Genomic DNA, 134,526 nt, shown 5'->3' on the forward strand with positions numbered 1-134,526 from the left:
TGTCCCCGCTCCGTGTCAAACCTCTCTGAAGGGGGTCAGGCCACATTCAGCCGGCGTGGGAAAGCCAGGCGGAGACGGAGCTCACACGGCCGAGCGGGGCTGCTGGTGCATGGGCTTGTTTGGGGGATATATGCAAGGGGTAAAAAAAAAAAGGGGGTAAGAGAGGGAGAAAAAGGGAGAAATCTAAAGAGGAGCGTGGCTTTGCAGGGCTTGTATCACGCGTTTGCCTTTGTCCTGCACCCCCCCCCCCCACACACACACACTCACACACACTCATTTGCGAGCAGTGTGTGTACGTGTGTCTGTGTATAGCTTTCGAACAACCTCCGCCTCCACCCCCTGCACCCTCCTCCTCCTCCCCCGTTCGAGTGTCCCTGCCTGGGCTGGTGCAGTTTGAGGGATGGGGGGTTAGAGCATGCACCGTCCAACAACTACCTGTGTGGCCCCCCGCATGGAGGACAGTGGATAAGGATGCGTTTGAGCACCCCCTTTTTTTTTTTTTGGTCGGAGACCCGGGTGCCTCCTCACTTTATCGGACATGCCGACGTTGCGACATACTGTTGACAACATAACACGAGGTAAACACTAAAAGTTGTGTTGCATGTGATACCAAAAGTGTGTGTATATTTTGCACTGGTGTTTAGTTATATTTAGCAAGCAAAAATCTGCATTTTAAACACACGATTGAATTTATTTGAATTTTTAATCTATTAAAATGTGTTAAAAATAGCCGTTGCAGTTATTGAGAAAGAGAATGTTATTAAAACCTCGCAAATGGTATTCTTGAGGTAATAACACGAAGATTTATGTGTTAAACGCGAGTTTTGATGTGTTTTAAAGGGACTTGAAGCAATTGAAGTTTAGACAATGCAGCCAGGAGACAGCCACGTGCTCGCAACGTTTGCGTGACCTCGGTGACAAAGTCTCAGCTCATAATAAAGTTACCTAAAAATGAACATATGAGAAGCAGCTAAATAGCGAACTCTGAACCACTTAGCGTGTAAGGACTGAACTTTATTTTCGCTCGTTCTCGTTCAATTATTTTCAATTTCCTTAAACACAAGACAGCCCATATCATGCAACATTTGCATTTGCGGCGAGTCTTTGAACGCACCAGAAGTTGTGTTTATCATAGAGCGAGCATAAAAACGCTGACGGGTTAAGTAATGTTTTTTCTTGTGTTTTAACTTTGTTTTAAGAGGAGGAGGACATGTTAAGCGTAACAGGAGGAGGAGGAGGAGGAGGAGTGCAAGTTGGGAGGCAACGAGGCTGCTTTAGCGATTGTCGGAATAAAACGTGATGACAGTTCTGTAATTGCTACCTGGGGCACATTTTGACCACTTCTGACAAAGATGGGGTCTACCTCCATCCGTGTCTCTCTGTCATCTAGGCATTGCACGTGCAAAAGATTTCCTGTGAATATGTCTTGGTGAGAAACTCTGGCTCGTCAGCCTCGCTGGGAATCCCCGCACGATTTTCAACAAGAGACGAGGAGGGGGGAAAATAAGCAAAAATGGACAAAGAAACGATTGGTACGCAGTATGAGCCCGTGGCCGAGATCGGAGAAGGCGCCTATGGAAAAGTATACAAAGCCAGAGATCTGAAGAACGGGGGACGATTTGTTGCCCTAAAACGAGTTCGTGTCCAGACGGAGGAAGAGGGGATGCCTCTCTCGACCATCCGCGAGGTGGCGGTACTGAGGCAGCTTGAAGCTTTTGAGCATCCAAATGTTGTCAGGTAAGTGTGGGTGAGAGAAAAGGTGTGCATGGTCTAACCACTCACGTTAAGAAGAAAGAACCTGCTCGAATATGTGCAGCTCTCCATGCCTGTGTTCAGAATCATTCAGTCATTCCCAACTCCCTCATCACGTTACAGCAAAATATGAGATGCAGGCAATTCATGGGGCCGTGACGTCACGTCACTTCCTAACAAGCAGCACTTTGGCACATAGTCAACAGTTAACTGACAAACTTCAAATTTCATGTTGCATATTTCAAACTACTTTGTCTCATACTAACAATGCAAATACAAACAATGCTAAATGACATTTGTGTTGTGATGCCGTAAACATTTATTGAAGCAGCTGCGATTGGAACACAAACTCTGAAGTAGCATATATAGAAACAAAGCAAAACACTAAGTCAAAGTTGACCAGGATATGAATATCTTTTGGCTTTTTCAAATTTCCATTTCTATTTGACCCATGTTAGAATGGTGCTCACTCTAACTTATTTTTGCAAGAACCAACGGGAGACAGTATGCCCTTTTTAAGCACTTGCAAGTGGAGAGTCATTCAGCGATGATCGAATGAGGTCTGACTTTGGATTCTTGCAAGAGAGTATTTATTGAGAGAAAGCAGGGTGGGGGTGCCATTGGACATGTTTGGTGGTCACCTCAGCGACTGGTTAATCAGTGCGGAGGGTCCCAGCTCATTGTTTTACAAGGTCGTGGAAACAGAAACTAGTGGAGCATTTTAGATGACTAACTAAGCAAGAATGTTTCCACACCATTTGGAAAGTTTCAACAACTGAATGGTTAAACTTTTCAGAGTCAAGAAAAGGTAAAAGGTTTAAAAAAAAGTTAATAATTCTAGTCTACATTCCAACATAATCATACAATCAAGATAATCTGTAAACCCTAGCAACCCATGCCTCGCTTCTGGTAGGTTTTGATTAATTCCATTGTCAACTGCGTACTTACTCCATTTTGTTTCACATTTGTTTCAAACAATAACCATGCCAGTATTATGCGTCGGGGAATTCCTCAACGGACGTGACAGAAACATGGCTTTCACAGTCTTGCTCCTAACAATAATGAATAATGAGAAAGGATGACTCGGTCCTAACACAATCAAAATAGGGATTATTTTTAACCTGACCGTAAGCATGCCTAATTTTAAAACCTGGGTCATTTCAGTTTAGTGGCTAAATCCGCCAGTGGGGAAGCAGCATGTTCGATTCTCATCTGTAATCGTTGAAAGCTTTTTGAATCGGTGCACGGACCCACCGGTTGAGCCAAACGATACAAGCAGGCAGCTCAAAGCAGGAAGGGTGCATTGTGGACCTCTTGTGAGACTCCCGGCAACCCCTGGATGTTGGTAATGAGCTCCATTATTCATTCCATATGTTCAGTGTCTGCTGAGAGCCCCCATTGTAGGCCGCCAATCGAGCTGTGAGGGGCGTTTAACCTCAACGCTTCGAGAGGAGGGCGTCATTTATTCTTTGACATCACACGCAGGACAAATAGCTTGAACGAACCATCTCTCATTCACAGCACGTTTCCAATCCTGCTCTTGCGAGAGCGTCGACATGGACACGTGGAAAAGAAAAAAAAAAGAGAGATTTTGTCTTTTTTCACATGCAAGTCATTTAAATAACCTAGAAAGATTAGTGTAATTGATTAAATATGACACTAAAGCCCTCATACTTATATTTTCCTTAACTCCATTTGACATGAGGGGATTTCAAGTTGTAGTTTTTACCGAAATGGATAAAGACAGATTGTCATGTCTGCAAAGTAATATTTAATCATTCACTTGCAGTGAGCTAATATTTGACATTGATTTCAAAAGACGATACCGGAGATGCTTTATGAGGTCATGCCAGGGCAATAACCAATGAGTGTCAACACAGTTCACGGCCGCTAGGTTTCCATGCCTCCAGCGCTACGGCCATGGAAGATGAAGGAAGCCCTTGCGGCAGATCCCTTTAACATGCCAAACAGCATCAGGAGTTGTCATAGCGCCGGCCAAGGAATGCTGCTTGTGTTCCCCGGCTCTTTGATGAGGACACACTGCATAGTTTTTGTTTTAGCTTTTCACCAAAGCCTGCTCTGGCAGGTTGCTGACATAATCTGGATTCTTGGCCTCCGCTTTTCACCAAGTTTGGCACAACCATAAATACTGATGTTAAGGATTTGGTAGCTTATCGTGTTTAAAAGCGTTCTCCCCCAAATATTTTAACGTGACACCGAAATGAAGTGTTGTTACCACACTATGCCCGACAGGCACATAGTTGGAGACGGAACAGGAAGGCGTTAGCAAAGCAATTCTGTGGTGTTTTGAGCTGTCAGGCTCTTTCCTATGTTGCAGTAAGTTCCACTTCTGGTTCCCACTTTTTGTCGTTGCCATCATTGTGGCGACCTCCCAAAAACAGTAACAACAACAACAAAAAAAAGCTAAATCCATTTTTGGAGTTGTCTCACAAGATTTGTTCATGTCATGTGATGTCAAATGTAACGGTTTGAACTTTGCTAGCTCTAAGTCCTTTTTGTTTGCTGCGCGCTATCAGTTGTATTGATCTCTCCCTTTTTCTCCTCTTCCAGGCTTTTTGATGTGTGTACAGTGTCTCGGACTAACCGCGAAACCAAACTCACCCTGGTCTTTGAGCATGTGGATCAAGACCTGACGACCTACCTAGAGAAAGCCCCTGACCCCGGCGTGCCGCCAGAAACTATCAAGGTAACGACTATTAATCAATGATTACTGAGTTTTTCCTCAATGGTATCGTGTGACCCGATCAACCATTAAGACAAATTCACATCTTGAGTTATTACTTCTGTTTCTATTTTAGATAAAGAAGATACTGACTGGGTGTTTTTGACCAAACGTTTTACATTTAACAGTGAAATTGCGTGTGGCCGTTATGAGCCGAAGGAAGTCCCGTTATTGGTTACTTTAGCGCGCTTGATAAAATCCTCTGAGTGTTCACTTACAATTTGCCCAAAGGTCGGAAATGGACGCGCCATTAGCCCTTCCTCTGTGACTGGCTCTTTTTATTTTAATCTTTCCCACAAACCTCTTTTTTTAGAACTCTTAATCGTATTTCACCCCTAGGTCCCGTGATTTAACATATACAATACCGGGGAATTATTGCTCCATTTTTGGGCCTCCGAGTTTAAGTGTCAGTTTTGAAATGGAGACCTTGTGGAAGCGAGAGTATCTGTAGTTTTTTTTTTCCACCCCGGGGCCAAGTTTACGTGCGAACGTTCTTTCGAGCTGCAATATTGATGATAAACTGTGTAAGCATAGACGAAATAGGTGGATCTGACCTCAGGCCTTTATCAGGGGTTTAGCAAACGACCTGCAATTTCTTCCGCGGATTACTTTATCACACACTTTTTTTCAATTTTTTTTAATGGAATATTTTCCTGAAAAGTCCACGGTTCTTATCTATTTTCATAGAGCATATTGTACAGCTATTCCATCATCAGATCCATGGAAGTTGAGCCACCTGTTGAGTTCCTTCGGGGCTGGTCTTCACCCCCGCTTTGCTTTCTCTTAACATCCATGCAGCTGGAGCCATTGGAAGACAAAAGGACAATGATGCATTGACAATATGACACTGGCTCCATCCCTTGTTATTTCTAGGACACTGGACAGTTCCTTGTCCTCCAGAATGAGCTCTGAGTCACATTTGGTTCACCTTTGTCAATTTACATTGACAGTAATCTCCTCGATGTTAGCAGATCTCAGATATAATGGATGAAACCAGTTACCCCACTCCTTGCCAGCCTCTGCCCCCGCCCCACCCACTCGGCCTCAAGACCCACCACATGCTCATTGATGAAAGAGGCCCTCCTCCAGGAATTAAATGAGCTGGAAGGACATCAAGCGGCCAAGCTAGCCCAGTCTCGGTGCGCCTCGGCCGGGCCAGCGCTTGGGTGTCACCCGCCCTTCTCGCCTGCCGTCATCCAGGCTACCACAGCTCTATTCTCTGAGCCTATAAAGGGGGAGGTTAATGAAGCATGGGGAGGGAATTACACTAACGCTAACCGGCAGATGTCCCATATTGTGCTTCGCTACAATAAACAATATGGCTGTCTTTGGTGCATTTGCATTAGAAAAGGAAGCATACCCAGAAAGCCATGTTGTGGCTGCATCTTGCAGAGGGCTTACCACTTTTTTTTTTACCCGGTACCCCTGCTTTTGGGAGGAGGGGCAGGGGGGGGGTCAAACCTGTTGCCTTTTTGTGTGATATTGTCTCTTCCAAGCCAAGTTGACCCGAGGACTTTTCTGATGCCCGTTGAGTTTAAAGTTCAAATATATAAGAGTTTCAATTTCATTTTGCAACTGAGTATATTCTACTGGCCAGGCTGCCAACCACGATCGCTGTATTGTTTGACATGACTCAGTTGTAGTGGAAATTGATACATCAGAACGGAAGGTGCTGAGGCCAGGGAGGCCATCATTGTTTGTGTTTGTCCAAGAGTCACACTTCTGAGGTAATTAGTGTTTACTCGCAAATCCTGCTGAAAGGAAGCACGGCAAAATGGTTATTTAAAGCAGAGAGGAACTGACTGGGGGGGCTGCTATTGTGTCAGCACTCACACATGCACACACACACATGCACACATAAAATAACCAACTGCCTCCCTCTGTTCTATGACCCTGTCTGTCTGCTGCCCTCCTCACTAGGTCATGGCTGGATGGAGATGTAGAAAGGAAGGTCTGTTTATGCATCCTGCCTGCCCTTGGTCAGGACCCCCCTCCAACACCCCCCCCTACCACACACATGCACACATTTTCACATACACGCACAAACTTCGACCCCCCCGACAAGCTGCGGTGCACACAAATTAGACTGTCGTGTAGTGTGTTGACGCGAGCACGGGGGCCAGGGGACGCGGGGTTTGCGAGTACACAAACGCGCACGCTCCCCGGCCCCTCGTGCCCGCAGTACGCGGTGGGGTGTCTCATCCTCTGCGCCGCGCAGCAGCCAGCCCCGCGCCGCTTGCTAATGTTTTCTGCTTGAGTGTGCAGGCCTCTTTGACTCACTCACCAGCTGGTCAGCTAGTGAATAGAGCTGTGGGCTCAGCTCCATGTCACTTGTGAGGTCTTGGCTGGGGACTTTTCGGGGAGGGTGGGAGGCTGGTGGGCATGTGTGTATTTACAGGAGAGAGAGAGGGTGCGTATGTATGTAAAGGCTGGGATAAGGCACACCGAGCTCCCCCCCCGAAAAGTGTTTTTCTTTTGTGGCTTTCATACGCACACAGTATACATCCAGCCCTTCCGCTTCTGAATTTGGATATGTCAGCTGGTCTTTTATTGGAATGCCATAAGCGACCTAAAAGCCAAGCTCTCTGCCCCTTTCGCTTTATTGGAGAGCCAAAAGCAGCTCTGTCTTTATCAGTCGTTCGTTACTCGTTTACAGGTGCAAGACCTGTTTTGGGAGCATTTCAGTTTAAACGGAACAAGTCCAAGCTGGTTCGACATAGTTGCCTTCTCCCCCACGCTAGTTTACTTTAGCTCAAGCGTTATTGATGCAGCGCCTATGGCCATTTCTGAGGTCAGCCTGTGGTCATAAAATGAGAGGGAACGCCAATTAACTCCGGCCAAGCAGCTGCTATGAAACAGAGCTCCGTGCTTGGATAGAGCGGGGCCTCCCTCTATCATTTGTGTGTGTGTGTCAGTTATCAAACATCTGCCATAGTCGACAAGAAAAGACGCAGGCCTCCTCCGTTAACTCTTCTATGACCAAAACTGTGTCTGCTATGTCGGGGATGCTCATGACCTTTGACCCAATGTGATGCTGCAGCCATTGTTGCTACGTAATGTCGCTTTTAACACTAATATTTATTGACATATTGTTTTCTTCTAGGATATGATGTATCAGCTCCTCCAGGGGCTGGATTTCCTGCATTCCCACCGCGTGGTTCACCGTGACCTAAAACCACAGAATATCCTGGTCACCAGCGGAGGACAGATTAAACTAGCCGACTTTGGTCTCGCCCGCATCTACAGCTTCCAGATGGCGCTCACTTCTGTGGTGAGTCACCACTCATAAAGTCCGACCTTAAAGTTACTCACCTTGCGAGATAGCACCGGATGAAACTGTTTGGGCTTCCAAGTCAAACAAATCTTTGCTTGTCTTCGCCCTTTTTGTTTTTTTTAATTGAGCAATACAAAATGAGCGGGCAGCTCGGCTGCAACGGGTCACATGATCGAGTTTCTCAGTGTAAAGTGAGAGCCGAGGGCCCCTGTGGCCCTTCTCGGGAATTCCACTGTGCCAATAGTGGACAGGGATGGAACAGATGAGGAGACACAGGGGCCCCTCCCTTTCCCGCTGTCGGCACTTTGATGTGCCACTGTGGGCTCTGATGACCAGATAAAATGGAGACTGAAGGACTCTTTGGAAATCATTGAATTAGGGAGAGATGAGACGTTCAAGATTTGCACAGGCAGCAAATGTTGCACAGTCATTTTTTGTGTCTCATTTTTTTTAGGCAACCTTTGGTGCGTACCACATTATACAGCCTCTGAAATGTCAGAAACAAAAATGACTTTCAAATTTACATAATGGTTCCCACAATGTTCCACACACTGGGCGTTTTGTTCTCGTCATTGCCGAAACACTCGTATGACTGGCAAGGGGACGATTTATGAGGTTGCATTCTAATAAGGAAATTCACCTTGAGGTATCCGTGACACATATTGCGACCCGTGAGTCATTTGCGTGCACAAAGGCATTTAAGTTTTCAGCGACTTTGCACACCCACGCACACACGCACACACTCATTTCGTTCCTTGAGTATATACATTTAGCCACTGTGAGCTTCTTTTGGTTAAAAGACGAGCGCATTGCATGTACAAAAATTGCCGCAGCAGTTAAGAGGATCTTCCTTCCCCCTTGCCCAACACAGAGCAGCAGTTAGTTATTTAGTCACCAAATGCCACCGTTATTGGCAGACCGAGGGGCTGTAAAGAACTGCTGTTGCTTAAGGGAACTTCTCTCTCAGTGATTCATTTTGCACTTTTAAAATGACATTATCTGGCGTGATCATTTGCATAACGCTATTCAGAGGTCCCCCCCCCAGCTCCTCTTTTAGTCTCAGTCTTACCAACTGATACTTACTCTGTGCTCTTTATCACGAGAAAAGTGATAACATCTTCACGCTTATCAACCTTTTTCAAACTTGGTTGAATCGGTGTGGAAACGAGGCACTGAAGGGATTTGTGTCCTCTGCTTGAAATGACAAAGATGGCTTCTCAGTCTGGATTCTCGTGATCTGCGAGCGGTAGTTGTAAATCTATACTAAAACAGAAAAGCTACGCGAAGACCTCCGAGGGGGGTCATCGGTGCCGCTCTGCTCCGCTCGTAACAAAAATGTTGACCTGAGAGTCGACCTGCACGGTTGCATGTGACTGACATCACCGAGTTTTGAATATTTTGGCCCTCCCTCAGAGAGAGACCACCCAACAGGGTGGTACAGAGGCCTCCATTAGGCCTCCTCTGGTAGTCCCTGGGGGGCAGTTGCTTTGTTAATGGCATTTTAATGACCCCGGTCTGGCTACGGCTTCAATGACCCACCATGAGTGACAGGCAGATGGGCAAATCTGATGGGTTAATCTGACATGCCACAGAGGAAAGAGGCGGGCCTTTGTTTTTAAATCCAACATGTCCCATTGAGATTTGTTTCATCTCCATCACAATGCAGCTTTTCCTTGATTAACGAAAATGAGCTTAAATCCAACCAAATCGAACCACAGAATTGAACCACCAAGCTTTTGTTTGTTTTTCTTTGTAGCATATGAACACAGTATCAAAGTTCTTTTAGTATCCCTGAGAATAGACTGCAGACACCTCTCTAGCTCCTTGTGAAAACAGGATCGTTTTATTCCCTCATTCGAGGTATTTTCCCGATTAAGGCGTCCCTCTGCAATTACCAAAATACAGACGTTCAATTTCCTTTATGGATCGATCGGTTTAGTTTGAATTCTATTTGTAAACGGAAACAATGGAGACCAGGAAGGCGGTGGTGGTGGGTGGGGGTTCAATGCAGGAGAGCACGTGTAGCACACTCTGGGACTGTTTAGATAGTTCCTCAAACAGCTCCACATGGGAAAAAAAAGGAAAAGCCTGCATGCTTTGACTGCGGCCAAGAGCGAAGGAGCTGTCCCACAACTTGAGCTAGCACATTTAGTTTGCTATTTTCACAGACAGATGTGTTCAAATGCGGGCAATGGCTTTTCTTCCACTCTTTGTATTCATATTCGCCCTCCTGCGCGCTGTGGTTCTTCGAATGCAACGTCTCACTAGCATGGCGGCTTTATCCCGGGCCAAACTGTATTAATTGTCACCAGTCTTTGGCCTCGCTCCAGGTGGTGGGGATTCGAAACAGCGGGAGTCGTGCATGTGCACACACAAAAGTGCAACGGGATATGGAAGCTGTGTCCGTAGCAGGAAGAAGGGGGGGGGGGGGGAGAAAAAATGACGGCATATATGTGGAATTTTCCAGCTAATGATGTGCGGATGTGGTAGCACAGGGGAGAGAGAGCCACTGACTGTGCTGTCTTTGTTTCACTTGCTGAGGGCCTCATGCTGCATTCCTGTATGCTGTGCATACTTTGGCAACACTCACTTTTACTGTATACAGTTTGTCTGCTGCTCTTGCACTTTTCCCTACAGTCATATATCAATATCTCCTTTAATCTCCCTTTTATGTCCTTTCTTGGCCAGGTGCGGTGCCATTGTTGTGACTATAAATTGCAGAGGGAAAGTAGCGAGGAATATTGTCGCGACAGAACAGGCCGAACGGGCCGACAACCCTTGCAGACTATGTTTTTCCTCGTAATTATTTTCTATATCCTCTGCTCTTCCCATATGTGGTGTGCCTACACACCCTGAACCTTTTATCCCCCTTTCCTCTGAGATTCACTTTGGGAGACTTTAATTTGTGCTGAATTGCTCTCTGGAATGTAATCACATTCTGACCTAAGACTGATAATGTGCACAAGCTGAGAAACGTCTGAACATTGGCTGCACTTTTTCTGCACGAAATGGATGAAATTTGTCAAGCTTTTAACCACCTGCCCGCTCTATTTTCAACGAGTTCGATACGTAAACCGGCTCTGTCGGTGCCACACACGCTCAACTGATCTTTGCTATCAACTATCTTGAGTATGTTTAATGTTAAACTACCCTCAGGGATGACTGATAATCAACTGCAATTAGCCTTTAAAACATCAGACACATGTTTGAGATAACTAGAATTCATTGGGAGCCACACACAAACACTTTTGGCACCGAAACGTTTTCATCCAGGCAAACGGCAGGTACTCGGAAAGTCACATGCGATACACCCACGGAACTGGCATGCATGCACGCTATTGTCTTCTGAACGCTGGTGGCTCGGGTCCAGGCTCTCTGCGAGTCGCACGGAGGTCTGACCCGGGAGGTCTTGAGGTCCTCCAGGGCAGAGAGCTCAGCAGTGAGAGTGGAGGACAGCGTTAGCCGCAGTGAGGGGGAGGATGCTCTCAGCCGAAAGTAATTCTCAGAATGTTGTCCTTTAATCTGGAGTCAGACTCATACACCACACACATACTGACTAACTCTTTAGGTTTTTCCTCACTCGGCTTGGTCTGACCCCCCTCTGGTGTTTGTGTTACCGTGTGGGAGGGAGAAGGGTAGGTAACCGCTCACGACAGAAAAGAGCAAAGCATAGAAACAAAACTAACTTCCTTTTTCCTGTCTTCTCAATGACTTACTACCTGTATATTTATTCACAGTCACTGATGAACCACAGGAAGACATGAAGCAGAAGACCAAATTACAAAGTGACTCGGACAATAAATAGACAGAAAACCCCAGAAATGTCTCGCTGGTGTGTCATAGGAAAAGGACTCATAATAGAAGAATGATGTTATGATATTTTGTTCATAATACAGCATAATGAGAGACCACCAGGCTGACTGCTACAAAAATAGCATCCAGCAACTCCTCAGTGTCAATCACCCCATCTTTTTTCCGGTGTGTTTCTGTACATGAGTGATATAAATGTCGGCCATATCTGCACTTGTGGCTAGGATTTTAGGTTTTCGAATGACTGAATTGCACTGCAGCGGATATACTGCAAGCTTCAGGTCTGTGGTTCTTCTTAGAAGGCTCCGCGTGCGGCCGTGCACGTATGTGCTCATACTACTTTTAAGTCTGCAGGGCAACGACTGCCGTCAAACATTTGATCCAATAATAAGACAAAGTGGATTATTTGGACAACAGCATAGTTGATAATGTTGTCATATGTATTTTTTTAAGGAAGCTTTTATCCTGTAGCATATAAACGTGGAAAAAAAACTTCCCAAAGTCAGGCTTTCAGAGGTTACTTGCCCAGCTTCCGCCCTCATTTCCACATAAGCAGGAAACAGGAGATGAGAGTATCTCACGTCTACAAAATGCAATCCTTGACTCTAATAATAGTCCGTGTTTAAAAGTAGAAATGCGACTGATATGTTTGATTGGCCTAATCAGAAGGATCCATTAGGTTAGGTATGCTCACTCGTTCCCTAAATTGAGAGCTCACCAGCACAGCTGAAAAACCTCATCCAACACTTTTTAAAGCTCAGTATTAAATAACTTCATAAATGGTCATACAAGTAAAACACACGGTCTTGTTACCTCGTACTCGCTCAAGCTGAATACAAGCATTGTACGTGTGGGTGACTCACTTTGCTTCCCGCTACTCTCATTTTGAGTTTGATCAGTGTGCTGTGGTGCCTGGGGAGGTGGAACAAGAGCAACAGGTTGATGATAAAGTACCTGGAACCAAACGAGGGGTCACTGAGTTGTTGCCGGAGGGCTTCCCCTTGTGTCGCTGCTTTTGTGGCATGCTACGTTTGTACGCGCTCATCACTTCCATTAGAGAAGCACAAAGGAACCTGAAAATCATGTTTGAAGTGGCTGTTGTGGAATATTGTTATTTGAATGCAATGCAGAATGCCTAATGTATATGTGACAATACAAAAAAACCAAATTTATTCTGACAAATGTTCACTCTGAATGGTGTAGGTGGTGACACTTTGGTACCGAGCCCCAGAGGTGCTGCTGCAGTCGAGCTACGCTACCCCAGTGGACCTGTGGAGCGTGGGTTGCATCTTTGCTGAGATGTTCAGAAGAAGGTGAGCCTCAATGTGTTCACACTTGGATGTGGGCTTGAAGTTCATCCTGCACACTCCTCAGTGTGGTCATGTTGAATAGTGACGTTCGAAATGGTTTTATAGGCCAATATAGTTGCAAATGACATTTTTCGGAAGCATTATCTGCGCCGTGAGAGTAGTGTCATTACAGTTGGCTTATCAAACTATTCCAGGAATGACTGGCAACTCGCTGTGGTTGCAGCACACGTGTCAAGACGCTGCTCGGTGATATACAGTAGGTGCATGACGGTTTGCGGTCTAACTGACTTTGCAGCTAAAGCCACCCCAAGCTAATAACTTCATTTTCCCTAAAATAAGATTCAAAAGTTTTCCTTCTTCCCGGTCAGGGTCACCAGATTCATTTTAGCACCGTTTTAAATGTGAAGAATTATAAAATGTTTGCTAACGGTAGCAGTCTGCTTTAGTATAGATAAGAGAAGTAGTGTGCCAAAAGAAGTCGTCTTGCTGGCAATTCATACTTCCTTCCCCAACCGCCCCCAAACAGCCGCCACACATGCACTGAGCCGCAATGTGTGCACGAGATGCGGTGGAAAGGACTGTGAACAAGTATGCACAGGAAAGAGAAATCTGAATGAAGCAGCATCGAAGTCACCAAGCAGTGCTGTTCCGTCAGCATGGGAAAAAAGACGCCGAGTCTCTCTCTTCTTTGTCTTTTTGTCTTCCACCTGAAGTCAAAATCAACACAGTTAGAAATCGTCACTTTTCAGGACGCTCTCGACTGGCCAACTGCGCCTGAGGACTAAGCGCTCGGCAGAGAAAACCGTAATGGACACGCAAGATGATGAATGGCTTTTCAAAAGGCCACCTGTTGGAGATTAATGGGCACCTGGGAGACGCTGTAAGAGTGGCTGAAGCACAACAATGGAAGCGAAATCTATTGTTTGCAATCTTCCCGCCCCAAATGAAAGATTTGAGCGAGTAAAAATCCAGATAGAATGAAGAGCCCCACTGATTATTTCAGAATTGGTGTTGGATTATCGGTTTGTCGTAATCAGATCCTAAATTTCAAAATCAAGTCTTTTTATTGTATAATTCAGCCTGCCCAGTGTGTGCAATGCAAATATAACTTTGTAGAGCCAAAAAAACAGCCATCACCCTTGGGCAAAAGTTTCCCTTTCATCGTCACAACATACCGATGTTTAATGCCTACATTGTTGTGAAAGGAATTTGAGCAAATATCATGCAAGTCTACATTTGCATGGCTCGGATAGCGTCAAGGGGTGAGTCATGGATGGAAGTGAACGAGAAAAAAGAAAGGCGCCTGCCTGTTGACATTCCTCTAATCTTAAAAGGTCGACCGTGTTGTGTTAATGGTCCGGCAGAAGCCTCACATCCATGTTGACTTTCTCACAGTCTGTCACACCCGAGGCTTTTCGATTGATAAATCTCCACCAACACCTCAAGCGTACGTGTTTGTTTTACTATTTTTAAATCGACAAAAAAAAAATGCATCACCACATCAGACAAATGTTCTTTTTCTCCCTATTTCCCACTTAACTTGACACTCTCGTGCAACCGCACACACACATGCACGCACACACACAAGCATTCCAGAGGTTGCTGCAGTGGAATGTGGGACGGAGAAGTATTGGCACCGAGGGAAGTATGACTCAGCTGACTCTCCCAAACCAGCATATCGCTCGCTGTGTGTGTGTATAATGGGGGGGGGGCAGAAATACTGTACAGTATACGCTCATGCAAATCTTGCAAAGGGAAACAATCCTAATGGGAATGGCAGCACGGCGTTCGCAAATACAAACCACTCGCCTGTGTGTGTGTGTACATGCCTGTGGCCCTCACGAACAAACCAGCAAACCACAGCAGGTTTAAAAATGGACTCGCGGAATGATCAGTCTGACTTGTTTCGGCATGATGGCTTTGCTGTAGGTGAATCTTCAAAAACTGTTTTGGTAGGATCGTAAATGGATTAAGAACACTTCAGAGGCCCGCGAGGAGGCGTTTTTTTTTTTTTTTACTCCCCAAAGGTGTTTAAAAGAAGCCACACAAAGTCTTATTAATTCCATTTGAATAGCTGTAATTAATTCTGTATAATTAACACTTTGATTCTCGTGCGATGATGACTGTCGCGGGTGCCAAGCCGCAGTCTACCCTGTCTAACGGCTTACCTTTCTTGAAGCATTGTTCTCACTTTTGCAAAAGCTGAACAGGAACGGGACAAGATATATCGTGGAACAGCTTCGATAAAAGAAATCAGTTAAGATGTGCATCTTGTGTTCCATACCAAAAATAGAACATGTTTACATATTTTCACAAGTACCACATTTGTTGGGCACAAAGGGTATTGTTAAAATGAAGCCTTTGACATCAACACCTCCTTCTTTCCTACAGCAGGAAGGTCTGGTTCCCATGCTTCTTTCTCTGTTCGGATAATCACATGTTTCTTTCACACGCCTCTCCCTCCTATTTTACGACTCGCGTTCACCGAGAAAGCGAGAGCGAGCGAATGCGCACACAGGATTCTTCGGCTTTTTCCGTCCCGCGTTACTGACGGCAAAGTTGGCCCGATCCTGACTACTGGAATTTGCGCGTGTGCCAAAGCAGGCATGGACGCCCACGGGCCTTCAAAGACGCGCCAAAGCCACAGTAACCACCAGCAGTCTTACTGCCGCTCTCCTCCCTTTTTTCACTTACCAATACAACTTCACAGTGCTGAATGCACAAGATGGAGATGCGAGCGTGAGACTTCTTCCCTTTCGAATTTGCCTCGGGGAAAAAAAAAAAGTTCAGTTTATATATACCTATATATGTTTCATATAGTGTTTATTTACCATGAAAACTAGGTCAAGAATAGGTCAGAGAAACAGTTGCAGTATTGATTGTGAAAATCCCGTGCAGATCACTGTCAGAGCTAGTGAAATATGCTTGGACCCTCCAGGTGCCAGGTCAGATAATTCTATCAGGTCTTGCTAGACCTGAACACTCCTCCCCTGAGCAGGAGAGATTGACACTCAAGTGTTTTTCTTTTGCAGACCTCTATTTCTCGGTAACTCAGATGCTGATCAGCTGGGAAAGATTTTTGAGTGAGTATTTGCATGTCAGGATGGCTTTTGGACAACTCTCATCATTTGGAGTGAATGAAGAGAACACTTGTCGTCCTCCCCACAGTGTTGTCGGGGTACCTTCAGCAGAGGACTGGCCCCAGGAGGTGGCCCTACCACAGAGTGCCTTCACCCCACAGCCTGCTAAGCCAATAGAAGACTTAGTTCCTGACATAGACGAGCAAGGGCGGGCCCTCTTATTGGTATGTACAAAGTAGTATTGTGCAATGCTACCTTGACTCGTATATGAAATTTTTAACTTTGATCTAAATTCAATCCATTCTTTTACGGTCCACGATGCTTAGTGTTCGTTTTGACATCTTTTTTTTGTCTGTCTAGCAATTCCTCGCCTTCAATCCCTCCAGGAGGATATCTGCATTTGCTGCACTTAGCCACCCTTATTTCCAAAGTGTGGACAGCCTCAGTAGAAGTGTGTATGCGGCACAGCCTCTCCCCAGCAACAAGCCCACTATTGAAGAGAGGACTGCCTGAGAGTCCTCGTTGTCCCTCACCGTGTCCGTAAGAAGTATTCACCCATCTGCTTGATTGTTCAATCAAACTACCGTGACATGATGCTGTCAATTGAAGTACTATAAAACACAAAAATGATGCAAGACAAATATTCATCTCTTTTTACAAATGGCCAACATTCTGCTTGAATATATTCAATGCCATTATGAGAAGGCCATAGTGTATTTTGGAATACCTAACTTTACAAAACGACTCCAAATTTTCTCGGTTATAGCTGCTGTTCACCGATAAAACATTGCGATCGATTTTGGTATATCAGAACAAAGCGTGAACGATCATGTGGTGGGTACAGTATACTTCAACTAAGTACTCAGAAGGAGGCAATGCTCGGAATGAGGACACCCCGCCCTGGATATGCACAAAAGCGATCCTCCTTCTGTGAACTGATGGATTGAAATTGCTGCTTTTAGGTTCTAAAATGTTGATGATTGACTACGTTATCAATGCAAAGACACTTCTACGACTGGGACTAATCAGTGAACGGACTGCAGACTCCATGCAGCGGCCACTGTGTGACCAGAGTTGAGGCCCCCCTCCCTTCTAAGAGTCGTCTCGATGCCTAAAATGGATCTTTATTCCACTTTATGGACTTGTGAAGCACAAGCGGGGCCACATTTACGAACACGTCGAGTGTGCACTGATGCTCTTGCAGACACCAAACAAATGAGTCGTGACTAACTGCCACTTACTGCCGCCATCGTTGCAGGCTTTCCAAACGTTATACTGCCATCCAGCGGATGCCCCGAGCAACTGCAGACCAGTAGCAGGATTCTAATGGTCTTTGCAACTTTTTGGGTCAAGCACACTTAAAGGCATTCATCACCATCATGGGCTGATACCGGTGCTGCGGCAATGATGAAAATGAAAAGTTCTTGCCACTCCCTTGATGTTTCTGACATGGTGATTGTTAGTCATCAAGGTCTCATAACTTTTTTTGTTTTTTTTAAATATCAAAGTGACACAGTAATCGTACACGCTTGCAATAGGTGGCTTTAGTCCCACCAGCACGATTCATCAGTACATTTGGCATAAAATTACGCTACCAATATTCTGTATTTAATTGTAATTTTATTGCTAAGTCTTATATGCATGTTTTATCAAGTTGCATACTTGAGTTTTAAGATGCCAGGGCATAAAGTATTCTTACACCAACTCTATAGAGGATTACTGAACCTGTGTGAGGATAAATTGACGATGTAAGGAATGTATAGATGGCTAGATGACTACAATGTACTGTTTATAGTGCGGCGGTAATTCTAGAAAATGTTTGATATTTGCATTGTCAGCCCATAGAAATGTCACAAAAGCGGATCAGGAAGCAAAGTGAGGGTCAGTGGAATGTTGAATGGCAAGAGTATTTTGTCGGTTGGCGGGTTCTGCGGGTGCTTGTTGAATTTCCTTCAGCTTGAAAGTGGCTGCAAATGTGTGTGCGTGATTTTTTTTTTTTTTAAATAATGCACAAATATCTTAACCCCGACTCCCTCCGGTTATTTTCTATGTATGTACCACGATGTTCTATTTTGACTTTTTGCCAGCAAGGAAAAAAGCAAGTTGTTCTCACAGAACAGTAACATACTTTAACACTGGTGTACCTTCTCTGAACTGGTCGTGCTGCTAGCACACACAGACACACACACACACATACACACACTTTGACACAGACACAAACACTCATTCTTTCTCAGGTTTTTGATATGGGTGTCCAAACCTTTCGCACAGTTTGCACATCCTCCGGCGACTAACTGACCACATTACAACTCTTTCAGGTTCTCTTCAAGCTGTCTAATGATCATGCCATTGATCATATTCTACTGTCAGTCCTATTTATCACGTTATGTTACTGTAGTCATGACTGTATGAATATAACTGCCTGTATAAGGATTGTTTTTGGCACAAAAACAACTTCTTATCGCCAATCGGTGAACATAATCCACAAAGCGTTGTCATCTTGACGAAGCACTGTGCAAACATTCTGTTGGGAAATGACTCGTATCTGATGTTGTGACATGCAATGCAATGAAAGTTCAAAATGTTTTAGATTCATAGAAGTTTTGGTAATGACTGCTTTAGTCTTTTAAACTTGATACAATCACTGTGTGTGTTTTATTTTCTTAGCCAGTAACGTCACATTTCAAACAGGAGTAAAACTGAATTCCGCTTTTATGCTTTTAGTGGTTTTGCTGTTTTGAAACAAAAAGCTTCATCCGTCTTGTTACTCGAATAACACGTTCCTGCGTCACATTGGGATCGACCATGATGTTGAATGAATTCAAGAATTGGTGTCTTATTATTGTTTACACCAGCTGAATTAAAAGAACGCTTTTTATGAAAATTGTGTTGGAGTCTAAGTATACATGACACATTTTCATGTAACCCTGCAAATAAATGGGGTATGATAAATGAGGTCTGGGTGTCCATTTGTTTTTGTTTTTTTACAAAAAGCTAAGTCAGAAGATGACAAAGCAGCGTTGAAGGAAGCAAAAGCTGTGAAAAGCTTCAAGCGAATGTTTGACACCTACAAAGAAGGGGGTTGGTTGCATTTGGTTGTTGCTCAACACGGAACGTGTGCAAGACTACTATATGAGCTGTCTGGAGGAAGGTGAGCACTGATGACAACTGCAAAAGATTGGAGAAGCAAGATATATCCCAATTCATTGCCTTAAAAAAAAAAAAAGTTCAGTTGTTGGCTAATACATTTCTTTTAACTGTACATGAGTCTTTTATATACAGTTACGGACACAATGTGCGTTTTTGCCACCTCTACTAGAGCATGGATCCAAAAATAAAGTTAAAACAAGCAGACTCTCCTAACCAAGTTAATCAATCTACATGCATTCTAAAGATGACCGAATAGTGGCAGCAACGGCTCATGGAGGAACTTGTAGCGACTTATTTGTATCTGCAGAAGGAGATGAAGCGCCGAGGAAGAAAACCCGTCTGATGTGGCTGCCTGCCACATATGAAGAAGAAAACAAATGTCTGTGCTATTTTTAAGATTTCTCCCTTATAACTAAGCCAAAATGGGCAAGAGGGATAATCGAGTGGTGAGTTATTCTGTTTTGTTTTCGTGGCGGTCAGACCAATTTGCTTGCGACCAGTTCAGCTCAGCGTAGCACAACAGAGCCTATACCAAGGCTTGCTAATAGGCCTAGACTATGATCAATTAAACAGCATCCCATTTAAGTGAGATTTTTTAAAAGGTGTTATTAATTTCACACCAATAATGACAAATATCTACGTTGCATGTGCTTGATCGAGCTGCAGAAGATTTGAATTTTGCTCACCATTTTGTATCGTATGTTGCGCTGATGAGCCCTTAAAGCTAGCACGATTTAAATGCTCCATATCATCATATAGCGGATACCACTAATATCGATACAGAATAGGTGTGGCTCTTAAAACAATCATATGGCTTGGGAATGATGATTTTTGTTGTTGAACTTTTTGTTGGTATTTTGGTTTTAACAATGCGCCTGTCATGAAGCATAAAGGGGGTCCTCGACTTACGCGGTTTGAGGTTACGAACGTTTTTTATTTGGTTTTCTATTTATGGCCAAGATAGGTTTTTCATTCCAATTGTTTACAGTAATTTGCCACATTAATCCTTTAATATGAATACAATTTTATCTGTGAGCAAGATTTGTTTAATGTGTGATGGGTGTGTTTGACATTCCAGGCCTACGTAAATCCAATCGCTGCTGCTCGATCCAGGGGGCCGGTGCAGAACTCGGGACCGACCATACAGGATTATTTAGGCAGACCTCGGCCGACATGGTGGGTAAAAGAAAATATTCCTTTATTTGTTCCGCATGGGGAACTTCCAGTATGGGACAGAAACACTGCTGAGTAAATTATACAGTGAACATTTCATATGTGTTCCAAAAGTTAGCTACTCAATGATGGTATGGTACAACTGATACTGAATTAAATCATTTGCTGTGTCTTCATCAGGGAAGAGATAAAGGAGCAGCTGGAGAAGAAGAAGAAAGGCTCCCGAGCCTTGGCTGACTTTGAGGACAAAATGAACGAGGTGGAAAAACAAACAAAATATATTTAAAGCAAGAAATGGTGAAATTCAGCATTTTGAATTTTAGATGTATGATGTCAGTCTCACGAAAATTCTTTCTTGGTTACAGAGATGGAAGAAAGAGCTGGCAAAGAACCGAGAAAAGCTGTTAGGTGCAAGCGAGAAGGACAAAGACAAAAAGGCTGGCGAGCGAGAAAAGGAGGAGAAGAAAGATAAGAAGGAGGTGCACTATAGATGCCATAAATAAATAAGACCTCACTTAGAATCCTTGATCACTCATGTTTCTCTTCTAATTTGTGTCCAGAAAAGGGAGAAGAAGAAATCCAGTAGGGTGAGGGGAGACCTCTAGTTTTCACTACTCTTCTTGTTGTGATACTTAGTCAAGTATAAGTCAAGTTCCCTCAAATCTAACGAACCCCGCTTTTATTGTGTTCTGCTCAAGCATTCTTCATCTTCTTCTTCCTCCTCATCGAGTTCTGATTCCTCCAGCAGCTCCTCCTCAGAATCGGAAGATGAGGTAAGGGACAACCATAGGCGTTGAAACTGTTCAATGGTGCCAGTAGGAAATATCATACACGTCAGACCGATGCCTCAAAAAGAATGATTACAATTAAATGACATATCAGAAGTGCACTGTGACTTCATCTGAACTTCTCTGTGCGTGATCGTTTACAGCTCGATAAGAAGATTGTGAAGAAAAAGCGGAAAAGAAAGAAGTCGTCAGCCAGGAGAGCATCGGATGACTCGGATGCAGACTCGGATGCTGACAGAAAGGTTTTTCTTTCTTCCTTCCTTCCAATAACACAACTATGCCTTGTTTATATGAGAATGAGCGACTAACATTCACCCTGAATGCTCTTTTTGTCCCAAGAAGAAAAAGAAAAGAATCAAAGAAGAAGGCGATAACAATAAGGTGATTGGAAAGCTTGTTCTAATGTTAAGTGCCCCCCCCCCCACATTCATCAATAATATTAAGGTGCTAAATATTGTTGCCTAGGATGACAAAAGCCGTCGAAGAAAAATTAAAAGTGAGCCAAAGTCATCCGCTGAGTCAGATGGAGATGAAATGGTAAGCACTAAAAGTGGAGCAGTTTGTACATCTGGTGATTTAATGTTGCTCCTTGGCCACCAGGGGGCAGTACAATAACATACACGCATACATACACTAGCTGTGATGAAACTCAAGACCATTACAATGAGCTTCAATGATTTTTTTTTTAGGTAATATATATATATAATATATACCTATGATTATTGTTGCACTTCTTGAAATATATGTTTAAGACTTACTATGTAAAAATTATGCTAATGTTGTTGTGTTATATACACCATGTATAATACTCTATAAATCTTTATAAAAATAATTCATTATTCCAGGTATAACTGTAATAGTGGAAGACACATTACATTTGTAGGCTGTTAGTCGTGCCACTCCATTGCAGTCAGAAAGTCCATTCTTGGGAAACATGGGTTTTTTTTTCCCTATGGGTATATTGCAAGACTTCCTTTATTTCCATGGTTTTCATTTTATTTTATTTCCTCTTTCTTAGGCTGACACCAAGAAGAGAAAGAGAAGCAGTGAAGAAAAAGAGAAAATCACCGTAAGAATACATTATCAAATGTTGTAGCGTATTAAAAATCAGTTGGTCTGTTTTAGCTGATAGAAAACAAAAAAGAAATGTCTTTTCGACACAGGACAAATCGAAGAAAAAGCGGAAAAAGAAGCACAAGAAGCACAACAGGAAAAAGAAAAGGAAGGCGGCATCTCAGTCAGACTCCGAGCTGGACTAGCTGTTCACTACACCTGGTATTGTTACTTTTTTTTCCCCCCCGGGCCACCAGATTCATCCAGCTCAGATTTGGACAATTGCAGTGCTGTGCTGAGCTTGCGAAGCCTTGTAGAATCTGGTGCGTCTTCTTTTTGGGGGTGCTCGCGGAGTTGCCACCGCCCAAGTTTTTGGTGTGACTGAACTTTCCAGGAGTTATCTGCCTCCTTTGCATGTCGAGCTGAACGCTTGATGTCACGCCAGCCTCATATTGAAGTTGGACCTGTATGATAAAACGCGTCTCCGTTCAATGCTGCACAACGATGCACATGTACGAACCGGGATTCCATGAATAAAGTCATTGCGGTTACTTGCGGATGACATTTTGAAGCTTTGTCTTTAGTCGTGCAACTACCTCCATTCATATTATTCCACTGCATGTTTTATTTCCATTATTAATAAACTGCTAAACAGACCACCTAGGTATGGTAAAGCCTCAATGCCAAAGTCCATTTGAAGAATTGTGAACTGCATTTGTAGGCGGAGGCAGTCTGCAATCTCTTAGGTCACATGATGTGGTGGGTGTGATGTTAACGGTACTTGCAATGAAAGAGAAGTGAAATTTAATTTGACAAAGAGAAGAGTGCTGACTTTGATTCAGGAAGTTCTCTGGAATCTTTGTAAGTAAGTTGACGCATTTTCTGCTTGTCATATCTTGTCACTGAAATGTTGACCAGAGCTTTCGATTGGCTTTGCAGTGATTTTAGAATGCCTTTTGTAGTTGTCATTTAATCCAGATGTTGAGGCTCACTGTGTGGCTGGCATTCGGGGCCTTTGTGTCCTGTAACATCACATGCCCTGACAAAACCGTCTGTCCCGATCACACAACCTGCTGCCAGACTGAGCATGGGTACAGCTGCTGTGGATACCCCAATGTAAGTTTGCACAGTATTTTGAAAAACTCCCATTTTTGATTCTGTATTTCCTGGAATTCTCCAGGCTGTGTGCTGCCCAGACTTGTCCCATTGTTGTCCTCGGGGATTTCGCTGTGACTGGGTCTCCCAGCAGTGTGAGAAAGTCACTGAGTCGTGGATGGACTCTTCATTTCTGCTTAAAAAAGCTGCTGCGGAACCTCCCGTCACTCCACTTCAACCAATGTTATACACAAGTAACAATGAAAAGGTGAATTTTAAGTTAACGGCTGCCAATACCAGCCACTGATACTAAAAGCATAAAAATCAAATATTGCAAAAGTCCTCTTGCATCAGAAGTTTTCACATTTTCTTGTCATTGTGTTTTTATACATAATTGGTACTCGAGGTATCAATACTCAGTATCGATAAGTTCTCAAAGGGTGAATGCTCGTACTGGTGTAAAGAAAGTATTTTTTCAATCTTATTGCAGACACGTGTACCAGCTGTAGTAGATACCAGTGGTAGACGTGAGTTTGGAGTCATTCGCTGCAGTTCGAAGTTTTTCTGCCCACAAGGCACATCATGCTGCAAAGGACTGTCAGCAGAATCCTGGAATTGCTGTCCCTACCCGCTGGTATGGATTTGGTGCTAACTTTCATTTTGTTCACAAATAGCCAGAAAATAAATATCTGGTGTTGGTCAAGAATAGTTGCTTGAGTGCTGATTCTCAGTTCCCCTTCAGTGCTGGAACTAGTGGACACAGCAAACATTGCAACCTGCTGTAGCTGCAAGACCATTCATAAACCTAATGATGATTGTATCTGTTGGAAATAGGTTCTGGAATGATTTTGTTCTAACAGCAGGCTGCCATTGGTGATTTTCAGGGCCAGTGTTGCGTAGATGGTCAGCACTGCTGTGAATATGGATACACATGCAACATCCACCCCTTATCATGTAGCAGAAGAAACTTCACGAGTCCATCTGCAGCATGGACCCAGGAAAATGCTGAAAATGGCCATTGACACCTTGTTTAGATTTTATTGTGTGGTCATTGTACTCTGCTGTACATCAATTGTGATATAATAAAGCCTAGATTATGACAATACTCATTTACGGTATACTTTTTTTTTTTTTTTACTGATCTAAAAATGTTTGTAATATATTTTTTGGGAGCACGATGCAACAATTCTGTGTAGTATCCATACAATATTTCCCCGGTCGTAAACCGAGAACTACCCCAATTCTTACTTTATTTTGTAGGAATGAACTGAAATTATACGTCACTTCCGGAAAATATCTTCCAGTGATTGACGTAATAGTGTCGCAAAAAAGCTTCAAAAAGGTCAGAATATTCGTTTATAATTCACAGTTGGTTTTATTGTATGTAGAATTTAACAAATTGGAAAATGATAAATGTACGGTACTGTATTTTTACTTTTCAAATTTTATTTAGAGACCATTAATTAAGCATTTAATGAATTAAAAATATGTATGAGTGTTTAGCAGCGGCTGGTCGTGGATTTGGTAATTGGCCCTGACGTGATTAATGTAATAAGGATAAAGTGGTGGCGAAGTTGGTTGTAAGGAGTTCCGCTTATTCAAAAAAAAAAAAAAAAAGAAAGTCAACTACAAACTCAGAAAATGTATCAAGTTTTCGTCTTATGCCGTGGAGTAGTGGTCAGTCCGTGGCCGGAAGGAAGTTGGGGGGCGTTTGTGTGGGGTAGGGGGGCTCCGAATTCATTCAGTGTTTTCCCCGGTTAGGTTAGTCTTGAATAATTACCGGGTCGATATACAATATTCCTTTTCCATAACACTTGGGTTATGGCTGTGATGAAGATACAAGATCAGGTACTGTCACGTTATTACTGTTTTGAAATTAACCACACGTCTAGTTGTACTTTTCTTCGAAGTTCAGACCTTCTAGCTTGCTTTTTTATTACGCAGTGAACGCCTTCGCACAGGCTCCCTGCTGCTGTGAATAATACGATAATTCACGCGAATAAGCTCGCTTACGCATGTTTTATTACATAAAAAATGTAGGCGTAAAAACAAATAGCTGTTCATCAATTCAGTACACGAGCGCTAGCTTGAAAAGCTAGCGGCTAACGGTAAACAAATGAGTGAACAGATATTTACTAACAAAGGAACATTTTTACGCTAGTCTGACTGTTGGATTGTGGCACTTCAAAATCACTGAAAATCCAAATTTATTTAAAATACTACAATTATTCAGTATTCTGAATCTTTTCTTTTGTATGGATGGTTCCTTTGTCAATGAAAACCGCCGGGGCATCCGTTTTTACAGTTTTACAACAAGAAGCATAAACATAGTTCCTATATGATTATGTATCTGATTTTTGTCATCACAACGGGTTTCAGCTGTGTGTCTGTCTTGATGTGGCAGCTAGGAGTGGGTGTTTTAGGGATACCTTTATATTGTATTTGTGAAATTATTATTAATACCTAGTAACAGATTTTAGCACAACTTCACTTTAGTTGCGAGTGGCATCAAAACTTGTTCATGTGAGATGCTTCCTCCAGACAGCTGGTATGTATTAAAGTGGCGGAAGATTGCATGACTAATTTCCCCATCTTTATTCAGTATTGTTCTCTGTGGTATTTACTGACAGAAAACCGGACAAAGCTGGAAATAGACATTGGAAGAACCGGAACTGACTCAGGGGTGAATGTCACTGTCACGACGGGTTGATGTTTGTCCACTAGAGGGCGACATGTACTTGTGTCCCTTTTGAGATTGTAGCCTCTTGAGATGGAGCAGTTTCTGGAATTGGAGGAGAAAAATGTTCAAAGTTTGGGAATGTTTTAATGTTTTAATTGAACAGTAATTAAGTAATTGATTAATAAAGAATGAGTAATTTTTTATCCGATAACTCCGGACAGGAATGTATTCTAAAAGTATTTGATTTCAACACATACCTGGTGTGTCTTCATCATTGTGCAACTTGCTGGAGTCCCAGCTAGGATTACATTACCCACAGTGCATGTTGGCTCAGGGTCAGAGCAGAGGTCATTGTACACTATTAGCCACACGTTTTCACAGAACTCCCGTTTTGGGCTCATGTTACTGACACCGGCTCTCTATGTTTTGCTACTTCATGTATTAGTGCCAGAGGGTGATTCCATTCCACTCATAATTTGGGCCTCCTCTGTTTGTCTCATCTGCGCTCCCGCTCACTTAATGGGCTTGTGCGGTTTGGCAGGGTTGCTTCTTTCAGGATGTGTGTTGAATATGAGGCAGAATGACGCACGTACACAACAACACGCACAGACTGGTCTTGTTAGCTTCCCTCGCAGTCTCTCACAGAGCCTGCTTGTTCTTCTTTCCTAATGAGGAGACTTTTGAAGCAATCCCACTGATAATACACCCAAAGGGAATACCAGGACACACAGATGCGTTGATCTGGGATTCATTAGCGCTGTTTTGCTGATTTGTGCTACTCAGCGATACTCAAACGTGGTACTTGGAACTTGTAGACAGCAAAATCTGCCAATATGAATTTGGATCTTTCCTGGTGTTTACATTGTTTAATAAAGCAGCTGGCTTCCTTGCAATTGCCCTCTGCCTCTTGTTCTCCATTCATCTTCAGGAGAGCTTTAGGTAGCTGACCAACCCCCCTCCTTCTCCATTCCCCACTCAGTGCCTCTCTCACCCCCTTGGCCTCATCTCCGGAAAAAGCTGGCTTCAGCAGTCTGGCTGAAAAGCGCATTGCATCCCCACGCATGCACCGACCGGTGCTCTTTTGTGAGCGTTCCCGGGAGGACTTGTACCTTTGTGTCGGCCGCTAGGCAGCGCCGTCATTCTGCCGCATGCTGCCTGCCGACACCATTACGCAGAGGAATTCCCTGCTGTCTCTGCCGCTTCTGTTTACAGCGGCAGCAAGCGAGGAGGAGAGGAGGCGTGCTGCAGAGCTTTAGAAGTGCTTGGATTTCTCCTCAAGATGTGCACCGGTTGTTTCTAAGGAAGAGGCAATGTCTTTGGGAATTGTCGGTGACCCCTGGGCACATATGTTAGCGGGAACAGTGTGTTTTTTGTGAGAGGGGGACTGCTTTATTCGTGTCGGCTGCTTCCCGATGCGGTCGGAGCGGGCTAGTCGTGTCTGTATCGTGGTGCTGGAGGAGGTGGAGGAGGACGAGCCCTCGTTTTCACCCCCGCCTCCTCAGCCCAAATCGACCCTAGACCGCAGATCTCATCATGCCCCTAGAAGGGCTGATGCCCTAGAGGACAAGGTGAGATGACCGTGTCTTTCTGGCTCCATTGCTGACTCAGTTTGTGAATGGAAATGTTGGTTGAGATGTCAAGTCTACTTGTTTGTCACACCTGAGTTGAAACGTGACATTAGTTATGTAAGTAGACTGACTGACCGTATTGCATAAAAATATAGTGCACTTCCGCTCATGCTAATTTTAGCAGCAGTATAATGAATCCTGGTTTGTAGAGATTATCACTAAAGCCAAGGCCATTGTAGTTCCTAAACCCAGTGTTGAAACATTGCTATGCACCCAGAATGCACGATGGAGTAGTGTGTACTTTTAATCAACAAATAATTGCTCGTGTTAAGCATTTGAGGACCTTTCACAACCTGTCAGGTTCACATGACGTGTGCTTCCGACAACACTGCAGCAGCTGCTTCTCTGCCATAAACAAATCTGGCATGTGTAAACATTTGTGACCTCCCACCTGGAATATTTTTGTGGTACTACTCTTAAACAGATGGCTGTTGTGTAACGCTCACTGAAAATAATAATGAAGGTAATAACAGCCAGAAAATAACTACTGTCTGTTGTTCTTGGTGTAGCCATCCTTGCTCAGAGCCATCTTCAATGTAGACCCAGAGGAAGTTCGAGCCCTCATATTCAAGAAAGAGGATGTCAATATTCAGGTAAGTCAAGCACTGCTATCTATTTGCGATATATTATCCACCTGATTCTGCTCTAACCTTGGTTTTCTCTGTGATGGTCAATATTGCTTGGGTCATCACAAAGGCTCTTCCTGGAGTCAGCAAGCCCCCCCCCAAAACACACACACACCTATTGCCGTCACATGACACTTGTTTATATCCCCACTTTGATGATTGCCCTCTGCTGCTTGAGAGGGGGGTGCTGCGGCGGGGTGGAATGATGGAGGGGAGCCACGACTAAGTGAATTGAGTGTTGACAATGCCTTTTGTGTAGCTGGAGTTCATTTTAGACACTCGCAGAGAAGCATTAGTCATACCTACAGAGTCGAACACGATCTAATGGAGGACCATATATTAGCTCTCTATGACCAAAATATTTAAAAAATAGTCCCTATATAATGTGCATATGCACCTGTGTGTGTATTGCGTAACAGGATACTGAAAAGAGGACACCACTACATGCTGCAGCCTACCTGGGTGACACTGAGATCATTGAGCTGCTCATCCTCTCAGGTAAACCACCGCAAATGCCTCATTGCAAGTATTTCAAAGTCAGTTCTTCAGGCAAAACTTCAAACATGTTGAACTTCAGCTGCAATGCTGAGATGATCCATGAAATGCGATTAAGCCACTCAAATGACTATTTAGCAAATCATTCTGCGGAATGTCCTATTTTCCATCTTTTATGGTCACATGCTCCAGTGCTGTCGACTCATTGCCTTGTGACACGGTGTCACAGCAACGGGTGACGCTGCTAGTGATTTTGAAATCATCTGAGAAAGGTCCGTCTGTACGTTCTCGGCTTTCTGTCAGTCAGTTACACACGTGGGGGCGTGGCGTCAGCACTGGTGGTACACTAGAGCACACTCGTGCCTATGTGTGTGCTGCCCTGTTCCTCAATATTGGTCAGAGCAAGTAACAGGTGCGGTAACTTTCAGGGCTATTTTAATCTCCAAAGCCACCTCAACGTGGCTCAAGGGAGTTTTAAATCCCCCGGACACCATTGGCTCAATAGACCGCACCCACTCCCAGTCATTGAACCAAACAGATCTGCCCTTTTGGTTTTTTAAACATTTAAATAATTTGGATTTAATGAAGGTGCTGTAATCTGCTATTGTCTTCCAAGGAGCCAGAGTTAATGCCAAAGATAACAAATGGTTGACCCCACTTCACCGTGCGGTGGCTTCATGCAGCGAGGTAATCATTTTCTAAACACACGTTCACGTCTCCTCTTTCTCCGCTTGATCAACATCCCCACATTTCTGATATCCTCTCAATGTTCCTCGTGATCACTGTCTGCGCAGGATGCCGTGGCCGTGCTGCTGAAGCACAGCGCCGATGTCAACGCCAGGGACAAGAACTGGCAGACGCCGCTTCACGTAGCGGCGAGCAACAAGGCCGTGCGCTGCGCCGAAGCGTTAGTCCCGCTGCTTAGCAATGTCAACGTGTCGGACCGGGCAGGACGAACTGCTCTGCACCACGCTGCCTTTAGTGGACACATGGAGGTTGGCTTCTCCTTCACTACAGAGGACTTTCATTTGTATGTGGATATTTGTTTACTTTTGGGTTCCAGATGGTGAAGTTGCTGCTGTCCAGAGGCGCAAACATCAATGCATTCGACAAGAAGGATAGGAGGGCCATTCACTGGGCTGCCTACATGGGTAAGTTTATCATTAGCCTATGCTAGTGCAGCAGTGCTTTAAATTAAACCCTACATATTTGCATGAACAAAAACAATATTTTGCGTGTGTGTTGCAGGTCACCTTGAGGTCGTTAAGTTACTGGTGAGCAGTGGAGCTGAGGTGGATTGTAAGGACAAGAAGGCCTACACCCCGCTGCATGCAGCTGCTTCCAGCGGGATGAGTAGTACTGTACACTACCTGCTGGGCTTGGGGGTCCAGGTCAGCACTTTGAGTGGTTCCCACCAAGCGATGACGCCGGAAAGATATTAAAGTCCGCACAATGTGTTTTTCTTAGGTGAACGTCGTGAATGCCTACGGCAACACTCCACTCCACCTGGCGTGTTATAACGGCCAGGATGTGGTGGTCAGCGAGCTCATCAAGGCGGGGGCTGGCGTCAACCAGGTTTGTGTGTGCGTGCGGGCATTTGTGTTGAAAATGAAACCTGCTAAGTATGTGTTTTGAATTTGGGGATTTGTTCCTTTGCTCTAGGTCAATGAGAGGGGATTCTCTGCCCTCCATTTTGCCTCCTCCTCACGCCAAGGGGCACTGTGCCAAGAGCTACTGTTGGCCCATGGGGCCCACATCAACATGCGGGTGAGCTCCCTGCAGGCATGACATATATATTCACACATAGCTCAGTTTTCCATCACATTACAGGAGCAAAACCTGAGCCAACTTGGCTGATACTGTACTGAGCTTTCATATTTATGTCCACAATGCTGTTGTCCATCTGTGCAGAGTAAGGATGGAAAGACGCCCCTCCATATGGCAGCTACCCATGGCAGGTTCTCCTGCTCTCAGGCCCTCATACAAAATGGTAAGCCAAATGATTGGTTGGTTGTTGTAACAGGAGCAGCGTGTCTGATGTGTTATGTTTCTGCAGGAGCCGAGATTGATTGCGTGGACAGGGACAGAAACACCGCCCTTCACATCGCCGCACGCTATGGCCACGAGCTCATCATCACAGCGCTCGTCAAGCACAGAGCTTGCCTTGCCAAGTCAGTCATTTTACTACAGTTCAGCTACTCTGACCAAAACACAAATAAGGATAGACTGTTTGAATATGTGCTAAACCCAAGGTACCATGTCTGTCTTTTTACCATCCATATCTTCTCTTTGCTTTATCACTCCAGGAGAGGTATTCACGGGATGTTCCCGCTACACCTGGCAGCTCTCACCGGCTTCCCCGATTGCTGCAGGAAGCTGCTGTCCTCAGGTACATTCATGTTGACACCTTTGACATCACCGTAGTTGACAGCTTATTTGTCTCAGGATTTGACATTGACACTCCCGATGATTACGGAAGGACCTGTCTACATGCTGCTGCAGCTGGAGGGTAAGTCCTTATTTTGTCCATCTTTTTTGGAGTGCGTATGATAATTAAAATAATCATTTAATAGAAAGCATTTTTTTAACTGTTCAGGAATTTGGAGTGCCTGAATCTGCTGCTAAACGTTGGCGCAGACTTTAACAAAAAAGACAACTATGGACGGTAAGCTAATAACCGTAATCCTGCCTAGACATGACTGTGGTAGAAATAAAACCAAAGCTAAATGAGTGCAGAAAAAAATCTTAACTTGCTCAATAAGTGACGCCATCCCCCCCTCACCATCACAGGACTCCTCTTCATTATGCATCAGCCAACTGTAATTACCACTGTGTGTTTGCCCTGGTGGGCTCCGGGGCAAGCGTCAATGAGCTGGACCAGAGAGGCTGCGGCCCCCTGCACTACGCCGCTGCAGCCGACACCGATGCAAAGTACCTTATCGAATTAAACACCTCACACGTCTTCATTGCTAGACTGCTCAGTTCTTATGTTTTGGATGGTCATAGATGTGTGGAATACCTTTTGAGGAACAATGCTGAGCCAGGTGTAAGGGACCAACAGGGGTACAGTGCTGTCCACTATGCATCAGCCTATGGCCGCACACTCTCACTGGAGCTGGTGTGTATCTCAGTCAGTGTGTAGAAAAAGCATCACAACTTCAAATTATTCATTGAAATGAATATAAACTGCCTTGTGTCCCCCAAAAAGTTAATCTCAGGGTTTGTTTGTGCTTTCTTTAGATGGCAAGTGAAACGCCTCTTGACGTGGTAAGAATACTTTATCAAGTTCTTGAGGGTCTGTGAAATATCACCATCTGTTGGACAGATGAGGAATTGCTCCAAGTGTTAACTAAAAAGCAATGCCACAACAAAGGGAAGTATGGTTGAACAAAATCTAATCAAGACTAAGCTATTTAGTTGTGGTTTTGAATGACTGGAAAAGTCTATTTAATCAGTCTTCCTCCTGTGGTATAACGTTGGAATGTATTCCTGGATCTGACTTCAGTTATATTCCATTCTACCATTTTTTTTTCAGCTAATGGAGTCTTCAGGAACAGACTTCCCAAGTGACTCTGAGAGCCACGGGCAAATCAGTCCGCTCCACTTAGCGGTGAGAGCAAGGATTTTTTTTTTTTGTGATCCATGATTCCGGCTCTATTGATTAATTGGCTGATACTAGTTGGCAAAAATATCAGATGATTTTTCTCTTTATTGAACCAGGCTTATCACGGACACTGCGGAGCCTTAGAAGTCCTCTTGTCCTCCATGCCAGATGTGGACGTGCGTAACCCTCAAGGCCGCACCCCTCTCAGCCTGGCCTGCTCCAGAGGTCACCAGGAGTGTGTCTCGCTGCTACTGCACCGCGGCGCCTCACCTATGGCCTTTGATTACTCCCACAAAATGACGGCTCTACATGCTGCAGGTAAAACAAATAAATAAATGCTAATAGTTTCATCCGTGCGGTTGTATTCATTCATTCAGTTGTGTTCTATTTTGATCCAATCATTATTCCGCGTGTCATAGTTATAAATGGCCACTCGGGGTGCCTGCGACTCCTCATGAGCAACAATGACCAGCACATCAATTTGGACGCAATGGATGTCAACAAGCAGTGAGTTATGGAAGGATTATTTCGTCATGCTGGCTTTCTTTTGAAAAAGATTAATGCTGACACTTTGACTAGAGTCCAAATTAATAGGCATGCTTTGTACGTGTGTTAATACGAAGGACCCCGCTGATGTTGGCTGTGCTGAATGGACACACTGAGTGTGTGTATTCGCTGCTCAGTCAAGGAGCCAATGTTCAGGTCCAAGACTGCTGGGGCAGGACGGCCCTCCACCGAGGGGTGAGATAAATCACGTTAGTTGGTGTGGAATCATTCTAACATATTGCGCTGGTGCCGCTATCCTATTAGGATGTATCGCCAAAGTGCTCGTTTAACATTTGAACTTTATGTCGACACAGGCGGTGACAGGCCAGGAGGAATGTGTGGAGGCTCTCCTCCAGCGAGGGGCCAACGCGTGTGTGAAGGACATTCGCGGCCTCTCCCCTCTTCACTTGGCGTCCGCCTGTGGTCGTGTGGGCGTCCTTGGTGCTATGCTGCAGGCACCCGGCACCTCCAATGCTCTCTTGCAGCAAACTGACAACAAAGGCTACACGCCGCTACACTGGGCCTGCTACAGCGGTACTCAAGCTCATCTAGAAGCTGAAAGCTTAAAAGAAATCACATTTGAAGTTTTACCATGTTTTTTTTTTTACCACTTTAGGATGTGATGCTTGTGTCGAGTTGTTGTTAGAGCAGGAAGCCTTCCGGAAGATAAAAGGCAACACGTTCAGCCCGTTGCACTGCGCAGTGTAAGCAAATAGTTCCATTTATGCTCACGAATTCCTGATGCGGTCACAGGCGCCAGTGACTGTGGGTGTTGTGTGCTTCAGTATGAACGACAACGAAGGAGTCGCCGAGATGTTAATCGATTCCCTCGGGGCAAACATCATCGACTCCACCGACTCCAAGGGCAGGTGAGAGGCATAAAGTGATGATAAATTTATCATATAAAATGTACTTAATTGCTAATCTGGTTGTGACACCACTCACCATGTTTGCGCTGATTCAGGTCCCCGCTTCACGCCGCCGCTTTCGCAGATCGCGTCGAATGCATTTCCCTGCTGCTCAGTCACCGAGCTCAGGCCAACATTGCGGACACGCACACACGTAGGACGCCGCTGATGATGGCAGCTCTCAACGGGCAAACCAACGCCGTCGGTCAGTACAGACACGATGTTCCCCTTTTTGACTTTGCGAGCTGCGTTATGTAACTGTGTTGCGTTGCAGAGGTGTTGGTGAGCAGCAGCAAGGCAGACTTTGCTCTGCAGGACATCGACAGGAACACAGCCTTACACTTGGCTTGTAGCAAGGTAACTCATTATAGTAGTCAATATAACGGTTTACAATAATCATAGTGAATGATTTTTTTTTTTCCTCTGTCCACCGGCTTGTCCCAAATTCCATCAAACATCAAATGTGCTAAGTACGCAATATGGCACTTTGCTAACGGTGAACCATTTTGTCTCTGTCAGGGTCATGAGACGTGTGCCTTGCTGATCCTGGAGAAGATCAGAGATAAGAATCTCATTAACTGCACCAACGCCTCTCTGCGCACGTATGTCTCTGTGAACTCACAGCAGATGTTCTTCCTCACCTTTCCACTAATTTTTTTGTTTTTATCTTCTCTTACCCTTCCTCGCAGGCCACTTCACGTTGCAGCCAAAAACGGTTTAACGGTTGTTGTCCAGGAACTTCTGGGCAAAGGAGCAAGTGTGCAAGCTGTGGATGAGAATGGTGAGCATCCACTTTGAAACAAACAGTTCCTCCACGTTCACGTCCTCGCCCGTCTTTAGGTTACACACCTGCTCTGGCCTGCGCCCCCACCCGCGACGTGGCCGACTGCCTGGCGCTCATCCTCAACTCCATGATGCCCGCCTCGCCCATGGTCACCATAGCAACTCTGCCCGTGTTTTCCCTCCCTCACACGGTCATCAACCATCACCCCGTGTCCAATCACGTCGCGAAGGGCGTGGCCTTTGACACCCTTCCTCCTCTAAGGCCGGACCGCACGACTTACTGCAGACCCGAGCGCCCCCCCTCCAGCGTCACGACCGATGAAGAACTGAACGACTCGGATTCAGAGACCTACTGAGGACTGCGGCCACTCCCCGTAGCGTTGAAGGCCAGTGTGTCACTCAGGAGCCTTAACAGATCACTGACACATAGAAAAAACAAAAGAAGGGGGTAAATGCAAATAGAAACTAAATTAAATGAAACCATCTTTTTGATAGACCTTTAAATAATGCAATGCTTACTTTATTCGCTCACAGAAGCAGTACACTACATTTCTTTGAGGAACCAGTGGCAGGCATTTGCTACCTGGACTTTCACCAGGGATTTACCTGATGATTAATATCGCCTCTCTGATCGCAATTGTAGGAACCTTCAATACTTTCCAAACGTTTTAGTGAAGAGAATATCAAAGGACAAATGAACACAAACTTGCATATTCTAAATGGGACCAGGTGAGTGAATGACAAGCCTTGCTTTTGGGCATGTTATATTTTTAGATCTTCAGAAAACCTTGACACAGATCTTGGCGAACCACTAGAGAGGTTCCTATTGAAGCTTGTATGAATTTGAATTGAGAGGAACCGGAATGAATGCTTAGAATAAGGAGTGCATTCAACTTCTTTTTATGAAGGATTGTTACGGAATCAGCAGCCCCAACGACTTGATGTTTGAGTGAGTATGTGCATGAGTGAGTAATTATTAAATATTGCCTTTTCAGGAATAAGCACCTTTCCTGAAGGGGATGAAAACTATTTGGTGCAATGTTTGTAAAGCAGTCAAAATAAAGATATTTGTTTTTATTAACTATTCATGATTTTTTCCAAACAACTCTCATCTAACTTCTCAGTTGACTGTACAGTTAATGTTTTGTCTCCCTCTGACAGACTGGCAGAAGGTCATTTGTTATCCAGTTGATAGACCCGTCCGTACAAGCACGCAGTGACCAGCCCTCCGTCCGTGTTCAAATGTTTCATGGTCACTTTTCCATCTGTGCTTCTCTCGACACGTTCTGGCTGCTCCAGGACGTAACGGCTCACCAGCACTGATGGGTACACATATTTGGTCCCGAATTCTCCCACCAGAACAAAGTCTAATTTTGTCTCCGCCTCTTCCACTTCCTTTCCGCAGGAGCTGGCTTCAGACCCAGCGCAACGGACCACCGCGCATACCTGTAAACACAGTTTGGTGGGTCAAAATAACTGTCAGCCATGTTCATGTATGTGGTATGATTCCATTTTTTTCTTACTCAAAAGTCTTGTGTTGTAGGTAGTATAAATACACTAGTTAGTATTGTGCTATGTTCAGATAATTTAGAGTAAACATGCAATATATTTCTCTCTTTTTTTTTTTGTCAGCCTCGCTTTTGCAATGTACCTGTACAGCATAACGCCCGTTGACAATGTGCGTTCCAGCAAAAGCTCCCAGTGCGTAAAGTTCATCACTGTCACTTTGTGGAGAACGCTGGAACTGCAGGCGGCAACAAAAAGCTCCATCACACACCTTCAGGTTGCCTTCTGTTCCGTTAAGGAGGGCAAATTTAAATGGATCATGCATCATGGTGGAGGTGAAGGTGGATGAATGCGGCATAGAGAGAGGACAGTCGTCATGGTGACAGTAGCCTGAATCTACGGCTGTCTCCTTGACTTGGCCGTATTCTGAGTGGGCACCCAACACGGGGATTGTGGCCACCAGCAGGCGGCCCTCCTCAGGGTCTCCGCTCTGCGCGTGGTGAGAGGTGGCTGCAAAAGGAGTGTAGATGCCACTTCCTGTCATGATGAGGCGGTCACTGCGAATGTTGGCGGCGAGCAGTGTGACCTGAGCGCCCAGGCTGAACGCCTGCTGAAACTGGATGGTGTCCAAGAGAGGCAGCTGGTTCATCCAGGCTGTGGGGAAGATCATCTGACGCACACCCTGGAAGATAACAGTGAAGGATTAAAATGAACAAATGATGTTCGATGCGATCTAATCTTTGTAAAGGTAGGTTCTTTTCAATCATTTAAACTAAGTGTCATCTCACCCTCTCCAGCAGAGGGACTTTGGGCTCATAGAAGAGGATGTCAAAGCAGGTGATGAGGCCAAACCTCCCAGCAAAAGGGGTCTCAAAACTGATGATCTCAGGCCGTGGCGGTGTGTCAAAAGCTTCCTCAAAATAAAGATTGTGCTTATGGTAACGTGCCACCAGCAGTCCGTCAGACCTGTGTGAGAACATTTTGGAGTCTCTACACCGTGGATAGTATTGTTGATGTTTCTCACCTGAAAACCACATTGGTGTTGAATTGCCAGCGTCCATTTGTGGGACAAGAAGACGCAGGGTCTGTCTGGAGGGGGCATGGCTGCAAGTCAGCCATGTTGGCCACCACGTAAAGGTTGTGGCGGCGAGCCATGCAGCTCAACTGCTGCTGAACCTGGTAAGCGCAAAACACACGTTCAAGTAAATGCCACTAAGACGTTTAATCGCATGAAAAATGACACCCTTGTGCACCTCTGTATTATTAAACCTTCTTGGTTCCGTGCACGGGTTCCACGTCTCCTTTTGGGGGTCAGGAATGGTCTCTAGGTAGCCGGAAATTGATGAACGACTAAAGTTGAAACCTTGAAGACCATCCTCTGGAAAGACAATGATCTGGGCGCCCTGATACACAAGGTACATTTTATATTCAAGTCAAATATATTTGATTAATATATTTACTTAACGTTTCAAAGGGGTCTTCCACAAATGCAAAATGCAGTACCTGCTGGGCAGCCAGAGAGGCTTGCTCCTCGTATACGGCCAAATTCTTGCGCATGTGATGAAGAGCATCCAGCCGAGATAGTGGGATATGGGGGTCCGGGTTGAAAATCACGCGGTGTTCGTAGACAGCAGCGACGTATGTAGAGTCCGAAGTAACAGCCTCGGTTTGATCGAAGCCCCACGTGAACGCCAAAGCAACCCAAAGAGCCACGTCCGGTAACATAGTCACTCTTTGCGAATGTATTTCACACTGGCACCGGGGCAGCCGAGGGGCCAGAAGTCCTCACGGAAACCGAAGGTTAATGTTTGAACTTGTCCATGTAATCCCGTTGAAATGTATAGAAGAACTGTTACGTTGAAAAGCTCTCAGAGGAAGAACTCGGAACGTAACCCAGAAGTACAATATGCGGCGTCGGCAATCTTTGTGATAAATTTACTAATGACTAAAAGTTTGACTCGTAAATTTATGGCTGCATCTGTGAATATAGGTTTATTGCGTAAATATTTTTATTTCTCTTAATCTATTGTTATTGTTTTTATAAATTATTTTTTATGATGGCATTCGTTTGTTCGTTATGAATTTGCACGATTATATATTTGCACCAGTCTGATAGGTCTTCTGTGGTATTTATAACTGTTTGTGCGAATTTTTATATAATGAGCTTTCTCGGATACCGTACACCGCTTCACTGAGCAGGTCTTCCGGTGACTACTAGCTCTGTTCTGAGTAAGTAATACCAGTTGCCGTTTATCTGTAAATGCACGTATGTACACAATTTAGGAGCATAATTACTACGCGAGCTTCTTTAGTTTGTTTGTTGTTACTCGTTAGGTCACTGGAAGCTTGCGAGCTATCGTAAACAATATCAACAAAGGTGGCTAGCACGCCTACATGTGGCACTCAGCTGTCAATCAATCGTGAATCAACCAAAGTGTTTGACTTAAATGTTGTTTTATACTTTTTCCACGCAACAGCAAATGTACAATGGGGAGGTTCCACGTTGGCCGCTGGTCGTCTACCTGCACATCTCACCGTCGACATATTCTGTAAAGGTACTAATATTCCCTTCTTTTTCCCTTTTATGTAGCATTATGTCTCTGGTTACAATAGAGGGTCAAACCATTAGGCGACGCAATATTATTTTCAGACATGATTTTAAAAAGTACTTTGTTTTTCAACTGGTGCCAAGAAAATGTACATTTAACCTTAACGTTTGACTGCACACTCGTATTGTAGTTGCCTTTTATTAATTTTTTTTAACTGTTCTTTATTCTTAAACTATTTCTGTGGCAGTCATAATAATCCGCAGTCTCATGACGCGATGCGTATTTTTTAACACTTTAAAACAACAAAAATTTCAAAAGACGTCCTCCACATAGAAGTTGGGATGGGTGCAGTACAAGATTGCCCCAGCAGAGGGCACCCTCCCTCTACCTCTATAGTTGACCTTAGTATTAGGATTTCGGTCTGTTGATAGTTTGTAATTTTCTCTTTTAAAGTGTTAAAAGTAAGAGTGTAGTCATAATAAAAGTAAGAGTGTAGTCACAAAACGGTGCATTATTATAGCAGTCAAGAAAATAGTTGAAAATTAATAATGTCACGTTACCAGAGTGAACTAACAGCCTTGGTTGATATGCACAAGGGACAGCAGCCTGCAATTGGACCCATGATGTGAGTATGCAACAGTGTTGTGCTTGAGAAGCTCATGTGCAATGTCACATTTCACTTCAAGGCGAGTGCACCCACCTCTCCTGTCACTTCTAATTGCAACAAGTGCCACCATGGGGAAGGTGAGCACATGCAAACAGCTGAAGTTGTGCCGTACCTGGCACTTAGTTTTTGTCCCAATCAGAGAATTCAGCTGTTTGCATGTGCTCACCTTCCCCCTGGTGGCACTTGTGTCATTAGAAGTAAGTGACATCACAAGTGAGCTTGTCAAGCACTTGAGCTGCATAACCTATCACCAATATTTGTGTGCAACTAAATTAGTTCCACGCAAACATTGACTGCTCAAATGTTTTCAAATTGGATTTCTGTCCAATAAATTGTTCAACTGGAATGCAAGTCTTTGTGTTTTATGAGCAAATATGCTTCACTTATTTGATGTCTTTCATGCTAGGTGGTTACAACATTGGGACTTACGTGTTTGAAAGCTGTCTGAAGTCTTGAGGTGAGAGTTGCCTTTGGTCACTGCCATGGACACAAGTATTTGATATGTTACACTCCATCTCACATGACTCAAAGTGACTGCAATTGCATTGCTGTCACTTTGAGTCATGTGAGATGGAGTGGAACAGTCAAAGACTAGCGTCCATGGCAGTAACTGAAGGCCAAAGCTCATCTCAAGTCTGAAAACTGCTTTTGAAAACCTAAGTGCCACTTTGCCCGCCTCCTAACTCCGCCCAAATTCAGTCTGACCAATCACATCACAGCACCTAATTTGCATAACCACGCCTACTTTTGAACAGCCAATCAGAATGCAGCATTTGCGCATCTGACCAATCAGAATGCTTCAAATTGATGAAACCACGCCCAATTTAAATTCAACCAATCAGAGAACACCTCATTTGCATAGCCACGCCCACCTTTCAACCAATCCTAGCCATTTATTCTCATTTCCCCACCCACTTCCAAAGCAATTGGCGAATCATGATGCAGTATTCTCGTTTTAGTCCCGCCCCTTTCCAGTTTTTTTCCTCCCAAAAATTCCCCCCCCCCCAAAAAAAATCCAGGAAAAAAAAAAAAAAATCCAGGAAAAAAAATTTGCATAAAAAAATTCAGGAAAAAAAAAATTTTTTTTTTTGAAAGTTTGATTTTATGTTAGAAGAGTTGAGTTTTAGTGGTTTTCAAAGAAGAGTTGAGTTTGTGTTCTTTCAAATAAAACTTTATTTCCTTTGCAGAGTAAACATTCAATCATAAACAAGTTGGATGGCAGTCTGCTCCTGGCCGTGTGGAGAAGTGGTCGGCCAATGGACAAGTCAGAGTGTGGACCCAAGACAAAAGGTGGTCGGCCAGTGGGACAAGCATGGACAAGTCAGCGTGTGGACCTAAGACAAAAAGAGATTTGTAAGTCAAAAGTTAAGTCAAATACTTGTGCAAACAATGCTTTCTTACCAGTGCAGAAGAAGAGTTTTTTCTGGCATCAAGTATTCAAAGCGGCATTAACTGGAAGCTGTTCATGTTTCTTATTGCCTGCAGAGAAAAAGAAAAAATGAACAAAAGACAAAGTTACAAGGATTGTGCAAAGTAGTCTTCTGAGATCATACCATCTTAGTTTATATTTCTCCCACACAGATCTCAGAATTGGGCTCCAGCACCTTGTGGATGAAGATGCAACAAGAACACTTCGAGTGTTGTTGCAGGAGACTCTTGGTACTTCACCCTGAACACAAAAAAAAAAAAACAGTCATTTGACTTTTGGAACATGTAAGCTGAAATGTGTCATCTCTCACCAGCAGAGGACTCTTCTTCAGGCAGTGAGGACCCAAGAGAGACGCTCAGCCAAAGCCAAGTAGACTTGAAGCTTTTGGTAAGTAGCATGACAGTAGCATTTCACCTTGTCGATCCACCTGTAAATAGAGGTTGCAAATCCAGGTCCAGAAAATGAAAGCCCTGCCACAGTTTGGCTTTAGCCAATGGTGCCTCTGCTCAGGGACCTCGTTTACCTGCCAACGGAGTAGAAGCACTTGTGGCTAAAGGCAAACTGTGGCCGTCTTCAATTTTTGGACCTGCACTCTGAAATGAAAAGGAACAGACACAATGACTCCATTTTGGTTGACTTTATTTTTAACTGTAGAGTTGTGCTGAAGCAGTTAGCACTCAAACCTCAGACGACCAACAGCAGGCCAAGCTCCTGAAATGTTGCAAAGACTCGCCAGGACGGACACACCTGCACACAAACGAGGGGAACAATTAAGCGTCAATTTTGTAAGTTTATTTGAATGTCTCAGTACTGAAAGTAGAGGCAGCTTTGAGGACCTTTTTGGAGAAGATTTCTCTTTGCAGGTGGAGGATCATGGTGACCAAGTCCCAGACAGCATTCTTACTGGAACTGAACTGCAACCAGAGGGAGAAAGAAGGCAATTTATTATTAGTATTTTTTTAATTAAAACATGCAACAGGGTTTGGTAGTGTGTGAAACCTGGCTGCATTTTAGACAGGAAGTTGATCACAACTCCATCGGATGGCCTGCACCTAGAACAACAAACTGTTAAGTACTTGGATTCATCCAGTTTGTATTTGCAACAGGTTCAAACCTTGGAGATAAGCTTTTATTCACCACAGAAGATCCATGCGGCAAGAACCCGGTCCTTTGGCACCACCTAGTGGACAAAAGCAGGAAGACACGCTAAATGACTTCAGCGCGCCTGTTGCCACTTGAATCGTGATTGTGTCACCTGCTGGCATACACTGTCAAACATTTGTGCATGGCTGAATGTGCGCGTGTGTTTCACCTGTGATGAAAGCAGGACAGCGCTGGACTTCTCTCCAACCACCCACAGCTTGCTGGCCTGAAAGACACGGTAAAAAAAGTAAGTATTCTACTTTTAAACTTACAGCTTTGTGAGCCGGTTTGGCTTAGCTATGCTACATTTGGTAGGCATGTTGAGTAAGAGAAGACCTGCAAATGTCTCATGAAGCCACACCAAGTCAGCCATTTTGGAGCCTGCAGACAAAGAAAAAGACCATTACTTGATTTAGTAACTTCATTAGATGTATTTCATATAAAACTGAAATTTTGCCATTTTGTAGTCAATCTGGTCCTTGTGTTGCAGGTACAGGCAGGCCTGTGGACAGAAAAGAGATAAGCATTAACTTTTGTATCCACTTTGAAACGCATAGGTAGTTCCAGCTCAATTTGAAGACTCTCACCTGCAGACAAAAGAAGACAATTAAAACGCATATGCATTATTGTGAATTTGATTCATTCTGTTTGAACGTGAATTGTTTTGTCTACTTACCTTGAGCGAACAGCGCCGGCGTCCAGATGGCAAATAAATGTTTTTTGGTGCAATTTAAGGCGTCCATTGCCAACGCACGTGCAACATTTAGCTTGCACCTTAGCACGCTGTAAGCAAGCCAAAAAGAACAACTCCATGTTAAAAGTAAGCAAGCGTCATTTGTACTTACCTTGTGTCTAAGAGAGAGAATACTCACATAATCGAAGTTTTAGATGAGCTGGTGGAAATGCGTGCAGAGCTGCAGGTAGAGGACTCGTCCGTCAGAGGCGGCGTGCAAGACTGACAGCTTCGTTTGCCCGACTTTTATAGTGTTTCGGTGATGACGTCATTGAAGAAAAAAGAAAACTCAGGTAAAAGAAAAAGCGGTTCTCATCAGCCCCAAGGCTGGGCTCGAACACGCACTCCGAGTTCATTAGGCATTGTCGTAAACCACTTGACTATCATCTGTTATAGCCTGGAAAGTTCGTTTGTCGTATTCATTGACTGGTATGTTGGTTGTGGCAAAGTAAGTTATATATTAAGAAACCGAATTATTGTTGAGTTACAGGTAGTCGAACGGGTTAAACTTTTGCCTGGTGTTCCGGAGACTCGAGTTCGAGTCTCACGCCGTAGAGTTTCTAAATGTTGACTTGAGCGGGAGTCGAACCCTGGTCTCCCGTCTACCAGGCAAAGTATTTAACCACTCGACTATCCTGCCGGGAAAATTTCGCGATTTAATTGTGTACTTCATGTGTATTTCCGAGTTAAACTTCATCCCCATAGAACTTGTGATGATGCTCCAACTTCGCCCTCCCCAAGAGCATGGACTAACACGATCTACACAATGGGATGGTTTCTCAACTTTGGTACACTTTATTTGTGATCAAACAAATACATCCATGGACACAACCAAAAATGTTAAATTCAATTGTTTCTTTCTTTTATTATTAAAGATGATTTGTTGACCAGGAGAACTTTGCTTGAAGGCTGATTGTTTGTCTGACTGGCTTTGGAACCTGCAACACATACAATTTACAATATCAAGTTTGATGTCAATATCAAAATGATATCGATGCCATATTAAAGGCCCTTTTTAAGCTGGTATCGATTTCAAAAATGATACGGATCGATATCAAAATGACGATTTTGGTCGATATGATATCAACTCAGAGGGCTGATATCGATTCCGTATCAAAGGCCCTTTTTAAGCTGGTATCGATTTCAAAATTGATACGGATCGATATCAAAATGACGATACTGGTCGATGTGATAACAACTCAGAAGGTTAATATCGGTTCCGTATCAAAGGCCCTTTTTAAGCTGGTATCGATTTCAAAATTGATACGGATCGATATCACTTTCCTTAACGATACCAAACGATATCATTTTTGGTAATATATCGATCCGTATCAATTTACAAAACTAGTTTTCTAGTTATGGTTCACGCATGTATTTCTAACCTTTACCACTAGAGGGCGACAGAGCAATTCGAAACATCCACCAACCACCTATTCAGTGTCATTTACGTTTAAGTGTAATTTTTGCCACGCAGCATGGCTAGCATGGTAATACATCGGCAATATTCATGTTTATATTATTTAATCAATCTATCGTCCAAAGTCAAACATGAAGGGGAAAAAAAACAAAGTGACGTAATCCAACCGAGCCTTCGGAACTACTTCCGGGTTACTTGACAAGGGTAAAAACATTGCGAGCATAGTCGGGGAAACGTTACACAAGTAGTTGGTAAAACGTGATAAGTGTAAATATAAACTCCGTACGTATTCGCGCTGCATGTCCTTTGTTCCCCGCAATCTTTAAGAAGCCGACACTTGCATTGTATTAAGTTCCCAATCACCTTAGCCGTTAGCTTTAGCATACGTACCTCAGCAAAGATGGCGACACCCGAGGCGCCACCAGGAGAAAATGCCCCAATGTCTAAGTCCATGCAGACATTCAAGAGCTGCTGGAGCTGTCGACTCATCTGCGGCAGTGGTCTCATCCTGTCCGGGGCCTATGTTTTTAACGCCGCCCGCAAAGCGATGCGCCTCGGCGGGCCGACCTCGATGGGAACGGTCGCCCAGATTACTTTCGCTGCAAGTGAGTAGCAATGTAAATGTCAGTAAAAAAAGGATTTTGAAGTGAGTTATTCTTATAATGACCAGGTTTGGCCGCGTGGGGAATGGTTGTCATCGTTGACCCTGTGGGAAAAGCGCAAAGGAAGACGTGAGAAGACAGGAAGCTCCTATGGTCTCATTGCACTCCATTGGCCTGTGCTACTGGTCACCGGAAAGATTATATTGACAGCAACACGTTGCAGGCAATCAATGTAATTCCATGAACTATTAAAATACATCATACACAGTGCTCTGTTAGTCAGAGTTACCTTTTATTAGTGTTATACTGATGTGAGCAGTTGCTCTCAAGGGTTTGTCGGTAAGCGTGATGCAAAAAAAAAAAAAAAAAAAAGTCTTTCTGTCGCTTAACGTGATCATGACATTCTGATTGTTTTATAGATTAAAGAAAAATATGAAAATAGAGTTGACAGTACATTTAGGCACACTATTGACAAACATATGCACGTTTTTATGTATCCTGATTTGAGTGAAATAAACTTTCCTGAATGGAGAGGTGTGCAATGTTACAGGTGACATCTCACCATGGGAACTGACGATCCGGTTTACCAACCAATCAAGTGCTCCATTCAAGCCAATGGGAGACCCTCGACACACACTTGCTACTGTAAATGCTCCTGAGCAGCAATTCCACTTGTCTTGGGCTATTGGAAGAAAACGGGAAGGGGGTTGGCGCCTGTCCCATCCTAATTAGCAAAACGAGCTTGTTCGCTAATAAAAGGTAAATCCTCAGGGGCAAAACATGCCCACACCCTTTGGTTAAAAAAAAAATGTGACTTATAAAACAAGTCTGTAAAAGAAACATACAATGGAATGTTAAAGTTGTAGGGCTAAGAAGTGGGAAATATTTCATGTTTTTTTTTTTTTTTAAAAGAACATGAATCTGTTTTCCTGTATGTACAATAATTCAAAATGCACATGCGTCCAAGAAAAGTAATATTGCACAAAATGTAAGACCTGCTTGTCTGCCGTCTAAAAAGTGATTCGGAATATTTGACCACATCGAGAGGAGGATTCAGTCACGTGGAAGAGCTTCTTGTCAGTTTAAACTGCGGATGCATTGTCTTAAGGCCGACTCACTTCCACAGTTGGACCGCACGCACACATTTGCACAAAACACACACTAGCACGGAGAATACATTCATCGACGTGTATGGAAAGCCATCTAAGACATTCAATATACTTGATATTCACCTTAGGGTTGAAGTACTATTTTGCTTAGTAGGGACAATTTAGTTGCACTAGTAGAGTGAGGAAAAACAACACTAGGTGACAACTGCATGTCTCACATGTATATAGGAATGTACATACCGTAAGGTGGATATCCATGCTGTCCAATAAACGGCTTTCCACAAACGTGTATTTAGTGTGCTTGATTGCATGGACTGCTGAGCCTTAACGTGCACACACAAACACACGGTGAGGTCATCATTGCATCATTTCGCTTCGAATGTCTTCACAGAGCACAACAACGCGAGCTTTGGTCATCTGGGGTCAGGGTGGACAGTTTAGAGAGGGGGGGTGGGGGGGCTTGAGGCGTGAAAATAAGAATTTAAAAATAAATCCATTCACCCTATCTTTGTTCAGTCACATTTTTAAAAAAAAACAGCGCCTTGTTAGCCAGTGCTATTGACATATTTGGTTGCTATAAACACAAACGAGTGCAGCTTTTGCAGTTAAAAATGTCTACAGCATTTAGAGGGGAGGGGGCGAGTCGAAGCGAAAAGGAAGGTAAGGCAAAGGTGTAGGTTGATGCTATCGTCCTGCAGTTTAAAAAACAGTACAATACTCGCGGGCCACCAGGGGACAGCACTGACTGGCCCGGTTCAGTAAAACTCAACGAAAAACATCCAAACTTGAATGGGGACAAGAACGCTGTCAGGTGGGATGCGTATGTGTAATGAAATCCATCTTATTACTACTTGGAGTGTTTTCAATGAAAAGACATGAGGGCTTCACACCTTAAAGTTCACATTAAGCCCCTTCCCCCAGTGTCATATTTAGCTCTTAAGTCTGTGCCGTGCGCGTGTGCGTCTACTTTTGTCCATGTCCATCTGGCTCGGTCCACTCGTGTCACCTTTTGAGGGAAGAACCTTTGACTTTGTGGCCGTATCGATGGATGCGTGGCGAGCGGGAGTGCAGCTTGACGAAGAGTTCGGGGAACCTGTACTGAGGGAACATGGTTTCCAAGAAGCCCTCCAGGAACACGTAGACCAGCCGCCGGTTCATGGGCTGGTGCTGGAACATGTCGAAGACGCGCAGGATGCCCTTGCGCGTGGTTTCCGCGCCAATGATGTGCTTCAGCTCATCTATGTGGGCGGTGACGACAGAATGATGTCTCCATTTTTTTAAACATTTTGGGATTTGAATTAAACAGCTTTCAGGCTAAATGTTCTACTAGCAATCATGACTGGATACTTAACGTTTGTCTCAATTGCAGTGGAATTTTTTTGTCAGTTCCTGAAGTGGTATCATTTTATAAATAGCTTCATATGTTTTGTGTGTGTGTGGGTGTGTGTGTTATCACCTGGCATGATGCCCAGCAGACTAGTCTTGGCAGCGACTCGCGTCCTCATCCGGATGCTCTTGTCCCGACGGGGCGGGGTCTCGGCCAGAATACCGTTAGGCCAATAGGAGTCTCTGTAGGAGGTTGGTATTTTGGAAAGAAAAAAAATACACGCCTTTGGGTGTCTAAAAAATGTTACCTGAACTTCTTGACGTATTCTGCCACCTGCTCTGGAGACGTTAAGTAGTCCACGTGGTCCACAATTTTCCTAGTGGAAAAGCAACAATGAAGTTCGGAAGGTTTATTACAGTTTAAAGGTCGAACTACCTTTCGGCAAGTTCTATATGGTCACATTGAATGGACAGACCTGTTGATGGTGTCGCCATAAGTGGCCCGTATGAGCTGCTGCAGTAGGTTCTTGATGTTCCTTCGCAGCCACTGGTTCTTCTCCTTCAGGTCGAACACCTCGTCCATCAGCAGCAGCATGACGCGCAGCGGGATGTTGTCGTCCACCTGTTTGAGCAAAGACAGGACGTGACAGATTTGCTCCCACCACCAAAAAATCACGGCCAAAACTTGAGCAGGGCCACTCGCATTGTCGTCCAGTTGTGCGGAGACTCGACAGTGTTCGGGGTCAATGTCTGACTTGGGAAGAAGAGGAGGCACCTGGACAAGGAGAAAATTGTCACATTCGTCCCGATGAGAGCAGAAGTACGGTGGGGACACGAAGCACCTTGAATATGGACTGCTTGATGTCCTGGCCGAGTCTTTCAGACATGCGGCCCATGTTGTCTGACACTTTGTTCATGCCCTCGGCCAGACTGTCCGGGAGGGACTTGACCGCGTTGGACACGTTCCTCATGGAGCTCCGCAGGGGGTTGACAAACGTGTCTATCTGATGTGTGAAAATCATTTGTGAGTTGTTGTCTGCCATGTGCATTGTATTTTATACAAGACTATGAATGCTTGTTACCTTGCGTGCAAAGTCTCCTTTGCCTTTGTTGTAGGCTTTGTTCTCTAGGAAGTCGTAGACGTACGGGAGAAGAGTTGGGCACGCTTTCACCATCTCAGGGTTCAGCAGCAACTAAATCACACAATAGATTTTTTTTTTAATGATGGGCATAAATATAACTTGATGACAGTAATATATCAAGACTAATAATACCTGTAGGTAAGCATTGAGGTCTTTTTTCCTTTTCTCCAGGAAGTCTCTGTCCATGTTGTTGAAGGTTTTCTTCCCCGGGAGCTTGAGGATAGACGTCAAGTTCTCAAACTAAAAGTACAACAACGCAACATGAGCTCCTAAGAAATGTGAGCTAAGAAAATAAATAAAAACACAAGCAAAAAAAAATTAAGACCTGCTCAGTGATCCTCATATGAAAGTCGTGAAAATCAGAGTACCGCCGGTACGTCTTCCAGCAGTCCTCGCTGCCGTCCGGGTTACGTCTGAATACAGTGATGGCGTAAAGCGCGTACGTCTTCCCATGCTCATTGCACACACCTGCGGCAGCCCAAAAGCCGGGAATACCAGCGTCAGCTACCCCACCCGACAATACACCCACAAGAGGGAAGGCAATGGAGCAGCGGTGGGTGGTTGGGTAAAAGACACAAAACATGCGGGTGCGATGGGTGCGCCGTGGAGGGAGATGACGGGGACAAATTGGCAGGACAAATACAGCAAAGGAAAGAACAGAAAACAATGAAAGTGATGGGAGGAGCAAAGAAAAAAAAATGGAGCTTGGTGCAAAAAAGACGGGTGATAAATCAAAAAGGGGCTATCAGCACATGAATCCAAAAATGAGGCTGAATTTACACTGCGGGTCAAATCATTTTTGATTTTGAACTTGTGTCACTGGAACCATGGCGTGATGATGTGAATCCAGCCTTAAAGATCAGAATCTGGTGTGTGTGTGTCTGTGTGTACCCGTATCAGAGATGAAAGCATGGAGCTGCATAGATTCATCATGGCAGGAGTTGGTCAAGTCATCTAAAGACTGGAAAGACAACAAAACGTTACATTGACCGCTGTACGTGGACATCTAGCACGCTCGCGAGAAGAAGTGAGGACTCCCTCACCAGGTTAATGCTTCCTGTCGGGGAGCCATTGAACGATTCGCCGTCGCCGTCATCAGACCCGCGGTAGCTGGGCTCTTTGAGCATATCCAGTTCCGCCAACATGCGAACGTAGAGTGGGCTCTGCTTGAAGGACGGGTAGTAGCGCTCATCCCTTAGCATCATGTCATACACCTGAGGAAAAACACCATCGGTTTGGGTTTTTAGCGTCACCACAAGACAAGAAACTATTTAATACCTTTCTCTGGATTTCATCAAATATTTCTGGCGTGGGATCATCTGTCTGTAGCTTTTCCCCCAGGCGTGTTATCGAGTCCTCGTCTACTTGAACCCTGGGAGATGCCTGCAGGGAGAACAAGAACAGCAAGCTTGTCAAGTCAATTTGTTTATGGCATTATTATTTTTGGCAGATGATTTTTGGACCTTGTCAGAAAGGTACTGCTCAAAAACCCCCAGTGCAGCTGCCCTGAGGAGCCCCTTGGTCGTGTTGGGTTGCCTCTTGCCATCTTTCTGCCAGCGCTGCATGGCCTCCAGCTGCTGCTGCGCCGTCACCCTGTAGCCTTCCACGGTGAGCCAGAAGAAGAGCTCGGCCTGGGCGCCGGCCGCCTGCATGAAATCTGCCATAAAAATATCATTAGTCCACAAACGTTGAGGAATGGGGACATCGTTGCTGCATTTACCCATGAAGAACTGCAGGGCTATGTTGTGGACCAGGATGTGATCCAGCGGGATGACGCACAGCTTGCCGAAGTTGGCCGCAAGCTTCAAAGCGTCCACCTCCTATACGGGTGAAGAAGGGGCAAAAATCACTAACATTGAAGAAATGAAATAAGTGAGGGCAGTTTTTTTTTGAAAGGACCTATTCAGGGTTAATGAACCAAAGACTATTCCTACCTTGCCAGACTGTAGTCTCTGGATCCTGGTCTCGCACACCTTCTTTACAAACAGAAGACTGTTGATTTGGTTCTTGATGACATTAATGTCTAAAAGCACAAACGAACCACGCAACATGACTTCAGGATTTATTTTGGACTTATACTAGCTGCGAAGGAATGACATGGCGCACCATCTCCTGCTGTGTCCAACGAGCGCAGGTATTGCAGCTCCTCCATCACTTTGTCCTTGACGGCCTCCAGCTCAGCAGGCTTATCTGTCAGTTTCAGGATGTTCATGAAGGCTTCATAGTTACAGCTGGAGTCTCGAATCTCAACACACACACATGAACACAAACTCAGTGTCACATCATTTCATTAAATATAATCGGCCATTGTAAAAAGGTCAAACTGGTACCATCCAGATGACAAACTGGTTGATGTAGTCTGGGTCGCTCAGCTGGTTGACGAGAGGAAGCAGGACTCCACGCGCCAACACCTCCTAAAACAAACGCGGATGCAGCTGGGTGAATTTAGAACAGTGCCGTTGCTTTGGAGACCTGGCTTCTTCTAATGCACACTCACTCTTAAAAAATATCTCATGTTCTTGTTGTGGAAGTCTCCAGGAGGTAGTAACAGATACAGAAGCAACTCGCACAAATCTCGAAGGAATCCTGACATAAATACCGTCGGGGGGGAAAAAATAAAATAAAATTGTTTATTTCACAAAGGGATAATACCAAGACGTGAGTTTGCTTACCTTCTTCGTCCTTAAGAGAAGTGCACACTACATCTCGACAAATCTTCCTTTCCATCTCCACTTCGGCCTCGAAAAAGGAGTCTATCAGCTCCTCTGTTATGTCCCCTGTCCAGACAACACTCTTCAGTCAAACATATCGCACTCTGTCCTTGTCATGAACTACTATCAAACAAATTTTAATTCGCCAGTCGGTCACGTGTCATAATTACATGCTTACTTAGTTTATCCTCTCTGTCCGGGAGGCGATCCTGAGCTTTACGAAAGACACGCAAATGGGTGGCAAAGTCGTCCACCAGGCGAGTGGTGAAGTAAGGCTGCCAGTCCACTTCTTTGGACCTTGAAGACACAAAAAAAATAAAAACATAACAATAGGCAAATACCTAATGAGATCCAATACAAGGGTTAAATTGATACATTCCCAAATGTGTGTGATTTGCTGCCGAGTGTGTGACTTGTACCGCGTGGAGAATTGGACGAGGGCGTTCTGCAGCGTCTGTCTGATCTCCAATAAGAAAGACTCATCCTCGCTCAGAGTGTAGTACCAGTACTGGATATAATCTCTCAAAGCAAACTGGATCACCTGCAGGGGGCAATTGATGCTTGAGTAAAACATTTCTGGAAAAAATGTCAAACTTGACCTTGTTTGTGTGTCCAAGTGAACCAGCACACGATAACAATTGTTCCTTTATTTATCTCTTTCTCTCTTTTTTTTTTAAACCCCCTCACTCAAGATCCTTAAAGAATTCCCAGGAATGTAAGGAAGCATCCCAGTCAGTGTCATCTGACCGTCACAGTGCTGTGTCACCACTTAATGCTGCTGGCCACGCTGCTTGAGGAGCACAACGCTCTTACATGATTTCTAACCGCCATCATCCACATGCTCTCATTTCCCCATTGCCTTTGCCTTGCAAAATGTTTGCATATAAAGTGCGACTTACATCAGCCAATAGAGATAAAAAAAAACGAAAAAAAAACGACTACACAACACAATAGACTCCACATGAGCAAACCATCCTGAGGTTAGAATGGCTCATGTGGGAGTTTAAAGTTGCTGACGTGGACAAGCTGACCTGTCACACTGCTCCCCAAAAAACAAAACTGCTGCTCAGCAAAAGCGAGAAGCACGTCGCATAGATGTGACCACTTTATTGCACTGGATTGTCACAAACCTGTTGCAGAGGCTCATCTATGAAACTCGAGCCAGTCAGTCGCCTGTCGATCTTGATGGGCTTCATCTCCAGCTTCATCTCATCCAACGTCTAACCAAAAAGACAAAATCATTCGAGGAGAAACTTGCGGACGTGTAACACTAACAGGGAAAAACGTTTACCTTTGGAATACCAATGGGTGGGGGCGGCAGGTAGGAGTGCTCGCACCTCTCCAAGTATTTCTCTGAGTTGATCTTCCCATACAGCAGAGTGATCGCAAAGCCGCTGCGGAAAGAAAAGCACAGTTAAAATTGAACATACGTGAAGGAATACGTGTCTACTCACCCGCCAATGAAGCAGAGGATATAAAAGGCCAGGTAGAATATAGCAAAGGGTCCGAAGGTGATGAGGAACAGCACGACTCCGAGACCCCCCCATCCCCAAAAGGACAGACTGGCCTAAAAAAGTGACCCAAAAAAAGTCATCCTCAACAATGTCAAGTTATGAAATGGTCTGAAAATGACTGCTAAGCTAAACTTTAACTTGGTTTTTAGACAACATGACAACAAATAGTGTTTTATTTAGCATAGCTTAATTTTTAGACAACATGATAACAAAGAGTGCATTATTTAGCATAGCGAGAGAAAAAAAGACATCACACTAAAAAGGAAACCAACATTTTGGGAGCTCATGACCAAACATGAGGTTAAAATGGTTTTAGACAAAGACATGCGAGCTTGCATTTGTGCATCGTCATAAGCCACTTCCTATATTGTTCCTGTTATTGTCAGTGAAGGAAACAAAGCTCTCGCATCCCAGCAAGTCAGTCTGCTGGCCCACAACTATTCAGATTTCAGTTTACCCGATGTAAGTCTTTTTAAAGTAAGTCTCTATAAATGTCCAGGGTGCAGCGAGTGCACAAACAGGCTCGACAAGACCTCAATCACACCGAACAAGTCAAGGTATGTGGAACTGGGAAGAATACAAAGAAAGATTTGTGGTCAATTTGGTTAACCGCAAATGACACATTAAACAGCAACAAAGTGAGACATTTCCATGACCGTTTCCATTTTCCAAACCAGTTTGCTGGGGGGTAAGAGCCATAAGCTTTCAGCATCGACAGAATCTGTCACAGCTCCGTTTTATAACCCCTACAATGTAGCATGTGACATCAAGTAAACAGAAAGCTGGAGTGTCGAAAGCATTTACTATGCATGTTGTGTGGTTCAGTACCACTTGACTGAAACGTGACACTCATGGTACACTGGGTCCACAATACACTGACCGTTACGAGGAAAGATGCAAATAACTTTGGCCTGCTTTTTTTTCAAGATGGCTTTCGAAATTGTCACAGGGGAAAGCACAATCATTGTATGAAAAAGACCTATTCGAGATGTGTAACATGAGCCAGGCTTGACGTCAGCAGCGTGGAGTCTTATCAGCAAGGCTGCCTGTGATGAGACGCCGGCGCCGATGCTTGGCTCGCTCGGAGGCGAGATGATAACCAGCAGTGCGAGTTTTGACAGCTTATGCTGGGTTTAAAACATGAACCATCTGCTCCAATGATTAACACCCAAGGCTGGTCGAGAACACATGGCGACACATCACTCGCGCGACCAAACGCAAGCCTGCTGATCTAGAAAATGGGGGGGCTCAATGGGAAATTAGCGCCACCCCATTTAGTTTAAACAACGCAAAAATCAGCTGACGCAATTCACATTGTACCAACAATTTTTTTTTTAAAAATTGAATAATTGACTCTGCCAGACAAAAATAAGTCACGCTGTAAGAATACGAGAGGCCAGAGGGGCGGCCAGTACAACATTTCAGTGCGTGTGATCTAGATGCTAATGGTCCGCTGCCACAAAGCGAAGCATTACTCAGTTCATTCCTGACACACTTGAGAGAGACTCTCATGGGTGGCTGCAGCCCTGATCAGCGTGGTCATTAGGCAGCATGTTAGCTTACACCATTAAAACTGGCCGGTGGGAGATCCCCTGTTAATACTGGAGAAAGTCACAGGGATGACTGATCATGCCTAATCCATCCACAAATCCATTATGCAAAGACTTGACATGTAGGCCAGGAGGAGAATCTCGTGAGCTTGAAAAGCATTTGAAGGCAAAATATGAAACAAAACTTAATATTGGTTGATGATCAAACGTTCAAACATAGAGCTTAAGTTACAAGGAGGTGGACGTGGATTTGAGCTGAATTGAGGAATGATGACTCAAGACCACATCAGAATGTAGTCTGGGTCACATTCTTGGCCTGAGATGGATGGAGAGACAAACGAGCGAGCACGCTGCCATTTTCAATTGTCTCATTCCTATGTGCGTCATATATCACAGAATGCTTGACAATTTCAGGAAGGCTTTATTACAGTGGTGACCAAACCCTTTTTGTCCCAGATAAAATACATTTTGCACATTGCTAGTTGGATGTTAAAACTTCAGTAAGGATAAGGTGACTGAGTTTTATCACGTTTGAAACGGGACCTTAAACTACCTCTCGGATGACACACTTGTGGGTTGCAGATGATAGCCAATCAATATGAAACGTGTTTACAAGCAAGCATACAGGGTGGGAATGAAAGAGTGCACTCGTATCTAATTGCAAAGAATGCACATGCGTTTCGGACACTCATGATGAAATCCAGTAACACACAAAACATTAAAGACAAGGCCAAAACGTTACATAGCATTAACTCGAAGCTTCCACTTGTGACTTGAAAGTCGAGATGCTAAAGACCACATTACAGTAGGCAATGAGATATTTGAGACCAACCAAAAGTTACAAAAAAAGAAGCTACAACAGTCGCTCACAGGAGTTGATACACAACTCACCTGTCCAAATAACAAGCCAACACCCAGCTCACCTGTATTCTGTGTGATGCCGATTTTTTCTGTTCGTAGCCGTTTATCATAATACAAACACTCCCTATCTTCAATAATTACACCGAGCTAATTTCAGCCAGTACGAATATCCCAAGATCATGGCATTAGCGTTGCGTTATCTTTGTAATCCCGGGTCGAGTGCTACTTATAGCAGACAAGCCTAGCAGAAACACCGAGACTGTCTGTCCGTCCTCTCCCATGACAATCCCGTCCGTCTGTGTGTGTGTGTCTGTTTACCTGCTGCGCTAACGCCTAGCCGCCTAGCTTCCACAACCTGACAAGCATAGTCTGAAGCTACTAAACTCTGAGTAACACGCACGTCAGCTGTAACTTACCTCTGTGAACATTGTTCAAAAGGCGTCCGGTGGCCTCGGTGAACCCCGCCACGTCGTAACACGCGACTGGGACTGTTTTCTTCACGGTTAAAAACGAACGTATTTCCAATCTCCGTATTCGCTTTCGAGCGTCGCCATGTTTGCGAGGTTTACGTCTCGAGTGCCCCGTTTGCGGACGTCGCCACCTGATTGGTAGGAGCGTGATGACGTATCACACGACCGTGACTGACAACACGTACAATCACGATTGAACATAACATAACAGTACAAAAAAATAAAATAAAAATAAGACTGACTTTGACTTTACATTTTATAAAGCACTACATGAGATACTGAACAAACTCATCAAGGCCAGTGATTATCAGTGATACGAGTATCACTAGTAGTGTCAGGGCTCCCTCTAGTGGTCCATAAAATCTCTGACCACTCAGTTTAGTTGCACATTAAGTTCAATACGTTTACTTCTATTGAAAATCTGTTAAACATTTAAGGTTTAACATTCATTTGCAATACATTTTGATTGTATAATGATTTAAGTTGGTTTTTATTTTTCTAATTAGTGTGAAGTTAATTATCAAACAGCATAAAGTTACTGTGGCATACAGTATGAAATATTCTTTTTAAACTTTTGACACTTTTTTGATCCCCTACTATGCTACTTTTAATATTGGTAAGTTTATTTTTCCCTGTTGGAACTTGGTGTAAAAAGTTTGATAACCACTGTTCTAGGCCTAAGCAACAGTAACAGCCATCAAATGCATAAACAAATCAAATCTATTGGGTATACAAAAGTAAGATTTCATTTAATAAAGAATGTGGAACATCTATCCTGAATGCACTCTGAAGAAATCACCCTGGCCTTCTCGTGTTTCATTTGTCTTTCTGTGTCTGACATGGCATCTCTTTCAGCAGAACACGTATAAGTTACCAGTTGTTCGCATCCGGGTCGCTAAATGATTCATTTTGTTTGGACAATGAGATGTCAGCAACCTTTTAAAGAGTTGGCCTCTTCCCGCATGGGCCTTGTCTAATAATGTAATACCATATTAGTAATTTATTAAAGTAAAATAGAAGAAAATAATTCAGGAATATTTTGGTGTACTCTGGAGATGCAAATGTGTCATACAATTGAACAATAGAGAGCGCTGTTTATCCATTCGGGGCTCCCTAGAAGGTGAGGTTGACTGGTCAGGGAAACAAAGGACGCTCGTCCTGGAATGTCCCACAAATTATGTGGATGTCATACACTAGTCTTCAATCTTTTATAACCTACCGGAGGGGTTATTATGCAACACTTATGTACATAGCAGGTTCTTCTCATTCTGTATTCTGGTAAAAGTGTGACTGTATACAAGCATGAGTGTTCTGGCTGACAGTGATGACAAAGCGCCATGGTGGTTTGACTTTCCCAACTGCCTGACACGCTGTCATATATTATAAAGTGCCTTTTACACAAGTGTCACATAAATAGTCAGTCCCTTTTGGACTGCTGTGAGCGATGGCTACTGCTTCTCTGTTTTCAAGGAAACAGAAGGTCTCCTGATCCAGCAGTATATCAGGTAACTTTACAGGGATATATAATTGGACGTTTCTGGGTTGTTCTATGTGCACATATACATGAGAACATATTAATGTTCCATGCGCCGCAGAGCCTGGAGTAAATTATTAATGTCCCTCGAAGGAGTCATTGACTCGCTTTCAGAGTGAACGTACAGCCAAGCTGCAGTAAGGCAATGAGTGGCGGTCATGATGGTTTGGCCTAAAGGACGAAGACCGGTGTGTCAGAGGTCAAGGGGTGAGGAGGTGGAATGTGACAACCTATGATAATTTAAAGTCACGCAGATACACTTAAAAGTTTGGAGGGAAAAAACATGCACACTATGCGTTACTTTTGGCCTATGGATCATATTGAAGTTATTCTTAAAACTGGAATGTGTAACATTTGTCAAATGTCATCAGTCACATCCTTGTTTGTGCATGTGTGTTGCCCAGTGGCAGGGTGCCACAATGCAGATTAGGGGTGACACTGCCTAAATGTTTGCAGATGAGGCATAGCAATATCTAATCACCGTGGTAACAAGGGTCACTTTGGTAGGCCAGTGGGCCAACTTCCCCAGGGCGCTTTTAGTATTTTAGCAGCAAGATGTTTACTTCAGCATATGTGTGTGTGCACCCCCAATTGCCCCAAGCAGCAGTTAGCCAAGGGGTAAGAGCGTTTGGATGCTAGCCTTCCAAATGCTACCATTTGCCACCTAGCGCATCACACAAAAAATAATCCTTTGAACCAATAACATTTTATTTAATACTAACATCATGCCCACTGGAGCCTATGCCTGCAGATGTGGACCATAGAGACAACCAACCATTCCCATTCACACCTATGGACAACTTAGAGTCTTCAATGAACCTACCGTGAATGTTTTTGAGAATGAGAAGAACATGCAGACACCATATAGGAAGGCCATTCCAACTTCATACCTGTAAAGAACCAAAACCCATTAACACAGGAAAGGCAATGATGCCAAGATGTCATCCCTCACCCATGATTTAATGGCATTTGCATATCAATATAGAATAGCAAAATAGTAACAAATAGTTATTATATTACACTTAAGTAGGTGGTTTTGTTTTTGGTTCATTCTACTTCCCTTAAAAGCAGCACAATTTTGCCAGCTCCCTCAGCATTTTCACAGTTGTATTTGCAAGGTAAAATAATACAACCATGCAGAGATAAGGAAGATCAATGTTTCACTTCTCCAAACTGTGCAAATAAACCCGTTTTTTATGCTTTTTGGAAATTCCACCTCAAACATTATAGGGATAGTGTGGGCAGGACTACCACAAATCTTCAGGGAACGGCGCAAGAAAATATTTCCTGGAATTTGGGGGCCTACTAAACCCCAGCCAGCCACAGCTCGTTTTGAGTTTAAATGTTAGCTCGTATTGAGATAACACAGGTAGATTTTTTTTTTCCTTCTTACGGTTCGGCGACTCCTCGTGAGAGCTGAAAGGAAAACAATAAAAGACGATGAAGATGACAAGAGCTGAGTGATGGGGAAGAAAGGGAAAATAAAGGAAAGCGGCAGAAGGAGCGCGCTGAGTTATTTGTCTGCCTTGACGTGATGATGCGCAGGACCACTTCCTGGGGCTCAGGTTTCATTGTACCAATGCTCGCTCGGGGGAGGGTCCACATCCTGTGCCAACTCCTGACGAGGGGGCCCTGGGATTTTTTTACTAAGTAGTAAAGAAGATGAAGAAAAGCAGAACCGATGCGTCAAAGCACTAGATGAAATCGACATTTCGATCAATGCAGACACTATTGGGATCAATTTGGATGCAGGTGCTGCTCTTATATACTATTGCATGTTGATAAGCAGATTGCTATGAAAACAAAAGTCTTCACTGTAAAGCTATATGACACACGCCATCGCCGCCATCTCAGTGTTTATGTGTCCCTCCTTGCATTTATATGAGCTTTGCTCTCAGGGGACCTTTTGCTTCTTTCAGGTGGTGTTGTTTTACACTTTTCCTGCTGTCCCACGTCTGCACTTTGTGTGTGGACTTTGGCGCTAACTTACCAGACTGCTTTTTGAAAGTTACATCCCCCAGAAAAAAAAAAAAGACTCAGTAAATGGCACATGCTAGGCTTGTAAAACTCACAAAATAGCTCTAGAAGCAGATGATTGGTTATTAATCAGTAAAAATACTCAGCAAAAATGTTGGCCGGTGTTAATCACTGAATCAGCAAGACTTTGTTTTCTAGACTTGTGGCATCTCTGACTGTCTGCTGTGGTTTTCTTTGTTTTTCAAGGCCCAATCACTCACCGCAGCACCACACTTTTAAGTAAATACCGAGGCACACAGGAAATTAGGGGGGGGGGGGTGATATTGTAGATATTAGGAGGAAAAAAAGGGTGGAGGGAGGATGGCGAGGAGGCCGGGAGAAAGAATGGCAGAAAAGATGGCAACATATTAAAGGATTAAGGAAGAGGGTGGTTCAAGAAAGAGTAAGACCACCCGACAGTGAAGACCAGAGGGAAGGCTCCAGTTCTCTCCTAGCTTACTGTAGCTCCCCTTGGACCAACACTGTGCTACTCGAGCTGCCAAGTCGCCCCCTCCCTCACAACGTGTCCCTCGCAACGCCAATAAACTGTTATTGCGTTCAACAGGAAGAAAAGCCACAAAATTTTACATAACACCGGCTGATGCAAACAGTCAGTGGAAACAACATTTTTTTTTTCACATTAGCACAAGGGGAAAAAAAAAAAAACAGTCAATGGATGAGACTAAGCAAACAAAGTGCTCTCTTTATGTCCCCTTCCAAAAAATCAGTGTAGAGCGTCTGATAGATTTCAATGAGCCCTCGAGTGTAAGATAAACATGGAAATAGAGTCCTAACCCACACATCAATAGGACCCCTAAAGCCCCCCATTTTCAGGCAGAATAAGACATTCAAACAGCTTAAATCCAATAAAGGAGCGTTGCGTAAGGCGCAGTAAATTAAGTTAGGAGAAAGAGCCTATGTGTTTTAAAGAGGTCTTTGATAGAGCTTGTATGTTTATATTCCTAAAGCTGAGCCACTGTGATATTGTCTGGTATGCAGAGAGTTGGAAGAGGCTTGTGTTTAACTCAATCTGCAAGATAAACAGCCGCGAGGAGGGCAACCCAGAGGTTCCCGTTCGTTCCCCATCGTCTTCTTTTTCTCACTTGGGTGTTTGTCTCATTGTTACGGCTGATCGGGAAAAATTTAAGCCAGTAAACTGAATAGTGACTTTGTGGAAGTAGCTGTCGGTGTGGGCGACGGGGTTAGTTAAGAGGCCGTAGGTCAGGATTGATGGGTGTAGTTGGCACCGGCCTCAGGAAATGTGTGTGAGTTGCGGACTAATGGGGAATGTGCGTTAACGTCTGCTGTCCCCCCCCCCCCCCCCCTGCCTGTTTTATAAAGCCCCTGAAGCAATCCTGTCTTTTAATTAGGACTAATGGCCCATTACCTTGTGGATTCTGTTTTCTGGAACATTGTTGCTGCTTTTCTGCTCTTTGCAGGTTGGATGGTATTGTAGCATCAAGTGAAGTAGAGGTGCTTCATGCATGACACATGTCAGCTGTCAAGTGTGAAAGGTCGGTTATCAACTCAAACTTCAAAACATGATCATGAATTATACTCATCTTTAATTGTGATGTTGCCTGAAGGACTTGAGTGACATCATGGATGACGGCGCTTCAACATCTGAAATTATATCTGGAGTGAAAGTGTGCAACAACACTCGGGGGTTTATAAATATAACTTTTTATCAAATATGTAAAAATTCAATTCAGCAGAGTCTTGTTCCATCTGAGAGCAAGTTCAGTAGCAACATTCATCCTGATGCAAATCATCTGCGCTTATCGCTTAAACATCAGCTGCATTATGCATTTTTTCCAGGAAACTGCTATTCAAATTCCACCTTGAAACAAATCCACCATGTCTTAAAATAACTTTCTTTCCTGTGCAAATGATTGCCATAACCCCGCATGAGCAAAACAGGGTAACCCAGAGCCCCGAGGTAAATGTGCTGATTTGAGATGGTAAACGTGGGCACACACAGCTTGGAGCTGAGATGAAACAGATAATTAGCTCTAATGGAGTCCAGTCCTGCATGCAAAAGAAGCCGGGCATGGTTGTGTTTATGAGTCCTACCCCCCCTCGGCTGTCTTCTTGGTGGTGTTAAGCATTAATGTAAACCAGGGCTTGTTACTGGGTCAAGGGAAAAAGAAACGGTGGAAGTGCAGGAGACGTAAAGCTAAAGGAAGTTAAGGGGAGGTAAAGCCTAGCCAACAAAAAAGCATGGCATGAAGTTCATTTTCCGAAGATTCACAGCTTGTCATGTTCAAAACAAACGCCGAGCGCACCTTTGACTTTCGCATCAGTTTAAAGACGGCGAATCCAAAGCAGGCCAATTGAAATGGTGATTAATGGCTGCTTGGGAGACAGTGTGTGTTTCAAGTCATCAAAGAGCCTGTAAATCAGCGCACAGTTAAATCCAGATAGCCAGATGCCTTCACACTGATAACAACCAGTCATCCCTTTCCCTTCTGATGTCAAAGCGGGCTACGGCGCAAGAACCTTGGTTCTTTCTCTTGTGCGTGCGTGGCTGGAGATGGACCCGTTTGCAAGCCTCAGAGGTGACATTCCTGCATGTCAGAGGAACAGCCTCAAGTTTAAGATAACACTGCCACGGTGAGCTACGGGTGGGAATTGATTCCCTCCAGAGGCTGGCAAAGGGCCTTAGGTCAGCGCTGATGGCTTTACCTTCTGCACGCAAGCTACAATGAAGAAAAAAAAAAACACACCAATGCTCCCATTAACACCCCTCAACTATTCTACACAATTGTTTTTTAAATGACTTTTTGTGTATTGTTTGCCTCAATTCTTTGGATTGATTGAATTGATTTCGTCAGAACTGTGTGTGCCTGGAAATTCTCACTGTCAGCATTTTTGTACCTTGACTATACAGAATGACTTCACCTAAAACCCCAAATTTTGAATACCTAATCACAGAAGGTGCCTTGTAAATATCCATTTGATTATTTTCCAAAATGTGCTTTTGCATGAATAAATGAGGTATGACGTGTAGTAGGAAATCAATAGTGTGAAAGACTAAAATAGCACACTCAGAAAAAATATAAAGATTCAAGAATTAGTTCAGGGTTTCATGATGAATCAAGGTTTTGTGTAGCTCATGCATAGCTGGCAAGCTTCTTGAATTGTAATAGCAGGTATGTAATGGCAGTGCATTTTGCAGCCTGACCCATATCCGCCCCTTTAAAGCTCTTGAGGCTAACTGCAAAAGCACCTGCAGGAATCTCCCCATGCTGACCTGCGCCTCAAAGGACATCTGGGAATATCATGCACGCTTCCCAACGCACCACAACTGCTCCGTTCAAAAAGCCCGCCAGCCAATTACAGCGTTCCCAAATCCCAGAGTGCAAAAAAGAACTGAGTAATCCAGAGGTATGAGATGTTTTCTTTCACCCCCTCCACCGTGACTTCGTTAGCTGCGGGTTCTGCTACAACAAAAGTAAATAAACTCTCTTGATTAAGTGGAAAAAACTAAAGCCAACGGAAATGACTTTGTTGCTATACTTTCAGGTAAGTCTCGGGAGTGTTGAACACACTTGATTATTTAGGACATCAAGAGTTTATTATCGCTGGGGAACAACTGAATGAATACTTGTCAGGAAGTTACTTTCATTTGTTTATTAGCAAATATTTACAACGTTCAGAATGTGCAGACTACAGATCCATACAGCATTCTGTGATACCCCAAAATAAATAACTCTTATTTAATTGGGGCAAACGGATTTCTCACCAGTAGAAAAATAAATACAAATACTCCATTTGCTGTGAAACATTGTCACGAGGAATGTCAAAGGAATTGTGTTGTTTCTCTCTAGTTTCAAAACATTTCCTCAGTTCATTTTGTTGTTACAACATTCATATAGTCGCAGTGGTCTTTCTTCATATCCGTCTTGTCCTATAAGTGCTCCCTTGCAAACATAACAGTCCCTGCAACGGGAAATATCGCACATCCCGCTCTCGGAGGAGGAATGAAGCTCACAGCTGGGCCTCAGCTGCACTTTTCCATGGTTCCGTCTTCAGGAGAGTTGGACTGAGCCACATGATCTGTCAAAGAAATACTGCAGTCATTAAGAAGAAGAAAACTCAAATTGGACAAACGTTCCATGAATTTGAATTTACTTAATTCAAACATCAGACAAACATGATAAAGCATTAAATTAAAACATTACTAAGGTAAAAATGATCACATTTTAATCGTACAACTGATCAAATAGGGCTTACTTAAGTGTAATTAAAAATAAAGAACGTATGACTATACTTCATGTTATTGTGATAAATCCAAATGAATAATTACATTTTCATTGACAACTGTAGGAGGAAATAGCTCACTTAACACATGAAAAAAGACTCTTAAAATATTTGCTGGGCCATATTAAAGAACAGAGTTGGCCATAGGTGGCCCCCTGGCCTTACTTTGACCACCATCGGTTTAGAATTCATGGGATCCCAAATGCATAACATGGTATTTCCAACACACAGGCTCCAAATCCTAACATACACATTACGCGTAAAAAGTAAATGCAATTTACCATGCTGTTCCAGTGTAGCCCCGCTAGTGGGTTGTGGTCGACACGGAGCAGGCGTCCCCCATTCTCCACACGGAGAAGGCATAGCTGAGACGTTCGTGCGCCACGTAGCTGCAGCTGGATCCCCGCGCGTCCAACTCGTCGCTCTGCAGAACTTGACACAGGAAATCGATGTACCGCGCGGCCAGTTTGAGCGTCTGTATTTTGCTAAGCTTGTCCGACGGCAGTGTGGGGATGATTTTCCGGAGCGACGTGAAAGCCTCGTTGAGAGACTGCGTGCGTTGACGCTCTCGGATGTTGGCCATGACGCGCTGGTTCTGCAGGTCGTCGATGGAGCGAGCGGGGCTGCTGCTGGCCTCGCTGCTTTCGCTTGCCACGCTGCCACCGCCGCCTCCGTTACTACCGCCTCCACGGTCACAACTCTTTCTACGTCTCTTCTTGGGAATCTCCACGTCCAAGCCTTCGTCCAGTTCGTCTGCGCTCCTGCGCGTCGCAGCCCGCCGCTTCCTGGCGCCCCTCCGCGGCAGCTGCCGCTCGGTCTCCTCCTCACTGTTCCCTGCACTGTCCATCGGGGAGGAGTTGTCTTCTCGCATTGTCCAAAAGCTTTCAAGATGCCCTACAACCAGTTGTCCCTCTTGAGTCCAGTCCACAAACTCCACATGTGACCAAAAAATGATGGCCCGTGCTGATTTTAAAGCAAATATGGTGCACCGCAAAGAAGGAGAGGTGTCTCCCACTTTTTATAGTGGGGAGCGAGATGGAGGATTTTGGGGAGCGCTGTGATTGGGTGGGAAGGGGTGTAACATAATACCACTGCAGGAATAACTTGTGTTAATATCAGAGGAAGAGTAGAGGACCTTGAAGGCAAAAAGGAAAAGAAAAATGGAAAGGGGCTGGGATTGTTTTTGTAACTGTGCGCAAGATATTTTGGTGGGCGTTTTCTTATATTGGGCATCTCTGCACTAAATATGTCAGCATAGCAATATTGTGACGCTCATTTTAGCACTACCCTGACCTACTTAAGTGAAGAATGTTACTTTGTTGTTGACACGCATTTATTAATATATTATTTTTTAAAACATAGTCATATTTTCGAGATTCACTAAAATTTGTATATTGCCACAGTGAGAACATACAATCTATTCCAGGTTCCAGGCCCTGAAGATCTATGGAAAAATATACAACAGTCTGATGACTCCATTCTAACTTATGATTCCCTTGACATACAGTACATGTATGCTCCCAAACTATGCAAGTCCCACAAGTGTCAAGAGTACAACTCCTAAAGGTGCAATGAGTACTGGAACTGTCAGAAAGAAGGGGGCAGTATAGGGAGGGGTGTCCTTCAAACTACAATTAATGTATCCTCCAATCAATGTATCTTCCATATGCCTATGCACTCTCACTGGGCCAGAAAAACAGGCATGGAACGTAAATACTGCAAGTAAAAACAATTTACTATTTGATTTTATGCTATTTTATACTAAAGTGCATTTCAAAATCTGTACTCTAAGCACAGTAACAAGTCTACCAGTCTAGACACTTAGATGTGAACAGTGGTGATGGCAAAAAATAAACCCAGTGAAACACAGGAGGTTGCAAACGGCGGGGGGCCTTAGCTCGATCGTAACCAGACCGACGTGTTTATTTTCCCGTCAGCGGCCCCGCGTTGAGGTATGCGCTTAAATGGGTCTGACCCCCGCGGGGACGTCGACACCGCGGCTCAGGTTTAAAAGACGCCCCATCCCGAGGAGCTCTCGGGGCGGATCCGTGCTCGCAGCGGGGTCGCTAAGGAGGTGTACGACTGCGGCGTAAAGCAAACAGTGGAGGTGATGAAGAGGCCCAAACTCGCCTACATTTTTTTTTTACAGGGGGGGGCTTGAATTCAATAAAGAAACAAGAGCTGTAAAAGTCTGGAAGTGGTGGACTTTGATGCAAAATAATACTGAGGCCTCATCCACGGAGTGGGTCGCCCACAGGGGGCTCTGCATCAGCCAATTTGCACCTCAGCGTCAAAGATAATATCCAACCACGATTTGTGATGCAAATACCAATTTGCACTTGAAGCAGATAAGAAGGCTCAGAGATACTGTCAGTGTAATCTTCAGTTTATAATCTTGTTTTTCTCACACAGGTGAGAAAGCAACATGCTCCGCTCTCCAAGGTGCTGAAAACAACCTCACCTGCGGACTTGCCAACCCAACATTCCCAGAAAATCACGATGTTCTCTCACCTCTGATCTATTTTTAGAACAGCTCTGCATGGCGACTTGGTGCCGGCAGATACTAACCCTGCTCCAAACTGCGAGGTAGATGTGCTTGTTAGTAGCCATTAAAAAAAAGTCTAATATAATCGCTTCATTAGGTACACATGCAGAATTGAATGCTACGGAATAAAATAGCTTTTGCTTACCTTATGCTAACCTGACAGGGAGCTTTCAGTACAATGCCATGCACATCATTAAATTATTATTAGTTTTAGGAAACAAAAAAGATACTGCTACATTAGGTTGAGGTGCATTAAATTGTGAAGTTGCTAATTAAGTTTCTAGACATAAAAAATTGCACTTGGTTCAGTTGCAAAATGTTAAAACCATTTCTCATTGAAATGCACTATGAGACATTGTTGCATAGTGTCAATCAAAATGATCAATATAATTATCAATATCATTTTTATTTTCCGATTGCATCAATATGCAGGTGTACCTAATATTGTGAGCGGAGTGTGACCATTTAAACTGCACTTGAAACAAAAACCTCATTTAAACTAAAAAGGCGAACATATTTGATCAATTCTTGTGACTAAGAACTTTACAAACAATCCAAGGCTGTTGACTTCTAAGATCTAAAATATCGCAATCATGTGCCAATTGAAGTCAGCATCAAGTGTTCTCCAAAAGATCCTTCATGAAGGAGATGTAGACAATGGCTAGCCGCAGCGTCTCGATGCGGGAGAGTCTCTTCTCGTAGGCAAAGGTGGGAACTTTCTTCCTGAGAGCATCGAACGCCTCGTTCAGACTAAACATGCGCTTCCTTTCCCGTACGTTGGCCGCCTGGCGCTGGACCATCGTAATGATCCTCCTCCGCTTGGACCTACCGGACCCGGCGCCTCCTTCTTGGCCAACCGGGCCGATCATCAGATGATCGTCCGTGTGCTCTGGGCTCCAGGATGCCTCGCTGGATTGGCTGTCATCCACCTGCTGCTTGGTGGGAAAATCCATCAGATTTACATCAAAGTGGATCAAGGTGGAGTCCAGGAGTCGAGTCTGCAGCTCCATCTCCAAGTCCAAAAAGCTTCACAAATAAGATCCTTTTATAGGTCTGTTCTCACAAGTTGGAGAGCATCTCTTACAAGTGAAGCCCGCTTTTGTCTGAATCCGGATGGAGCACGACAGGGTGAGATCCTATTTGGCTGGAGTCCAAAAGGCCTTATCCTGCTCTTTCAACAAGTGGCCTGCATGCGGCACCCAACGTGCCCATGCCCAAGTAGCTTGAAGAAGCTCTCCAAGTGATGCGATGTCATCCTGGAGGCCATTCATGAGCTTCTGGAGAATAGCAACCTCTTGACAAGAGGGTCATGCAGTCGTATTTGCACTTTCCCTTCTTCCTCGCTGGCTAAATAACCACACTTTTTATCACTTAAAGAGCCCCAGGAGAAGACCAAATAGAACATTCCCTAAAAGTCCTCACACAGCAAAAAGCTTTCTGTTGCAAATTAGAGCAAATAACTGTCAGTTCCCATGGCAGAGGAGTGTCCACATTGCAGGGGGTGCTGAAAGGGCCTCCAATGCGTATTTGTAGTTCCTCAAGAGAATGTTTGGTCATAAGCACGATGAAGCGATTAAATATATTTCGAATGCCGAAATGAGGCAAAAAGACGAAAAGCACAATGCGATCGAGCTCTGACTGAAACACAATGAAGATATGATCAGGCTCCATTAGGTTATCGTAAAACAGCGTAAATTCCAATCCGGAACAGATTAGATTAAGGTTTACGATGTTATCATTTTGGGAAAAATATAATTGGTTTAATACACGAGAATACAACAAACTGTGCACTGTTTACCCCCCCCTTTCCCTCGAGGAACACATTATAAATTATCAAGATAAGAGTGAGTTAAATTGTATTATATATTTAAAACTTGTCAAAACTAAACGGCTATTTGGAGATTTTATCCATGTTATAAATGTGCGGGTTAAAGGAAAGCGTCCAAAGATGATACTTCATGAACTAATGTGAGTGTTTATCTTGTAGACGCTCACACAACTGAATTGTCATCATCTCCCTCCACCGCTTTGCTGTTTTTCGGTCGGGCAGATAAACATGATGGGACATTCCGCCGGTCGTCGTGGAAACGCTGAGAAAGAGCAGCTGGGCGGTAGAATATGAGGTAATCTCACCCTGGGGCTGCTGGGTAAATATTGGTCTTAAATAAGGAGTAAAGCCCCCAAAAGAGGCACACAAACACACCTACAGGGGTTCATCCCAGTTTTGTCTGAGTGGAAACAAACTCGACTAATCTTCACTCATAATGAGTCGCTCTCTGTTATTATCGCGGTGTGAAATTAACGATGACTTTTTGCCGTGACTGGATGTTGGTGGAAGTAAACATCTGTCTGACGCATCCAAACACAAAGTGGGACTTGAAAGCTTGTGATGACATCTGGAGAGCAAGCGGGAAAAAGAAAAACGACACATTTCGAAGCCTACCTTTGCTCGTAAATACAACATTCTGCACATGCCTCGTTGCGGCTAAGGGAGCACTTAACACTAAATCCCTCTTATATTAGATGTTAGTCACATACTGTACATCATGTCTCACAGTAAAATGTGAGTGACAGATTTGGGAGGAAGAGTATTACAGGCCTGTATTGGGAAGTAAAATTTCATTGCATTACATTCGCTCGAGAAGTTGTGCTACATTTTTATGAATTACAAAGGTCACATGACCCACTGCAATATTTCTCGCACTAATCTAAGGCGCAGTACTATTGTTGTACTTGACAGAGGAAAATTGTGTTGTTGTATATAAAAGACACATTTTGAGCCTTGAGATTTGGCTAAGCATGGCGGGTCATTATGTGGTGAACTTTATGACGGCCATGCTTGCAGAATTAATTAGGACATGAAAAAAGGGAGGGGACTAAACAATCAAGGAAGTGACTAATGGAAATTAGTTTAGAACTCTTGACCAATGATGTGCTTTATTAGTGTCATCATGAACGCAATCAGTCTTTCCTTTCACAGCATCCTCGCCTCTGACTGGCTGAAGCCGTCAGCCAATCACCAATCGGGGGATGTTTACACAGCTGGGTGGCCAGTTAAAGGTGGGGCTCATGCAAGTGTGTGTGGTTCATGGACCATGCTGGATGGAAGCCAGCGGGTCTACCATATATCTCCACTACAACACCCTGCAACCTTCCATCTCACTTCCTTCAACGCCTTGCAATGGCCAAGCCGCAGCTCCTTCGAATGACCCCTCCCTCCTTCCCTTGCTTAATCCAATGCCTAAACTCTCCACCCAAACACTTAAAAAATCCCTTTGCTGTCCCACCCACCATCCAAAAACATGTCACCACCTTCCCCGCTGTCTCAACTGTTTATTTACACAATAGAGGCCTGGCCATTACGGAGACAAGCTTTCTAAAAAGTGCCATGTTTGACTTTTGAAAACTTCAGTTTAAAATCGATATGTATCTGCCAACTTGGCAAAACCATCAAAAAGAAATAGTACTCACGGTACATGTTGATTATTAATTGCGAGTGGATCACTCTAGATGTTTCCTTGTCAAACTTGGCTTGCTGTGACCAAGAAATCTGGGGAAGAATAAAATGAGTTATTTTTGGCCTTCTGCAGCAAATATGAAATCTGTTTGGTTCAAGAAACAACTGTCTAGACAACAGCGATTACCTCCCGATTATGTCGGGCTTTTATTAATTTTTAGCTTTTTAGTTCCTTGAGTGCACTGCAATCCCTTGGGGGATGAGGGAGTATAACTTTTCTTCCATAATATACAGCACGTGGTAACTTAATGAATTTATGGATGACAACAATATTTGTGTCTTTGCAATATTTTCGAAGTCATTATGAAGTTGTAAACTGCTTTCAGCCTTGTTGAATTAAGCTGAGCCAGATATTTTTTTTCACTTGTTATATTTGGCCTCCTCTATCAGACATTTCTCGGCTCGATTCTATATTTTCTCAATTCAAATGCCTTTTTGGGATTCCAGTCTGAGTATTATTTGTCTTGTGAAATGAAACTTTTGTTTCCTTAGAGCAGGTCCAGTTGCAAAAGGGTGACCAGCACATGCACACACACACACACGCTCCACCCAGAGAGGATCACCGGACTTAAAATGAATGTTTTCATATCAGAGATAAGATATTTGTTAACACTCTTCTCTGGGGCGTATTTTGTCATTGAAATGAAACGTTTCTGTTCCCAAGTTGAAATATGTTTACTGATTGTACATGCTGTTGCTTTTGGAACATTTGAACATTCCAAACGTGCAAAAAAAAGTACATTTGATGTACGCGGTACGGGCAAGCAAAAAAATCGAACGACTCACCCTTTGATGATGTAGTCGACACCGTTCTTTGCTGTCACACAAGTGCAAAAAGAAGTTAGAAACTGCATATCAAGACCTGCAAAAAAATAGAGAGGTACTCACCTTTGACGTTGATGCCGTGCGATTCTCCATTTCATAGTGTCTCTTGTCTGCATCCAGCATATGTGGATAAGAGATCTTTTTTTTTTTGGGCCTAATCAGATTTCAGCCTCTGTGTAGCAATATCAATCTAATCTGCCAAGGGCCTTCGGAATCAGTAGTTCATTGACAAAAGTTTGATTAAGAAACACATTTGTAGATATGCACACGTCAGCATCTCAGAGACATCCTGGTCGCCGTGGTTACCGTGAGCAGGTCTGTGTCTGGCGGGAGCCAAGGAACCAAACAAACAATCGGAATCCAGCTTGTTTACTTTCAGGGTTAATAGTGTGTGCGTGGACATTGAACCCTTGGGAAAGAGTGGAAGCGGAGTGTGCACGGATATTCGCTGAGCTGAACATTAAAATGAGAGTGATGCAAAGCAGAGGTGCCAAAAAATCTCCCAGCTCTGCCTTTGAAATGCCCATAAAGGGATTTCATGGATGTCAGTACGAGGCGCTTTGATACAATTCAACCTTTGCCTGGGTCGTGTTGTACGATTAATGGCCGCAGTTGCACAGCTCTGACTGGTGGAACACTTAAGCTTTATGACCTGCTGCCATTTGGGCCTGTGGGACCGAGGCGAGGGGCCGACCGCAGAACTAATTATCCGAGCCATAGGATGGAGATTTGCAGATTGCGGGTCGGGGATGAGGTGCGTATGCGTGGCTGAGCGGGCCAGCGAGTGCGTGGCACTCGTTTCCGCCAGTGTGTGTGAATGTTCTCCTGCAGGAGCCTGCCAGGCATGGAAACTTTGACCCAGGAGAGAGACACACAGCCAATTTAGACACACACACTATGAAACACAGAGGTGTGAGGGGAAAAGTTGTCTGGCCTGCTCAAGAACAAAAACAACACTCCTCCCTCCTTCCCTCATCTTCTTCTGGCCATCAGAGGATCATGAAGATAAACGAGCATGCCTAGATATGAGGGTCCAGTGGCAGGAGGGGAGTCTGGAGTGGAATGCGTGTGAACTGCACTCCGCCTCCAATAAATCTGGGGAACAAGTAGGAGGAGAGGGAAGGCTTGGTGGGGGAAGCAAAGGGGAGGGAAAAAGGGAGACTGCGTTGGGGTGAGATAGCGGGGATGACAAGATGAATGGGAGGCGATGGAGGGGCGCTTCGGTGCAGGTGCACACGGGCCAGAGTGGAGATCAGGTAAAACGTGGAGCGGGGGTCACCAAGGGACAAATAATTTAGTCAGAGAAACACCTGGGCTCGACAAAAATATATGCAAATAGACTTTAGTGTACAGTTCTGCTATATATCAAAAAACTTTGTGCAGGATACCAACCAAAATATTGCAGGTATTGTTTTTGTCAAAAATTGTAAATCACAATACTGATACAGAAACGGATGATCAGAAGGGACGGATGAAGGCACGACCATTTAATTGCATCCACTTATCTCACCTCTTTAGTCGGCTCCCGATAAGCTCCGCGGGTCTTTGCACCTCACCACTAATTGAGATTCCCTGTTGAAAGGCAGGATTTGTGTGTGTGTGTGTGTGTGAGGAGGTGGGAGGTAAAGAAAACACACGCAGCCCTTTAACTTGTCTCTCGACGCTTCATCACCTGACACTCGCCGCTCGGCATAAACGATGACTGCGAAAGTATTTGATGCTGTTAGTTATCACAAGAGTACTTAGAACGATCAGAAAAAAGGACTATTTTTAACTACATAGATTTATTCAGCATTTACTTTGGTTTCAAAAGAACTACATGACGATGAAGTTGTTGTCCTTAATATTTAATGTTGGTATTTCCTTGTAGCGGTTATCAGATTTTCACATGGTTGCAGTTTGTGGAGAATTGTAAGGCACAGAGGAGATTCAAACGTATTCTATCCTTATCTTGTCAAGTCCACTTGGTGCTGCTTTGTGAAGCAGTATTTTTGCGCCCCCATTCGGCCAAGAATGGACACTGCAGATGTGTTCTCCCATTCTGGTATTGCAAGATAACTTTTCTAATCGGATCAAATCTATTTTTTTTCAAGCGACGTCACTTTTCCTCTTCTTTTTCTTGGGCTTTGGCTCTTCAGCATCTTGACTAGAACTTGCTACGACTTGGCTCTCCTTTTCATGTTTTCTCTTCTTGTTGGGCTTGTCACTGAGATAACCGCTGGAGTCGCTGGCATGGATCTCCATGGAAGAGACTTGCACCTCCTCCTCTTCTTCCTTTATCCTCTTCTCTTTTTTCTTCTTTTTCTTTTTCTCACCATATGCGTCGCTCTCTGTTCCATTCAGCTCCAGAGTAGTGTCACCATCGCCTTGGTAGGACATCGACATGAGTTCGTCTTCTTTCTCTTCTTCTTTGATTTTATCTTTCTTCTTTTTCTTCTTCCTTTTCTCCCCACTTGCGTCGATTTCTGTTCCATTCAAATCGAGCGCAGCGTTAACATCGTCTTGGCATGACGGCGAGGCTGCTACTTCTTCTTTCACTTCTTTTATTTGATCTTTCTTCTTTTTCTTCTTTTTCTTGGTGGAGTCTTCGACAATAGACTCCTCGCTGGGCTCTGTGGCTGGTTCTGTGGCTGGTTCTGTGCTTTCTAGCTCATCCTGCTCAACGGTGATACCCAAATCGGAGTTCTCGGCAATAGCCAACAATTCCTGAACCCTGATGTACACAAACGGTGTGACATTAATTTCCCCAAGACATATTTGTACGGTTTGAAACAAAAACCAAGATTCAGGATTTTTTTTCCATCATTAAGATATCAGATTGATTATAGTGGAAATTACATGGTTTTGTTAGACACTTTGGTGATTATTTAATTTCTTTTTGGCCAGTTCAGCAGCTGTAGCATGCTTAAGTGCAAGAAAGAGCAAAAGCAGTGAAGGAGGGGTAAACTTATTTTCAAAAGTTCATTTTTTGTGGTCTCTATACCAAAACTATATGGAGTGTATTCCCGCAATATTGACACTAATACATTGACCACAAAAATAACACGTTTACCCCGAAAAACGATTCAATTACTTGATAGCATCATCGTTTCAAAAAAAGATTTGATGGTGACAACTCTGGTATACATACTTGGTTCTGTTCAGCCTTCCTCTTATAAGCAGCACACCGGCAGTGTCAGCATCAAGCGCATTCACCTCAAACTCCAGCTCCGCTCCAATTTTGGGCCCTGCGTCCCTCCAGGTATCCACGGAAACCAGGGTGGGCTTGGGAATGCTTGCATTAAAGCAGCCATGGACCAGGCAGCCCACGTGGCTGACACCTAGTTTATTCACCTTGCCCTAGTGGTAGAAATGGATATAATATTCAATCACAGTTGTCAACTAACTAACAAGGATAACATGAGTCATAAATCAGAGTATGACAGTAATACAATACTCACCAGCAATCGCTGCCCTGCTTGAGGTTGAAATATAATAAAGTTGGCTTGTATGTCCATGTGGATGTAGCCACTGTCATCATAAATGTCTCCATGGCGGCTCAAAAGCTGTATATTGTCAAAAGCTAGAGGAACACCTTGGAGGCTGCAGGAGAGAACATGACAATCCAGAAGGTCAAAACATACATTTATAATCAATGTGGAAATGTTACAAATAAAATCAGCCCATGAAATTCGTTTTTTTTTTCCCCACGCCACATCAACAATTAAAATTAACCAACACATTAGTGTTTAAGATGTCACCTCTGTGAGAACTTGAGCAACTCGGCCTTTAACTCCTCCCGTAATGCTGTCCTCTTCTTGTTCAGGTACATGGGTGGAAGCACGATGTGTCTTCGGTGAGTGTTCATCACCAGACACGAGTAAGGTGCCGATACAAGTTCGGAAGCGGCTGCAAAAGACGGAATGAAGCTCGGAATATTTGCCAAATCTACACGTGCCGATAAATTAACTTTATCTGCCGGGTCCTGAACGCAAGTTTCGGGAATATTGCCAGACATGTTCACGTGTTTTGAGTCGTGCTCAACATGGTCCGAGTTCGCCATGTTGCTTAGGAAGACCGGAAAGTCAACAAGGACTAACTTCCGCTTTGGGCAAGGATCAACTTCTGTGTAGTTTGCCCTCTGCTGGTGAGGAAATAAAAGTTAACAGAAACTGTGAAAGACAACCATTTAATTATCTATTATCTATGTCCCTTATTAATTACAGTATAGTCTAGATAAGTAAGTTTTACACACAAAAAATGAATAAATCAAATGGTCAAACAAAAAACTTTTCTTTTCTGATGATGCAAAACATTCACTATACTAGCATGATTTAATCTTTAATCTGAAAGTAATTTGATCAAATTAAACCTTGTTTAATTTAAGTGCTGTTGTCATTTGAAGTAATGTGGGTGTCTTCACCAGTACACAGGAAATGATGAGACTTCCTTCCAGTAATTCCAACTGAGGAACCACAAAATTCCCATAGTGGGAGTTTCAACCCACTCCGCCTGGATGAAAAGCAGGAATCCAAACCACTACAAGAAAAGGGGGACACAAAAACTCTCAGTGCTTTTCCGAATTTCATTCCTAGAATTTGATAAATTGTTTTATAAAGTGTACTGTATGTGTTAATTTATATGGCAAATTTATACAAATAGTGAGGATTGACTCTGTCACATTATAAACCACAAATATTATTATATTAAATAAGGGCTAATTAGCTTCGGTGTTCAGTGAGAGGTACACCAATGTTACATAAGGTCGATTGAAGGGGAGCGCTGACTGTCCCCTCCTCATCAGCTGGTCATTGATTCTGTATCCTTTTCTCACCTGCATTGCCACAATAAGATCATTCAGGTGACCTGAGGTCTCTCTCTCTTTCGCAAACACACATGTGCATTTTTCTCCATTCCAAACATTGTAATAAGACTTTTATTGGTGTATTTATTAGTGTAAGAAGCACTTACAAAAATATGTTTGACCTATTGTTTACATTCCTGACATACTGTTTTCATTGGCTACACCTGAACTAGCTTATCCAATACTGTGGCTATCAAATATAGATATAAATATCTTGCATTTAGGATAATAATGCCGTGTTTACACTGCCAGACAGGCATTCATTTAATAATAAAATCAGCATGTCATTATGAGGTGTTTCTGTTACCAGTGCACATGAATAAATTAGAATACAGTCATAAAAAAACAAGCTAAAAGAACATTCATTTGTTCCAGTAGCTCAATTAAATAGCTGGAAATCTTATACTATCGATTCTTTTCTTTTCAGACGGTCACTTTCAACTTACCTATATAAAAATTTAGCTTACATGGTCATTAAAAAATAGAATAGCTTAACATTTCACTCTGTGGAGTGAATATAAATGCTGTAATGAGTTTTACCATTTGAATCGGTTGTCTGAAATTGGGATTTCCGCAATATTCCAATGAATCGAGATGAATTGGCCAAATAGAGGAATGTAGCACAGTTTTTTTTTACTCACAATTCATCTTATCACTATATTGTTCAATTGACGAACCTCATGTGTAAAAGCAGTATATTGTACCTTACTGTATTTTCTTTCACCATTCCAAAAGTTTAAACATTTCAGTCTGCCGTACAGCCATTCTTAACTGTTGACAGCAAGTGATTCAACTTGTCGTCATGGTGATGCGCTAGAGTGTCCGTTGTAGGAGATCTGAGGGATACCGTTACTGGAGCTGTCCAGGGCATCCTGTTGAACACAAATATATTTGTCCACAGGCAAGCTAACCAACAAGAAGCCATTTATTGCTTACCTTCTCTGTCATCTCGTGTGAATGGTGCAGGGAGTGCTCCCTCTCCAAGAACATCCTTTGTTGCTCAGAGCTCGCCAGACGACAAGTGAGCCACGTGGACAATGTGCAGGAGGAGATCCCTACGGACAAGTAAGGTATCGTCACACGTGTGCTTGGTTCTCACGTTGTGTGTCCAGTTTACCCAGACAGGCGAGAGTCATGGCAGCAAGGTGGATAGATTGCATGGAGTCTGGTCGTTTACTGAGCGCGCGGACAAACTGGAAGTTGAGGATGCCGGCGATCAGACCGCAGATGCAGCACGCTGAGAATAAAATCATCTGAGAACACAAGACAGAAGAGTTGAGGAATAGAATCCGAACAATGCCTCCCAAGCATGGCAATCGTTTTTTTTCAACCATTCATCAGAATGAAATGAATGCAGGTCGTTCATTCTGCAAGTGAAATAATCGGGTGAAGTTGATTGTATTGCATTCTGTCTCTTTGGAGTGAGCCAAGGTGCCTTCACTGCCTTCAACCACATTGAAAAGGACATCTCCAATTTCAGCCATTACCCTGCGAGGTGTGCGAGGCGGCGGCTGGCGGGACTCCTGAACCAGACCGAGCTAATGCAATCATTGGCCCGAAGGCATGGATGGAGTGAGGGGAGGGAGGGCACGGAAAAGAATGGTGGAGAGACTGATTATTGAAAATAAGAGAGATGAAGAAACGCATGGCAGGAAAAGATAGAGAATGAGGGGATAAGTGGAGGTGGGTGGGTACAGGGTGAAGCAAAGGTCTCGTCTCCAAAGCGCTGACATTGATCCATCATTAGCCACACCAGCAGACATCCAGAGTGGAAGACGAGGAAAGACGAGGACTTGAAAGAGAAGAGGAGAGGTGACTGCTTGCCGCCTCTGCTTTCCTCAGACGTCTCTCACAGTGCACACACACACAGATCACATTTACACTCGTAAATATATAACAAATTGAAAAAGATGTCGATATAAAAAGCTGATTAAAAGTAGTCCTGTCAATGAAAACCTTGTAGAAGGTGGTCTCAAGTGAAGAGCCACAAATGGGTTAAAAAGCATGAAATAATAATTAAGACTCCCCGTGTGTCAAGCTGCTGGAGTCCTCTTCCTGTTTGTTGCAGCAAAAATAAACTCCATCCAAAGACAAATTGGCATAAATTAGGCACAAGACATGATGCAAAGATTACTGTACTTACGATAAGGCCAGTCCTCTTTCGAGCGCACAACACACCACACATCCCGCAGAGCAGAAACTGAAAATGAGAAATAACAGTGTTAAATCTGATTTGGCGCCGTGGGGACTTCATAAAAAGTGCTCATCTTGACCATTTTTTTTCATTATGGAGTCATCACACACGTGACAATATTTAAAGTGCCTCTAATTAATTTTTCGGATTTTCTAGTGGGCTTTCCATGACATTTCTTCCAACAGGGATTTTCTAAAAATGGCAACTTGCAGTCAACCAGCATCACCAAACAAAAAGACTTTTGAGGTTCCTTTCTCTTCTTGGGCTGGCATTTAAAGATTGGAAGCAGTTATTTTGATGAATGCAACTTGGCATGAGGGATGTAAGAAATCAGACCAGATTCAAGCAAAGTAACCTGCGCTGAGTCATTTTTACATTAGACAATTAACAGTAGGGGGCTTTTCGGCATGAGCTGCCAGTAACACTCCCTCCTGCACACCCTTGCCAAAATCACATCATGAGGGTGATGACATGCAAGAAAAATGCTGAATCATGAATTAAAAAAAAAAACTCAAAAAATATTTCCCCCTTTGCACACATTGAAACACATTAGCATTTATTGCAATGCCTTAAATAATAACCCAGCATTTTCTAGACTCAACAGAGATGATCCGATCACCAGAATCAATGCGTAGTAGTGAAAAAAGTAGATAGTGAGAAAGTCAATTAGCTCAAGCAATTTGGAGGAATTGATATCTTTTAACTGCCCCATGCAAACACACACTGACGAGAAGTTGATCTAATTTCTGCTCAAATCAATTTACAGTCTACCTAAGGTAGAAGAATGTTTTTTTGACACCCAAGTTTAAAGCATGTTTACAAACGATCCATACACATGATTATTTTACATATATGCAGATATATATTAATAGAAAATAAAATTAGCAAAACCAGCCAAAAATAGTCACAAAAATAAACATGCAAGAACAACTCTTAGCAGTTTGCTGTTAATCCACTATCTAATTGGAAAACAAAAATCATGCAATGCAAATATTGACAATTAGATTTATTTTTTCCCCTTGATTCCATCTCCCACTTACTAAAAGTAAGAAAGCCACGTACACAGAGTCCGCTCCACACCGGGGAAGCGTCGCCTTGCTGCGGCTTGTGCTGCCCCCGAACCCAGCTGATGCCCACGGCTCCGAGCACAATGCTCGCCACGCCCAGGCCCACCTCCACTACCGACAGGAGGAGAAGGCTCCAAAGGATTTTGCGGCTGGAGCACATCCCGCCCGGGGCATTCCTCCGCCTACGACAGAAGAAGTCCTCGGTTCTCGCGGGCGGGAGCGCGCCGTACGGCTCTACATCGGTAAATTATCGGCTGGGTCCAAACAAGTTAGTTCGAGTTGTTTAAAAGTAATACCGAAAGTGTGGAGGGGGGAAAGATGCAAAGGGATGAAGCTGAGCAACGCCTGATGTGACGATAACGATGTGACGTCCACGTTACTTCAAGCTCCGCAGCACGCGCACAACTACGATGAGGCGCGTGCACGCGAGTGTGCACGCCGTGAATGAAACCATTATTGTTATTTATGTTCAAAAGGTGTATTGTCAGTGTGCACCTTGTCCAACTACATTTAACATCAACTTACAGCCAATATGATCTAAATGGCTGGCAACAAAAGTGTGCACACCCCTACATGAACATATACGAGCTGATTGACAGATTGACTTCTCCAACAATCCAAACAAGTACTGTGAGTAACAAAATGACCTCACTGCATTTTTCTTCACTTTCGCAACCATGGATGGTGAAGGGAAAAGCCCCCAACGATTGCAGGCTTTCCCGAGTAATCACACTTAGCCACAGCTTCATTCCTTCCGTGTACAATCGATGCACGGAGACATTGGAGTTTTCTTTTTATCGTGCCGCTACTGGCTTTTTAACTGATCAATCAACAACGGTATTGACTAGCTTGAGGGTAAAAGCAGCTTGCACAGAAACACGGAGTGGCGTGTTTTACTGTATACTGACTCATGGCATGTGTTTTTGCATTCAGTGAGGAAAGGAACTGTTTGCAGATTCAATTATCACCCACAAAACGACTCATGCTTTTTCTTTTAATTATCGTGCAACTGGGGCTCGTTCGAAAACGGTTGGTAATGAAGTCAGTCACTGAGTCAGTTGCTTTGTTTGAAAAAGAGTACTTGGGTGGAAGTTTTATAAAGTGGCATTAGGAGCTCCTTGACTGAACCGGAAGCCAAAGGCAGCAAGTAACCGAGTGCCGCTATTGAAGATATATAAAGTTCCTTCCAGTTAAGTGGATAAAGAGAGGAGTTAGCAGGAGGTGCCAGGGACCCTATTATCCCCTGAGGCCCATTATAAGCATCCCAGTTGCCATCTGCTGCCAGTGTGGGCTCACAGTCATTAGGAGACTGGTCTGTAATCGCTGGAAAAGGACAGCGAGAATCTGTCATCCTTCCCACAAGAGCAGAGGAGGCAAAGAACGTAAAGAGGCCGCTCAGACATTGACTTTGTTGCCATTGTATCCGTAGAGGTGTGACATCATCAAGTCAGACTGCTGACTGTTTACTAAACAACCCATGTTAATCGTGTTAATGTCGTGTCGCTGTGATGAAGCCGCAGTTGAATTTCAACTTTTAAAATTGTATTTTAAACATCATGTACAGGAGGGTGGGCTCATTTTGACCTCTCATTGGACATGCTCACTTACAGTTTGTCCATGCTAACCATACAGACACAATGACCATAGATGAGGGCTCATTACAGTAGAAATCAATGCGATGCCTTAAATAACAGTACGGGCACTCGTCCTGAGGTCGTTTGTCAAAGTAAAGGTGCTTGTTAGCTGTATGTGTCAAAAGTTGAAAATGCTGCTTATAATAGGAGTTTCATTAAAGGCAAAGTATGGATTATATCCTATGATGAAAGGTACGCTTTTAAAAAAACATGCAGTTTTGGTGACCTTTTGACCCACAAATATAAAGTACAAATTTAAAGTGAAAAGATAATTATGTTGCTACATTTTCTTGAATCTCAAATAGCTGAATTTCATTAAAAAAAAGAATAGTCTTCATACGGTTGCCATGTTTTGGCTTGTCACGGTCAATATCCACATATTTGGAATCTATTTCCTGTATTTCATGAGTTGTTTCGCTCAGCATCTGCTGTGTTGGCTAGCTGCTCTGCAGAGTAAACAGAGTTCTTATAAAGTATTAAACACATCACAGCAGGAACCACTATGACCCCCCCACACCCACACACACACTTACATACAGTTGGTGAGTCCCAGTGCCGAGTCAGTGGCCTCTAAATTTCCTCTCATCTCAGTGAAATTGGACCTGTGCCTCCATCCTGTGTGAAGACCTCGAACATTAAACCACCAGGCCTTCTTCCTCTTGTTTGGCCTCCCCCTGAGGATGAAATGACAACGTAAGCATGATTCAGCCCTATTGGAGGCCGCTATGCAGATAAAACATACGGATGACAAATCTCCTTCCATCTTTTCTGGAAATTTGTGAAATGCATACGTTTTTTTATTCATCTGTCAGTATGATGTCATTCTGATGCGAGAATTGTAGTCTTAACAACCACTAGAGGACGCCCTCTCACAAAGTGAGTCATGCAGACTCCAGACTGCTAGCAGCAAATGAGGTAAGGATGTGAAAAGTACAATGAATGAAAGAAGAAAGTAATCTGGAATGTATGCATAGAGAGATCAGTTGAGAGAACTCCAATTAAAGTCTTGATGAAGGAATGTCCAGAATATGTTAAGAACTTCCTCATTTTCCTTGCAATCCTAACCTTGTTATCGGAGCCACACACTCACTGCTCAGTTCACAGGATTTGTTTGTTTCCAGCGTGTAAACCATTCATTGCAACATTATCATTCTCTTTCTCATGTGACTTGGCCCTTCCACGCGAGAAGCTTACCGAATGACACACTTAACCAGAATAACTGGGAAGAAAACCGCCCGGGACTTCCCATACAACGACCGAGCGGGCCAAAGTCCACTTTCGCAGCTGTTTGAGTGTTTGTGTGTTTATAAGGACAAAAGGGAAGCACATGGATCTTTTCAAGTCTACTACACAAATGCACTTTTGCAGAATGATGACATGGTGCTGCTGAATGACGCACAGGGAGTGGAAGAGCCACACACCATCAAGCGTACTTGGACAAATAAATGCTCACACGCACATATGTACAGTCATAAAGGTGACGTAATAGCTCACTACCTCCTTTGTTCCCCGCAGTTTAAGTGACTGATTTGGGTCCAAGTCTACTGTAAAACATACAGAGGATCCAGTGAAGCCAAAAACACTTAAATTACTAGTATGTATTGTGCACCACACCCTTTATACAGCAGTCTTGTCAGAAAAAAAGGAATGACAAAAAGCTTATTATGGGAGCTATTGAAGAGCTTTTTTTTTTTTTTGCATGATTTCTTTGACTCATCCGGAGGAGGAGATGAGCAGGAAGGCGAAAGCGAAACTAAAAGCATTCCCAAATGAATGATGACCTCATGTGTTTAGTTTCTGTCTTCCATACGGAAACTACAGAAAAAACAGTTTATGAAAAAATGCTCAAAGAAATTCAATATACTCTAGGCCAGTAGTTCTCAAACTTTTTAAACCAAGTTTAAAAAAATGCTCTCCATCCAACATAATAAAAATCCTAAAAAGTATGTTTAATATTATTGTAAACCACTATTACATTACATTGTGCCGAATTAAACATAAAAATAAGCATAAGAAAGTTTGCCAGCTCCCTCTAGTGGTATACAAATGCTTCATTGAATGAAATGATTTAACTTTGCAGAATGCTACACTTTTTTTGTGCAAGTGCAATTTAGTTATGTTGCTTTTAAGTACAACACAAGCCCTCCCTTTGATTTTTGTTTTTCCTTTTCATATTTGTGCAGGTCTACCTGTAATAGAGGTTACACTGGAAGAAGGAAACGATGGTCCCATATTAGTCATCAGTTATCAGGAAGACTTTCTACAGGATAAAAGGACTTGGACATCAGAGGAGATTGCAACATAATTGCCTGGTCATGTCACACACCCACACACAAAATCACAGTGTGTACACTATGTGTGTATGTGTACACAAGACAAATCCAAACCGCCAAACCGTGGGATGGTTACTCCTCCGTGCTGTAGTCCAAAACGTATTTCCCCCCCTGATTACAGACATTTCGGCCCCAGGACCACAAAGCGATGACCTTTCTTTTCTCATATTGAGGTTGGCACGGAGCCGCACAGCTCAGTTTGACCTTGACAGAATTACACCTCACAGCAGCTGTCACCCAGGATGTGGCTGAGAAATTCAGGGACTCTCCGAGACTCCCTGGACTGTGAAAGTGGGCATGAAGAGGGCATTCATGAGAGAGGCCTTCAGGGACTGTGTCCTTTCAGTTTGTTCAGAACAGTCTCGAATTTTCTAGCATTGTATTTATTGTGAGGTATTTTTTTTATTTACTATATTACATAGCTTAATAATGGATTTGAAAATAATAAAAATGTTGTTTTGCTCATTTCTGTCTCTTTCTCTAACACTAACCTCAGGGGTAAAAGTTTGTTAAAACAAAAAAACCCACTGGTCACTGTGGTAGTGGAGGAGATGAAAGAAAGTCATGCTCGGCGGTTACATGTGGAAGATTTCTCCTACGTTTTTACATTTGGCCACAACACCACAGACGGTGAAAACAAAATGTCAGCAGTGACATGACAGCAATTACGGGGTTTTTCCTCGGTTATGCACACAGGACGGATGTTTTTGGACGCTTAAAAGATCATTGTCAACCACCAAGCCGCAAACAGAGTATTCAATTATGCTCTCCTCATCCAGTCAAGTACATTTCACATCAGCACGGAATGAACAAATGAAATAATGTATCATATTTATGTATTAACCTTGACCCTTGACATCCGCAAGTTTGAGGTGGTGTGGTTTTTAATGTGGAAAAGCACTTGTACAAACAGCACTTGCAACTATTGGATGCGGTATTCATTTTACGGGTGTTTCAATGTAGGTAAAGAGGAACGAGGGTGTGACAAATCAAAATTTTAGAGGAACAAGCGGACACATTTTATGGGTATTAATGCAGAACTAAAGCGCAATAACATCCTGAGGTATTTATGACATCTTTTATCAGTTAAGAAATAGCAATAAAGTTTTTTTTTCGCTTTTCACCCAGCAGCTGTGGATTTATTGTGCATACATTCTACATAATGGTATAGCTCTCTCTAAAAGTATTGGGACGGTGAGGCCAATGCCTTCATTTTTGCTGGAGGCTTTAAATGTTTGGATTTGACAATGAAGCAAGAGAGCAATATTTTTTCAGCTTTTCCATTTGCATCTGGATCAGATTCATAACTTTTGATTCGCACCTTTTTCATGTGGTCGAAAGAATGTGACTGACAGTTATGTTTTGTTGGCAGCATTTAAAGCTGAACTATTTTGATAAGTAATCCAATGGAGATTTTTTTTTTTTTAACACCTAATATTACGATTTAATACGGCCATGGCATGAACATTGACAATATCCAGGACATCCGTTTGGAAAGTCATTAAAAAGAAAGAAACCACAGGTGTTAAAAGTAACAGACGGGGCCGACCGTGGAAAAGAACCGCCGTTGACGCCTGAAACATTTTGAGAGCTTTGGAGAAAGACCGTAAAACACCTGTTAGTGACATCAGCGGAAACACAGAAGAGGAACTCATTTGCAAGAAGGAAAATGCTATAGGGAGAAACCTATGGGATAAGGTTTCTGGACAAAAACCGTTACCATAATGATGGAAAGGTTAATGGAGGAAGAAGTGACCCAAAACATGCAAGTTCAAGTTTTGATGGCAAATGTTTTCAGTAGACATAAAGAAAACAAAAGAGATCAGCTTCACACTTCCACCAATTTTGGAGGTGACTAAATTCCAATGGCAAGTAAAGGATGTCAGTGTGGAAACAAAGCCTTTAGGGCGCTTATTTGTGTTTAGAATGCAGAGCTATGAGCTGCCAGATTAGTGGTCATGGGCATCACTAAATTCCTTTCTGGAATTCCTTGCAATTGTGCATTGACACATTTTTTACAATCCTTTGTCTACAGCTTTCCAGAGTTCATCCTATCATGACACACTGCACTTCATGAAAAAAATAGGTAGCGTGAGACTTACTTTCAAGTTTCCACTGTGACATTCAAAATAGTGAAGTAGCTGTTGGCTATTCACACAATGTGCCTCTATATGCACAGCAACGTAATTCCTAATGTCATCTTGAAAAAAAATCTGTTGCAGACATTTAAATGCACGCATGGACTCATATTTAACTCCATAAAACTTCTCGACTCACTTCAGTATTGATGATCGGCAATCAATGTGGCGTAGGATGACGCCAAAGCACTAACTTTGTCTAAGCAAAGCTCCTCAAGTCACTTCAATGTGGTTACTTAGGGCCATAAGAAAGCTTTCCCCTAAAACAAAGAAAAAGAAAAGAATGGAACTGTGTATGTATTTTCTAATATATATTGCTATTTAACAAAAATGGGCTCTTTATATTTGATAAACTCTCTCCCCATGCTCCCTCAGGCTGGCTGCTGTGGGTTTATGCATGGATGGGAATCCCTGCTTTGCTCCCATCTAACCTCTAACCCCTACTTTGTCCTCCCATCGGTGTATCTAGTTCACCGCTGAAAAGAGCGTGGGAGATAGTTCAGAGAGAAACTCAGTGAGGGGAGTCAACTTTGAAGGGGGGGGGAGATGGAAAGAGAAGGTGGGCAGGTGCGAGCGGGAGGAGGGGTGCTACAAATGTGGATGAGCATAGTGAGTGTGTGCGACTGGAGAATGATGAGACCAGAACAGCGTGAGGGAAAGCTTAGCCGACTGCTAACACAAACAAATGGGGGGAGAGGGCCACAGGGGAAAGGTGGAGGCAGGAATGATTGCGAGAAGAGTTGTTTAGTGTCATCATTATGACAAGGATCTACCTCCAGCATCCTGACGTTGACCAGTATTGACAAGGCCAGGGGTGTGTTTACACAAGAGTCCATTATCAAGATTGCAGTGTGAAGAACAGATTCATATTTTCACCACCTTCACCCTGGAAGATAAAAAAAAAGAAGACGTTTATGAGTAGTCCTAGGAATCTGGATTTCAGCGAAAGTTTATACATTGTTCATTTGAAGCGGAAATTGGTTATTTATATGACAATGACATTTTAAAAGCTGGGAAGCAACACTGAAAGTATGGAGCATAAGTACATTTTCCACCTCTGGTCTCGAAGTGGAAGTTGTTGAAAAGGACTCAGCCTACATAACACATTATGTGTAACTTACATATACATTAAATTATACGCCAACAAAAGGCATCCACCAAAAAACGTTTGGAATGAAAACAAGGCCAAAGAGTTGATGCACGGGTTTCTTCTCAAAGTGACTACTGGCCTGTCATGCAGATTGCAGCATTATCACCTGCCATCAAACAGCCAACTAAAACATTCCCACTTTCACTCGGCCGTCAAATAAACGCAGCGCGGTGTGCGTTTGCATCATTACCATAATTGAGAGTGACTGCGAGGGGAGCAAGAATGGCACCACTCCCACCCCCAAATTCCTGTTTGACAAATTATGCTAATGAATGACTGGGGACAGAGTGGGTTCATTTCCAGGCTTGTGAACAACAAATTGGGTCAAACAGATCAGATAAGAAATAGGTATTGATCGGGACTGTTGGCACATATACAAGCAGAGTTTGCGCAGCGAGCCAATCACAACGTGATTCTTTTAAGTGGCAGGTTTCACTGAACACTCGCATCCGATCAAACCAAAGATGGCGTCTTTTGTGGGGCGCACAGCTGCTGTTCTCCTGCTTGTTTAAGACATTTTTTGGCTCCTGTTCAGGAGAGCAACCAGCGAAGGATACTCAATGTCAATGGAATCCATGCACAATAGACCCAAGAAAAGCTTTCTTTCTACTACTTTAGCACTAGCGTGTAAATCCTTTCATGCAAGCGCAGCTTTGATTGACCCCCACCACTCCGTCCTGGAACCCCAACATCCACACATATCGTCAAACACACACACAGGAGCACTCTCTCCAGTTAAATGGCTCCCAGAAGAAGCAATATAAACACAAGTGTTCAATTTGAGGCCATAGTTCAACTGGAGTGCACCACACTGCTCCTGTCTCCTGTCCCTGTTGTGTTAAACATGGACAATCCATTATAATATATTCTGACCTAACATGTGTTTTATAAACTATGTGTACCTCCTCATTGTGTTTAAGTAGCGGTCGCTTCCGGAATTTCACACACGTATTAAGCTAGTAGAATTTTTTCAGATGAAATTAGACAGTTTGCATGAACGTTTTGGTGTTTAAATATACATAGATATTTCTCTTTTGTTTTCATGTGTTGTTTTTACAGTAATGAATAACTAGGATTGATAAACAGCTTGAAGCAAGCACGCTGTGACTCTATTTTAGGACTGTGCAAGTGAAAACTGAAAACAGTTACTAAAGTTGTGGCTTCTGGGGGAACAACCTGGGCAGTTGTAGCGAACGTCAAGATGTCAACAGACATAATATAGAGAATATAAGATGAAACACTTCAATGTCGTCATCGATGTAAATTACAGGCAGGCCATTTCAATTATTAATGAATGAATGAACTTTTTTTTTAACTGACACGTCACACAATCAAACCACTGTGGTAAAAAAGAAAGCGAAAATCCTTATTCGAGCCAGTGTTCACAATCGTTGTGTTTACGAGTGTCGCATTCAAAGTTATCGTGCGCGTGGTGCTGATTTGCAACTCCCTCTCGCTCCGTCGCTCTCTCCGGTTGCCATGGCACCGCCTACCTGCGACTATAACGCGCTCCCTGTGCAGCATGTTCAGTCAGCATGCTGGTACACGTTGGCAGCCTCCTATTTTGGGTCAGCGTGTGGACCGCAGTCCCGGCTCGATCGTGACGGAGCGCGTGGATGGAGAAGGGGTGGGCGCGGGGGGTTATCGTTGCGTTGCCGGACAAAAGCCGTTTCTCTACCTGCCCTCCCGGCGGTGGTGCGCGGGGGAGCGCGCTTCTAAGCTGATTGGAACCGGAGGATGTGAATACCTCCCCGGGATTAGAGGCTTTTTGGCTGAGGAACAATGCTCCGCGGCTCGGTGCGCCATTCCCGGCTTTTGTTGGCGAGGCGGCGGACGCACGGTCCCCGCTCTCCAGACTCCCACCAGTGAGTCCACCTAGCCTCCCCACTCGGTCTGGTCACCCACCCGGCGTGGATAATATGACTTCCTGGCCATTAACATATGGCAGCGTCCCTCTGTGTCTCCTGCTCATAGTGGCTCTCTGCGCTGGAACCTCCCATCCGGGTGAGTGGTGCCTCATTAATGATAATCATATCTTTGCAATTAACCTACATTCTGTTCCATGGTGTCCCTGTGCAGCATCACTTCAATCCACAGTCACACGTGTACTTTCTGCTGGGGGTGGCTTTGAATTTAAAGCCCATGGAAGCAACTTTTCTTTTTTTCATGTCAAAATGCAGTGGATGGATGATTAAATGTGTGCCGCATTTTTATTGTCCCATGGAGAGAAATAACATCCATCCATATATGTTAATTTTCATGTAAAAAGCTAATTAAAAAAATAATTTACTGCTGCCAGTTCAATGTTGAGCTAATTGGGATATAATTCCATTTTAATGTTCAGAACAACCTGCAGCTATTCTCTGACCTACATCTCCGCTCCATGAACTCAGAGCCACTTTAAAAATGTGATCTCAGCAGATACATCATCTCAATGAATCACTCATGCCTCCTTTAGTCACCCGAGAAATATTACAACTGCATCAATAGTGCTTGCTCGATTCAGCATTGGCTCCTTTTCAAACGTGAGTTAATTGACTCATGCGATTCCGATTGGACAAGCAGCCGTTCCCACACTTAATTGCTTTTCTACAGCCTGACGCGTACTGATGTGACTCGTGAAATAATACTCTAAGTGGTGCTTCTATCATCAAACCTCTAATTATCTAGCCAGGCTCCATTGCCGTAATACATCTCGACGCGCTCCACAATTTCACATGCAAATTCTTTTGTCACTATCTTCCCCCTGTAGGCGACAACGTGTGTTCGTCTGCCGTCATTACGTCTTGCCAAGAGTGTCTGAAACGTGGACCGCAGTGTTTTTGGTGCTTCAAGGAGGTACGGAATGTGTATTTCTAAGCACGTCTCTGGGATTCCTCCGACGATGCACTTGTTTTTGCTTTTTATACCATCCACAGATGTGAGCATGATGTTTAAAGCTACCCTCGTGCGTGGGGCGATGTGAATGTTTCCATTCCATTTCTATTCTTTCACAGCAGCAGAAGCAAAGCCACATTTGACCCATATGTTTAGTCTAGTCATCGCTGCAATCGTGTGCTCCTGCCTGGGAGTTCTGTCTCATAAAGCATCCACCCAGGATCACCGGGCAGCCTTGAGGAAGTGAAAAAAGATCCAAACACGGCAGCTTGTTTGGGAACTAACATATCAACCAACTTGCACATGGCGGCTGGCTAGACTACACAGTCCACATGGGTGTGTTTACAAGCTTCAGGTGGCTTCCTCTGGGTGAACCTTGACCCTTTCAATGGGGGTGTGAAAGCATTCTAACACCATTCACTAGTGGTGGGACGTAACTTTACAAATTTTATTTTACTTTTTATCTTTGTGCTAAAGTGCATTTTGAAGTCCATCCTGTTTTACTCCTAAGTGTAGAAGGTGAATGTACTTGGAAGGACAGGAAAGTCCGGAAAGTCACCTTGACATTGTGCTAAAGTTCGCTCAGCCCGTGTAAATAAATAAATTAGCGTCTACAATGTCAGCTTAACATTGAACCTATTGTTATTCATGTGTGCAAAGTCCTGCTGGTCGGTGAATTTGCGGTCAGTCAGCTCATTAAGCTCCGCTGCTTATCTAGTTACCGAGTCAATTATTGTAGTGCCGGATACAACTTTTTTTCATTGACAATTTTTTTAAAAATGTGACAAAGTAAGGAAAAAGATGTCTCACAGATTGTATAGTCCAAAATACTCACATTGCTGCTTTTCTTCCACTATGTTTGTGTGGGTCCTTCACTTACCACAAGAGCAAAGGCCACTAATCCATTCCAAAGCCACCAGGCATGACACTGCTGCTTTGTTCGGTCAGATGACTGTTATGGTGCTCAAATTATATTCCAAGCACATCTTTTCATGCCAACTCCTATAAAAGAACAAAAGAATCCTAAACATAGGAAATACTAAGAAAATCATTTTGCACATGGCCTATTCTTCATATAGCTTACAAACTGTTCCCCTCATTCTGGATATTGCATTTCACGATGACTATTTTACTTTTAGGATTTTCTGGAGGGCGCGGGTTCTGGCCATCGCTGCGATTTACAGGTGAACTTGCTCAGAAAAGGTTGCGGACCAGAGTTCACAGAGAAATCAGACGTCAGAGTGGAAGTCAACGCCACCGTCGGCAGCACACAAGTGTCCCCGCGAGACATCAGCATCACACTCACACCAGGTAAGCAGTTGAGGAAATGAAATACGATTCAACATTATCAGCCTCGTGTCAATTTTAATAATAATAATGTTTCAACGTGTGCGCTAGGTTCAGAGGCTAGCTTCGTTGTTGCCGTCAAGCAGCTGCCGCGTTATCCAGTGGATCTTTACTACCTGGTGGATGTATCCGCATCCATGCAAGAAAATCTCGATCATGTAAGTGTTTCGACAAACAAATATTTGACTCTCCTTGATCTAATCAATTAATTCACTTTTTCATTCATTTTGAACTTTTGACTGAAACGGGCCTTAAAGTAAAGCGAGGATTGATTAAACGGAATCGTTAACGAGCCAAAAGAAACAGAGCAGGAAGGCTGGAAGTGTAAACATACAATCGAGTTTGTAAGGATGTAAATAAACTTTCTCCACATAACGTATGTAATTCTTCCCTCACATTTTCCTCTCCCCACTTCACAGCTCAAGACGGTGGGTGTAGCTCTCTCTCTGCGTATGACGGAGTACTCCTCAGACCTTTGGCTCGGTTTCGGCTCCTTTGTGGACAAGCCGGTGTCCCCTTACATTAACGTGCATCCTACCAAGATCAACAACCCCTGCAGGTTGGAAGAATCATTTACTGATTGCAGTAACATATTAAAACAATATTCCAACAGGTGTCCTGAAGTTGTCTGTTTGGGATTTCACGGCAGAGCGTGTGCAAAGCGTGTTAAATATTGTTTTTACAGCAGTAATTTACGAAAGGGGAAAAAGTCCAAAAGGTTAGCTTCCGTTCTGTGCTCATATGTACAAAAATAGAAGGGTACTCGAAACAGAACCAAGACCTAATATAGGGTCTGCTGGTAAATACATCAACTAATATAGCATTATTCATATTCCAATTAACATTATTAACTGTATATAGCTATCAATAAAAGACAAAGAGATAAGTTATGGTAATGAGAAATGAACGTTAGGGATGTGAGGAGGGTCTTAGTACGTGGGAAAATTCCCCAGCAGTTGAGGTCTAAGACAGGACAGCATAGCTGAAAGATGATTCAGGTCACAAGGCAGAGCCACCCCCGCCTTTCATCAGAAAAGATGTCTGCTCGGAGGTATAAATAGATATAAATATGTAAAGATGAAACCAGCCTGATAGCTGAAGTCTGCCTATCAGTTTGCTTTTGATGATTCTGGGAAGCACAAGTAGATCTGAGAACAGAACGCTCAAGTGGCATGATAAGGCACTAAGAGCTCCTTTCGATAAGATGCTGAAGAAAGGTTTGAGGATTGCACACTTCCATCCACCTATCCTGAGTACATCTAGAGACTTTGAGATTGAAACCCGCAACCTTAGAATTGTGAGGCAGACCTGCTAAGCACCAGCCATAATCCACTAACTTAATTGCAAATATATTTTTAGTCCAAAGCAGGAGGACAACGAACAAGCTAAAGTCTGCGAATTCGCCATATGACCCAGTGTGACTTTGCATTTTTTGGATGCTCTATTGTTTCAATGTCGAGCGGCTCTGAGTGGGAGACTGAAACAAGAGGCTTTTGACTGTGAACATAACAATCAATATCTGTTTCTGTTTCGGGCTCTCTCACCAGCGACTACGAGATCCGCTGCCGTCCCGCCCACGGCTTCCACCACGTCTTGAGTATGACTGGAAACATGAGCGAGTTCACGCGCGTCATCAAACGCCAACGCATCTCAGGTAACATGGATACACCTGAGGGAGGCCTGGACGCGATGCTGCAAGCTACTGTGTGCCAGGTACGCAAGTCCTCATTAGTTTACTCAGTAATTACAATAAAAAAAAATAATATTCATAAAAACATAGGGCGAATCAAATTTGCCAGTCATTTGAATAGCGAAAGGGAGGCCTTTATGGGAGTAGAATAGTGGCATTCTGACTCACCGTTGGTTAGCGTCACTGGAATCCCAAGTAATGATGCCCCGAGTTGGCTATGACTGACACACTCACCACACAGCTCATACTGAGACTGCAGGGGGGCTTTGAGTCATGCCATGCAGGGGGTGCTGAGTAACCAGACTGCAGGGGAACACCGTGCCACTCATGGCTCCACAAATAGACTCTCCATTATGTCATTCCTATCTTATTAGCTCGCCGACTTTCCTTAAATACACACACAGACCCCCTTTTCTCCCACAGTCTGTGACACAGACATAAACACGGGGGGTTTTGACAAGTGGGAGCATTTTTTTTTTTTTTTTTCCTTGAGAGCCAAAAGGGCTCAGAGTCTGATGTTTGAAATTAGAGTATCGTGACACATGTTATGTTATGTACTTACATTTTCCACATGACTCTTTATGTTGTGTTGCTGACAAGTGAGCTCAAGAGAAATGAATGGGCAAATACATACGCCTCCTTAAAAATATATTGTACAAGTGGGAAATGTTTTTACGGTGTGTAATTGGAAATATTAAACATTAACAGAAACATTCAAAGCATTTACTGTAGTGTGTCCAATTATATACATGTCATGGAATTGACCTCAGTATTTGAAATAATGTTAAGTTACATGGACCTGGTTCTCCACTAATGAGGCTAAAGCCTTAATTAAATTGAAGCAAATGTCAAAATGACAGCTCTTAACAAGCCAAATGGCAACATAAGTGGCAATAAAAATAAAAAAAAATCTGGAATCCTCACCTTGGGCTGACTCCGCTTCAAATTCTTTCTTTCCCGACAACTCCACCAAGTTATGCGGAAATTGTTGAAGTAGTTCGAGTGTAATCCTGCAAACAAAAACAACATAACAGCGATGAGAACACAGCCTTTCTGCCGGAGGGAAAATATGCGGATGTTATTTCCACGTACTTAGCTTTGTCTCCGTTTCAGAGAGCTGTGGGTTGGCGTCCAGAAGCCAAACGTCTTTTGCTCCTGATGACTGATCAGCCTTCTCACCTCGCCCTGGACAGCCGACTGGCGGGAATTGTCACTCCGCACGACGGGCTGTGCCACCTGGAAAACAACATTTACACTGAGAGCACCAGGATGGTGAGCGGACGAGGAGAAGCCCACGCATTAAAATTAATCGTAAAACAAATTGTACTCTTTTGCCATTCTACCAAAGGACCATCCAAGTCTGGGTCAGTTGTCTGACAAACTACTGGAAAACCACATTTACTCCATCTTTGCTGTGGAGAAACAGCAGTACCAGTGGTACGAGGTAATAAATAGGCCACACACATAAAAAAAAAAAAAAAAACTTGGAGCCCCGTATGAAATTCAAGTAACTAGCCTATATGTTAGACGTATTCATAATTAGTCACTGGGTGAATGAGTCCAAATTGCTTAGCAGTAACGGGGAGGGAAAGGCGTCATTAAGGTAACAGTAAAGACTGTTCATGTGCCCCTTGCATCATAAAAACAACTCACATAAGACTTGTCAAGCTGCTACTAAAAACAGTCTGTACTCTTTTACTTAAGGACTTTTATGACTTATTTTTCTTCTGCTAAAAATTTAAATGTTGTCTTGGATATAATTTGATGCATTTTTTTTTCTACCTGTAGGAGTTAGTGCGCTTGCTACCTGGCTCCTACCTAGGGAAGATAGGCTTCTTTCAATCCCCAAACCTCATTGATCTAGTCGTGGACTCGTATAAGGTACCTCGCTTCTCTACATTTAAATATTGGATGATAAAAAAAGGACAGGGTTGCAAACGAAACTGTAGCAGCGTGAATATTTAAACAGACTAGTGTGTGTGTGACTGGTGGTTCGGTCATTTGGCTTCAGTCTGGCCTATAATCTCGCTTCCAGCACAGCACTCCATTGTTTGGTTCAAGAATCGTCTGAATCCACAGATCTGAGTGCACACTTGCACACACACACACAGGCAGCTGAACTTGAACAGAAGCTGCTTTTGTAATGGCCACCATCGCCCCCCCAATTGCTTCCCACAAACTAGGTGTCCCGACCATATAAAAAAAAAACAAAGATTCTATTTTCGGCCCCACCTACTATTTCCCATAAGCCTCTTGCAAAAAAAAAAATCCTATGGCAGTATGTGAGGTTTTAAAAATTCAAGAGAATTGTCTGATTTAATTTTTTTTCCCCTCCATAGAGCTTACTGACAGAAGTGACGTTGTCAGTGTCATTGGATGACAAGGCACTCAGCAGGTACTGGACGTCCGTGTCCCCCATCTGTCCTGAAGGGACAACTGCTAAAGAGCGGAGCTGCTTGGGGGTGCAACCTAATCAAACGGTAAAGCGATTCTATGACTTGTTTTGGAATGTACGTACTGCCAAACTGCAGAATTGTGATACATTATTACGCAGGCCAGTGAGAAAACGTCATGGCATTAAGTTATGCAAACCGACCTTTTTGTTTTGTCCTTTTATTTTATTTTCACTCCCTAATCTCCTCATGAGTCCCCTTTCCTCCCTCTGAATCATGCCTTAGTAGTTAAACCCTTTAATCTGAGGATGGAGAAAATGAATTATGGAACGTACCCACTCGTTATCAGCATAGCAATAAAAAAAAAAAAAGAAATATGTGCATTCCTTCCCATACCAATTAACGCTTTTAATTGGCTGCACGCTTTTTTAAAATGCACGCTTTTTAAAGACAAAATGTTTCCTTTACAAGTGCGTCACTGGCAAAGATTTCTTTAATTTCTTTTTAAGTGGAACAGAATGTGCGCTTTATCAAGACTCCAACTTTTTAAACTCACATTCATACAGCCTTAAAAGAAGCTGACACTTGAATAGACTTCAGCTCCTAAACGTCCTTATCAAGAGGGGCAACAAAGATGCTATTTTTGGCACCCCCCCATAAGCCTCCTAAGGGAGGGGGGGGGGGGGCGCCCACAATGAAAAAACTCTGGGAAGATTATAACTTTGACTAATCGCACTAGTCATACATTTGTCTTCTGCAGGCTTACAAACGACACGATGTAATTCAAAGTCACTATAAAGTTAAAATAATGTGTCTTCAAATTTTAACACCGTTTTATCAACAAGCCTGAACATTTTAAATGATGGGCGTTACAACTTTCCTATTTTTAGTTAGCAAATTTTTCAAAATGCTTACAAGTGAGTCACTCGGATCTACGGCACATTTGAGCCAATTATGAATTTAATTCTTCTAGGTCACCAAGAATAAAAAAATCACAGTCTTGCTCATGTGGTTTCTTTTTTTAGGTCTACTTCAACATCACTATTGGCCTACACTCTTGCCCTGACCACGGTGGAGATGAAGACATTGAAGTGATGGTTCGCCCTGTGGGCTACAACGAATCCACAACTGTTCGGATCCACTCCAAATGTCAGTGCAGTTGTGGGTCAAAAGGACACTGCCACGAGAGCGGCGACTCGCCATGTGCGGGGACTACATACGCCACTGGTCAAGAGCAGCGACCGCAACTGGCATTTATCAATGAATCAAACTGGAATTGCCGAGCGAAAGGCTCTAATGTGGACTGTAGCGGTCGTGGAGTGTGTGAATGTGGGAAGTGTGTGTGTGAGCGCAGCAGACTTGGCACAATCTATGGGAAATACTGCGAGAGTGATGACTTTTCCTGTTCCTATAACAACGGACTGCTGTGTGGGGGTAAGTATCAAATTAATCAACAACTATTTTAATCATTGGGTAATCAATCGTTTAGACCCATTTATTTTTATACGTCACAATTGTCCAAATCCTCTAATGTCAGCCTCTGGTCAGTAATTATTTATTCTCTTTTTTTTAATAAGTCATTTATAAAAACAGACTTCTTAAATTTGCATTCGATTAATCGATGGAATAATTGATTCTAAAAATATCCAATAGTGACAGACCTACGTAGAACTGCACAAAAAGCAACAACAACACAAAACAGTCTTCTTTCTCTTTGTTTCTGTCAGGACAGGGTGTGTGTGTGTTGGGTGAATGTGTGTGTGAGGATAACTGGACAGGTGATAGCTGCAGTTGTCCCGTCTCTACAACAACCTGCCAATCTCCTGATGGCTCATTGTGTAGTGGACGAGGCACGTGTGTGTGTGGCCAGTGTGTGTGTGACAATCACAAATACTCCGGAGACCTCTGCGAGAGATGCCCTGCTTGTCAAAGCTCCTGCCAATCACACTGGTACTACTTTTTGTTTGCAAAGGATGCTGGGTAACTATCTTCGTGGAGCTGACGTGGTATATTGTTTTCAGGAAGTGTGTGGACTGTCACATATCTCATGACCTCAAACACAACGAGGCGGGACACTGCAACCGCACGTGCGACTCGGACGTCGTTTACATCGGTGATATGATGTCAGGTAGAGGTCGAATCTTTGGCGTTGCTATGGCAAGCCATTTGACGTTGTCTTCACGCAAATTATTTCTCTGTCCAGCAGGGGGCAAGTGGATTCAATGTATGTACATCAGTAGTGACAACTGTCGCTATTGGTTTCAAATGAACTCAGAGTCTGGATGGAACCAGCTTCACATTAGCGCAAGAGCAGGTAAAGGTGCAGAAACAGCAAGCCTGCTGTAGCTATATTTGCCATTTCCCTTCGCTTCTCAGCTCTGGCTTACAAAAACACAACACAACTTTCACACACGCTGCACATCCAAGTGTTACAGTTCATCCCCACCGGAGTTTTGGAACAAAACTGCTCATTGTGCATTTTCCCTCCATCTCCCCTTATCCCCTCAACCCGACGGGACGCCACTGACGCCTGCTCCTCCCGGCTGTGGCGGGAGCCAGGTCTCCATGGCAACGCTGTTCCTAAATGTCTTTGGGCTCTTTGTTTTGAGCCAGAGGCTGTCATCCACACATGGTTCCAGCAGAGACACACAGCTAATGGGCGACTATTCAGAGTGCTGTTGACAAAAGTTAACAATGTCAATATCATGCAATAAGTTGCAAAGCAAACTATTTATCACACTTGTGTGTGTGCATGTCCACAGAGTGTGCCAGCAGTGGCCGACTGGTTGGGACCTTCCTAAGTGTGTGTGCAATAACGGTACTATTCGGGCTGGTGGTGGTGACAGTGTCCAGGCTGCTTCTGCAGAAAAGAGGATGGTCCCCAGGAGATGCCACTAAGGATGGAGACTATAACTGCACTGGCAAGGTAAGCTAACCAGTGAGCAAATAGAACCTGACTTTTTTTTTTTCTGTCTGACTTTCATTTTAGGACAATTAGAAGTTTGAGCGAGGAAACAGATTTACATCTGTGTTTTACATTTCCGCTTGTCTCTCAGCTTTAGTAAACATAGTGTTGGGATTTGCAATCTCGTGTGATTTATAGATCTGAGGAGAAAATGCAGGGGGAGGGTGTCAAAAGCTGTTTTGGATTCAACTTTGAGTTACAGCAGTGATTCATAAAATACATCTCGGGACACGCTTTTATTGAAGCACACGTGTACCGATCAAGGAAGACATGGTCCATAAGCAGCGGACACGACTGCTGAGATGTTATAAAAGTTCATGTGCATTAAGTGCGTATTCCCAATCCCCTTTCAGGAACTATCCTACATTCCAACAAGCAACGAGAAGACGGTAACTTATAGAAGAGACCGACCTTCTGACCATTCAGTGGAGATGACCGTACACGTCAAGATGCCCCTTGGGGAACCCTGGCAGTGACGGGAGGGGGCGAGGGGACACATTTCATTGAGGAGAGTTGGACTCTGTTCTACTTTGCTGCAAAAGTCTGATGGTACTAAGCAATTGAAAGCTTCCACTAAATGATTATTTTACTTTAAGACTCTGGGACTGAGATGGCCAGTACAGTATTGTGGCTCTGGGCCTGAAAAGAGCACAAGTCCTCAAAACTGCCTGTATAGTAGCCCTGAGTCTCTACAAAGGTGATCATGCAGTCATTATCACTCTAATTTATGTGTGTTTGCGTGTGGCCAGTGTGGTGTTAAGGTTCTTCAAGTCTAGTCTTCAAATGTTATGGCTTAGGCATAGACTGCCCTCTTGTGGCGAACCTGCGGTACGACTTTTTATTCCACCATTAACACTGTCTGCACACAGTCCGTGCTTTATATGACATTTGGGTGAATTTTTGACGTGCACTTGTGACTATTATTTTCTATTTAATATTAGTATTGTGTTCTCCAGTGATTCACATTGCATTTTTAGCGGTTTCACGATTTGTCTTAACTGATCATCGACATTGCATTTTTTTTCAGAGGTGTTTCATGTGATTTTAAGTTGTCAATCTGACTTGCACTTGTTTTGCATTATACTACTGAGGTGTCCTTTCATTACAGGGCATAAGAGCTTTTCAGTGGGATTGAAATAATATTTTTGTGCTTAAATGGGCACTATGGGTTCGGTAACAAATCCACTGGAATAAGAATCAAACGTTAACATTTACCTGGAACTACATAAGCATGAACATCTGACCTCAAATGAGAAGTGTGCTTGCTGTAAGTTGGCCATCTGCCACAAGCAATTGAACTAGACTGATGACTTGATTCCTTGGTACAAGGAATAAGCTCGAAAGGTACTGCGATCCAAAGTGAAAGAGTGTTCTTCCACTCCTGATCTCGTGCACTAGATGACTTCCCAGTCCTTTCCCCTTTTGTGATTTTAATTTGTGGTGATAATGTTTACAGCAATAGCTGCTTGATCTTTTTTTTCAGCTAAGAGATGAACACTACTATTTATTGTAATGTATTTTCTTATTAATTGACATGTAAATGGTATTATTTTACAATGGGTACTTGAGTTGCAAAGTTGGTTTCTGTACAAAAAAAAAAAATCAGCAATACGTGAATCATCTCATTAAATTAACAGCAGCACTTCTGTGTAGTTTTGGTATCTACTGTGACTTGTTTAGCATGTCTTTCTATCACAATAAAAGAGTGCAAGATTTTTTACATTTTAGTTTGTGTAACATTGTGGCAAAAAATGCATGTTCTGAACACAAGATGGCGATGTACACAAAACTCAAGAAGGAAATGGAGGTACATACGTCATTGGTACTGTACTATTGATAAATATACATCATTTGTATGAAAAAACATTTTGACTAATTATGTGAATATATATAAACACTTACTCCAAAACTAAAATTATGTTAAAATGACATTCTTTCAATAAAGTATACAAAGGATGTTTCATTTAATTTCTGTTTATCTTTAGGATAATGTTGGCGTGCAGGAAATACATGACAGTAAATTTTTACAAATGAGCTGCCTCACGAGTAAAGTGCGTTTGACCTGTTTTGCTGACACCAGTGAGGCACGAGTTAAATGCCTGATAATTACTGATACATGTATTTTTTTTTAAACCACACGCTCATGAACTACTAAGAGAATAACCCCAGACATACAAAGGTAATTTGCACTTTAAAGAGGAATTGAGAGGAATAATCAAGCACAAGAAGCAGAGTACAAACAAGATGTTTATTTTTTAAAGAAAGTTACAAACAACATGAGGTAAATGTGTTTAGTCTGACAATCATCATAAAGTGCCATTTCTACTTTTTTCCTTTCTGTTGTAAAAAATGCAGTTTATTTCACCTTGTTCGTTTGGCCAGTCGCGTGCATCTCCGGGGACTGCCTCGGACTTCCGCTGACACTGTTGTCCGTATCACTATTGCCTTTCCCAAGCCCGGCTTCCTCCTCTCCATTCTCTGACCCCTCGGGGACGTGCGTTCGGGCGTGTTTGCTCAGGTGGTCAGAGCGCATGAACTTCTTGTGGCACACGGCGCACTCGAAGCGCTTCTCTCCGGTGTGTGTGCGCAGGTGCCTCTGGAGCTCGTCAGAACGAGTGAAGCGCTTCCCGCAGAAGAGCCAGTTGCACACGAAGGGCCTTTCCCCGGTGTGCCAGCGGAGGTGAGCTTTCAGATGGGACGTCTTGCCGTAAACTTTCCCGCATCCTGGGATGTGGCAGTTGTGCGTAGCCCTGCGACGTGGGCTCACGGCGCCCTGACCTAGGCTCTCCGCCTCTCTGCAGTTGGGGCAGTCGCAGGTGGCTCTCCCCGCGTAGCGACGCGTCGAGGAGCGTGGCTGAGCCGGCAGAGGGTGCACGGAGGAGCTAGACTCCGAGTAGGGTGGCCTGAACCCGTCAAAGAGGTGCTGCGTGCCTGGGATGAGTTGCTGAATTGCGCTGGGGTTGTGCTCAGGGGAGCCATGGTCACCCAGGGAGGATGCCATCCCGGCTGAGTTGGACGTATCCACCCATGAAGTGCCGACGTCCCACCAAGAGGAAGGCCCACTCCCGACCTCCGCCACGGGCTTGAACCATGACTCGTACGGATGCGCGTGGAGCCGCGGGTATATCCCAGCAATGCCTTCCACGGACGCAGGTAACTTGGTGAGAAACATGGGCCGCTGTTCGGGAAAACTTGCGTCAGACTGCCCTGGATTCTGGTAGACTGGAAACTCATTGGTGTTGGTCACTGAGAATGCGCTCGAGGTCTCGGGGAACCCTTCGTTATTCCTGGAAGTGATACAAGTGGCCGGGATGCTCCTTTTCCACGGGTGGAAGCCCTTGGAGAGTCCCATGGTCATGTCGGAGAGGTCAGGAGTGGTACAGGAGGGACTTGACTCTCCAATTCTACTACAAGTGGCCGCCAACATGGCCAGTGGGGTGCTACACTGCCGGGGTTCCTCCTGAGGAAACATACAGACTTTTTACAACTGCATGTAGAAATGTATGTATGTATAGTGAAGCATATTAATTCAAGTTGGGATAGCCCCAGCTCAGCAGCAATCTTATTTTCAACTATAAAATACACACTACATAAACAGTTATGCCAACATATAAACTTTAAGTAATCTAGATAATGCCCAGCAGACATTTCTAATAATTAAAAAGTGCAGGATTTCGTAGTCCCTATTTACTACCATGGACAGATCTTAAATGAATAAATAATAACAGAGGTCTGCTATAAATCAAGACATACATATGTAATTTTAGCGGAAACATACTTTATCTACATTCACGATATCAATGTACTGAACACTTCTAATGTAATAAAATCAAATGTTAACTTACCCCCAGTAGTGTTGCAGCCATGGTTTGAGCTGTCATGTTGACGTCTGTGTGTGTGTGTGTCACACTGGATGTTCGTCTGCTCTTTTGTACTCTTGTCTTGGAAGACTGTGGACCAATCAGAGGCCAACGCAGGTTGTCTTTTGCTTTTAGCCTCTGTGGGACGTCGTAAATTTCCGTGCAAAAAAAGTGTGCGCTGCAAGCAGTGGCACTTCAGTCCAAGATGATAAATCCTTGGTAGCGATTTGAGAGTATAAGTCTATTGATTAGTTAAACTAGGCGGAGTATTTTATTACTACACTCAAACGCAGATATTTTAATTCAAATACCAAAATCTGTTGTTGTTATTTTAAATTTAATGTCTTCCAATGCAATTCGGTTAAATTAACCAACAGCAAGTAATTACTGTTATAAAAAAGAAATGTGAAACCCAAGTCACACCTTGATTGAAGACTCTAAATTGTCCATAGGTGATGAATTAATGTAATCACTGCTCTGTATTAAATATAAAATAAGCACTGAAAACCAAATAAATGCTTGTTACACAGCTTCATTGTATGGATGATAAGGAACACAAATGGACACCCCAGTCATTTTTTAAGGTGCACTGTGGCTTAACTATTGTGTATTCATTTGTAATTTTGGTTCACTTGAGATCAACTATGCGGTTACCAAACATGTTAAGCAGCCCGGCTGAACGTGTTAAACAGACAAGTTAAAGACTAATGCTTGTAAAGATGTCAAGACCTGGCAGAGGGAGAGGCCAGACCGGTCCATCCCATCCTGTCCCCAAGGCCGATCAGTCAACCCCAGGGGGAGGGAGGGAGGGAGGACACCAACTACACTGCCTCTGCAATTTCACGTCATTCAACAAAACAAATGTGGGATTCCTCCCCAAAAACACCTCTTCCTGTGCTTTTTCCTTTTCTGATCAATCATGTGAATCTATCAGTCACAACTTTATTTATGTGTGTGTATATATATATATATATATATATATATATATATATATATATATATATATATATATATATATATATATATATATATTTGTTTATTTATTTTTACCACAAAGTAAATCATTTTTATCTATTATATATTATATTATATCAATTTTATTATTATACCTTTTATCTATTATATAGCTGGTGCTTCATGGGTTTATTTATTCACTCCCAGACAACATGACCAAATTAGTGGTCCTTGCTTTTGCCCCTTTGGGCAGTGTTTAATTCACAGGTGGACTTTACAGTAGGCCGACTTCACTCTAACCTGATCCTCATCCTCGTGAGCCACCCAAACAGCTGTCCTGCCTTTACTCGCATTCTTTTCCCACACTGAAAGTGTGTGTGCGCGCCAGCATGAAAGGCCTACTAATGAAACCCTGTCTGAGCCCCAACCTGTTCCTTTAGCCATGATAATGGCCATATTATCACGCGCCATCAGGCGTTAACAAAAAAAGATTGTCGTGTGCTCGCCGCGCACTTTGTGGCCACTCAGACAGAAAATGCGGAGAAGAAAAGAGTGACATAAAGATCTGGCACATCTTGGCGGAAGATGGATGGGTGGAGTATTTTATTTCTCCTTGGAGTTTTGCTTACCTCCTCTTTTGTTGCCATCGGAGGGATCCTCTTACAATTGGAGGGCGGCCATTCTGCTCAGCTGCCCCTGCTGGGACAATTAGAAGGAGAATGACCTAGTCAAAAGATGAGCGACTAAACAAGACAAAAAAAAAAAAAAATTCACTACAACCGGGGGAGGGTTATGCAATCAGTTAGTAATAGAACACAATACAAAGCAAAACGCTTCCAAAATTATGTCACATGCTATTAAGTATATAAAATCATAGCTTGATACTAATGCCAAAGCATCTTACCACTGAGGAGGAAAGTTTAGCGAAATCACTGACAATATGAATCACGCTTCGATTCAAAACAAGGTAACCTCCGACTAATTTGAACTTGTTTTCCCAGGCCATCAAAATGGATACTCTCCAAACAAATCGAGCTGGAAGAAGTATTTTAATGGATGCGCCTTGAGCTGCTCCTCTTTGTCTTGTTATCAAAACGTGGACATGTCTGTCAGCATTGAGCTGATGGGCATTGTTTCAGTTTTTCCCACTATAAAAACATTTACAAACGTCCTTATCCGACACGTCTCCAATTAACTTCGACAATTACACAACAAAAGCCATCTGACAAGCTAGGCAAACAAATAGCATAGCAACAACAATAACAAACAGTTAATTGGTCTCAAGAATGTTGACGGGAAAATTTACAGTTGTGACCGGTTGGGCTGAGCTTTCCAAAACACACAGAACCAGCGCAGTAAGTCACGTGCATGAAAAGGGGATTATTAAGGATATATTTGTGAGCAAGTCGAATGTGAATGAAACAAGTTAATGCAGTTGTTCCAGGAATATTCATGAATGCATGTCGTGACGAGCTGCATCGGTTAAGGCAAAGGCATAGAAGTTTGAGAACAAAGAACGTTATCGCCTTTCTTATCGTGATTGTAATGAATGACTACACTTCTCTTGAGAAAATGTGTGTGGGCATTTTTAGGAGGCCGTGATTCAAAGTGACAAAATAATTGAAGGGGGAGGTTGACCTTTGTGGTCATTTTTTTTTTTTGGGGGGTAATCATCGGAAGGATACTGATGATGACGATGTTCAAGCACGAGGCAGAAATCGTTCAAGCTCATACACACAAACTTGCCCTCTCACTCTGCCTTCTTGATTAAATCCTGCTCTGACCGTGATCTCTGTTCTCCTTACCAATGACGCTCTTCAGCCCTCACTACTGCAGTGGCCACCATGACATTAATTTGTTCTTCTTCATTTTTCAGAGTTGATGTCTTCTCTAGGTTAACATGTGGTCAAGTGTGTCTGTGTGATGGATTCATACAAGCCCAGGAGCATAATCATATACTTCCAGGTGTCATTTCTCACTTGTCTTGATGGATGAATTTCACACATTTCATCACTGCTACCTCAGCATTTTTAATTTTTTTTTTGCAAGGGTGCATGTGTGCACTTGCTCGCCGTTTATTGGATGCTACCAATGTATAGTAATTCTGTAAGCAGGGGGGTTTGGGTTAGATTAAATTAAAATAAATAAAACGATTAAATTACAGCATTTTTTTAAAATGTGCCCATAAAACAACCAGTTTAGCGGAATGTGAATGCAGATTAATAGCCTGCACGTTTACACACCCACAGTATTCATCGTATATTCTTAGTTAACTACTGCTCCACCCACACATTGCGCTTCACCTCGCCACAATGCCTGCCATTACATTTAAGGTTTAAAGAAGCAGAGGGTTTGGGGGGGGGGGGGGCTACAGATGACCTGCAGTTAATTGACCGGAAATGAACTACTTGCTTTGTCATGCAAATTGCTATGCAACAAATTGTTAATTTATTCCTGAATGAAAAAAAAAAGCAATGCCCATGTGACGATCACATGGTTCTAAACCAGAGGTCATCAATCAGGGCCGGAAAAGGCGAGCCTTGAAAATTTAAAAGCAAAAAACACACTCGGACCGCAGCTTCAGGTGGTTTCACGAGCGCAGTTTTATAGTTGCTTCCCGTCAAACATGAAACGTTTCTTTTGCCACCTCAAGCCCATTCGCGCCTCCGGGCCGTCATTCAGGACAGACGCAGACGAGGGGATGGCGTCAAGCTCCGTCAGGCCGGCAAGTCGGGTCAGGCCCTACGCTCAAGTACGTACACTGATGCTCAATTTCACACACTTACCTTGGAACTTTATGGCGTGCTGCACCCTTCACTTAGCGCCACTGGAAAGGTCTTCCTCAACTCTTAGGCAAAGTCTTCATTGTCCCTTTGTCCTTTTCTTTTTCAATTCAGATGGCTGGAAATGGAACAAAATCAAATACGTAACTGAGAATAATAATAATGATCACCAAAGATTCCCTCTCCCCTCTTTAAAAAAACCTCTCATCCTCACCCAAAAACATTTGAGTAGCAACAAATAAACTAATTAGGAGGCAAAAATGCCCAACAGGTGAACTTCGTTTGACCTCTCAACTTTTCAATGCAGGTCCACTGGTTCACTCTCGGTTCAAGGATGCTACCTGCAGGCATCTCCTTTCTTGTCTTCATCTACCCCTCGGGGGGTCAAGGTACTCTCATGCATCACTGCTGCATGAATTGTGCTATCATTTGGTGGGGTTTGCACGAATATGTGAAGTACTGGCAAAGGTGTACTTGGTGTACATTATGTGCTGACGCGAGCATGCTTAAGTCACCTCGTAAATACCTTTACTCGTCTTTGACGCCGGTGGACACATTCTGCAAATTCTCAGCCCACGAAGCTTCACTAGTGCAAATGATTCATGTTGAGCTCTGTAGAAAAAAAAAGCTCAGTTCAGTGTGTGTGAGCAAAGCAGTATGAGGAGGGAGCACGATTGAGGCGAAAGCAACAAATCGGCTGTAAAATCGCTGCCACTGTTTGTCAGTCGTCTTTTCGGTTCGACTTAAATTAAATCGTACATGTGAACACGTGTTATGTAGATGTTTTGTTGTTCTATTTGATCCAGACAACAGGACGCAATCTTCTTAATCCACTCATTACAATCATACCTTTGCCAACTTTCACACAAGCAAGTCCAATTCAGTGAGTGAGCGGTGAGTAACACGCACATATGCATGCATGCACACACACTAACATAAGAGGCACCTGCCAAAACTCATGTCACTCATAAATCTCTTTGTCTTAACAGGCTTACCTTTAAGAGGAGACACCCTGACGCCACTGCTTCCATTGACAAATGGACGCCGCCCACATGCACGCCTGCAAAAAAGAAAACATAATTGCACAAAAGACAACATGGCACGTAAACATGCAACGACTCACGCACGGATCATTTATACAGTTGTTGGTGGTGTGGAATTGACAGAGGTGCAAAAAAATAAAATGTGGGAAATTTATCATATAGATAATACATAGCATTAACTCTCCTTATCAAGTGTACTATGTCATTCTGCTTAAGGAACTAACTCTTTTAGTAAAATTAGTATATTTTTAATGAAAACAAAGATCAAATAGATCAAAAAGTAAAATTTCAGATCCAGTGCTGGACTGTAGCTTGTGTACGACGCTCTCTAGTGGTCAAAATGTGAACAGCATATACGACCTCTGACTGCTTTCACTAAATTTCCAAAGAAAACCCCGCATTTATAATTCACCTTTTTTTTAATGAATGGAACACCGGTTATCTATTTATTAATTTTTTGTCAATACAGACAGTAGAAACTATCTTAGAAATGCACAAAGAGTACCGAATATTTTTACATAAAGGCGACTCCCCTTTTTTCCAGGCCAACCCCCGTTGCTTAGCAACGCCTTGCAAGGTGGCCTGGGGGCGGGGGCATTTGGATGGCTGCTCCGCTGCATGTATTAAGCGTGTGCTTGTGGGAGTCAGTTATGTGTACACAAGAATCAAATAGTGTGACAGTAAAAAATAAAAACCTTGCTCAATCAGGACGTCAAATGCTGTGGAAATAACTCAATTGTTGAGATGCATTCTGCAAACACATCCACAGTGTCCATGATAAGGCTGTGTTGTTTACAATACTCCTCTCAGTGATGTCAAAAAAGTTAAATTTGGAATACAACTCATTTTAATTTTTGAACCCTACACACGCCTCTCTTCCTCATTTAAAACCACTAACATAACAGTCACCGCCCTCCCGACGCTCTCACACCACCATGACTAGCACCGCCGCTCTAGCAAAGCGAAGGAGGCCCCGGGCAGTCATGGGAAATGTAGTCCAATCCGCCCAATAGCATTGGAGGAGGTGAGGCTTGAGCAAAATACAACTCCCATCTGAACCCTCGCACGCCAAACCCCGTCGACCAATCTGAATAAGTGGGAGGAGCGCGTCCGCCCACAAAAGCCACAGCTATCTGAGCGTATCTCCCCCTTTATAGCCCCAAAAATGAAAGTGTGAACGAATAAAAGCGGAATACGAGAAAATACAAAGAGTGGCTGCATTTCGGTGGGCTTGCAGACGGCGACGACGCGCCGGGAGCAGCGACAGCAAGCGGGCACGGCACAACAGGGGTGTTGTCCTGATGCTTAAATGGAAGTGGGTGGGCCTCTTCGCTGACACACTGCAAACGCCGTTGTGGAGACTATCCTGACAAGGGCTAAATTGCGCGTTTACGGACGCTCTAGGGACGCGCGACGCGTGTGAGGGGCGCAGCTGCCTTGCAGGGGACGGCCAGTGCTTTCTCCGTTATTTCTGTTCACCGGGAAGGGGTGGGGGGCCGTTCCTGCTGTGTCTCCGCTTGGCACCGCCCTTCCTGGACGGTGGGTGGTTTCGTCAAAACGGGCAGATCCGCCACGGCCCCGGAGCCCAAGATATAGGCCGTCCTCCGCCTCCGTTTTGGGCCGGCCGGCCTTCTACCGTGAACTACACCCTCTCCCTCTTGGTATATTCATGCGTTATGAGTGGTAGGTATCCTCCTCCTCCTTCTTCCCGTCTCCTCCCCCGTTTCTCCCTCCCGAGTCTAACAGATAGGAAGCCTGTGATGTTGCTCATGAGATAACTGGGAATGATCAATAGCACCGTTGTTGCGCGATATTGCCGATATGCTTATCTGTGACGCGCTGCTGCACATGTATTTATAGAGGCACACCTGATGATAGTGTGACATTTGCGATTCTAACTTTGGAATTGTCTCCCCTCCAGACTCCAAGAAGGAATCAGCGGGAACTGAAGGAGGGAAAGCATCAAAAAAGGGGAAAAATTCTGGATCTCAGGTACTTAAAAAGAACTTTTGCTTTGCCCTGGGGCCATGAAAATGCACGCACTCGCTCTCAAGCTCCCAGCCCGCCAGTTTGCCAGACACCTCTGGGGGCGTTCCACTCATGAAACCCACTTCCTGCTTGTGAGCAGCGCAGCTGAGAGCCAGCCCCAAAAGCCTCATGAGGAGCTTTACGCGGCTGTCACACTTCAGCCATTCTACTATGGAAGTGTCACTTTGAATCAGCCTCAGAGTGCTTTAATTCTCCTTGTATATTCCTGCGGCTTTGATGCGAGACTTCTATTTTCAGTCCATATTTTGGAGATGATTTTTCTGGGAGTCCTTTTCAAATGCACCTATTGTCCACGGCTGCATTTCCGCAGTGTCGCTGTATAATTGCAAAACCAACCTGCTTATGTTTTGCCTGCGACCTACTTCCTGTGAGGACAGCGAGAGAAGGCGTCATTTTGTTGCAGAGTTCTGAGAAAAGGAGAAAATGTGGTTCTCACACGCCCACCCACTCGCTTCCTGTAATACCGCCCACTTCTACAGACAGCTCTCTTTCTGCCAGCTTCGTGTTTCTCTCCTCATCACCATCTTTTCCCCACCCATAGCTCGCCTTTTCTCTCTTCTTGTGCCACACTGCATTTGCATGCAGAATTCAGGCCCATCCCTCCCCGTTGGCTTTCCTTGACTTGGAGCTGGTGCATGTTTGCGTATGCAGAAGTGTCCCAAGTTGTCCCTTCTTCTTACTTTCCCACTTTATCGTTCATAGGATTCCTCTCAGCCCTCTCCACTGGCTCTGCTGGCAGCCACCTGCAGTAAGATCGGAGGGCAGGGGGGAGCAGAGGGGTCCCAGATCCAAACGGGGCCCCAGCAGATCCAGCTCCAGGCTGGTCAGATTCAACTACAAGCTGGTCAGCTCCAGGGTCAGATTGTGGTGGACACATCTGGGGGCCAGGCCCTGGTTCCCCAGCAGCTGGAACTGGTCCCGGCTCAGTTCACAGGGAACGGGTGGCAGATCATTGCAGCACCAGCTACCATGGCCAAGGAGAACACCAACCAGCCTGTAGCAGTGACAGTGGCCACGACCATTCCTAATGACAGCTCACCAGGACGCAAGGTCAGGGATGAGTTTGTGTCAATACAGCAAACACCTGTATGTTCTCTAGTTTCCATTCACAAATTCACCCATTAGTCGATTTGGAACCTCTTCTCCGTTAGCAAAACAAGGGGGTTGTCAAAGACTTGAATAGACTCTGACGAGATGGGGGTTCATTGAATTGATGATGCCACAGTTGTTATTTTTCTTCTCCTAACTGATCCTTTGCCATTGTGAAGGTGAAAGCTGTAGCTGGGACCAACAGTGTGGCCGCCAATCAGCAGCAGCAGTTCCAGATAATCCAGGTTCAAAATCTGCCCAATGCTGGAAGTGGGGTCCAGTACCAGGTCATCCCTCACCTGCAGACTGCAGATGGACAGCAGATCCACATCAACCCAGCTCAGCAGGCTTCCATCGGGGCTTTGCCCGAGCAGCTTCAGCTCATCCAGAGTCCAAATCCAGGCCAGGCTCAGGCCATTCTTCAGACAGCCAACCAGCAGGCTATCCTGTCAAGTACAGCCAATCAGACGGTCCCCCTGCAAATCCGTCCAGCTCAGTCTTTCCCTCTGCAATTGCAGACCCTTCAGGGATCTCAGACTCCTGTCATGACCACGTTACCCATCAACCTTGGTGGCATGACCTTGGCTTTGCCTGTCATCAATAATGTCGGAGGTGGGGCCGTGCAGCTTATCCAATCAGCAGATGGCACTTTTTCAGTTGCCAGTGGCAACCAGTTGATGACAACGGCAGCGGTCTCTGGGGCAGCACCAACACCAGTTGCTGAAGGTGATGGCATGTCAGAGGGACCACAATTGGTCTCTGCTGGTATTGAGGCTGCAGGGACGGAAAATCAAGCACAAAGCACCGAGGCAGACTCTCAAAGTCAGAATCAGGCCAATGGGGTCCAAGGCCAGACGGACGCACCGGGAACCATTCAGCAGGTGATCGTGGGGCAAGTAGGACATCAGTTAGTGCAGCAGATTCAGCTGCAGCCCCAGGCACCAAGTCAAAACCAAGGTCAGCAGCAGCACATTCAGACTCTCCAGCTGGCCCCTGGTCAAACTCTGCAACCCATTCAGGCCTTCCAGAATCCAGCCCAGGTCCTTATTCGCACACCGACATTGTCCCCTTCTGGGCAGATTGCCTGGCAGACGCTCCAGCTCCCAGGGGGTGTCTCACTCCAGGGCAGCCTGGGGGCGGCAATGCCACAGCAGCTTACGCTTGCCCCGGTGGCTGGCGGAACAACAGTGGGGAGCGGAGGCTTGGTCTCCCTCGGCGGAACTCCACTCACACTGAGTACAGCTCAGATCAATCCAGGATCTGGCGTACAGACGGTCAGCATCGCTGGGATCGGGGGCACCGGGGTTCAGGTGCAGGGCGTGCCCCTCACTATTACCGGACTACAGGGTAAGTAAGGCGACGCTGATAGAATTTATCCAGGATCGGAGGCCAGTCTAGAACCTGATTTTCTAACCCCATGGCAGAACTACACAAGCAACCTTTGAATGCTTTTGTGTGTCGTTTCTCACCGTAAGGTCAACCACAAGCGCAGGATGGTGTCAAAGTTCAGTCGTCCCCCGTGACGGTCACCGTGGGGAACGTGGCATCCAGTTCGTCAATGAGTCCGGATCAGTTAGGATCGGTGCAGAGTTCCTCAGACCAGGAGGGACCGCCCAGCAAGAGGCTCCGGCGAGTTGCCTGCTCCTGCCCAAACTGCAGAGATGGAGAGGCAAGGTAGGAAGGATGTTAGTAAGGTGGACTAGGATGCACAGCTGAATCACAAATTACAACTTCATCTAGTATACAAGTTGAACTTCAAATTGCTGCAGTAAAAGACTCCTGCCCTCTGGCGCAGAAACAGTGGTGACCCCACAAAGAAAAAGCAGCACATCTGCCACATGGAAGGCTGCGGGAAAGTGTACGGCAAGACTTCTCACCTGAGGGCCCACCTGCGCTGGCACACGGGCGAGAGGCCGTTTGTCTGCAACTGGATCTTCTGCGGCAAGCGGTTTACCAGAAGCGACGAGCTGCAGAGACACCGGAGAACGCACACAGGTGCCTGGGTCACCACACGCGCACACACACATTTGATACTAGAGTGGGTGTAATGTCCTTATGCCTACCACATTTAAGTTATTTGACCATTTCAAAAAAGTACTTTTTGGTTTTGTCCTCCAATAGGAGAGAAGCGCTTTGAGTGTCCCGAATGCTCCAAGCGCTTCATGCGCAGTGACCACCTCTCAAAGCACATCAAGACTCACCAGAATAAAAAGGGCGGACCCGCCGTGGCCATCATCACCACCGCCAGCATGGAGGACGACGCCCCCGAGGGCCTCCAGGCTTCCCCTCAAATCGTCACCGTGGCTACCCTCTCCCGTGACTCCGAGCCCGAAACGCCCACCACCTCCAATAACCTGGAGGAGGAGGAAGAGGAGGAGTTTGAATAGGTTGTTTGTCACAGAGACTGTTGGCGTGGCTGGTTTTCTTTTTAAAGACGCTTCATGATAAAGATAAAAAAAAAGCATCATTCAAATACAGTCGAAAACATTTTTAAATCGTGCTAACATCTCTCTATGCACAAAATTGTGTACCCGTTTCTTACCTGTCAGACAGGGCTGAGGGTCAATCAAGGTACGGGACTGTTGCAGAGCCGACGAGGCAGTCTTGGGAAAGTGTGCGTGTGTGCAAGTCAACCTATAACCTATGATCAGTTTGTGTGCGTGTCATGAAGAGGATCTACCTAATTTGAGTTTTGTCCTCCCATCTGATTCAGGTGTGGTTTCCTTTATGAACTGTTACAAAAGAAAAGGAGAATTCCTTCAACGAGGAACAACAACAACAAAAAAAAAGCACATATGGAAAGATTTATATATAATGCATTCCTATTGCGGCAATGGCCATTAGAAAAGGTTTCTATAAAAGAAAACAATCTAGCTTTCTACAACGATGTGAGATGAAAGCAATACTTTAACGACAATCTCGTGGAACATGTTTACATTGTCAGGGGTTTGGTGGAAACAAATGAGAGCACACACACACACACACTCGAGTAGTAGTTTGGTAATTCCTGACATTTCATCAATATTGTGTTTGATTTCTAGCAGCTGAAAGGGAGAGCGATGATATTTTGGGGTTTCTGTGCTCTTCTGATTGCCACCATCACCCTGCTCTGTGACCTACTGCTGCCTTAACACAAGCTGAGGGAAGGTCAGAGCATGCCAAGTGGGTTGGTGGATGAGATGGAGTGCAAAGTGCAGTGAGCTAAGTGGGGCAGGGGGGTTGGTTGTTCAGGCTGTTTATGTGGTGATGAGGTGTTTCTGGTGGTGTTGCTCAGTGTTAGTCCAGTGCGTACAGTCTTATTTACAAGAAAAAGAATTAAAAAAAAAAAGATTTTATAGAATTTGCTTTTAAAGCCAGCCCGACCCAGTTAACACACAGCAGCCCACTGTGTAAAGCTAATTTATTATCCTTGATTTTTAATATTTGCCTTCTTGCTGGACTTGTATTTGTGTGTCAGGGTGTTGATTTTAAAGTTGTGTACGCCACAGCATGTTTCTTTTTTTTTTTTTTTTTTGCTGTAGTAGTGTGACGTGTGTTCTTCCTCCTTGCGCCTTGTGTTTTTCTTCTTTTTGGGAGAAAAAAGAAAGCAAAAAAAAGTGTTTTAAACAAAAAAAAAAGTTGATACCAAACAAATTTAGATGTTTTTGGTAATATTTTGTGTGACAACCAATTTTTTTCTTTCATATTTTCTAGCGACATCTCATTTATAAATCTTTTTCTAAACTGTGTTCTTCGCCATGACATTTGATATTGCGTTTTTTGCCAGGTTTGCCTCAAAGGCTGCGGTTTGTGGAGATTTCTAAAACTGGTTTGTACAAATGTGTTATGTCAGTAAAAAGAAGAATGGAGGAAAAGACCTAACGTCAAATAGAAAATATTAATTGCTTGCATAACACGTAACAATAAAGTGATTTTAAACAGCCTTACCTTTCCGACTGCCAACATACTCAATCTGCAAACTGCATCACAAGTACATAAAAACAGAAAAATACCAGAGTCAAAGTCTGTCTTTATTAGGACTATATTACATTGAAATGACAAAAAAAAAAAAACCTGGTACCTTGACATACAAGTGACTTGACTTAATAGTTTTTCGAGATATAAGTTTTAACTCAGATGATTTTAATCTTTGACTGGTGGTACAAGCATATATTTCTCATCCGCAATGAAAATCAACTAGTAATCGCAGCTAACTGAGCTGTCTTGACAGGCTATTTATTGTGTAACTGCATGTCAGTACTATATTCTTCTATCCATTGGTGGACAAAACACGCAGACTACGAAAAAGGACCTGCACAATTAATTAAACCATTTTGATGAACACTAGCTTGAATATATTACACTAATGAATGTTTTTACTCTATGTTTTTGTAGAGGGCAGTTTTTTAATTTTTTTTATGGGTGTTTCATGGAAAAAGATGATTTGAATGTTTTGAGTTACAAGCAGTCACGGAAAGAATTAAACTTCTAAATTGAGGCACCACTGTATAATGGTAAAAAAGTCACTTACATTTTTTTGCTAGTTCTTGATTGTTATGGTGAGGAAAAAAAACCACTCCCAAGGAAAACAAATGAAAAATGCAAAGTTGAAAATCTAAACACACAAAAAAACTACTTATAGTGTTGCAGTGTTTGTTTTATACAAGGTCAATAGCGTAAATCTCGTTAGCTAATAGCGTTTGTCGAAAAGAACAAACCTTTATTTAAATTCTACAGTACTTTGAAGTGTATCATCTGCTTGAGGAAAGTCTTCAAAGACTTTACAGTAGCTCCTTCTGAATTCTGCCATTGAGACAAAACAAGGCAAAATAATGATTGATATTGGGTATATATAATACAACAAAAATCGTCAGCAAGCTCCTTGCAAATTGCATTTACAATATGATGCTGTGTACGTACCTCTCCAGATACTCGTGGACGTTGTCGTGGCCATTGTAGCGGGCCAGCCCGACCAAAATGCCAGTAGCACAGCGCCCTTCTTTCTTTCGACACAGGCTGCAGTTACACATTCCTCTGCATATGGGACACGACCATTTCTGCAGAAAAGACAACCTCTTTGTTATGACTTCATAACAAACCTTGGATAATATGATGGGAAGTTGCAATGTATCCTTTATTCTGTTACTATGTCTAAAATGGATAAAAAACTGTCAATTTTTTTTTATTTAATTTTTTTTTAAATCCCAATGCTAACTGAACTAAATACTTTTTGAAATACATAGTGTGTTCATACTGACCGGGTCAAGCAATACGGTGCGCACATCCTCACCATAGCGGTTCTTCAGACATGGCCCACAAAACTGGCCTTTGCCTGCAGAACAGAAGCCACTGCGGCACACTGTCTTTGTGTCGAGGGTTTTCTGTCTGCACTGGTGGCACGAGCTTCCCTGAGGGGAACAACACACATATGACAAAAGAACCACACTAGTTGAGCAGACCTCCCTGTAGAGCAGCGCCTGCACAAAAACCATCAAAGTGTGCTGGTGACCCACATTGTCCTTGTCCCAGATCTTATCTTTGCTGCGATACGCTATGTTGTCCAAGTCATCTTTGGAGATGTCATCAACCGACTTGAACTCATACTGACTGCGTCGGTGGCTCCTCCTCTTCTTCTTCGGCATGTTACCAGCACTTTCTTCATCCACCTGCCAGTTAGGAGCCCAAGCCAAACAGTGAGGTACTTTACGTTTTAGTGCAATGTTTAATTGCCTGTTTATACGTAGTGCTTTCAAATTGTACCTCTATCAGTCTCCTGATGTCTACAGCCTTGGGGCCGCTACTGGGCTCACACACTTGGTCCACAGCAAAGTTCTCAGGAGGGCGGGCTTTCCGAGACGGGTTTCTCCTTTCAGACCCTGTGCTCTGTTCTATTTTGCGTTTGCGCGGCGTTGTTTTCACCGGTGAGCACTTCTTCTTCTGCGTTGATGTAAAAAAACAGAGGTGTGGTTTGTTTAAGTATCACAATAAGAACTGGTGGGCTTAGTTGAAAGGCAGTGCTCACTTGAGGGGTGTCAGGCAAAGTCAGGTCCGCCATAGTGGTGAGATCAGCAAATAGCTTGGCCAGCTGCAAAACAACAGCCAAGAAGAAAAATGAAGGTCTATCAGCGTTTATATTATGATGCTGAACATCACAGCACCATACTGTTTGTCATTGTATTGACACTGTTTACCCACCATGGCTTTGTTTTCCCGGATGTTTTTGTCCCGCTTGCTTAGGCTTTGGCACACAGCCTCATCTTCTCCCTTAGCCTTCTCTGGCTTCACTTCTCTTTGTTTATCCTCCTGCTTTGTCATCCTCTGCCGCACCTTCTGTGCCACGGTTTCTTTAACCGGCTTTCTGAGGCTTTTTGATAGTGGCTCCTTTTTGGGGGTGGGAGACTGTTTGACTGGAAATCTGAGAAAACAAAATTGATAAGCAATTGAGAGGTCCCACAGTCCAGTCTGAACATACAACATAAATGTGAATGTTTTGTGCGTGCTCGCTGATAAATGACAAGACAAGCCTTCAGTTATTTAACACTGAGCTTTTCAATGCATGTCATGCTCAATACTGCTATTCGGTATACCTGAGTGCTACTAGGAGACTTCTACTTCTCTTAGGTGCTGGTGTCTCCTCCCCATCAGAATAGAAGCCTGTGTCCAGATCGCTTTCATCCTCTGCCTCCACCATCTGCCAAGAGATCAAATGTTAAAATGGAAACTACTGACATTACACAATTCAGATTTGACCAAAACAAATGAGGAAAATCTTGAAATCTGTGTCCAAAATTACAAGATTTTTGCCAACCTCAGCAAAGCTAAGTTCAGCCAGCATCAATGATAAACTAGTTGATATTTTTCCAGTTTTTTCAGCTTTGTGCGATGCCCACCATATCTGAACTAAGTCTTGGATGTTATGAGTCAAACCTTGGTCTTGAATTGCCTATTAAAACGTCTTCTGTCCACTTCATCATCGTCCTCACTGAAGCCTTCAAAGTCATCCTCGCTGTCCGACTGGCTGAAGAGACAAGCCAGCTCGGCAGTAATAAACTTGGACTTGAAATGCAGCGCCTTGTGAGAGACATAAAAGGGTAGCTTAGCTAAAACTGTATTTTTGAGTACTGTGAACACAGTTTAACAACATGATATGAATAATTTCTTAAAATTCAGAGCTTTGTTCTTTCACAATGACCAATCCAATTTGTGGGAGTAATACAGTAACACACACATACAAAATGACTGATTCGGAGAGGAAACTTTTTTAGGTTTTTGTCACAATTTTTGAGAGTGTACTCATTTTTGTTGAACACAATACACAGAACTGGGTTGTACCGTCAGCAACAGACATCATGAGGGGCCTAGTTAGTAAAAAATATCCATTACTGCCCTCAAAACTCTGTTCTTTACTATAGTCAGCTCAACAATTAACAACTGAGACACAATTGTAGCTCACCATTTTTTTCACCGAAGAATGGGAAAGTTACACTTCATTCGACACACAAAGAGTTGTCGTTTCCGACGTTAAACTGTGAGAAACCCCAACAAAAGTGTTTAAAAGAAATTACCTTTGACTCGAGTTCCATTTTGTCGTCGTTTAAGTCCAAATCTATTAAAAAAATAAAACTTTTGTCTTTAGGGAATTACAACAGAAGGGAGTCGAAATGGATTTAAACATGGAGAAGGATGCATAGATTAGCTGTACATCTAGGTGCGTCCTGGCAGGTTGCGACGTTACATTTTATGGATATATAATTCTACATCTTTAGCAATACACTTGCAATTATTAATTATAGTTTTATGTTTCTAATTGCAGCTATTAATTGAATTCGTTGGAACATTTTACTGCATTAAAAGAGGTTGTCGGTTTGCAACACCCCTCTTTTTTCATCGAATGGTACAGTCTGATGTACCGCGCGAAAATTGATTGGGCGTGACCTATGCCGGATGTGTCGAGTTTCGTAGGTTTTGGGATTATAATTATTATATTCCAATAAATTTAGAGCTATGAAATTTCTTGCAATTTATTTTACCTCCCCATTACTGAAGTTCTGTTAAAATAATATTGTAGTGGAACACTTATTTATTTCACGCCACAAAATACTGTTCACTAAAGCAACGCCAGGGGCGGTCCTTGCTTGAATGGCATCTTGGTCAAAGACCCCCCCCCCCCCCCCCCCCCCCCCTCGGTCACCCCTAACATTTAAGGCTCACTTTTACACATATACTATTATAGTATTATATTGACTTAATTGCAAAGATTCACAAGAGACCTGATTTCACATAAAACCTATAATTTATTAATTTCAGTTAAAATGTCCACATAGTAAAACACCTCTATAGAAAAGACATGTGGCTTCAGAACATCAGGTGTACATGAATGTATTGCTTTGTGGTTCACTTTTCTTTTTTTGCCTGACCATTTGAAACAAATAAATAAAAAGTACATAGGCATAAATTTACACATATTACATAAGTACAAAGCCTTCAACATGCCCTCCCTTGGATTGTGTTTATTCTTTTGGATCATGCAAACATGTTTCTAACAATGGTGCTTTAAGGGAAACGAATTGTCACACTGAGGAGACCTTCCTTCTCCCTTCACAGAATTGAATGCCTCCAGGAGAGGACCATCATCTCTAGTGTAGCTCCTCTGGCGTCCTCGGGTGGCGACAAAATGTTTCAGCGCCTCTCAGAATAATGCCAGGTCCATAGTAATCATCATCACGAGTCGAATAAATTTGACATAAAAGTAGGACGTGTTACGAGTGAAACAAAACTAGGTGACTATTACTGACAGAATCTAATGAACGGACACTTCATGAGTGTGCAATTGTCAACTGTTACACAGTATTGCCTAACTCGTAATCTCCTACTAGTATGCCAAAGTTGGAGGGCTAAACTAGTACATGGACCTTCAGAACTGAACTTTTGAGCATAACAGTTGTCCACACTAGCAATCCATAAATAAACAGGGTATTAAGGAATAATAGCACAATGTAACTGCATTTGAACACATCACGTGGAGTGTGTGTTTGTAAAGAATTACATCAACTACCTCCGCAAGCTCTTTCTAGGTTTACAGTCAGCGAAACACAACAGCAAAGAATGCTAAAGGTATCTTCTCAAGTCAGTTTCCCAAATAATGCTGGATGGTTTTATCTACAGTTGAATGTGAACAAAAATAATATTTGCAACACGACCCTTTGAGTGTATCCTTGAGAAGATCCAACAACTTGTTCCAGGTTATTTTTCAACTTTGGAAAGTGTCTTCTAATTGTTTTTGGCATTAGAATTAGTTTGACATCCATTTGAGTTGCTATGAAAATACAAATATCCAAAACGCATACAAAACATTATCTTTACATATTGGTGATAATACATGATTTATGTTTTCGATCAGACACATTTCAGGTACAGTAATACAATCTAGTGAGGTCCAATGCACAGCATAAAAAGTCTACACACCCCTCTTCAAATGCAAAGTTTTATCATTAATAAACATAAAAGTTTCACATTCATGTAAAATGGTGGTGGCTGTGTGCCGACTCATTTAACATGGGAATACTCAAGCGAGCCACACACCTGGTAATAAGAGGGTGTGCACACTTGCGCAAATGCATTATCTCAATTTTCAAAAATAAAGAGCACTTAACATTTGAATAGGCGTGTGTAGACTTTCTACCAACTGTAATAGCAGTCTCAAAAATTCAGTCTCCATCAAGATTAATTTGTTCAATTTTGATCAACAGTCAAACTATTTATTCAAGCATTGCTGTAGAAATGCACCAATTTTAAATATTTTGGTAACCTAGTTTGGCAACACAAGAAGAAAACCACATTGGATGTGCGATAAACATCTTTTCAAACCAGTTTGACAGTGGAATTGGAACAAGCATGATGAGCAGAGGCAGTAAACCATTTGATACAATTATTGAACGTATTGCTTATCAGGCATCTACTTTCTAAAATGTTGCGCTGATGAACAACAAAAACTCTCTGAAATTGCAACAATGTCAAAAATGATCCTATGTGGGTCAATCTGGACCGAGTAAACCTATTTGACGGAGCAATGTGCACCTTGACGATAACAAAGAAGTTATTTGATAAGGTTGTTTCCATAGCAACATCAGGCGGGGTGAGAGGCCTTTCAATCAAGCTCGTTGAATTGCGAGATGAGTCATACTTGCTTCAAAAGGAACACAATGATCTAATTAAGAGAAAAATAGATTTTGTAGTGTTTTGGTGCCACAGGGGACTCCGTGTGACATTTTGCAGAAATGATGTATAGGTCCATATGTGCAGGTAATGATGTTGTCAAGTCTAGCTATTCATACGTAGTTCGGTGAGAAAAGTGCATGACACATGCATGGAAACAATTAAAGCCCATAATTGCACAAACAATAGTTGTCGCGCAGTCAGGAGAACTTGTGGTTTAAGTCAGTCAGTCCGTTTCAACGTCTTCCTGTACGCTATTAAAGTTGGCACTCCCTGCGTTTACGGTTTAACACGTTTCAGTGGCCAAAGGTCAAAATGTGGAGGTATGTTTGATGAATGCTTCAACACTGACTTGTCTCTTGCACGAGAAACGACAAAAATAAACACCTAGCAGCCGTGACAAGATCCTGAACAAACCTTGTCGATATCCTAAAATATGAAGGTGACGTCGTGTTGTAGCAAATTATGGTTGCAAACACATGAAACTCTTCAATAGGCTTTTTTTTTTTTTGTAACTGAAATGACGAGGCCGTCGAATCGCCGTTGACCTACTGATGCAACAGCACAAACAAAAAGAACATTCCACCTGGTTGACAGGCTCATAAATAACCTCATCACAAATAAATGTCATATTTAGTCCAATAGATACTGTACAGCGTAATTACATCCTTCTCTTGTGGGTCAACTTGGCACCTCTACTGGTTTGTTTCTGTGCATGTGTGAGTGTGTACAGCGTCCTTGAATGTCACACACATATCAGTGCTTGCTTTATCGCAACAGTGCCGTGCTACTTCTCTGTGGACTAAGCCCGCGGTTCTAGTTTGTGGGACAGCTCAAAGAGCGTCTGCTGATTGTCAATGATGTGCAGGTAGTGAACGCTCGCCCTCAACTCGGCGCTGTCCACGCCGATCACCTCATTGCCTGCCGCACAGATGAACACATCGATGAAAGGAGTTTTGTCACAAAATATCAAAAACATAAATGTTATTTTTATGGGGAAAGATGATTTGAGAAAAACATTGGTAGTTAGAGTCATAAAAGGCATGCACAGATGAGTTCGGATCGAATGAACAAAACTTTTTCTCCTCACCTGTTTGGTCGCTTTGGCAGTGTCGAATCATTCGAACGGTGTCTGCGATCATATGCTGTCGGTGTAGAGAAAGATGTCGGTGTCACGTCATGGCTAACTTTTTAAACTTCAATTTACAGCAGTCACGTGTATACAACATGCAGAGGCAGTTTGTAGAAGACACATAATGCCAACTTCTACTTCTACTTCTACTCACCAACTTCTCAAAGTTCACCAGGTTGTCATGGAAGGTCTTATTGCCCTCGTGGATAAAGGTGATATCTAGAGGAGCAGATTAAAAGTGAATTTCAGTTATGTATTACAACTATTAATGTGATTAACGAGAGATTACCTTTTAAGAGGAGGGGCATAAAAGGGATCTTTGGAGGTTTCATTCTCTTAAAAGCTTCTCTGTAGGCTTTGTGGTTAAGAGACGGATCCTTGAATAGAAGAACCACAAATAAAAATGAGATGACAATCGAATCCGAATGAATAACAAGAGCGTTTTGTCCTCACTGTGATCAGCTCCAACTCTGCGAAAAGCTTCTTGAACTTCCCGGGACATTTCTTACAAAACAAAAAGGACAACAAATGAGATTGCAAATACAAAGCAAGAGAGCAAATCCACACTCACCTCCCAGGTTTGGTTGAGTCGACTCACGGCCGCCGTATTGAGGCCCATGATGATGGCAAACGCGGAGTTCAAATTCCTTTGAGCTTTGCAACTAGCATAAAACACAAAACATTTCAACACCGTTCCAAAACGATTCTCGCTTATCAAAATTACGTGTCCTTACTGAGCTGCGATCTTAATGAACTTTTTGAGCAGCTGCACTCTCTTGTTGAGCGACGTGCACATGAGGACTTCAGACATGACCCACTGCTGGACCTCGTTGCAGCGCTGCAGCAAGACGGAGAGCGCGGCGGTGTGGCCCCCGCCGGGAACGCGCCTCAGGGTGTAGTAGACCAGCTCTTGCTGCGTGACCACACATTCGCTTAGTCAGCAAAATGTCGTGATTGTTGCAGGTGTTGATAGACGGTATCCAACAAACCAGTTTTATACCTCATGGATGGACTTGAAGAGGGTCCAGTCCAGGTGTGTGAGAGCCGCTGCCACGTCCCACGTGTTGATCCCCAAAAGGCGTACAGGCCTTCTACTGAGCTCAGCGCTGTCCGTTAAAGAAGGCTGCAAAAAGGAAAGGACAATTGTGTTGAGTGTATCTGTATGAAAGTAAAAACATGATGAATTTTTTTGCCATACCAAGATCTCAGCCAGATCTCTGCGACAGACGACGAGCTTGCCCTGCGGGGTCAGAGACTCTGAATACACACAGTCGCTGGGCTGTAACATCCTGCGCTCTGCAGACACAAACACAATCAGAGACAATTTCGACAATCGCACGCAGGAGAGAAGAGAAGAAATGTGTGGTGTAGGGATTTTCGGCACTCTGTATGATTACCTCCAGTGTGGGAGACCACAGCAAGCACCATGTCCTCTTCTGACCTGTCCATCTTCAGTCTCACGATTCTTAGCAGCTCGTGGGCCTCCAGCGAGGGATGCGTGTGGACACTCAGGTAGGAATCGGTGCTTACGTAAACGCAGCAAATAACTGGAAGACGCACAAGACAGAGACGTATGGGACATTTTTAATTTTTTTCCCCAAAAAAAAGAAGCAGAGTGACTTTTACCTTCTCTTATCTCACATTGTGGAGAACGAAGTTGCAAACAATTTTCCTTCAAACTCAACTGCTGGTGCATTTGTTTGCTCTGAAAGCAAAAACAAGTCAACTTCTGTGACGGCTGAGATTTCTTTTATTATTATTATGCTTATTGAACGGCACTCCTCTTACCTTTTGGTTTGGTGGACAGTCATCCACTGTGCTGGAATCAAACATGCAAGCAGTGAGGAGGGGGATGCATCACGCAACTAATACAAGCAATTGCACTTACTGTCTACGACGCAGAAGCTTCTGGAACTCTTTGAGGTCTTTCTCAAGCGTGGGGAACTCGTATAGATCTTCTAGGACACACCTGTAAAGAGTCTAACAGAGCAAGAGTGTTCATTCTGACTGATAGCATAAATAAGATTTGTCCAAATATGGTCAATTGGTATTAATTAATAATATTAACCAATTTAAGGTGTTAAAAAATAGCCCCGCCTGTCATTGTCATTGCCTCACCATAGCCTCCCATTCTAGAGTCTCATTTCTCTGTTACTAGGCAACTATCGCCTTGGTTGCACACTATACGCGATTATACCCATGCCAACCCTCGCACTTTGGTTACCATAGCAACACAGCGATGAAGCCGCCAGGTTACATCGGGACAAATAGTGTTATTTGGCAAGTCGAAATGAACGTGGCGTTATTCACAGACGGGATATGATGGTGTCCATGGCGTGCGTCTGTCAGATTGTTATAAATATTCAGTGTGTACCTTCATGAAACCACGAACATGCTCCTCCTCCTTGAGGAAGTCCTTGTAGAGTCGGCTCCAGTGTGACACCAACTGCAGAACCTTGCGCTTCCTGAAGAGGGTATCCTTGCCCTCCTCCTGGCCCCTGCTGCGTGCACTGCTATAGGTGAGGACAGGAGTCAAGGTGACAACATCTAACGTGTGTCCAGATGTGGCAGATTTTGTGTGCATTTGCATTGAAGGATATTGTCCCAGAAGAGCCTGACAGAGGTCAGAGGTGGACATGAAGACCAGGTAGGTTAACAGGAAGTCATCCAACAGCATTTCTGAAGCAGGACAAACACCTCATTAGCCACATTTTGGGATTATGCTCTTTGAAGGGTTATCATGCATCACATTATTAAACTCAGTTTTGATTGACACCTTTTAGATGATCAATTTGTTTTACTCCACCAAATCACCCAAAAGGAACTTGTCCCACACATGCTTTTCTGATTTATGGCTACAGGTACATACTCCGATTCAATTTACAAACGTGTACAAACAAATTCTAAGAGCACGCAGCCAAGGGAAATATGTCAGAGTGAGGAGATTATCACGGCTCATCACATTTTAAGAGCTAATTACTTTGGCTCTCTGGTCTGTTTCGGAGGCTTGGTTTTGAGAGCACATATATATATGGACTTGGAGGAGTAAAAGATTAAATTGCAATATTTTGCGGCTGAGAGAAATTGTGCTCCCTTAAGAACCGATACAGTATGTAGTGAGTCATTCCTAGCAGCGCCGTGCTCGGGGAGTCTGTTTACGTCAGAATATTCCTTCGACCCAAATATTGTCAGGCAGAGCGAAGAAATCATTTATAAACGACAGAGCAGAAGCCTTTCTATCAATAAATCATGTCTTTATATTCATGCCGCTTTCACAACGTGTCCGAAGTGCGTTCATGTTCATTGTCCGTCTGCCATCCAGTGAGTTCTCAAGCATTTGGCCAAAACATCAATATTTATGACTGTATGTCAATTATTTGGGATTGCTATTCTGTTTTTTTCTGCATAAGTCAGAAAAAAAGGATGCCTTTATCTCCAATGTAAGCGATTTCCCCCCACTTGGTCCATCCATGCTGTAAAAAAATAAAATAAATCACTGCCCCCTAGCTATCTAACAAACGATCTCTCAGTTGTGACTCCTCTCTTGCTATGTTTGCCCTTTGTACACTCTTTGGGATGATAAATATCAATTTCCTTCCCCAACATATACCCTCTACATTTGCCTGGTGGCACACAAAGTCACACAAACAGCACGCAGAAGAATAACTCATCCAGCTCCGACCTTGGGGGACTTTATTTTCCCGTGAGAGGCAGAGGAAAGAGTGCCTGCGTGCTGAACTAATCACACTAATCCGAGGGTGTACTTTGTTGTTTGAGCGGACATGTGGATGGGTTGCTCCCTCCATAAAAGCGTGTTCCAGCCTGTTCAAAAATACTGTACTGCAGAGGTTGCATACAATGGGACGCTGATCTTCTGAATTCCTCCAAAAGGTGTTCAGTGACCTTCCATTTCTTTAAGATCCCATGTTGTAATCCAGCAGTTATTGTGCATATCATAAAGCATTGCAAGAGCAGTGCAGGGTTGTTGCTAAGCAACAGAAAATGAGAAAAAATTCAATGTTTCTCAGACATATGCAATCATTGAAGGGTCATAGTTCGAGTCCCGCTGCGGGCAAATTGAAATCTGACTCACTCAAGTCCACAACCCCAATTACTGCCATGATGCCATTGGGCAAGACATAGTTAATCGAGTCAATTGATGCAGAAAAAATATGAAAAAGATTATCAATAGAGCGGTGTGTACCGGAAACATACACAATGAAAGTTTAATATCTGCTCTGGGATCAAAATGGACTTTCAGCTTGCACAATTTTTTATTTTTTTTATTATCAAAATGAATAGTACTCACTGAAAGAGCAACCTTAATATCATTGCACCTCTAGCTTATGTTGCAATCAACAGATTTGCAATGCGCTTCTCAGTGATGGTGGTGATGATCAATGATGTCATTGAAGATGGCATCACCGCAAACTTTGTAACAGTGCCTTGCAATGCTAAAATGCATCACAGATCAAAACTACCATCACGCCGCACCGCCGGCCCCGACAACTTGAGTGCGGAAAAAGAAAAACACCGAACGGCACATTTACAACCAGCGCGCGTAAAACGTTCAGGCTGATCCGCTTCGCAAAATGTCGAAAGAAGATAAGAAAAACGTTAATTTTGTCCATCGGGACAAATTTCTTACGGAAATGTTCCTGAAAGCCGAGAAGGCGGTCAGACCGCATATGACGTTCCAGGTCAACCCTTTGAAGAAAACGTACATCCTTCCAGACAAACCCACCAACATGGACCCAACAATAGTGATGGCCAAAGTGAAGCAGAACAATTCGGCAGCCGCGGCCAGAGTCAACAAAGGAACGGACTCGAAGACCAAGACGGAAGATCTGTGGGATCCTGAAGCGGAAGAGGCTCGTCAAATATTGCTCAACAACAAGCGCATGAAAGAAGGCCTCGATGAACAAATGAAAGAGAGGCAAAGGCTTAAAGATGAAGAGAATCGTCTGAAGAAGGAAGAACAAGACATGATCAGGTCCCTGGGAGAATTATACGAGCAGGAGCTGTCAGAGTGTGAGCAGAGTAAGGCCGAGGCCAAAAAGAGATTATACAAAGAAATACAAGATGATATCGCGGATTTTCGGCAGTTCCAACAAAGAGAGGCGCACAGAGAAAAGATGGAAACCAAACGAATCGCACAAATACAACTCGATTTACTCCACACTTACTGGAAAAGAAAAATGACCAAGAAAACGTGCCCAAAGAGCGGTCGGAGTAAGAATCTGTAACCGGGATGAAGGCGCGACTCTTCAGTGGCTTCCGAGGATAACACAGTAGTTAAATTCAAATATATTTGTTTTGCCGGCAGTGGCGCGAAGCCGCTTTACCTCAAGGAAAACATAAGATGAGACTGGATGGACTTCGAAAATAAGTCACCCAGCAAAATGGACCGAAGACTTGAACGTGAGCCACTAGTATCTACTTGATGTATTAAATAATTAAGTTTGCATCTTTATATTAGGGTTAGCATATCTTTATGCTTATTTTAGCATAAAGATATGCGCCAGCTTTTCTTGCATTGGTAGCGGACACACAAGTCTGATGTTTGTTTATTCTTCTCAGCTGTTTTTTGCTAACTGCCTTACTAAACTATCTTCTGTCTAAAATTGCACTTTTTTGACCAGCTTGTTTGGCTTGATGGTGGTCTTGTCCCTCATCAGGCCCTGTTTTTTTTTTTTAAACTGTTTGCGGTGGCAATGTTTGCAATCCCCCGAGGGAGTGGTTTCACAATCGCCATTGGAAGCTCTTAAATATTTCTGTCTACAGGCGCTGACATGGTTGAATGACTGTGAATGAGCACCAGAATGTGGTGTGAGTGTTAAATAATACAACCGCACACAAACATGCACTCGGGGCGGGTGTTGTTCCAACTTGTAGCTTGTCATTCAAGATTCCAAGCGATGAATTCTTCTTAAGTTCTTAAAAATGACTTGTTTGGAAAGTATAAATGATTTTCAAACTCACCGCTCTCGGTGCTCTCAGGGGTCCCTCTTTGGTCATCTAATCGCAGGTCACTTAGCAGATGCTCCAAGATTTTCAGCGGCGTTCCCGACACCACCACATATCTGTAAGATGAAGACCGATAAGAATCCTCCTCGCTGGAACACGAACTCCATCGCCCGTTCCAGTCATTCTCATCTTCATCGATATAACGGATATGGGGGACATCGAAAGCGCGAGGAACGTCGTCGTCATTTTTGGTGGATTCCTCGTCGTCTTCGCTGTCTTCTTCAAAGTCTTCCTCTGCCTTAGCAAGAGTTGCTTGATTGGAAGTCATCCTCATGACTGGGCATTTAAATTTGGAGCTCTCCTGTGGGGGAAATTCCTGCTGGCCATGTGCCTTTGTCATCTACAAGGGTTCCTCTGAGAGCAACAGTAGACAATTGGGCGGGAACTGTTGCTAAATAGACACACACCCACTTACTAAGATGTTGCTAACACTCCCTGACTTGTGCTTCCAGACAAAACAAAAGATAATTCACTTGGGGAAAAAAAAAAAAAAAAGAAGGCAAACCTACACTGAGGTAAATATGTCAATGACACACGGAGGAAGGTAAATACACACCTTTTGTCTTCTTCTCTGGACCCGCCCCCTGATGACGTGGGCGAGGGCCGTTCCGATGGCGACGTCAGTGACGATGTCACCCTTTGCAGCACCAAAACGTCCCGTCCTCGCTCCTTCAGACAAACTCGCCCGACCACCTCCTAAAAACACCCCCCCAAAAAAATAACAATCATAAAATGCTTGTATAGTCAGATTTTGCTTCTCCAGTTTATCTTCTGGATTCCCTCAGGGGAAATGTTGGAAGACACTTGTTTGAAACATGAAACCGCAACGCGGCTGGCACCAGATGACACCTTCAGCGACGATAAAAGCGAGCATGTGGACAAAAGAGGCATAACAAACAGGTGGAGCGAGCGGATCAAAAGACGTCAGGAGCAGAAGAAGAGATCAAGAAGCATTATCTCTTCTCCAGCTGCTCTCTGCACATCGGCAGCCCCGAGGGGCCTGAGAGACAATCACAATCTGCTCCAAAGTGTCCAATTTCATCGTTACTTGCATTTACAAAAGTTGAGCTCTTGATTTTGCTTTTCACAAAAAAATCAGGATTATGTAAGTGGTATGATTATAAATACAAGAGTGGTGGGAATGCGCTGCTACATTGTAAATAAACGAGCAAATTGTTGCTATATCCGATTAGACGTTTCGACATCCAAGAACAACAGACGCCATCCCAAGAATGGTGAACATGCACACAAAAACACAAGATCAAAAGCAAGTGCGCAAAGTGGTCATGCTGTGTGTATGAATCTCACAAGAAAACACACCCAAAAATGATTAGAGGGGCGCCAGATAAGAAAACAAATTTAGCCCAAGAGTGTATGGAAGGCAGAGAAAGTAAAAAAAAAAAAAATACACAGTAGGAAGTTGAAAGGCTGTGTGTGAGGGGGTTATGGCATGTTATGTAATACGGATTAAAGGAAAGGGAATGGAAAGTAGCACCAAAAAAAAACTGGAGAAGAAAAGAGCACTTAAATTATCATCGAATCTTTTATGAATACTCAAACATGCCATCATCACTTTTAATGATCTCATCGAAATTCAAAATGGTTGTTCTTTCGTAACAGGAAAGCTGGCACGTCATTTGTTCTCAGCTACCAGGTGTGTCGCTCGGCCTTTTCCTTCCATTCCTCGCGATCCCTTCCTTCAATTCTCCCATCTGCACGTCCTTCACTCTCCTCTCCCCCACCCCTTCCTCACTGTCTCCTTTTGTGAGTGCCCGAAAGTCATTTTCTCTTTCCTCTCTTCAGTGGGTTCAAGCCAGGTCCGTCCCCCTCGCAACGCCCCAGAGATTCGGATTTGCGAGACGAGACGGCGTGCACCTGCTATGTCGCGCACGGGGTCACGCACACTCAATATATGTGGACGTACTTGTGCAGAGGAAAGGCGGGCCTCATGGAAAGTCCGAAAGGAAACGCGTTGTGGTCCCGGCCGATTCATGCCAATATGTGCGTGCGTAGTCATATCTGTGTTGTGATAGCTCGAGGGCTAAATTCCTGGAAATGATGGATAGGAAAATGAAAACCCAATACGGGTATGGGTAGGCGGTTCCCACACATGCCTCGGTTACGAGCGACGAGAGGCGCCGTCGGACTCGACTAAGTTAATGTTCGGTGAATAGAAGGCAGTGATGCGCCGCGATCCACAACACAGACACGTGAATCATATTACTATGGCAACAGACCGTACTGGTTCATCGAGGCTCGGCTGTCACGGAAAAAGAAAGTAAAAACGAGTCACCATGACAACCTGGTAAAAGCAAAGCAAGCCAAGGTTGCTGAGATTCTCTTTCAGCCCCTTTTGATGTCTCGGCTCTTATTTCATGAATATTTCAAAATCTTCCTGTATATTTGCCTCAATTTCTGCATTTGTCCTATTCTGGAGGCGGCTTTCCAGAGCCAGGCAAATGCGCGGCGCCTTGCTCAAGGGCACAATAGCCCTGAGTGCCAAAACCAGTCAAGCATACACCTCTGATATTTGCTAAACCCTTCCGACAGGCTCCTTTTGCACTTAGATGATATAATAATGAAATCATGAGGCTCGGCTGATGTGACATGTGGCAGATGTCAGAAGCAGGGTGTGAGCAGACTTCCTTTCGCTTCATGTCTTGCCCTCGGGTAATCGGAATTAGTCGGCGCACGGCTTCATTAACCCCCCCCCCTCCTCCTCGTTATGTGAGCGCACAGCTAACAGTGGTGCATGAATATACACGACACATATAAGCTGTCGTGTGAAGCATTAATTCACACAAACATTGACATGAGCCGGTCAAGTTAGGACTCACCGCCTGGTTCCTGTCAGGTAACCGGTAGTTGTGGTTCTGCAGAAGCCGGCAGCCATCCTTAGCCAGACGCTGAACGGCCTCCAAGCCCAGTCGGCTGGTCAGCTCCTCACGGCCGCACACAGAGCCGCCGCCGTTGCCGCCGCCGCCGCCGCCACCACCACGGAGAGCACACACGCCGCCCAGCTGCAATACGGGAGGCATGAACATGTATCTCAAGCCACAGTCCCAAGACATGATGGAAAAAGTTTGGACGTTCAGTGCAAAACTGCAAAGTTGGGTCTGATCCAGAAGTATGTGATAACTTTCACTAAGCCCATTTAAGGGAAAATGGAAAAAAGTAATCCAGGAAGTCTTTATCTACGTCTCTAAAGCCTCATTATTCCAATTCTACATGATAATCGGTAATTCCCTCTATCTGTTGCTTTTCTCCTTTTGTCTCCATGTCAGCAGATCTGGCGCAGCCAGAGTGAGTGCGAGTGATTATCAGACTAAGTGGGCGGGAGTGTGTGTGCATGTGTGTGTAGGAAGAGTGTGTGCTGGCTTGTGCGTCCCTCTCGTCTAATCGGGATTTTAAACTGTGTTAGCTTTGCTAAATTAAAAGCAAAGTGCAAAATTATCAATATGTTGTTGTTTTTTAAAAAAAGAACTTTGGGTGAAAAAAGTATGCAGAGGAAACGAAAGCATAAATGATGTGTGTGTGCTCCTTAGTGTGTAGTATCAAATAGATTACTGTATTTATTTTTTTAGGGAAAGAGCGGATGTGATATTTAATTTCCTTAAGAGTTAAGTAACCACTTCCCATGTGCTTATAGTGGAGGCTTAACATGGTGGCATCACTCCCACACATTCTGTTTACTAGGAAAACACCCTCTACCACAGTTCATCTGGAGGAAGGCCTGATAACACACACATGCACACACACACCAGTAAGTGTTTGTTTGCATTGTGGTGTCACACTGTTTCTCCTTATGTGTTGATACATTTGTGAAAACATAGCATCCACCCTTTTGTACTTTTCTATTGACTCTAATGAAGACCGACTAGAAAATAGATGGGCTGATTTACCGGGCTGGACTCCGCGCTTGGTGAGTGGACGTCCTGCTGGCTCGTCTCCGGCATGTCAGAGTCCTGCTCTGATACTGCAAACAATCAGATACAGGAAACAACATGGAATTTTTTTTTTTATGCAATGCTATGTTGTAGGAAAATACACTCGTACTGAATTGACTCACAAGCTTTGCGCGTCTTTCGGGCAAGAGCGGCAGCCAACTCATTTTGAACCTAATGGAAATGGCGAGAGAGAGAAAATTGAAGTGTGTAATAGTGCACTGGACTCATTTAGCAACACACACACATTTATTGACTTACTGTAGAAGTGAGCCTTTCGAGTGCTCTCATCTGGAGGATCTCACTGCAGACATCCCGGTTTCCCTCAGAGTCCTCTTCTGACCTTGGAGAGACATAAAAACAGATTCACTTGTTTAACTGGATAGTATTCTGATCCAAATATTGACCACCACAAAAAAACTTTATATTGCTGATTTAATAAAATAGGATTTCTGACAGGTTGAGTTTTGGTTTGTGTTATGAAACGGAGACTTGAAAAGCAGCATTTCCAACAGTCGCTCGCAGATGTGAGCACACCCACAGAACAAATTTGCATATCATTTTGATATCAACAGATCCCAGTGGAACGAGCAATTGTGTTGGAGGAAGAAGGATCAAGCTGTGCTGCGTGTGCATGTGTGGAACGGAAGCAAATTGCTGGATAAGCTTTCCTATCAAAGTATGTGCTCATAACTCACCAAAGCAAAAATGGAAGAACAGAAACTAACCGTATTAATGTGAACATTTGGAGATCACAAGTAGAGAAAAACATGTAGCTCTTTTTTAATAATTGTCTTTATTTATTTTTGCTCTTAAGGGTCTGCCTCTTGTAACGCCTCCATAAAAGATGCCGCAAGGTGTATTCGGCCATGAACGGCCAACGTCGCCGTGGCATCATTAGATTTACCCGTACGCAGTCCTCGGAGGAAAAAGTGCGGACAACTCCGCCTCGGGGTATTTGTATAATTCATCCACAGTGATAGAACGCGTGATGACTGCAGCGGGAACAAGATTATACATATTTTGAGAAATTATTTATCTCGCTGAGTGTTGCCGTAAATAATCCAATGGGTTATAATTAACACCGTCACAACAACACGTCTCCTTTAAAAAAAAAAAAAGGAAAATCCAGTAGCAAATTTTCATTCCACCACTTTAAGCGAGACAGACGGAGGACACGGAGCAGCAGGGGGTGAGCTCGGTGGAGGGACAGCAGATGCCAGCAGAGCAAAAATGCAGCAATCAAAGAGAAACGGCAGTCAAAAGCGCCAGACCGAATCGAGTACATAATCGCATCTGTACCGAGGATCTGCGCACATTATTTGGGCCGATAGTTAGGATAAAAGGAGTATGGACTTTTATTATGTTCCCTTGTTTAAGCAAAGAGGAAAACTGGATATAAACAAGAGCTGCAAATTAGCCTATTGGCTGATTTTGGCGCCACCTGCTGGGCAACTTGGTAATCATGCATGACTTAAGTGAGTTGAGGAGCTCCACTTGATCAAAAGTAGCGGAAATTATTTTGCTACTTGTACACAAATCGTCAAGTTTAACTGTACACGCTCAGAAGGCCCTAAATGTACCTTTTCAGATGAAAAAAAAAAAAAAGCTGACGTGGAGTGGTGTTTTTAAATGCCACACACACTACATTTGCTCATTTATCTGAGTGACAGATTGAGTTCAGTGGCAGCCTCAGCAGGAATCCCACACACCGGAAAGGCAAAGCAAAGAACTTTAGCTGACACCCGCTAGATGTGGAGGGGTGTCACACCGAGGATTTACAACTCTGAAAAAGGGATTTGGATTCGTGCTGGAATTAGAAAAAGATATTGGAAGGATGTTGCCGTGTGTCGGGCAGGATATCCACAAAACTTTCATTTACGTAACACGATTTTTTGTTAAGACTTACGGGCTGCTGGGTCCGTCTCCGGAGCGAAATTGAACGTAGGGCGCAAGTTGTAGGAGGAGCCTAACAGCCTCCGGCCAATCCCCTTCATTGGCACGAAACTCACAGGAGCTCGAGTCGCACTCCTCGAAACTGAACTGGTAGTAAGTGTTGGAGTCCGAGAAGACGACTCGCTGGTCCACTGGCAAGACAACACGGAGTCATTTAGATTATTGAAACAATATTCCGGTTATGTACAGATGATTTAATTTCGGGTTTACCGGACAGGAGGACGCCCAGCTCCAGCAGCACCTGCCAGACGCGGACAGCGGTGGTCCGACAACGCACGTACACACATTGCTCACACAGCCACTGCACCAGCTCCACGCCCACATAACTGCGCCTGTCAGATACACCAACGTTCAATTTGTGCACACACATAAAAAAAAAAAAATTGTGCATGCTGGAAAAAGTGATCTTCATATTATTTTACTGCAAACACAGCATGACTGCTTGGGGCAAGATCCTTAAAGCGACATAAATTAAAAAAAATAAAGTGTACCGTATGATTCTGGCCAAGTGTATCTTGTCTTTAGCTGGATATGGTCCATGGGAAAGGAAACCATTTCTCACAGCACGGCCAGCGCAGGGAAAACTCTGGGAGCATGACTGAGACACATGGAAAAAAACACAAAATTGAAAAGATTTAATATGTAATCAAAGTTTTGAACAAAACGTCAGTAAATGCCAGACCAAAAAAAAAGCAAGAAAACATAAAACATTTGAAATTTGGTGAAAAATCTCATCAGTTCCTGCTCAAATTGAACCCTTAGAGAAAACAGGATGTTTACTTTAGCTATACATAGCAGGGCTTAAAAGCTTTCTTGTCGCTGTAAAACAGAATCCCCGATACTGCTTGACGCAGCCAAGCGATGTCTGGATTGAGTCAAAGTCAAACAGGCGGATGTCACACGACGCTCGGCCGCATTGCTATCTAAACAAACCGTTGTTTATTGATTAGCAATGCCGAATCAATACGTGTGTAAAAAGACTCACCTTGCAGGTCATGGTATTGCTGCAATTTGTAAAAATGGCCTAGAATGAGGCCCAAGGTGAAAATGAGCACTGAGCTCATCTGTATTGAGGCCAAACAAACCTCATGACATCATCGCTGTGTGTATGTGTGTGTGTGTGCAAGCCCTCACCTTATTTACCGTGGGCCCAGCACTTGGTCCGGGGATCGTGTCAGGTGATTGCTGTTCGAAAAACGAAACAAACACACACGCTGCTATGAGGTGTTACGCACGTGCAAACTGAGTCAACACAACTCCAATTTGAGAAAGACCAGTTTTTCAAACCCGTTAGTCATCGTGTTTACAATTAAATAACCTCAACAACCGCCTCTTTTGTGATTCACTACTCAAGACGGCAGCTTTTATTTTGTGTAAAATGACTATCTGACCTAAAATCAAGGAAATATGACACTCTTTTACACTCTGACCAATACAATTCTTAATTTGTATCACCATCACACCATTTTGTAAAGCTCTGGGCACACCCACGATACCAGGAAATAGGATCTTAATCTTTAGGGATTATTATGGTGGAGTTTATTGGCACACTGAAATGAAAATCCGGTCATAAAACTGATTGAAAAGCCATACAATGGCATCAAGGCTGCACAACTGACAATAAATAGAAAAAAAAATCCAATTTGATCACTCAACAAGTCAATGAATATACATGACACGGATATGAGCGTGACAGACGGAGAGGGAATGAAGTGAGCTGAGGAGGGATGGTTTTAATTGTGTTCATTAAAAAGAGAACATGATGGAGACAGAGAGAAGAGGGACCGATGTACTCGTTAACACTCGAAGAGACGAGGAAGTCAAAAACATCACAGCGGTGACTTCACATCCACTTTGCCGATCAGAGATTTGATTTTCTGCAGTGATGGGAGCCGACAGACTCTCACATCCTCCTCGCTCTATTTTATCACTCCATCTCTTTGTCTCATGACTGGTGAGCGCCAAGCGCTCCCAAAGTCTCATTTTTTTTACAGTAGTACACACTCAGGCCTTTTGTATTGGCGCTTTGATTCGTTCTTCTCCCCCCCGAAAAAAACATACGCCTCCATCACGGGGGCCGCACATTTGTTGTCGGCGGAGAAGAGAGATGAGGGCTATAAAGTGAGAGCACATGCTGACACGGTTATCTGTGCAATGACTTCAAAGTGTGTCTGGGCCAGCCAAAGAAAAGCGCGCGGCAGCAGAGCGTGAGGTCATTATCTACGAGGAATGGATGGCGCTCAGATTAGATTGCAGACAAAGGACGCAGACGTTCACACTGCTGTTGACTCCTTGACAGATCGATCACAAATAAGAAAATCAAAATGGAGACATTAAAGTGATGATGAATAGGGAGAACCTTGTTAACCAAGCCAGAGCTTGTCGTTCGGGCTTAGGGCTCGTATCCACATGTATTTTTCATCTTAATGGATTAATAATGGGTCGTTGGGCAGTTTGGCCTGACTTTGACGAGAAATTAAATGTGACCTGGGAAATCAAGTGTGCTCATCAGTCAAGTTGGTCCGAGCACGATAACCCGGCAACTAGGTTAAGTGTTACCTTCATTATTTTCTATCTGAAGTCCACAAGGGTCCAATAAATGATCATTAGAAGAGGTCAAGATGGAGATCACTGTACTCCCCTCGGGGATGCTGAGAGACGATCAATGATTTTAATAGCTTTACTTTAAAGGGTGAGGAAAAACTGGAAGGAAAGATGCAAAAAAAAAAAGGGGAACGTTTCGCATTTTATTTTATGAGTTAAAAAGTCAACTGCAAATTAATGACTTGAATAATTATCTACTGTACAGGATTGCACATCTATACAGTAGGTCAACAAAGACACCACGATTAAAAAATAATCCACCGAAGATGCGCCTGCAGGAAGATTTATGACCCTCAGTGATGATTTTATCACGTCATTTTAACTGTCATGCGT

The 134,526-nt window shown here is 43.6% G+C and overlaps 17 protein-coding genes and 2 long non-coding RNA genes across 42 annotated transcripts in view; 8 read left to right on the forward strand and 11 right to left on the reverse strand.

Moving 5' to 3' along the window:
* The first annotated feature begins 286 nt into the window (after positions 1-286).
* Positions 287-18,921, forward strand: cdk6 (cyclin dependent kinase 6). 2 transcript variants are annotated; one of them, XM_088365427.1, is made up of 9 exons: positions 287-578; positions 1,202-1,296; positions 1,391-1,737; positions 4,324-4,459; positions 7,599-7,766; positions 12,783-12,892; positions 15,922-15,972; positions 16,058-16,193; positions 16,330-18,921. In XM_088365427.1, exons 3-9 carry the CDS (start codon positions 1,514-1,516, stop codon positions 16,480-16,482), a joined length of 978 nt encoding a protein of 325 aa, XP_088221553.1. In that variant the 5' UTR covers positions 287-578; positions 1,202-1,296; positions 1,391-1,513; the 3' UTR covers positions 16,483-18,921. The 2 variants fall into 2 exon arrangements, with proteins under 2 accessions (XP_088221553.1, XP_088221552.1); XM_088365426.1 differs by lacking the exon at positions 1,202-1,296 and having other exon boundaries at positions 288-578.
* A 479-nt stretch (positions 18,922-19,400) lies between these two features.
* On the forward strand, positions 19,401-22,684 carry fam133b (family with sequence similarity 133 member B). Of its 2 annotated transcripts, none has more exons than XM_088365363.1 (11): positions 19,401-19,565; positions 20,198-20,295; positions 20,473-20,551; positions 20,658-20,771; positions 20,853-20,879; positions 20,991-21,065; positions 21,224-21,322; positions 21,420-21,461; positions 21,546-21,617; positions 22,099-22,149; positions 22,244-22,684. In XM_088365363.1, the coding sequence occupies exons 1-11, from the start codon at positions 19,542-19,544 to the stop codon at positions 22,337-22,339; spliced, it is 777 nt and encodes a 258-aa protein (XP_088221489.1). In that variant the 5' UTR covers positions 19,401-19,541; the 3' UTR covers positions 22,340-22,684. The 2 variants fall into 2 exon arrangements, with proteins under 2 accessions (XP_088221489.1, XP_088221490.1); XM_088365364.1 differs by having other exon boundaries at positions 21,423-21,461.
* A 155-nt stretch (positions 22,685-22,839) lies between these two features.
* Positions 22,840-24,333, forward strand: LOC148379878 (progranulin-like). 2 transcript variants are annotated; one of them, XM_088365365.1, is made up of 5 exons: positions 22,840-22,998; positions 23,096-23,249; positions 23,314-23,496; positions 23,719-23,862; positions 24,113-24,333. In XM_088365365.1, the coding sequence occupies exons 2-5, from the start codon at positions 23,112-23,114 to the stop codon at positions 24,248-24,250; spliced, it is 603 nt and encodes a 200-aa protein (XP_088221491.1). In that variant the 5' UTR covers positions 22,840-22,998; positions 23,096-23,111; the 3' UTR covers positions 24,251-24,333. The 2 variants fall into 2 exon arrangements, with proteins under 2 accessions (XP_088221491.1, XP_088221492.1); XM_088365366.1 differs by having other exon boundaries at positions 22,881-22,994.
* A 57-nt stretch (positions 24,334-24,390) lies between these two features.
* Positions 24,391-43,363, forward strand: ankrd28a (ankyrin repeat domain 28a). Of its 3 annotated transcripts, none has more exons than XM_088365347.1 (39): positions 24,391-24,570; positions 28,046-28,129; positions 28,582-28,660; positions 29,274-29,344; positions 29,452-29,652; positions 29,721-29,808; positions 29,906-30,048; positions 30,125-30,232; positions 30,320-30,424; positions 30,569-30,647; positions 30,714-30,828; positions 30,964-31,046; positions 31,103-31,166; positions 31,254-31,322; positions 31,448-31,588; positions 31,664-31,775; positions 31,898-31,924; positions 32,193-32,267; positions 32,378-32,579; positions 32,681-32,768; positions 32,885-33,002; positions 33,122-33,341; positions 33,424-33,511; positions 33,593-33,676; positions 33,772-33,920; positions 33,990-34,072; positions 34,235-34,317; positions 34,405-34,496; positions 34,556-35,824; positions 35,904-35,998; positions 36,131-36,974; positions 37,059-37,183; positions 37,320-37,419; positions 38,482-38,559; positions 40,408-40,573; positions 40,802-40,879; positions 40,963-41,036; positions 41,304-41,434; positions 41,513-43,363. In XM_088365347.1, the coding sequence occupies exons 1-29, from the start codon at positions 24,406-24,408 to the stop codon at positions 34,852-34,854; spliced, it is 3,315 nt and encodes a 1,104-aa protein (XP_088221473.1). In that variant the 5' UTR covers positions 24,391-24,405; the 3' UTR covers positions 34,855-35,824; positions 35,904-35,998; positions 36,131-36,974; positions 37,059-37,183; positions 37,320-37,419; positions 38,482-38,559; positions 40,408-40,573; positions 40,802-40,879; positions 40,963-41,036; positions 41,304-41,434; positions 41,513-43,363. The 3 variants fall into 3 exon arrangements, with proteins under 3 accessions (XP_088221473.1, XP_088221475.1, XP_088221474.1); XM_088365349.1 differs by lacking the exon at positions 24,391-24,570 and adding an exon at positions 24,919-25,076; XM_088365348.1 differs by lacking the exon at positions 24,391-24,570 and adding an exon at positions 26,957-27,476.
* Positions 32,349-33,952, reverse strand: LOC148379880 (uncharacterized). Its single transcript, XR_015855050.1, has 4 exons — positions 33,753-33,952; positions 33,540-33,664; positions 33,416-33,463; positions 32,349-32,573 (listed from the first exon to the last, which is right to left on the reverse strand). It is a non-coding gene; the product is annotated as an uncharacterized LOC148379880 (long non-coding RNA).
* btd (biotinidase) lies at positions 35,558-39,720 on the reverse strand. 2 transcript variants are annotated; one of them, XM_088365359.1, is made up of 7 exons: positions 39,650-39,720; positions 37,508-37,666; positions 37,258-37,407; positions 37,029-37,180; positions 36,793-36,970; positions 36,150-36,686; positions 35,558-35,944 (listed from the first exon to the last, which is right to left on the reverse strand). In XM_088365359.1, the coding sequence occupies exons 2-7, from the start codon at positions 37,559-37,561 to the stop codon at positions 35,672-35,674; spliced, it is 1,344 nt and encodes a 447-aa protein (XP_088221485.1). In that variant the 5' UTR covers positions 37,562-37,666; positions 39,650-39,720; the 3' UTR covers positions 35,558-35,671. The 2 variants fall into 2 exon arrangements, with proteins under 2 accessions (XP_088221485.1, XP_088221484.1); XM_088365358.1 differs by lacking the exon at positions 39,650-39,720 and having other exon boundaries at positions 37,508-39,217.
* LOC148379882 (uncharacterized) lies at positions 40,370-42,757 on the reverse strand. 13 transcript variants are annotated; one of them, XR_015855043.1, is made up of 14 exons: positions 42,638-42,757; positions 42,469-42,575; positions 42,250-42,294; positions 42,129-42,173; positions 41,962-42,018; positions 41,787-41,829; positions 41,649-41,701; positions 41,486-41,563; positions 41,333-41,396; positions 41,173-41,242; positions 40,960-41,076; positions 40,774-40,889; positions 40,622-40,699; positions 40,370-40,554 (listed from the first exon to the last, which is right to left on the reverse strand). XR_015855043.1 is itself a non-coding variant. In XM_088365370.1 (13 exons), the coding sequence occupies exons 2-7, from the start codon at positions 42,533-42,535 to the stop codon at positions 41,550-41,552; spliced, it is 309 nt and encodes a 102-aa protein (XP_088221496.1). In that variant the 5' UTR covers positions 42,536-42,575; positions 42,638-42,757; the 3' UTR covers positions 40,370-40,554; positions 40,622-40,699; positions 40,774-40,889; positions 40,960-41,076; positions 41,173-41,242; positions 41,333-41,396; positions 41,486-41,549. The 13 variants fall into 13 exon arrangements, 1 of the variants encoding a protein (XP_088221496.1); XR_015855039.1 differs by having other exon boundaries at positions 40,825-40,889; positions 41,764-41,829; XR_015855038.1 differs by having other exon boundaries at positions 41,764-41,829.
* snx13 (sorting nexin 13) lies at positions 43,298-69,131 on the reverse strand. 3 transcript variants are annotated; one of them, XM_088365350.1, is made up of 29 exons: positions 69,057-69,131; positions 60,165-60,400; positions 57,585-57,651; positions 52,287-52,399; positions 52,124-52,226; positions 51,963-52,052; positions 51,252-51,373; positions 51,011-51,129; positions 50,794-50,898; positions 50,619-50,707; positions 50,452-50,535; positions 50,228-50,366; positions 50,056-50,144; positions 49,842-49,941; positions 49,585-49,778; positions 49,400-49,504; positions 49,165-49,335; positions 49,013-49,082; positions 48,447-48,625; positions 48,254-48,361; positions 48,062-48,172; positions 47,822-47,983; positions 47,683-47,754; positions 47,456-47,601; positions 47,288-47,356; positions 47,110-47,222; positions 44,834-46,891; positions 44,333-44,541; positions 43,298-43,463 (listed from the first exon to the last, which is right to left on the reverse strand). In XM_088365350.1, exons 2-27 carry the CDS (start codon positions 60,188-60,190, stop codon positions 46,656-46,658), a joined length of 2,982 nt encoding a protein of 993 aa, XP_088221476.1. In that variant the 5' UTR covers positions 60,191-60,400; positions 69,057-69,131; the 3' UTR covers positions 43,298-43,463; positions 44,333-44,541; positions 44,834-46,655. The 3 variants fall into 3 exon arrangements, with proteins under 3 accessions (XP_088221476.1, XP_088221478.1, XP_088221479.1); XM_088365352.1 differs by having other exon boundaries at positions 48,447-48,589; positions 69,057-69,120; XM_088365353.1 differs by lacking the exons at positions 57,585-57,651; positions 60,165-60,400; positions 69,057-69,131 and adding an exon at positions 54,820-55,066.
* Positions 44,103-44,814, forward strand: LOC148379884 (distal membrane-arm assembly complex protein 1-like). The gene is made up of 2 exons (XM_088365371.1): positions 44,103-44,547; positions 44,613-44,814. Exons 1-2 carry the CDS (start codon positions 44,343-44,345, stop codon positions 44,675-44,677), a joined length of 270 nt encoding a protein of 89 aa, XP_088221497.1. The 5' UTR covers positions 44,103-44,342; the 3' UTR covers positions 44,678-44,814.
* twist1a (twist family bHLH transcription factor 1a) lies at positions 62,396-63,911 on the reverse strand. The gene is made up of 2 exons (XM_088365367.1): positions 63,322-63,911; positions 62,396-62,836 (listed from the first exon to the last, which is right to left on the reverse strand). Exon 1 carries the CDS (start codon positions 63,909-63,911, stop codon positions 63,345-63,347), a length of 567 nt encoding a protein of 188 aa, XP_088221493.1. The 3' UTR covers positions 62,396-62,836; positions 63,322-63,344.
* ferd3l (Fer3 like bHLH transcription factor) lies at positions 66,200-69,060 on the reverse strand. Its single transcript, XM_088365369.1, has one exon. The coding sequence runs from the start codon at positions 66,593-66,595 to the stop codon at positions 66,200-66,202; it is 396 nt and encodes a 131-aa protein (XP_088221495.1). The 5' UTR covers positions 66,596-69,060.
* A 2,561-nt stretch (positions 69,132-71,692) lies between the features above and the next one.
* polr1f (RNA polymerase I subunit F) lies at positions 71,693-74,113 on the reverse strand. Its single transcript, XM_088365360.1, has 4 exons — positions 73,668-74,113; positions 73,368-73,509; positions 73,058-73,266; positions 71,693-72,640 (listed from the first exon to the last, which is right to left on the reverse strand). Exons 1-4 carry the CDS (start codon positions 73,967-73,969, stop codon positions 72,016-72,018), a joined length of 1,278 nt encoding a protein of 425 aa, XP_088221486.1. The 5' UTR covers positions 73,970-74,113; the 3' UTR covers positions 71,693-72,015.
* Positions 74,114-74,231: 118 nt separating this feature from the next.
* On the reverse strand, positions 74,232-78,422 carry tmem196 (transmembrane protein 196). The gene is made up of 6 exons (XM_088365368.1): positions 78,027-78,422; positions 76,914-76,970; positions 75,888-76,023; positions 75,707-75,825; positions 75,475-75,642; positions 74,232-74,445 (listed from the first exon to the last, which is right to left on the reverse strand). Exons 1-5 carry the CDS (start codon positions 78,189-78,191, stop codon positions 75,571-75,573), a joined length of 549 nt encoding a protein of 182 aa, XP_088221494.1. The 5' UTR covers positions 78,192-78,422; the 3' UTR covers positions 74,232-74,445; positions 75,475-75,570.
* An 8,323-nt stretch (positions 78,423-86,745) lies between these two features.
* itgb8 (integrin, beta 8) lies at positions 86,746-98,526 on the forward strand. 2 transcript variants are annotated; one of them, XM_088365355.1, is made up of 16 exons: positions 86,746-87,290; positions 88,039-88,124; positions 89,303-89,474; positions 89,562-89,668; positions 89,930-90,069; positions 91,058-91,223; positions 92,314-92,472; positions 92,549-92,644; positions 92,989-93,081; positions 93,540-93,680; positions 94,619-95,027; positions 95,321-95,543; positions 95,615-95,721; positions 95,800-95,907; positions 96,356-96,519; positions 96,912-98,526. In XM_088365355.1, exons 1-16 carry the CDS (start codon positions 87,206-87,208, stop codon positions 97,032-97,034), a joined length of 2,379 nt encoding a protein of 792 aa, XP_088221481.1. In that variant the 5' UTR covers positions 86,746-87,205; the 3' UTR covers positions 97,035-98,526. The 2 variants fall into 2 exon arrangements, with proteins under 2 accessions (XP_088221481.1, XP_088221480.1); XM_088365354.1 differs by having other exon boundaries at positions 86,747-87,290; positions 95,797-95,907.
* A 261-nt stretch (positions 98,527-98,787) lies between these two features.
* sp8a (sp8 transcription factor a) lies at positions 98,788-104,224 on the reverse strand. Its single transcript, XM_088365361.1, has 4 exons — positions 104,159-104,224; positions 102,002-102,071; positions 100,404-100,508; positions 98,788-100,018 (listed from the first exon to the last, which is right to left on the reverse strand). Exons 2-4 carry the CDS (start codon positions 102,017-102,019, stop codon positions 98,915-98,917), a joined length of 1,227 nt encoding a protein of 408 aa, XP_088221487.1. The 5' UTR covers positions 102,020-102,071; positions 104,159-104,224; the 3' UTR covers positions 98,788-98,914.
* LOC148379891 (uncharacterized) lies at positions 103,844-105,743 on the forward strand. The gene is made up of 4 exons (XR_015855051.1): positions 103,844-104,124; positions 104,463-104,544; positions 104,962-105,049; positions 105,145-105,743. It is a non-coding gene; the product is annotated as an uncharacterized LOC148379891 (long non-coding RNA).
* Positions 105,744-106,303: 560 nt separating this feature from the next.
* On the forward strand, positions 106,304-112,262 carry sp4 (sp4 transcription factor). 2 transcript variants are annotated; one of them, XM_088365356.1, is made up of 7 exons: positions 106,304-106,881; positions 107,120-107,190; positions 107,950-108,297; positions 108,516-109,683; positions 109,812-110,010; positions 110,132-110,331; positions 110,458-112,262. In XM_088365356.1, exons 1-7 carry the CDS (start codon positions 106,875-106,877, stop codon positions 110,721-110,723), a joined length of 2,259 nt encoding a protein of 752 aa, XP_088221482.1. In that variant the 5' UTR covers positions 106,304-106,874; the 3' UTR covers positions 110,724-112,262. The 2 variants fall into 2 exon arrangements, with proteins under 2 accessions (XP_088221482.1, XP_088221483.1); XM_088365357.1 differs by having other exon boundaries at positions 106,305-106,881; positions 110,138-110,331.
* Positions 112,263-112,325: 63 nt separating this feature from the next.
* On the reverse strand, positions 112,326-116,181 carry cdca7l (cell division cycle associated 7 like). Its single transcript, XM_088365362.1, has 10 exons — positions 115,881-116,181; positions 115,243-115,386; positions 114,903-115,006; positions 114,511-114,730; positions 114,338-114,400; positions 114,076-114,252; positions 113,829-113,981; positions 113,574-113,723; positions 113,236-113,372; positions 112,326-113,118 (listed from the first exon to the last, which is right to left on the reverse strand). Exons 1-10 carry the CDS (start codon positions 115,896-115,898, stop codon positions 113,097-113,099), a joined length of 1,188 nt encoding a protein of 395 aa, XP_088221488.1. The 5' UTR covers positions 115,899-116,181; the 3' UTR covers positions 112,326-113,096.
* Positions 116,182-116,589: 408 nt separating this feature from the next.
* Positions 116,590-134,526, reverse strand: part of rapgef5a (Rap guanine nucleotide exchange factor (GEF) 5a) — an 18,659-nt gene continuing 722 nt past the window's right edge. The window contains exons 2-26 of one of the 2 annotated variants that reach the window (XM_088365510.1): positions 132,724-132,774; positions 132,081-132,187; positions 131,800-131,921; positions 131,543-131,720; positions 129,895-129,976; positions 129,759-129,807; positions 129,592-129,665; positions 128,527-128,709; positions 126,246-126,385; positions 125,645-125,745; positions 122,263-122,341; positions 122,037-122,181; positions 121,551-121,642; positions 121,451-121,481; positions 121,289-121,367; positions 121,060-121,209; positions 120,861-120,958; positions 120,663-120,785; positions 120,397-120,575; positions 120,234-120,324; positions 120,116-120,166; positions 119,952-120,039; positions 119,817-119,881; positions 119,621-119,675; positions 116,590-119,451 (exon numbers count right to left, since the gene is read on the reverse strand). In XM_088365510.1, coding sequence (XP_088221636.1) covers positions 119,333-119,451; positions 119,621-119,675; positions 119,817-119,881; positions 119,952-120,039; positions 120,116-120,166; positions 120,234-120,324; positions 120,397-120,575; positions 120,663-120,785; positions 120,861-120,958; positions 121,060-121,209; positions 121,289-121,367; positions 121,451-121,481; positions 121,551-121,642; positions 122,037-122,181; positions 122,263-122,341; positions 125,645-125,745; positions 126,246-126,385; positions 128,527-128,709; positions 129,592-129,665; positions 129,759-129,807; positions 129,895-129,976; positions 131,543-131,720; positions 131,800-131,921; positions 132,081-132,187; positions 132,724-132,774 — 2,532 coding nt within the window. In that variant the 3' untranslated portion in view covers positions 116,590-119,332. Of the gene's footprint in view, positions 119,452-119,620; positions 119,676-119,816; positions 119,882-119,951; positions 120,040-120,115; positions 120,167-120,233; positions 120,325-120,396; positions 120,576-120,662; positions 120,786-120,860; positions 120,959-121,059; positions 121,210-121,288; positions 121,368-121,450; positions 121,482-121,550; positions 121,643-122,036; positions 122,182-122,262; positions 122,342-125,644; positions 125,746-126,245; positions 126,386-128,526; positions 128,710-129,591; positions 129,666-129,758; positions 129,808-129,894; positions 129,977-131,542; positions 131,721-131,799; positions 131,922-132,080; positions 132,188-132,574; positions 132,655-132,723; positions 132,775-134,526 lie in introns of those variants that run through there. The other variant, XM_088365511.1, reaches the window with a different exon arrangement.

Source organism: Syngnathus floridae, chromosome 21 (assembly GCF_059516105.1).
Source record: "Syngnathus floridae isolate MCC-2025c chromosome 21, RoL_Sflo_1.0, whole genome shotgun sequence".
Lineage (NCBI taxonomy): Eukaryota > Metazoa > Chordata > Actinopteri > Syngnathiformes > Syngnathidae > Syngnathus > Syngnathus floridae.

Bases quoted from the DNA above. Each gene is read 5' to 3' on its own strand.
- cdk6 (XM_088365427.1), top strand. From the start codon at position 1,514: ATGGACAAAGAAACGATTGGTACGCAGTATGAGCCCGTGGCCGAGATC. The intron at 4,460-7,598 runs GTAACGACTATT...GTTTTCTTCTAG, and splicing joins TGCCGCCAGAAACTATCAAG to GATATGATGTATCAGCTCCT. The intron at 12,893-15,921 runs GTGAGCCTCAAT...TTTCTTTTGCAG, and splicing joins GCTGAGATGTTCAGAAGAAG to ACCTCTATTTCTCGGTAACT.
- fam133b (XM_088365363.1), top strand. From the start codon at position 19,542: ATGGGCAAGAGGGATAATCGAGTG. The intron at 20,772-20,852 runs GTGCACTATAGA...ATTTGTGTCCAG, and splicing joins AGAAGAAAGATAAGAAGGAG to AAAAGGGAGAAGAAGAAATC. The intron at 21,066-21,223 runs GTAAGGGACAAC...GATCGTTTACAG, and splicing joins CCTCAGAATCGGAAGATGAG to CTCGATAAGAAGATTGTGAA.
- LOC148379878 (XM_088365365.1), top strand. From the start codon at position 23,112: ATGTTGAGGCTCACTGTGTGGCTGGCATTCGGGGCCTTTGTGTCCTGT. The intron at 23,250-23,313 runs GTAAGTTTGCAC...GGAATTCTCCAG, and splicing joins GCTGCTGTGGATACCCCAAT to GCTGTGTGCTGCCCAGACTT. The intron at 23,497-23,718 runs GTGAATTTTAAG...ATCTTATTGCAG, and splicing joins ACACAAGTAACAATGAAAAG to ACACGTGTACCAGCTGTAGT.
- ankrd28a (XM_088365347.1), top strand. From the start codon at position 24,406: ATGCAACAATTCTGTGTAGTATCCATACAATATTTCCCCGGTCGTAAA. The intron at 31,047-31,102 runs GTACATTCATGT...TATTTGTCTCAG, and splicing joins CAGGAAGCTGCTGTCCTCAG to GATTTGACATTGACACTCCC. The intron at 33,677-33,771 runs GTGAGAGGCATA...GCGCTGATTCAG, and splicing joins TCCACCGACTCCAAGGGCAG to GTCCCCGCTTCACGCCGCCG.
- btd (XM_088365358.1), bottom strand. From the start codon at position 37,729: ATGTTACCGGACGTGGCTCTTTGGGTTGCTTTGGCGTTCACGTGGGGC. The intron at 37,181-37,257 runs GTGCACAAGGGT...TGCGCTTACCAG, and splicing joins GAAGGTTTAATAATACAGAG to GTTCAGCAGCAGTTGAGCTG. The intron at 36,687-36,792 runs GTGAGATGACAC...GTTATCTTCCAG, and splicing joins AAGTCCCTCTGCTGGAGAGG to GGTGTGCGTCAGATGATCTT.
- LOC148379882 (XM_088365370.1), bottom strand. From the start codon at position 42,535: ATGGACGCCTTAAATTGCACCAAAAAACATTTATTTGCCATCTGGACG. The intron at 42,174-42,468 runs GTAAGTAGACAA...CTTTGTCTGCAG, and splicing joins GCCGGCGCTGTTCGCTCAAG to GCTCCAAAATGGCTGACTTG. The intron at 41,702-41,786 runs GTGAATAAAAGC...TTGTTGTTCTAG, and splicing joins TGCCGCATGGATCTTCTGTG to GTGCAGGCCATCCGATGGAG.
- LOC148379884 (XM_088365371.1), top strand. From the start codon at position 44,343: ATGGCGACACCCGAGGCGCCACCAGGAGAAAATGCCCCAATGTCTAAG. The intron at 44,548-44,612 runs GTGAGTAGCAAT...TATAATGACCAG, and splicing joins CCAGATTACTTTCGCTGCAA to GTTTGGCCGCGTGGGGAATG.
- snx13 (XM_088365350.1), bottom strand. From the start codon at position 60,190: ATGTTCCAGAAAACAGAATCCACAAG. The intron at 49,942-50,055 runs GTAGGAATAGTC...TCACCCGTATAG, and splicing joins AGAGACTACAGTCTGGCAAG to GAGGTGGACGCTTTGAAGCT. The intron at 48,173-48,253 runs GTATTATTAGTC...TGTGTGATTTAG, and splicing joins ACCTCAATGCTTACCTACAG to TTGCTGCTGAACCCTGAGAT.
- twist1a (XM_088365367.1), bottom strand. From the start codon at position 63,911: ATGCGAGAAGACAACTCCTCCCCGATGGACAGTGCAGGGAACAGTGAG.
- ferd3l (XM_088365369.1), bottom strand. From the start codon at position 66,595: ATGGAGCTGCAGACTCGACTCCTGGACTCCACCTTGATCCACTTTGAT.
- polr1f (XM_088365360.1), bottom strand. From the start codon at position 73,969: ATGGCGAACTCGGACCATGTTGAGCACGACTCAAAACACGTGAACATG. The intron at 73,267-73,367 runs GTGAGTATTGTA...TTCTACCACTAG, and splicing joins AAGCAGGGCAGCGATTGCTG to GGCAAGGTGAATAAACTAGG. The intron at 72,641-73,057 runs GTATGTATACCA...TGTGTACATCAG, and splicing joins GGAAGGCTGAACAGAACCAA to GGTTCAGGAATTGTTGGCTA.
- tmem196 (XM_088365368.1), bottom strand. From the start codon at position 78,191: ATGTGCTCCAGCCGCAAAATCCTTTGGAGCCTTCTCCTCCTGTCGGTA. The intron at 75,826-75,887 runs GTAAACTGGACA...ACTTGTCCGTAG, and splicing joins CATGACTCTCGCCTGTCTGG to GGATCTCCTCCTGCACATTG. The intron at 75,643-75,706 runs GTAAGCAATAAA...TGTGTTCAACAG, and splicing joins CACACGAGATGACAGAGAAG to GATGCCCTGGACAGCTCCAG.
- itgb8 (XM_088365354.1), top strand. From the start codon at position 87,206: ATGACTTCCTGGCCATTAACATATGGCAGCGTCCCTCTGTGTCTCCTG. The intron at 88,125-89,302 runs GTACGGAATGTG...TTTTACTTTTAG, and splicing joins GTTTTTGGTGCTTCAAGGAG to GATTTTCTGGAGGGCGCGGG. The intron at 89,669-89,929 runs GTAAGTGTTTCG...CCCACTTCACAG, and splicing joins TGCAAGAAAATCTCGATCAT to CTCAAGACGGTGGGTGTAGC.
- sp8a (XM_088365361.1), bottom strand. The intron at 100,019-100,403 runs GTAAGTTAACAT...ATGTTTCCTCAG, and splicing joins TGGCTGCAACACTACTGGGG to GAGGAACCCCGGCAGTGTAG.
- sp4 (XM_088365356.1), top strand. The intron at 107,191-107,949 runs GTACTTAAAAAG...TATCGTTCATAG, and splicing joins GGAAAAATTCTGGATCTCAG to GATTCCTCTCAGCCCTCTCC. The intron at 109,684-109,811 runs GTAAGTAAGGCG...TCTCACCGTAAG, and splicing joins CACTATTACCGGACTACAGG to GTCAACCACAAGCGCAGGAT.
- cdca7l (XM_088365362.1), bottom strand. The intron at 114,731-114,902 runs GTATACCGAATA...TTGTTTTCTCAG, and splicing joins AGTCTCCTAGTAGCACTCAG to ATTTCCAGTCAAACAGTCTC. The intron at 113,982-114,075 runs GTACAATTTGAA...CCTAACTGGCAG, and splicing joins ACATCAGGAGACTGATAGAG to GTGGATGAAGAAAGTGCTGG.